At 38.0% G+C, this 144,179-nt stretch overlaps 1 protein-coding gene across 9 annotated transcripts; it reads right to left on the minus strand.

Moving 5' to 3' along the window:
- Window positions 1–17,910: 17,910 nt before the first annotated feature.
- On the minus strand, window positions 17,911–111,840 carry GPBP1 (GC-rich promoter binding protein 1). Of its 9 annotated transcripts, none has more exons than XM_023625646.2 (13): window positions 111,281–111,820; window positions 108,820–109,772; window positions 63,282–63,401; window positions 52,745–52,868; window positions 52,390–52,613; window positions 49,129–49,195; window positions 48,006–48,065; window positions 35,551–35,735; window positions 34,800–34,940; window positions 33,088–33,255; window positions 32,423–32,610; window positions 25,362–25,464; window positions 17,911–18,897 (listed from the first exon to the last, which is right to left on the minus strand). In XM_023625646.2, the coding sequence occupies exons 3-13, from the start codon at window positions 63,342–63,344 to the stop codon at window positions 18,739–18,741; spliced, it is 1,482 nt and encodes a 493-aa protein (XP_023481414.1). In that variant the 5' UTR covers window positions 63,345–63,401; window positions 108,820–109,772; window positions 111,281–111,820; the 3' UTR covers window positions 17,911–18,738. The 9 variants fall into 9 exon arrangements, with proteins under 9 accessions (XP_023481414.1, XP_070102918.1, XP_005604307.1 ...); XM_070246817.1 differs by having other exon boundaries at window positions 108,806–109,772; window positions 111,281–111,818; XM_005604250.4 differs by having other exon boundaries at window positions 110,992–111,372.
- Window positions 111,841–144,179: the final 32,339 nt, after the last annotated feature.

The following is a 144,179-nucleotide window of genomic DNA, read 5'->3' on the forward strand; positions in this document are numbered from 1 at the left end:
GTTACTTATGCTATTCATCGCCAGTTCTGTATACGGTTACTGCTGGCAGGTTACTCTTACTGCTACAAGTTAGTAAATGGCAGAGTTAGGACTCAAACCAAAGTTTTTCCAGATCTAGTGTTAATAACTCTGGTCTTTCCCATAATGGTCTTCAAATAGTTAGTAATAGATCTCAGGCCTTCAACACTTTAACTTAAAAGAAAAAAAAAGTGACCTTTTCAGCCACTTGCCAGCATTTGACACCATTTTCCATCTCCCAGCCTGGCTCTGATATACTTTTCTAGTCTCATTGCTTTTTGTGTACCTGCACCTTGTCTTCTTTTGCTGGGCCACAATTCTGCACCTGCTCCTCTCTCAGCTCAATCCTGTCTATACAGGTCCTTGTTAATTTCTTGCTGATTTTAAATGAAATACCAACTTAAACAAAGAAAATATGTAATTTACAATATGTCATTACAACAAGAACAGTGACAACAAGCTGGTTAATATGTCATTATTTCAAAGATTATTTAAGATTAGCCACTGAAAAGAAAAATTGAAATGTCTCAAACCTAACATTCATTCATATGTGAAACAGACTTGATAAAGGTTTTCTCTGTTTAAAAATTCTAAAAATGTACCACAGAAATACAACAGATTATAAGAGAATACTACAAAAAACTATATGCCAACAAAATGGACAACCTAGAGGAAATGGATAAATTCTTAGACTCTTACAACATCCCAAAGCTGAGTCAAGAAGAAACAGACAATCTGAATAGACCAATCACAAGGTAAGAGATTGAAACAGTAATCAAAAGCATCCCAAAGAATAAAGCCCCAGGACCAGACGGCTTTCCTAGGGAATTCTACAAAACTTTCAGAGAGGATTTAATACCTATCCTTCTCAAGCTATTCCAAAAAATTAGGGAGGATGGAACACTTCCTAACACATTCTACGAGGCCAACATCACTCTGATCCCAAAGCCTGACAAGGACAGCACAAAAAAAGGCGAACTACAGGCCAATATTGCTGATGAATGTAGATGAAAAAATTCTCAACAAAATTTTGGCAACCCAAATTCAGCAATACATCAAAAGGATCATACATCATGATCAAGTGGGATTCATACCAGGGACACAGGGATGGTTCAACACCTGCAAATCAATCAACCTCATACACCAGATCAACAAATTGATAAATAAAAAACACATGATCGGGGCTGGCCCCGTGGCCGAGTGGTTAAGTTCGCGCGCTCCGCTGCAGGTGGCCCAGTGTTTCGTCGGTTCGAATCCTGGGCGCGGACATGGCACTGCTCGTCAGACCACGCTGAGGCGGCGTCCCACATGCCACAACTGGAGGAACCCACAACGAAGAATACACAACTATGTACCGGGGGGCTTTGGGGCTTTGGGGAGAAAAAGGAAAAAATAAAATCTTTAAAAAAAAAAAAAAAAACACATGATCATCTCAATAGATGCAGAGAAAGCATTTGACAAGATCCAACAGCCATTTATGATAAAAACTCTGAACAAAATGGGGATAGAAGGAAATTACCTCAACATAATAAAGGCCATATATGACAAACCCACAGCCAACATCATATTCAATGGGGAAAAACTGAATGCCACCCCTGAGAACAGGAACAAGACAAGGATGCCCACTATCACCACTCTTATTCAACATAGCACTGGAGGTTTTGGCCAGAGCAATTAGGCAAGAGAAAGGAATAAAAGGAATCCAAATAGGGAGTGAAGAAGTGAAACTCTCACTGTTTGGAGATGACATGATCTTATATATAGAAAATCCAAAAAAATCCATTGGAAAACTAATAGAAATAATTAACAACTACAGTAAAGTTGCAGGGTACAGAGTCAACTTCCAAAAATCAGTTCCTTTTCTATACTCCAATAACGAACTTACAGAAAGACAACTCAAGAATATAATTCCATTTGCAATCACAACTAAAAAAATAAAGTACCTAGGAATAAATTTAACTAAGGAGGTGAAGGTCTTATAACAATGAAAACTACAAGACATTACTGAAAGAAATTAACAATGACATAAAGAGATGGAAAGAGATTCCTTGCTCATGGATTGGAAGAATAAACATAGTTAAAATGTCTATACTACCCAAAGCAATCTACAGATTCAATGCAATCCCTATCAGAATCCCAATGACATTCTTCACGGAAATAGAGCAAAGAATACTAAAATTCATATGGGGCAATCAAAGACCCCGAATTGCTAAGGCAAGCCTGAGAAAAAAGAACAAAGCTAGAGGTATCACAATCCCTGACTTCAAAATGTACTACAAAGCCATAGTGACCAAAATGGCATGGTTCTGGTACAAAAACAGGCACACAGATCAATGGAACAGAACTGAAAGCCCAGAAATAAAACCAACATCTACGGGCAGCTAATCTTTGATAAAGTTGCCAAGAACATACAATGGAGAAATGATAGTCTCTTCAATAAACGGTGTTGGGAAAACTGGACAGCACATGCAAAAGAATGAAAGTGGACCATTATCTCACACCATACACAAAAATACACTCAAAATGGATCAAAGATTTGAAGATATGTCCTGAAACCACAAAACTCCCGGAAGATAATATTGGTAGTACTCTCTTTGACATCAAACTAAAAAGGATCTTTTCGAATACCATGTCCTCTCAGACAAGGGAAACAAAAGAAAAAATAAACAAGTGGGAATTCATCAGACTAAAGAGCTTCTGCAATGCAAAAGAAACTAGGATCAAAACAAAGAGACAACCCACCAACTGGGAGAAAATATTTGCAAATCATATATCTGACAAGGGGTTAATCTCTGTAATATATAAGGAACTCACACAAACGAACAATAAGAAAGCAAACAACCTGATCAAAAAATGAGCAGAGAAGATGAATACACATTTTTCCAAAGAAGATATACAGATGACCAATAAACACATGAAAAGGTGTTCAACATCACTAATCGTCAGGGAAATGCAAATCAAAATTAAACTAAGATACCACCTTACGTCTGTTAAAATGGCTATAATCACTAAGACTAAGAATAACAAATGTTGGAGAGGGTGTGGAGAGAAGGGAACTCTCACACACTGCTGGTGGGAATGCAAACTGGTGCAGCCACTATGGCAAACAGTATGGAGATTCCTCAAAAAACTAACAATAGAAATACCTTATGACCCAGCTATCTCACTACTGGGTATCTACCCAAACAATATGAAATCAACACCAAAGTAACATATGCACCCCTATGCTCATTGCAGCATTATTCACAATAGCCAAGACGTAGAAGCAACCTAAGTGCCCATCGACTGATGATTGGATAAAGAAGATGTGGTGTACATATACAACGGAATACTACTCAGCCAGAAAAAAAGATAAATTCATCCCATTTGCAATAACATGGAAGGACCTAGAGGGAATTTTGCTAAGTGAAATAAGCCAGTCTGAAAAAGACAAATATCAGATGATTTCACTTATATGTGGAATATGAACAAGTACTGGGAGAAACAAAACAGTTCAGTGGTTACCAGGGGAAGGTGGGGACACAGGGAGTGAAGGGGAGCACTTATGTGGTGACAGTCAAGAAATCATGGACAAGTGAAATCTCACATTGATGTAAACTATTATGAACTCAATAAAAAAATAAATAAATTTAAAAAATCCTAAAAATGTACATATTATGAAACTGAAAGAAACTTTTCTAAACTATCAAGATAAATTTCAGTTATTGACATTAGAAGGAAGAGTGGATTACGTATTTCACTTTAAAAAATAATATGTTGTCGTATGAAAAAGAGATCAGAGAAAATGCAGCCAAAACCTGTAGTGGAAGAAAGCGTTATAGAGTATGTCAAGTAACTAATTTTAAAATGTTATTTTTCTGGATTTGGTGAGTTTGTAGCATTTGTCATCTTAAAATTTGGAATTTGCTGTGATTTGTTCTCATGCTAAATATATAGTCTCTTTCTTCTGTAATTTTGAATGTTTCTTAAAGAGAGCTCCCCAAACTGCATAAATTTTAGGCTCCCCAAAACCTAAATCAGCCCTACTAAGCTGGGATGTCGTATTAGTTTTGCATAACTGCTGTAAGAAATCACTACAAACTTAGAGGTTTAGACAACGCACATTTATCACCCTACAGTTGTGTAGGTCGGAAGTCCAACAAAGGTCTCACCAGGCTGAAATGAGGAGCAGGGCTGCATTCTTCCTGGATGCTGGAGGGGAGAATCTGTTTCCTCGCCTTTTCCAGCTTCTAAAGGCTGCCCACATTCCTTGGCTCGTGACCTGCCCTCCATCTTCATAGCCAGTCATGGTGGTCAAGTCCTTCCCACATCCCGTCGTTCTGACCTTCAGCCTGACATTTCCCCGACCCTCTCTCCTGCCTCCCTCTTCCGCTTTTAAGGACACTTGTGTCATTGGACTAACCCAGATAAACCAGGATAATCTCTCTATTTTAAAGTCACTTGATTAACAATTTTCATTCTATCTGCAGTCTTAATTCCCTTTCGCTATGGAAGAGAACATATTCACAGGTTCCTGGCATTAGGACGTGGACATCTTTGGGAGCTATTCTGCTGTCTACCACAGAGGGTGTAAGCCTGAACCACTCTGCATCAGGCTTCTCCAGACCCACAGCCACACCCACACCCACTCCCAAAGGAGGAAGCCAACGAAGGGAAAACAAAGGTAAACCTAAGGACATAAAGCAAGATGTTATGGGAGAGAGAGTAGAGAAAGCACTCACAAGTCCTGGTGATGCTAAGTCCCTGACTCCACCCCCTCTTCTTCTTTGCTATTGATCAATCAAGTTCCTTTCTACTTGAGCGAGCTTGAGTTCAGTTTCTGTCGCTTGCCACTAGCAGAACCCTTATTCATAAACAGTCGTTTATTGAGAGTCCACTACATGGCAGGCTCTGTGTGAAACACTTCTCATGCAGTTGGGTTTCTTTAATCCTCATAACCACCCTGAAAAATATTACTTTTTTCAATTTAAAAGTGAAGAACCTAAGCCGTTATAGGGTGAAGTACCTTGCCCCAGGTCAACCACTAAGGCTCAAACTTAAGTCTGTCCCATAGATTTAAGCACTTTATAAATAGAATTGGGAGCTCCCCTTCTGTGGGTCTTTTCCTTCTGGAATTCCCCCCTAACTTTCTGTCCTGTGGTTCTTCAGCCAGAAAGACTGCAGGTTTTCTATTGGGCTTTTAGCTGTTCCTAACTAGCCTGACTCAGGCTAGAAGCCATGCAAACTGGAAACTCAGTGCCATTCATTTCTTCCAGGGTCAACCCCCCTCCAGATTTTGCTGTCTGGTCTCTCTCCAGTGCCCCTCTTCTGACCTCCAAATCTGTATGACTAACTGACTTCTAGATGTTGCCATTTGTCTCAAATTCAACATCCATGGCTAAACTCTTTTTCCCCCCAAATATTCTTCCTTCTGAATTTCTTTTCTTAATGGATGACACACGCCTCTTAGCCAAGCAAGGGCAGGTAGCCTTGACCTCTTCACTCCCTTACCATCCAAACCCTATGGACTCTCTCTCCTTAACATCTCAATTTCATTCCCATTACAACAGCCTTAGTTCATTTCTTTTTCATTTTTTGCCAGTATTATTGCAACATTCTTAACTGTTTTCCTATTCTTAGTTTACCCCCTTCTAGACTGTGCTTTACACTGTGGCCAAAGTGATCTTTCTAACATACGTATATCTACTCATATGACTTCCCTGCCTAGAATCCTTCAGGAGTTCCTCATTGCCTCCAGGAAGACAACACATGTCTCGTTTGATCATCAAGACCTCTGCCTGCCACTCTAGGCTTTAATGATCCCTCCACACACGCTCCTCCAATACCTTCCACACTAGTCCGTCTATTGAAGCACCCTTTCTTCTATCATCAGCTAACAGCTAATTATTCCTGAAAACAAGGACCAGCATTTTACCTCTTTGCAGAGAATGTCCTGACATGCGTTTTTGCGAGTCATAGCACTCATGATGCTGCCTTGTCCTGGTCGACATTCCTGTCTCCTCACTAGGTGAAGAGCTTCACGAAGGATGCAACTCCCTTTTCGGTATCTGTGCCTAGAGCAGAGCACAACGGCTGATATGTGGAAGATTCTCCATAAATATTTGTTGAACAAATGAACGATACAAAATGTTTAAATAATGGAAGAGCAGCCATGTTGTAAAGGTACTTTGTGGATGCCTCTACCCTAGACTTTTCCCCAGATAAAGAATTTCAGTTCTTCCAACCTTTCCTTTTAATCACTTTGGTGAAACTCCACACTGAAAAAGACCTTTCCAGCCCTTCGCCCCGCACTGAAACTGAGCTGGGCGTCCCTGAAACAAGGACCTCACTCCTGGTCCTTTCCACTCACTGGCCAGCAGGATGACTGAGCGAGCTGAAAGTCTTTGTAACAATCTGGGTGGTAAAAGGAACTCAGTACACCTAAGGCATGTCATCAGATTTGCCAAATTCCTTAAACATGACTGGGAAGAGCGCCCATATTTTCCATTTATCTAAGAGTTCCCTGTAAACATGTCACCCTCGCTCTTTTGGTTAGAAGTATGTGAACCTACAAATTCACAAGGTAAAAACTCATCTATTCTGGAAGAGGCATAATAAGAAAAAAGTTAAACAAGATTAAAATAAAGGAAAATACAAAACTATGATGGACATTCCTAATATGAAATAAATGTCTGTACTCAAAAGAAATGCAGATCCATGAGAAGATGAAGTAGTGAACACTTGAGTCAAAGGCCAGATGTAGCTTAAGAACCCTACCAAGTACACAAGTCACCTCATCAGAAAACTAGCTGCAACAACGTGAACTACGCAACTTTTCCTGGCAACAGGAAAGTAGGAAACAGTGAAGTGTGGTAAATTGGTCAGCTCAATGAATCTAGTGAGAAATTATCTGGTAATGAATGTTATTTCAACTTGTTTTAACATGAAATAGGAAGTGGGAGTGGAATATATCAAAATAATTTGACATTTGCAAGATAACTTGGAGTGGTAGAAAAGCCTTATTAATATATAGAAGTAGCAACCTAAACCCAAATTGAACTCAAGATTAAAAAATAATAAATTTTTTCTAAGTTGTTTTGCAATATTATGCCACCTGAGGGCAGCAAAGATCTAAAAATATTTTCACTATATTTTCTGAAGTAAAAAATTCTTCAGATATTCTCAAACATTTATTGAGCCTTGTTAATATGTTTCATAGACAAGGAACTGTCATAAGGATGCAAAGATGAACAAAATATGATCACTGGCCTTGGTGAGTGAGCTCAAGGTGTGGGAGGAGTGGCCTTAGTGTTGCAGAGGAGAAAGTAATGTTTTGAATTAATTCCTGGCATTAGGTATAAGCATATCTAAACTATCTTTTTTTTTAAAAAGATTTTATTTTTCCTTTTTCTCCCCAAAGTCCCCTGGCACATAGTTGTGTATTTTTAGTTGTGGGTCCTTCTAGTTGTGGCATGTGGGATGCCACCTCAGCACAGCCTGACGAGTGGTACCATGTCCTCGCCCAGGATTCAAACCGGCGAAACACTGGGCCGCTGAAGCTAAGGGCGCGAACTTAACCACGCGGCCATGTAATCTATCTTTGACAGTGGTTCTCTAAGTAAGGCCCAGATTCATGAGAGTCTCTGAGACTCTTTCGGGGTTGGTTGAGGTCAAAACTATTTTCACGGTAATACTAACATGTTTCTACTTTTGTCACTTTCATTTTCTCAAGCATGTCCAGTGGAGTCTAGAGAGGCAATACGATGTGTCATTATGTTATTGCTCTGCTAAGGGAATGTGTTTGTGTATTGTGTTTTTTTAGAAATTTCTCTGGTAGTTGGCTCAGGGTCAAAATTTGTGCATTTTCAGAGATTAACTCAGTTTGTTCTCTGTACTCCTCCTGGGCTTTTACTAGCTATCTTCAGTTATACCTGCTGTGATCTTGGCAATCTCATTAGCCAGTAAATCATGATTTTAAAGCTCACAAGTTTTTCTTGTACCTTTGTGGAAATTCTACGAAGTATACTTCAATATCTTCTTTCATAATATTTTTAAATTCTTGAAAACTTTTCTAGATTTTTTATTTTTAACTATTATTTCATAACTTTTTTATACCAAAATTAACCATATATTTTTCTTATGTTTAAGCCTAGTTTTTGCCTTAAAATAGGGAGATCAAAAGGCGTTTTCTTGATCCACAGCTGTGCCATCTACATCTAAAGATGTTAAAAGAGATGAAACCAACCCAAGTATTTTCTAACTCACAGAAGAGAGGAATCTACTCTAAAGAAACTGGACAAAACTATAAACAAAAGTGTGATGAAAACTATCTTCCCTTGGCTTTATAGATGTTAATATGTTACCTTAAGGTGCCTATGCAGCAGAATATTTTCAAATAGTTTTAGAGTGCTATTTAAGGTGCAGCATCATTTTGAGACCAGAGTTTTTAAAGAAAGAGGAATTGAATACTGTACTGGGTTGAATAGTGTGCCCCCAAAATTCATGTCCACCCAGAATTTCAGAATGTCACTTTATAGAAATAGGATCTTTGCAGAGGTAATTAGCTAACATCAGGTCATACTAGATGAAGGTGGGATCTGATCCAATAATTGGTGTCCTTATAAGAAGAGAAAACAGAGACAGATACACAGAGGGAAAACAGCCGTGTGAAGATGGAGGCAGAGATTAGAGTTACCTTCCCACAATCCAAGGAATGCCCAGGAGTGCTGGCAACCACCCGAAGCTAAGAAGAGGCAAGGAAGGATCCTCACCTAGAGCCTTTAGAGCGGGCATGGTCCTGCCAACACCTTGACTTCAGAATTCCAGCCTCCAGAACTGTGAGACAACGAACTTCTGTTGTTTAAAGCCACCTAGTTCGTGATACTTTGTTACAGCAGCCCTAGGAAACTAACATAAATATTCTAAACTAGATGAGATGAGCTCTTTAAAAGCCAAAAAGTGTTTCAGCTTTTCCAAAGTGGAAATGAAAAAGCCACTGAAGCATGTTCCAGGTTTCTGTATTGCACTGGAGAAACCCACACATTAGCTGAGAGGCTAATTTGAAGCCCTGATACAACTGACACTGCTAAATGCCTGAAAATGTGGTTAAAAAATCACAGGATTGCCATTTTCCAATGATACAGTAATTCAACAAATTAAAAATTTAGCTGCAAACATGAAGACGGAGTTAATAGTTCATCCTCAAAATTGTATTTGCATTACAAACGGATGAATCTACAGATATGGCTGCACTTCATGCTTTGCTTATATTCATCTGGTAGCGGCACCAAGATCAAAGAATATCTTCTTTTATGTGAATGCTTGCCAACAAACACGAGTGGTGCTGAAATACTCAAAACGTTGAATAACTTTCTTGAATCACATAGTTTACACTGGAACAATTGGGTTGAACCTTTGTAGTGATGGTGCAAAAGAAATAGGTAAAACTGCTGGTAGTTAAGCATGAATCCAGGTGGTGGCACCAAGTGGTATTAGTAATCATTATATTTTTTTCACTCCCAATTACTAAGAGTAAAGGAAAAAAATACCAGCTTCACTTAAGAATGTTATGTGTAAAACAGTAAAAGTTACTAATTTTATTCAACTACACTCCAGCAATTGGTGCAAGAATCAGTGAAGAATGTTTAAAACTTCTTGGTAAATATAAAAATGTTTATTCAGGCAACTCACATTTATTTAGAAAGACACCTTGCTAGACCTCTCTCCATTGAGTTACACAGAAAAAACAAAAAAGCTTTTGTTGCTGAGCGTTGACTATGTGCCAAGCTCTCATAAGGGCTTTACATGTATTTTTTTAGTCTTCTCAACAATCTTATGAGATAGTGCCAAATAGTATCCCACTTTACACCTAAGGAAATTGAGGTAACTTACCCAACGTCATATGAAAACTACCTAATTAATCCCTCTTTTCCTAATAGTCTGTCAGATACTTGAATACATCTTTCCTACCTGCTCTCTACTTGTCTTATCTTTTGGGGACCCTTGCAGACACATCTATCTTTTGCTCAGAGTGGCCTGGCCAGACAGTCAGCCTGGAATCCTGGAGTCGAAGCAATTGCTTGATGGCCCTTCTGAGACTCCAGAATGCCTGTGTCAATCAGGTTCAGTAAGACAACTACCTGTGAAGAGCCACTCAGCCTGCACTGAGAGATAGGCTAGGAGAATCTAACCTCTCTTCATCATTATCTCCAAGTCAAAAAAAAAGCTTTAAAATTTGTCAAAGTTAACTGCAATTTCAGCAGCGCTCCTAACACATCAATAGCCAGAACTTAAGGCAAACCACAAGTATTACTTCTCACTAAAGTGGTTTTTAACAGACACACTGGAATTAGACCATCCACATGACTACTGTTCCCTTCAGAGTAGTCACATTGGTAGGCTCTGCATGTAATGACACCCAGGATAGTACTGGGAACATAGAAGATGCTAAATGTGTGAATGATTTTGGTGATGCTGCCATCGCTTAGATCATTTTTGGAATTCTTTTGGTTATATCTTCCTAAGTCAAGACATATTTATTTTAAATATCTTTAATAATAGCACTTCTTGGCCTGATAGGACACTGCTTAGGAAGTTGTGGAATTCTTTCATCCATTCAATAGTGAAACAAACCACAGAAAAGTGCAGAAAACACACGAAGAGTTTGAACATGCTTTAAATGTATATTCAATATATTTTTAGAAATGCGAAAAGTACCCATTCAAAGATTTTTTTTTTCAAACAAACAAATTTTTAGGTACTGAGAATGTGCCTAGCTAACTGCACAAAGAATTCAAGACTTCCCTTCCCCGGACTTAGCTATGTATAGATACTGATACAGATATATAGGTAAGAACAGTCATGCACCTCATGATGTTTCGGTCAGTGATGGACTGACTGCTCATACGATGGTAAGATTAGTACCACATAGCCTAGGTGTGTAGTAGGCTATACCATCTAGGTTTGTGTGAGTACACTGTATCATGTTCGCACAAAGACAAAATCGCCTAACACAAAGCATTTCTCTGAACATATCCCCACTATTAAACAGTGCATGACTGTAGGATCATGTTTCCTGAGGCAGGGACACATCATCATATCTTTTGGTCTCCTCATTCGCTAAGATTACGTTTTGTTTATAGTAATTGCCCAATAATTATTCAATTATTTGATTTTTAGTGTGAGTTACTTTAGACAGGGCAGAGGGAAAAGGCTTACTAAGAGGGAAAAATTACCTATTAGAACCTCATTTTTGTGAAGTCATTATGTAATAAGGTGTTATTGGTGTTCTGTCTTGGGGAATTTCTCTAACGCAGGCCAGATTCTTGTTCATCCTGACCCCCAACACACCAGGAATACTTTGCCTCTTTCATTGCTAGCATGTATACACTCCCCTACCTAGATGACTCGTCACCTGAAGTCACACCTGAATGAGGCACTCACAAGTTTTCCCTCCTACCTGTCCCTGCAGTTTTAAGCAATCATACATATGGACCTTTAAAACAAATCTTTTTATAAATAAATAAAAGATTTTAAAAGCTAAGCAGAAGGAACATGGAGTCTGGCTCTCCAGTTTTAGTATCTTTGATGGCTCCCCACTGATCGCAGGACAGAATTGAAGCTTGGTCAACATGGTAAACAGCGTCCTTCATGATCTGGCTCCTGCTGCCTCACCAGCCTCATCTCCTCCTCCTATATTTATACTGAACCTCACAAGGTTTCCTGAACCCAGAGGCTGTAGCATACCGTTGCACAGGCCAGTTCCTTTGCCTAAAATTCCCTTCTGCTCTGTGTGCCTTAGTAAATTGTTATTGGTTCATTAAGACTGAGCCATGATATCCTCTGGAAAGTCTTCCCTGAACCCTCTTACCCCACCCTATGCTAACCCCACTGCACATACTTGAAAACTCATTTGCAATGTGTTTATCCTACAAGGCTCTGATCAATTTCAGTACAAGGGTTACATTTTTTTTTGAGGAAGATTAGCCCTGAGCTAACATCTGCTGCCAATCTTTCCCTTTTTCTGAGGAAGACTGGCCCTGAGCTAACATCCATGCCCATCTTCCTCTACTTTATATGTGGGATGCCTACCACAGCATGGCTTGCCAAGCAGTGCCATGTCCACACCCAGGATCCGAACTGGCAAACCCCGGGCCGCCGGAGCAGAACATGCAAACTTAACTCCTGCACCACCAGGCCGGCCCCAAGGGTTATCTTTCTTCTTCATACTTTCAGCACATGGCCTGGCCTAGCAGGCCCTTTTATGACTTCACTATTTGTTTTAACTTGGGAAGTTGCAGATACAAGAAACATTTACTACTAAATTCATTGATCATATTTAAGTGTAAACTAGTGGAGGCTTTATACATCCACACTTACCCTTCATCCTGGATCAGATCCCTTCTTACCTAGGTTGGACGAGAAAGCAGGCCATTTGAACTTTAGAGTCAGTTGGACTCCGTTTAGCCCTGCCTCTAGCAAGGTACTGTAGAGGTCTCAGTCCTTGCTACAGCAACTTGTTCCTTATTCTTTTCCATGGACTTAGCACCCCCGTGGTACCTCAGGAGTGGCTTAACTGCATCACTTTGCAGCTTCACTAGCTGAGGAAGGTGTTTCCTACCTCTAGTTCGTGGGTTCAGATTCAACCCACCGATTTTACTTCTTTCCCCCATCACAGATGTGGGATCTTTCACTCACTCCCACCCCAGGTAGAGTTCAGTACTGCCCGTCTGTGCCTAGCTGTTTGCCTGAAGCATGCACTGAGATTTAACTTCATCACCTGTTCCTTTCTGCTGAGCTATTATCTAGGCCTTGTCTCACTAACATCTACTAGACTTCAAATACTGGCACCAAAATTCTGATGGGAACCTGATACCTTCTAATAGTAACTTCCAATACCAAACCTTGGACCCTCACTTGTTTCCAAGCTCTTATCCCATTCTATGTTATTGCCAGTAAAGAGATGCTTCGGGTTCCAATGTATGTTCACATCAAAGATGACATACTCTTCACCAAGAACTTCCCCATCACTTCACAGAAAAGCTCTAATTCCCATCAAAGGCAGGCAAAGACTCTTCCTTTAAAATAAATGGTCCATATTATTGTTGGCAAACCAATTGAGAATGAAAAGGACAAAGTTTTTACCTTTATAAACACAAAGAAGGGAATGCTGACAGAGTAACAAAAGTCAGGAAAGAAATTATTCCACTTTTAGAGGAGAAAAGGGAACAGTCTGTCCTTTTAAAACTGTCCCTATGTTTTACTAAGGTTTTCCTATTCTCTCAGTAACACAGTCTCTATTTGTACTGCACTGATAAATTTGCCTTTCTTTTAATGTGATTCAGGATGTAAAACATTTTATCCTGTGTGGATACAATACTACAATCACATTTACAAAAACGGGCAAAATATTTTCTTAAAAGTTAAGCATTTTGCAAGACTGAATAATCATGCAGGTAATGATGTAAAGAGATCAAATACCACAACCCAATTTTCACTTTACTTAAGTAGTTTCCAAAGGCTTGGTCCTTAAGATTTAGAAAAAGGATCAGCAAACTACTGGGCCCAGCTGGTCAGTTTTACTGGAACACAGACACATCGTTCGTTTATATTGACTATGGCTGGTTTCATGCTATAAAAGCAGAATTGAGTAGTTGTAACAGAGACTATACGGCCTAAAATATTTACTATCTCCCCTTTATAGAAAGTTTGCTAACATCCAATTTAGAAAAAAATCCCCCCGAAGGAAGTAGCAGGTATCTTAATAGGTGGCATGAAGACTATGCCTCTATTTGGGCATAGAGATAGTCCCTTTACTCCTTACTTCTCAGGACCCAGGTTTTATCTGCTCTGCCAAATGACTCACTCTACAACTCATTTCACCAAGATAATTTTTAAAACGCTAAACATTGTCAAGACAGTAATTCCAAATTTGAGGGGAAAGTACTCACTCCAAATAAAATTATACTTCTCACTTCATCAAATCAACTTATAAAGCAATTGCACCTGGTTATTACAGTATTCAGACTAATTGAAGGGAAATATCATTGGGTAAACCAATTGCTATTTTGCTCTTTTCTCCAGTCATTAAAGAAAACCACATTAAAATGGCATTAAAGCTATGACAACAAAGTATACTCTACCCTAAAGGCACACTCTAACATCTAAGCAAAAAATGCTATTACAGAATCATAAACCTCTTACACAAAGCTGGCAGCTAATATCTAATTTTCTTAAGCCAGCAATGTCACCTAGACCTAGTGAGCTTGCTCTATAACAGAGCGCCCATTTAAAAAGGGTAATTAGCTAAAAGAAAAGTTCTCTCCCTCTCAACACAATTCTCCAGCCCATTATCTCTGTTCATATTTAGCATCCCAGAAAAAGGAAAAAATTTTCAGAGAAATGGAGTGGAGGTAGCAAGTCAAACTCCAGCTTAGAATTATCTCCACAAATATCATGAAATGATGTGACCATTGGAGGCAACCGTATTTTTTCTTTTTTTTTTTTTTTGCTGGGAAAGATTCACCCTGAGCTAACAGCTGTTGAGGCAATTCTATTTTTAAAGATTGGAAAGCACTAAAGTCCATATTTGCAATTAGTTCACAAAAATATGATTTACCATTAAAGTTCAATGATTACATTTCAGGAAACTAGTAAACCTCACTTTAAAGATTATATAAATCAGATCAAGCTCAGTTCATAAATGAGCATAAGGCCAAATAAATGAAACAGAGATGAAACAGCAGTTTTAATTCTCTGCAAGAACTCAACCAGATGTTTCACACCATATATAACCATTTAGAATAATATCTACCTCTTTAATATGTAATTTAAAGAATATGTACTACACTCTACTGGAGTTCCTGTTGAATAACATGGTGTTAACAGTGGTGAAATAACAGCTAATTTATGGAACACCTACTACTTGCCCAGGATTTACACCAGATGCTCTTCATGATTCTTTTTATCCTCACAATTAACTCTATGGAATAGATATTAATGTCTGGGGAGGTTAAGTATCTGGATTAAGGTCACAGCTCAGAAGGGGAAAAGCCAGGTTTCAAATACAGGTGTGACTATTTCCACCATACTGCATGTCAATATATTAGAATCACCATTTTGAAGCTCTCCAGTGACGCCAATGTGGAGACAAGTTTGGGAACCACTACAGCTCTTACATATACCAAGAGTTGGGACACTGCTGCATTGACCACGCCACAGCAGTGACCTTCCAACAGACCTAACGATTTGACACATTATAAGCTTCAATCATTGTGCCAGATTAGGTTTCTACAAAACAAATACTACATAAGGGTAGGTGCAGTGAATTTAGAGGAAAAATTAAATGCCAGCAGGTCACTAATTGCACAAGTTATGTCTCATAAGCAAACAAGAAAAATTCACAATTACAAAACCTTTTAAAGTAGGTAATTACTGAATTATGCATTCCCAACCCCTTAACTATAAACTTCTCAGGTCCATGTGTCCGAAAGTGCCTATAATTGTCTATTAAAACCACCACAGCTCTCTTTGGAGCTCCATCACTTTTGTTAAGTTCTAGCATTCACCCTAAGGCAAGGAAATAGTAACATTAAGTAGCAAAACACAATCCCTGATGCTTCTCTGCAGCACTTCGAGGCTTTTAGGGATTTTGCCATTGCTTGAAATGTCCTGCTCACCCCTCCCCAACAGCCAAATAACCATAACCACCTCCAGAAACAAAACCGTGCAAAAGAAAGTCAAAATATCCAGCTCTCAATTAGTGGCATCCTTTTAAAAGTTCTACTAGTATATTCTTAAATTTATCGTGTAAGCCAAAATAAAAATCTCGCTTTACAGAAAAATTTCACAAGTGCGTGCCTTTCTAATCCAAGTATCTAGATTCTAATAAAAGCACTTTTTAATAAAACATCTTTTATAAAAAGTTTGTAAGAGATTATGGAGCATCCAAATAGACTCTCATGTCAGGTTAAATTATGGGGGTTTTTTTGGTGAAAAACAAGTCATTTATGACATATTCCTAAATAAGTTTAAAATGTTTATATAACCACATTCTAACAACAGTACACATAAACACTAGCGAAAGCAACTAAACATATTTGTTTTGATACCAGGCCCTTTAACATACTGAATTTTAATTGTTAATATAAATCTGTTATCAAATCAATGACTTTTTTAGGTTAACACTTCTGTATCTATTTCAACTTTAATGGAAATATATTTATGGAAATAAAAATTATCCTAATCCTTATCTTAATAAAAAACAAATGATACAAGGTTTGAAATGCTATTTTAAACCCATTACCATAAGAATTTTGCTCATTAATTGCATTTTATACCAAAAAGAAAAAAAATGCTGGGGGGAGAGGCGTAGTAGTAAGGGGGAAGGAGTACACAGGAGGCAACACCAAAAGACTTTTGGAGATGACAGCTATGTTCACTACCTTGACTGCAATGATGGTTTCACAAGTCAAAGCTTATCAAATTATATACTTTAAATATGTAGTTTGTCAATTATACTTCAATGAAGTGGTTTGTAAAAAGAATCTGCTGCAGAGAAACTGACTTTGAAGCAGCCAAAAGTACTTTTTTTTCCAGACTTCCATGGACTATTTCTCAGTTCAGCAACTGCACACTGGATGTACAATTTAACTAGTTTCTGTAGTTGTGGGCTCCCTTTCAAACAATATAAACCAAACTCTTTACCAGCTACCCATTATTTAGACAGCAAGTTAAAATTATGCTAAGCTTTAACAGTTCTATCAAATATTTGCATGGCTCCACCCCCTCAATAACCAAACTTGTTAATACTATCATTTAATACATAGAGTAACGATAACACTGTACCTCACCAAGTTTATAAAAGGTAAACTACTAAACACATTCCATACCACAATGCATGGATGCACAATAAACATTACTTAACTGCTGATAAATGGGAATTCAGGCCAAAGAATTACGGTGCCAGAAAAATAAAAAATTACAGAATTTTTTCTGAAAGCTATTTAGAACACACAATAAGGTAGACTTTAAATGTAAACTACATTTCTCAGGTCCCTTCTAGCTTGGATTAGCAAATACAATTTGCATCTGATAGATTTCATTAATCTATTAACCAAATAGTGCAATCTAAGAGTCCAAAAACATTCAATATGTGATACAGACAGAGCTTTGTCAAAACATACTTTAGGTTCTTTCTGGCTAATGCTACATTTAACATTAAGCGATTGGACTGACTTGTGACATACAATAAAAGTCTACTTAAAAAAATTAAGATACACTTAATAACTTGTTACCACTCTAACTCATCCCCATAAATTTTGTGGGGATGAAACTGTGTTATTTTTGTTTTAATTTCTCCAATGCCACCAGTCTCAACATGAACAAAAAAAATCTAGCTTCTGGTGAAAGCTGGGAATCTGGCAAGATATTGAGGTGGAAACAACAAAAATACTGCAGCCTTCTTAACAATTTTTAAAAAAAGGAAACTCTGAGGATTAGCTCAATCTGACATAAAATGTAAAACATTTTTGCTCTGGAGATCATACTATTTACAATTACAACGTATTTAAACATGGGAGTGGGATGGTGGAAGTAAAAGCAAACGCAGGTCAACAAAACCAGAAAAATCAAAATACAAATGTATAGAGCCAAATTACTCTTCCAATCAGCAGTAAAACAGAAATAATTCTAAAATTAATGTGCAAATAAAAAATAAAGTGGTTGTTTTAACATTCATTCATTTAATAAACTTGTTAAGCAGTTGATAATAAAAAGGTTATTTTCCATAGCTTTCTTTTTCTAAACTCAGAAAGTAATCAGCATCTTTAATAAAGTATAACTTGGTTTTAATCAGTGAATAAAGCACATTGTGTTTAGAGACCAATACCTTGAACACTACAGAGAACGACAATATTCTGAAAATCCAGTTTATTTTCCATGTTGTGGACAGATCCAGTCAGTGTGATCAGTTTTTCTGCATGTGTAATAATTTATCAAAATAAGTTTTCCCACAAGACTCTTTTTCCATCAACTCTGAAAATCCTGGTCTGACAACATACCCAAATAAAGCTCTTGAAAATCATCTCTTAAAATTTGGAAGAAAGTGTGGAAAGTCTTTCCTGTAACATTTACTGAACTACAAATGGCTAAAGAGCAATTTATGTTTTAAAAGGTGACTAGTATACAGTTGCGTTCAGGAAATTAATGTTTTAGTGCACTTTGCTCCAGTTTTAGCCAACATGCTACATTGTCCTTTTGGGGGGGAGGGGGAGTGGGGGCAAGAGCAGGGCTGGGGGGGCGCACAAAGTGGACTTGAGGATTTCCATTGTACGAAAAAGATATGACTCTGCAAGCAAACAGTGTAAGCTGCCTTTTTTCTTAAGACCTGGACATTTTAAGACAGAAGCTTTGCAAAACATTACACAATTTTTTATTATTAAATGAGAAAATCTCATTTGTTACATCGTCACATTGCTAGTCAGAGAAATGCTGCAGTGATGAAGAAAGTCAATGTTGGATCAACCAAAGTCCTCATTTCTACAACATTCATTTACAAAGAAATAATGTTCAACACAGCCCAACACAACATTCTTGGTTTTCTTCATATTGAAGTCCCCCAAAAAAATCATCTTCTAATGGGGTATTTTACTACATAAATTATAGTTCTTCATTTTTACAATTCACCCCAAACTGTATGAGAGATGTATCACACTAAAATTTCTAAAGCTGTTAGGAAATCCTTCACACATCGTCGTCATCCGATGTGTCACTGCTACTTGTCTCTGTGTCATCATTCTCAATAGTGGGTTTGAAAGTGCTGTTTTTCCAGGGTCCAAACTTGAAGTCACAGATCAGGCCATTTTTCAAAATACCATTTTTCCTCAGACCATTCTTCTGTAACTAAAATGTCAAAAATAAATAAATTAAATAAACAAACTATTCTCCAAAAGTTACTTACAAATTAAAAGGCTATCATAATTAAATGTAGCCACAAATACAATAAAGTTAATAAAATTGTATCCTACCCTGAAAATTCTAGATTATCGTATCCTTTCTGAAAAATTAGGTAGATATAACTAACTGACCCAACTTATCTAACAAAGTGCTTCCTAGGAACAAATCACTACCTTTGGGAGAACCACATTTACCAACCACCAAACCACTATGAAAAAAAAATATATAGTATGTAGTATTAGAATAGTGGAAAGAGCACAGATATTGGATCCAGACAGGGTAGGTGTAAATCCTAACTCCATCGTCACTTATTAAGGTATCTTTACAAATTTTCACTTCCTTAAGTGAAAATTGTAAAAATACCCTGATGCTGCCCAGAATATAATCAGCAACCATTAAGCTACAGCTGTTATTTTTATTACTCTGCTCTAACTGGGCTATTAACACACCCCAGAATCTGCTATACTCATATTTTGTGAGTAGTAAGAATAAGTAGAATATAAACTATTCCAGTAAGTAAGTAGTATTCAAGTAAGGTACACTAAGTAACAAAATCAAATAGAGCTCTTTGCTTAACCACCGAGATTAAGATAATGGAAAATGAACAGTCTTCTAGTTTCGAAAACGAGAAATCAGAACTAAAGGGTTAGTATGGTAACAAACAAGAATTGGGTCCAAAGATCACATGGGGGGGGGGGGGGGAGTTGGATGGACCAAATTAGGAACAATTTTAAGATACAAAATTAAGTTAAATTAATAATGATAACATACATAAACTCTATTAACTCTGGCCTTTTGAACTTCTTTTATGAAAAATGTTTGAGACTCTGGTAATTTTCATCAAAATCTCTAAATATAATCTTATATAAGACCAAATCAGCTATATAATAATTTAATATTTGGAACTATCGGTTTCATATTCTAGAGGCTTTTTTTAATTATGAGGATTAGGATTAAGATAAAATCCAAATCCAAAGAGCTACTTACATCATAGCTACTTTTGTTTGTTATAGACCTTGACAAACCAGAAATAACAAGTCTAGGGTCTTAGGTTTCAATTTTCCTTTTTCCATCCCTATTTAAATTCCCTATTTTCCACAGCAGATTTTCTTTTCTACCTAAATTCTAAAATTTAAGCTACCTCCCTTCACTTTGAACAAATGAGCTCTTACCTCTTTACTGAGAAAAACCATGTATCCGCCTCTGGTGTTCTCAGCCACTGTGATGCTTACAAATACCCCCAACCCTCTTTTTTTGTTTTTTTAAAGATTGGCACCTGAGTTAACAACTGTTGCTAATCTTTATTTTTTATTTTTTCCTGCTCTTTCTCCTGAAATCCCCCCAGAATATAGTCGTATATATTTTTTTAGTTGTTGGTCTTTCTAATTGTGGCATGTGGGACACCGCCTCAACATGGCCTGATAAGCAGTGCCATGTCCGCACCCAGGATCCGAAGCAGTGAAACCCCAGGCCACTGAAGCAGAGTCCACAAACTTAACCACTCGGTCACGGGGCCAGCCCCTTCCTGCCCCTCTTTTTAAAGGTACACTTTTCCTATCCCCCAAAGTTCTGTCCTTGCTTCACATGACTTATCATCCAATGCCACCTAATCTTTCCATAGCTTGAAATCTGCTGTGGAGAATTTTGATAAAAACCAAATCTAAATCTTTATCTCTGATTTCTCTAAATGCTTGCACCATCTCCAAGAACATCTAACTTACTATGTTTAAAAAAAAATCCTCCTAAAAACCAGCTCCTCCGTCTGTATTCCTCTTTATAACAATAATATAATTATCAGTCCCACAGGTTGAACTTTCAAAATCCCGCTGATTCTATTTCAGAACTGTTAGTCTTCTCAAGACTCATTTTTCACTGTCATTTCTCTACTTTGGGCCCTCATTTAACCAGCCCCTAATTATTAAAATACATTCCAAACTAGTCACCCTTTCTCTCGTCTTCCAAAGTACACTTTACACCATACCAGTACTTCCTCATGGACAAATAATGATCGTTTCACACCCCTTAAAAAAAAACCTCCAAAGGTTTCCTATCACAGAGCATAACTTATACTCCTGATAGGACATACAAAGATCTTCATAATATCACCACAATATATTTTTCCAACTTTCTATCATAGTTAAAGGCACAGGCTATGAAGTCAGCCAGACTTGGGCTTAACTTCCAGCTCCACTACTGATAAACTGTATGACCTACAAAAAATTACGTAATCTCTAAGAGCCTTAGGTTCATCATCTATACAGCAGGAGTAATACTATTACCTACTTCATACAAATGCTACAAAAATGCACTTAGCACAATACCTAAAGGGTATTAAGGGCTCACATAATGTTAGTTCAAATGAGGGAGGCCATGTAATTTATTCAAACTACCACACTTTTGAGAATGAAAGCAAGCACTTGCTATTAATAATTACTACAGCTGGATAACATGCATAAACTAGCATTCTCCAGGGCAAAGGACCGAGTCTACCTACTACTGTTATCATAATCTTTCATTAAAAACTATGTACCCCATGCTCCAGCCACTGTAAACCCCAGCATATCCTATACCCTTACGTTTTGCTTCTGTTCTCTCCTTTCACCAGGAATGTCATTTCCTCATCTTACCTGTCAAAGGCCAATTTAAATTTAATTCCTCAATTATGCTTTTCCAGATCACCGCAACTGGAATTAATCTCTAGATTAATCACAAGAATCTAAGTTCTATGTGGGAAACATTTTTGTGTTTTTCCCAGCTTTATAGAACAGGGGCTGGCATGTAGGAGACACCCAAAAAACATCTGATAAATTTGCCATGACACTTTCTCTCTCCTGTCTCACCTTAAACATTTTAAAAACTGCTATCACATTCTGCTTTATATGGGAATCTAACTACCTTCATTGAACTGTTAGCCCCATGAAGGAGTTCATCTCTGCAAACTCTGTAATATCCTGGGCATAATGAACACTCAATAAATGTCTGCTGAATTGAAGAGAGGAGTTTGGACTCAGATTCTCCTCTGTCATATAAATCCTTTTATAAACATCATCGGGCTCTAATGATTTTTCAAGCATCTAAATGTCAAATGACATGTCATCATTAACATATATCCATGTCTTTATCATTAGTTCAGAAAAATATGGACATTGTATTTACATGCCATTGCTCTCCAACCCATAATATGCACAAAATTCTTATATCAGTTTTTTTATTATCAGTAGGGTTTTATCTACCTGCCCCAGTCACCACAAGGTTTTAAACCCAATTATCTTAGACAATATTATGCTTTCCTTAGAACTACTACCTTATGGTAATGGTACCTGATGGATTTCTCTTGATGCCTTTCTTCTGATTCAAATCAAATCCTTCAAATAGATACACAAACTGGTAAATCCATACACTGGACTACTACTCACCAAACAAGGGTGAGTTTCAAAAGCATGAAAGCAGTCAGATCTACGACTATACAGTGTGTGATTTAATTATGAAAACATTCTAGAAAGGCAAAACTATAGGGACAGAGAACAAATCAGTGTCTGTCACGGGCTGGAGCTGGGAGTGAAAGGACTGAATGCAAAGGGAGACAATGAGCAGCTTGTGGGGATGATGATTATACAACTGTACATATTTTTCAAAATTCATCCAACTGTGTGCTTTAAGTGAATTTTTTGCATGTAAATTATACAATAAACATGATAAAAATCCTTCAAAACTATTATCTGTCATCAGCTTCAGAACCATTTGTGAAAAATAACATGGCTTGCTAGAAACTTCTGAATAATTTAAACACTTCTATTTATAACAGCATTAAAAAGAATGAAATACTAAGGAATAAGTGTAAGGAATAAACTTAACCCAGGAGGCAAAAGACTTCTAAACTGAAAACTAAAAAACGATGGTGAAACAAAACACCATTAAGTGCAAAGACATCCCATAATCATGGATTAGGCGACTCAATACTGTTAAGATGCAAATACTACCCAAAGCAATCTATAGATTCAATGCAATCTCTATCATCAAAATCCCAAAGGTATTTTTTGCAGAAATAGAAAAACCCATCCTAAAATTCATATGGAATCTCAAGGATTCCAGACAGCCAAAACAATCTTTAAAAAGAAGAACAAAGTTGGAGGTTTCATATTTCCTGATTTCTAAATTTCCTACAGAAATGCAGTAATAAAAACAGTGTGGTACTGGCATAAAAACAGACAAAAAGGGGGGCTGGACCTGCGGCCTAGTGGTTAAGTTTGGCACGCTGCACTTTGGTGGCCCAGGTTCATGGGCTCGGATCCCAGGCATGGACCTATACCACTCATCAGCCATGCTGTGGCAGCAACCCATATATAAAATAGAGGAAGAGTGGCACAGATGTTAGCTCATGGCTAATCTTCCTCAGCAAAAACAAAAAACAAAAAAGTAGACATAAAGACCAATAGAGCAGAAAGCCTAAAAATAAACCCTTGGAAATATAATCCAAAGATTTTTGACAAGGGTGCCAATACCACTCAATGGAGAAAAGATAGTCTTTCAACAAACAGTATTGGGAGAAAGGGATATCCACATGCAAAAGAATGAAGTTGGACCCTTGCCTTACACCATGTACAAAAATTAACTCAAAATGGATCAAAGACCTAAATGTAAGAACTAAAACTAGAAAACACTTAGGAAAAAACAGGGGGAAAGCTTCATGACATTAGATTTGGCAATGATTTCTTGGTTATGATGACAACAGCAGAGGCAAAAAAATAGATAAATTGGACTATACCAAAATTTAAAACCTCTATGCATCAAAGGACACAATCAACAGAGTGAAAAGGAAAACTACAGAATAGGAGAAAATATTTGCACATCACACATGTGATAAGAGGTTCATATCCAGAATATATAAAGTAGTACCAGAACTCAAATAATCCAATTGAAAAATAGGCAAAGGACTTGAATAGACATTTCTCCAAAGAAGATATACAAATGGCCAATAAGCACATGAAAAGATGCTCGACATCACTATTAAGAGGAAAATGCAAATCAAAACCACTATGAGATCCCAGCTCACACTCATTGCAATGGATATTATAAAAAAAAATTTTGAACTCTCAAGCACCATTGGTGAGAATGTAAAATAGTGTAGCTAGTACAGAAAAACAGTACGGCTGTTCCTCAAAAAGTTAAAAATAGGTGACCATATGATCCAGTAAGTCCACTTCCAGGTATACATCCAAAAGAATTGAAAATAAGGACTCAAGATATTTGTACACCCATGTTCAGAGAAGCATTATTCACAACAGCTAAAAGTGGAAGCAACCCAAGTGTCTTATCAACGGATGAACAGGTAAACAAAATGTGGTATATACATTAAATAGAATATTGCTCAGCCTTGAAAAGGAAAGAAATTCTGATACATGCTACATAGATGAGTCCTGAGGACATTACGCTAAGTTAAATAAGCCAGTCAAAAGGACAAATACAGGGACAAATACAGCATGATATAACCTCTATGAGGTACCTAGAGTCAAATTCAGAGAGACAGAAAGCAGACCGGCGATTTCAAAGGATGCGGGGGAGTGGAGAATGAAGAGTTATGGTTTAATGGGCACACAGTTTCAATTTTACAAAATGAAAAGAGCTCTGGAGGTGGACAGTGCTAATGGCTGCACAACAATCTGAACGTACTTAGCGTCACGGAACCGCACACTTAAAAACGGTTAAGATGGTAAATTTTCTTATTTTGTGACAGATTTTTAAACTGCTGTGGAAAAAAATCAATATATTAAATCCACCCTTAAAGAATTTAAAATTAGGATGATCAAGTCCATTTTATTATGAAGTCAACCTAATTTCCTCAAAGATTTCATTCAAAACATTTAAGAGGTGTTTTTAAGATTACAATATCAATTATAACATCTCCAAGTAGAAAATCACTTCTGCATGACCAGAACTATTTAAAAAAATTATAATGGATTTGGAAAAATATCTCAACTTCCTGACATTCTATCAAACATTTCCTAATACTCTTTCAAAAAGGAAACTAGGGAGGCATAAAACAAGATGTTTTGGAATATGACGTATTCTTGTGCAAGGAAAAGGATAAAAAGATGAAGGTATTTGGGGATCTAATGACGCTTTCTATTTCTTATAACCAAGCTATTTAAAAAAAAAAAAAAAAAGCCTGGAAAATGACAAATCACAGACATATTGTTCACACTAATTCCTAAGCACTAAACACCCATACATTTAAAGAAGTCATCACTGCAGACCTGTTTAAAACAAAGGCAATTCTGACCTATAGTGTGATATCTAATAAATTTCTATAAACTGTGTAAACCCCTCCCTGACAATGCTTAGTTATACCATGCTGTTCTGATTGAGGAAGGGCAATATAAAGTAAACTTGTATGATTCAGGTCTTCTTACCTGTTCACTAATAACTTGGAATTCTCTCATTTCATCCTCAGTTAAGGGAGCACATGTTTCATCATTTTCGCTGTCTTCTTGCCAGCCCATTTCCTTTAACAATCTGAAAAGAAGGGAGTAAATTAAAAAATTTAATTTAGAGCTTCATCCAAGTGGGATAATTCCATTTTTACTGTGTGCAAGAAAACATAATCCATTACACAAAGTCCTCCAAAATACATAAAAAAGGATTTCTGAGTTTATGCTTTGAATATCTTTCTGAAAATGAAAAAACAGGTAAGATTAAGCTTAATAAACTGTCTTAGATAATAAGATCAGAATGAACTACTTAGTTGCTTTACCTCTGGTGTCAGAGGTTCTCTAGGCTAGAAACTGAAGAAAATTTGCTAAATTGTTGTACTAAAAGTACAAGCAATACTCCTCCCCATTTTCTTTAATGCCACCACAATCTATCATAGTCTTAGCTACTTATTAGGTCTTTACTTTGCAAAGAAAAGGTTGGGCTATCTTACCCTATCTTGCATTTTATAATTTATTTATCTATTGATAACACTTCTTACTGGCATGCCTGTCATCATCCTCAACACACAATTCAATTTGAAAGACACATATGTTCTACAACAAAAAGACGACTTTTCAAAAAGTTCTCAACCAGGAACTAAGCAAGTAAAATGACTAATACGGTTATTCTCTTTTTCCTTCCAATTTTTAAAGAACAAACCTCCATCTTAGAAAAATAGAGCTTAAAAAGATTAACAGGGATCCGATCCAACCACTTTTCTCTAGGTGGGCAAACGTGAACACTGTAGCTATAGTTGTTGCATTTGACTCAATAACTTCAGTTTCTGCTTCTTATATGGCCACATATCTTGTACTAGTCTGACTGTACTTTAAAAAAAAAAAAATTACATCCCTTAAGTAACTATTATTCCTATTTACACTTTTTTTTTTAAAGATTTTATTTTTTTCCTTTTTCTCCCCAAAGCCCCCCAGTACATAGTTGTATATTCTTGGTTGTGGGTCCTTCTAGTTGTGGCATGTGGGACGCTGCCTCAGCGTGGTTTGATGAGCAGTGCCATGTCCGCACTCAGGATTCGAACCAACAACACACTGGGCTGCTTGCAGCGGAGCGCACGAACTTAACCACTCGGCCACAGGGCCAGCCCCTATTCCTATTTACACTTAATCATTTACACCTATTTTCAATTTGAGCCTGTCACAAATTGCTCCTCTGTAGACTTTTATACCTTTTTCAAACAATCTCATAGAATATCAGTGCTCAGAGACTGTGAATAAAATTTAACACTCTAATCATATTTTACAGATGAAGAATCAAAGGTAAATAACTTGACTACTTGATGGCAAAGAAGGAAACAGAATTCTGGTTTTCCACCTCCCAAGTTAGTATATGTTACACCAAATTCTGCTGTCTCTAGACTAAAATGTCACAGTCATTGCTAATTACTCTCTTTCTCATTCCCTTCAATCATTTAATTTTTCTTTTCCAATGCACTGTCTTCACTCTTTAACCTAGACAGCCTCCCTGTGGAATGGCACTTCTATTTCCAATGCCACATAGTCCAGAGTCTATAGATCTAGATTGGTGAAACAATCTAACTGCTTTTGCTAGATCCTTAATTACACCTGTTTCACTTTTAAAAACTGAATCTTAACTAAACAATAATGCAGATGGAACAAATTATTTCAAATGTTATAAAACACAAATATTCCTAACTGTCCATTCTCCTCTTTTCCTTCTCTCCAGAGGTTATAAAAGTTAATTGTTTCTGGAATACTTTCAAAACAAATACTCTGGGGCCAGCCCCATGGCCGAGTGGTTAAGTTTGTGTGCTCCACTTCGGCGGCCTAGGGTTTCCCAGTTTGGATCCTGTGGGTAGACCTACACACTGCTCATCAAGCCATGCTGTGGCAGCATCCCACATGGAAGAACTAGAATGACTTATAAGTAGGATACACAACAACGTATTAGGGTTTGGGGGAGGAAAAAAACGAAGGAAGACTGGCAACAGATGTTAGCTCAGGGCCAACCTTCCTCAAAAAAAAAAAAAGAAGAAAACCCCAAAAACCACCCAACAAAAGACCCCCACAAATACTCTGCGTATTTCTCTTTTCCCTACAATTAGCAATATATTGTAACAGTGATCTGCGCTTAGCTTTTTCATTAGCATTTCCTCCCATTCTCTTTCAAATGATTACCAAATCATCCTGATACCACTTCTACAATTACCACTCTCTGCTAAGTATTTTCAATGGTTTCCCACTTCCTAAAGAGCAAACTGCTTAACTTTAACACCATAAGCACAAATTCAAATTCCTTACATTAGAAAAACCATAGGATTAGAACTAGAAGACCTGGGTCATAATTCCTACTCCATCACAAACCACATATATGACACAGGTCAATTTCTTCACCTCCCCATTTCTTCATCTGAAGCGTTGAGTAAGTATGAAGAGATCTCTAAGGCCCTGTCTTTTCAGCGTCATCTCTAATTTCATTAAGGACTCTACACTCCTATCAAGATATTCCATTCACCACCCCTAAACAAACTAGGTATGTATTCAACTTTAAACATCCCTTCACACTCCAACTTCTTCCAAAATGACTACCCGGTACCCTTGCATATCAGTGTCTCACCCTTTAAGATTTAATTTATGTCCCAATTAAAACTTTCTGACTGGTACTCAAGCCATAATGCTCTCTTACCCCTAAACACTCTTGAATTTCTCTGGCATTCATTTCTACTAATTCATTTGGTGCCTAAATATTAAGGTAACAACTATCCTTCTGACGTTGAAACTACCCTCAGTACCTTATAATGATATATTAAAATTTGACAATAAAACTAAGAATAATATATGTGCCTGATCATTTCAGATTTTTAGTTTGCATATTTGAACAAAAGAACCGTCATCCTTGAGAACTGTATTACTGATACCAGATTTGTTAAATTCAACCAATATGAGTACTTAATATGTACATAACTTCAGAATCACATAGTTTATAGAAAATCTGAAGCCATGTGAAAGTATCACTCCATTTTCAGAGAGAAATAAAACCTGAAATCTAAAAGAAGCCATTACTTCGTGACCTCAAAAAACTCCATTAACGTATGTCTTTGGAGCACTTACAAACATGCATTGTACTAAAGAGTCAAGAAAATTCAAGATAAGAAATTTAAATTAAAATGGTTCCAAATTAGCAGCACCTTTATTTCCTCCTTTTACTGACTCAGGATCTTTTCACAGCATATGCAATATTTACACAAAATAATCTACAGCATCTTGGGTTAAAATAAGTTACAAAACAAAACAAAGATGTATATTATGAAATATTCGTTCAAGTAGTCATCATTGGTATCACTTTATGCAGCATGCCTTCCCCCACAGAGTTCATGCTAATTTAGGATGTTTTCTTCCAGTTCTATTTGGCTTAGTTCCTGAATCCCATTCTATTTTCTCCTGTTAGTAGTCACCAGAGAACCAAACTCTGTCAAAGTACGGAACTAAAGTCTCTCTTCCACGAGTCTTCATAAATCAAAGAAACCACCAAAATGCTTCTTACACTAACTATATGCATGCAGATTAAAAAATAACAATCAAATAGTTAAAATATTCATTAGGGGTATTAGGGGTTATAAGAGTATTTTCTAATAAGTGTGGTTCAACTTTCTTTTACTACAAAATACTGAACAGAAATAGGAAAACAAAAACGTATTAAGTGTCAACTTTCTCACTATAACCTTAACAGATTCTATAGGTAAATAATAATCTTTTATTGCTTATGCTGTATCTTCCTATAAGAGAACTCATCTTCTATTATCATTAGAATATCTGGATTGTTTGTATACTTCTTTTCTGTGCACAGGCTTTCTTCCTTTCTACCAACTGACTACAAATACTTAAACGACTATTGGTAAGATTGGAAATTAGCAGAACATTTTTGGGTGATAACAGTGTAGCATGTGATTATTTTAAATATGTGTGCCATTTGACCAGTCAACTTCATTCCTAGTAGTCTACTCTATGCACACTTACACCAATGTTCAAGGATATGAATACAAGGATGCTCACACCAGCATTATTTTAAGAGATGGAGGAAGGGAGGGAGAGAGAGTGAGAGAGAGGGAGAAAGAAATGGGGTAGGGGAACAGCTAAATCTTCATCAATAGGGAAATCGTTTCACAAATTATATCCAGACTAGAGAAGAGTGGCTTCAAACTGGGGGATACAAGATGATCTAATAGAATGATGGGAAAAAACACTGGAATTTCTATTTATGCTTATCTTTTAAAAAATGAATTAACATTTACTTTTATTTTTTACATGGTATCACTTTGCAGTCATTACTCGGCCTATAGATCTGAGGGTCACAAGTCATAAAATATATTACGAGGTACAGGGGAAATCCACAACGTGAGTGAGAATAAAAACTGTGGTTACTCATCCATTCATATTAAATGCACAAAAAAAGGTAGTTTGTTTGCCCAAACAAGTGAATTTATAGATATTACCTAGTTAAGTTAGGTTCATATTAATCCAGCTAAATTAACTCTCATCAAATGGACATTCACATTTATCATCAGCCCAATAAACTATTTTAGGCAAAAGATAGTCCAAGTTAGTGTAAGAGGATTACAAAATCAAAACAAATGCCTAGATTCTCAAATACAATAATTACAGCTAGATCTAAGAGAGCAAGCAGGATATGATTTGGTAAGGGGGAACAAAAATGATCATAGATATAAAGAATAATGTATGAATTGGGCCAGAAAGACAAGGACTTAAAGGGATCTTTAATAAAGGTTATAAATCTCATGGGTAGGAGAAACGTAGACTAGAATATTAGAAATTTGAGGTAAAAGAAATACTCCCTCAAAATAAGTACAGTTTTACAGAGCAGATAAAAAAATACTGGAGGAACTGCTACATCATTCACTCATTTAACAAATTTAAGCACAAGTGAGTGATGTGTCATGCACCGTTCCAGGCACTAGAATACAGCAGTAAACAAAATGGACAAAACTTCTGTCCTCATGGAGCTTTGATTCTTAATGAAAACAAAAGTTGAAATTATAAAAAGTTATTCCACAGTGGGTATAACCCAGTTCCCCAGTGTCCTGGAATTAAAGGAACTTCCAGGAGAACTGGCATTAAATCAAACAAAAAGTCAAGTCAATCAATTGGGCTATTAATGAGCACCAGCCCGAACTGAGCCTGGTCCTAGAGGGTGTAAAAAATTTTAGTGGAAAAAAATTCAGTTTATACAAAGCACTTATAGAGTAATATGCGACAATACAAGTGCATAAAATAATTTTAATTGCATTAATAGTTATAATATTTCAGTTATTAGAAAGGAATTGAGACTAACAGATTTAAAAATTCTATCTAATGTTGAAAGACTGCAAAAATATGCAAATATGCATAGAAAAATGAAAACTGTAGACTGACTAGTAATCTAAACTAATCCTAGTATGTATGACAGAGGAGGGAAAAGTTTTGGTGCCACAATTTCTCCCTTCATGGTTGGACTTAAATCAGCTGCCGTGTATTTCTGTATAACTTAAGTTTCAGTAAAAGTGTGCTTAATTCAAACACACACACACAAAAGGAACTGAGAAGTCCACAAATCTTTCATGTACTGATGCTAAACCATGTGGTTTATTTCAAAACCACAGGAAGTCTTTTCTGCAAAAACGTCTGTTCTTAACCATAAAATCAAAGAAAAATAAATACAAAAGTCCAATCTAGACTTGAATACTTTTCAATTCTCAGACAATATATTAAGACTATATGATGGAAGCAGAAAGTGCTCTTGAAAGTTTACAACAAAATAAACTACATATTGGGACAAATGGATATCCACCTGGAAAAGGATGAATTTGGACCTCTACCTCACAACACACAAAAAATGTTGACAAGCAATAAAAGGAAAAAGTTGATAAAATAACTTCATCAAAATTAAGTTTCTGCGTTTCAAAAGGCACCACTGAGAAACTGAAAAGAACTCACCGAATGGGGAAAAAAAAAATCTGCAAATATAACGGACTTAAATCTAAATAGCTCTTATAAAAGAACTCTTAAAACTAAATAATGCAATTTAAAAACGAGCAAAGATTTCAACAGATATTTCTCCAAAGATATACAAATAACAAATAAGTACACGAAAAGACACTAATACTTAGTCATTAGGGAAATGCATATTAAAAACCACAAAAAAATACCACTTCATATCCATTACAATGACTATAATAAAAGACAGATGGTAGCAAGTGTTGACAAGAATATGAAGAAATTAGAACCTGCATAAATTGCTGATGAGAACGTAAAATGGTAGTCATTTTAGAAAACAGTTTGGCAGTTTGTCAAAATGTTAAGTATATGTCGCAGCAATTCCACTCCTAGGTATCTACCCATAAGAAATCAAAACATATCCATACAAAAACTTGTATGTGAATGTTCGTAGCAGCATTATCCAGAATACTCAAAAAGTACAAAGAATGTAGTATCCATCAATTGATGAACAAAACGTGGTAAAACCATTCAGTGTACTATTTGGCAATAAAAAGGAATGACGGAGCAAGAAATGCTTACAACATGGATGAACCTTGAAAACAGTATGCTAAGTGAAAGAAGCCAGACATAAAAGACCAAATATTGTATGATTCCACTTATGTAAAATATCCAGAAAAGGCAACTCTATAGATATACAAAGTAGATTGGTGGCTGCCTAGTACAGAGCGTAAAAATGAGGAGTAACTGCAAGTGAGCATGGGGTTTCTTTCTGGGTTGATGGAAATGTTCTAAAATTAGATTGTGAGGACAGTTGCACAACTTTGAATATACAAAAAAATCATTGAATTGCACATGTAAAAAACACGTGAAATTCATGATATATAAATTATATTTCAATAAAACTGAATATTATTTCAATCAAATTGAAATTATATTTCAATAAGAAATAAATCATAACATCTCTATAATAACATCAAAATCCTGGACGTAGAAAACACAGAGAAAAAACTGTAAAAATAAATACTAACCTGTGTTCTGCCTCAAGTGAACTTGAAAGAACATCAGTTTGTGGGAAGGTTGAAGACCGAATGATCTGTTGGGAAATTACCGAGGCATTGCCATTCTCTTGTGGAATTTCATTTTCATCAAAGTTTCGATTTATATCCCTTTCTTGGTGAGTACTATTGCTGTTATGCAAATTAAATGAGTCATCATCCTGATATTTAGGGAGTTAAAAAAAAAGAATAAGTTAGAGAAAACAGTTGTTAAAAACTTTAATAGATCCTGGTTAGATTTCCACATAAATGTAATACTTAATAATCATTAAATTTAAGTGACATTCTCTCAAGATATGAAGGATACCCATAGCTTTCTGACTCTCCGTATTCACATCTATTCAACAAAGGCAAAACCAAAAGAATGAAAGTAGGCAAGATGGGGAAAACAAAAGAAAACATACATAATATGAACACGAGTTTCTTTAAATTTTTGCAGAGCAACTACAGAATGAGAAAAATCTAAAGAAAAATTCCTTTAGAAAGGAAGTCATTATTTACGCAAATAGTTAGCTAGCCTTGCTTTCAGGGAGATGAAAATTTGATTAAAGTTTATTCAAAGGTCCTAAATGATATCTGCCCAATAGTTCAATAACATGTTAATGTCAAACCAAGAGTTACACTCCACATTCAATTACCTTCTCTGAGCCAGCATGGCTTTCATCTTCATGTTCCTCTTCTACTCTGTCCCTTTTCAATGCCTTCAAAAATTCACTCTTCTTATCAGTGCGCATACGTGTCAGTTTGGTTAGACGGGGCTGCTGATTAAGTTTATCAACAGGTGAAGAGGAATTTGAGCGATTACACTAAGAAAAAGTTCAAAAATATTAATAAATATGTAGACAGAGAACTAATGTCAATATAAAGTTCGAAACTGCCACAACTTCCTATTTCATCTTTATTCACGATACAAACGATTTTAAAGTCTATTTTCCTCTATTCCTGTATGTTTTATCTATCTTACTGAATGAGTAAACAGAAGAATTTTCTTACCCTAGAAACAATTATGGTCTGACAATACTAAGAACTGTGATTCTACATTAGAAGCTTAAATACTATTTTATAAAATGAATCCTGAAATTGTTTAAACATTTCCATAATACAAAGAAGAACAGAGTTTTACACTGTGTTCCACAGAGTTCTAAGGTTCCAATAACAGTTCCAATGAGACCTATTTTATAATTATTTACACACAGGTGTACACAGTGTTTATCAGGTAGGATTTCACTATGGGAAACTTTTGTGGGAGGGCAGGAGGCAGGGGGGAAAGGCATACGTACTAGAGTCCTTTTGTTTGGGGTGTTTTGTTTCGACATTGGAATACAACAGAAACTAGGATGTTAGAACTCTGTGTCAAAGATTTTTAAGCCATGGAAATAAACCATAATGCTTAACTGTTGGTAATAAGGTCCACAGACTACAATGAAACTAAGCCACAATTAATCAGCTGAGAATGCTGGTCCTTCCTCCATAGCTCTAAAATCCTATGATTGAGAACTAGTGTATGGAGGGGCTACAATGTTTCAATACAGTACCCAGAGCAATTTCAATTATAACAATATACAGTCATATGCTGCATTATGACATTTCACTCAATGACAGACTGTATATACAACAGTGGTCCCATAAGATTAGCCCCACAGAGCCTGGGTGTGTAGTAGGCTATACCATATAGGTAAGTACGCTCTATGACATTCACACGACAACCAAATCATCTAACAACACATTTCTCTGAAAGCATCCCATCTTTAAGTGATGCATGACTGTGGTCACAAGCATCTTTTGACTCTGAACTGATCAGGGAACTCCCTGGTCTGGAAGTTTCAGAAAGCTGGTCAAATGTGAAAAATACTTTAGCTGTCAGATACTTGGAGTCAGTAAAATAACAGTATCTACACCTTTCTCTCTTCTTCCTCTTCTCTACCCCCAAGTGTTAACACTAATAACATGTCCATCATCCCCCAAAGAAGACTACATAATACAAATCCTCATTTTTAGCCAAGGTACAATTTTATGGCATAACATAATTCTATCACAAATGAGAAAATGGCAATTTTCATACTTCTTAAAGATTATTCTTTCTGGTTGACAGGTATGCAGGTGTTTGTATTATTTTCTCTACATTTTAGGGTATTTGGAAATTTTCATTAAAAATCTTAAAATCATTCCTATTTGAAGTGTAAAAATGGTTAACAAACACATGGAAGTATCTGATTCGAGTTTTCTGAAAGAACTGTAATATCTCATTTTAATGAATTAATTTAATGAATCTATGCCTTTTGTTCACTGTTAACTAATAATCATGATTAGAATGTGCTGCATTCCTCGTGAATAATTTTAAATGTCATACCTCTTTCACAGAAGTTGTTGATGGACTAAAATTCTTGGCAGTTGACTTAAAAGCATTAAAGTTGCCAACACCATATGTAGACTCATGAGGGAAAGAAGTCCCAACTTTATTTTCTTTAGTTTGGCTTTTCCATTGTGTAGGCTATAGAAAAACACACAAATACTAATGCATATCAAAAATAGATTATACAAAGAGTGAAAAACAAAGTGAACACTATAAAATAAAGATGACTACATGCGGCTCATAAAAACAATTATTTTTATATTATACTTTCATCATTCCTACATGGTTCTCTTCTGTCTTTTTGCACAAATAAAATCAAAGGTTGGTATTCAGATAAAAACATCTGACTATGCTGCTATATTTTCAAAGTTTTATAAATCTAAAGTTAGGTTTCTTTTGCTTAATATCAAGAAAACACAAGTAGGAGTTTCAAAAACCTAAAACTGAACACAAAGGAAACAGCATTATGTTATCATTAAGCAAATACATCATAGATGCACCTAGGAAAACAAAAATTTTATAGATTTCACTTACTACCACTAAAACAAGAAAATACATACAAGGACAAACAGACACACCACTAAAAAGACAATTAAAATTAATGACAATGGACAAACTCCTTCCACTTAGAAGTCAACACGCCACCAAAAACCCCAAACTTTGGTATAAAATTTTTAACATTCTTTTCTCAAAGTGACTCAATTGATATCAATTTAAAACTTTGCATTTTTAACAATTTATAACTTACTTTTGTAGGTGGAGCAGCAGGTTTAGGGACTAAGCCTTTATAAACACTTGGACCAGTCCCGTTCTTAACTGGCTGTGACTGAAGATTTCCTACCACTGGGAATCCAGATAGCTGTAAGTCTTTTGTATTACCTTTCTTAATGACCAGCATCCTCGGAGCTCTAGATTTAGGATTCGGAGGATATTCTGCACAAATAAAGCACAAGCAAGAGTTACACACAGCTTAAATTTTGGCATAAAATTAAACCACTAAAAGAATAGTATATTCCAAAACTTGATTATATTTAAAAAATAGGCATTCCCTGGGTAAAATAATCGAGCTAAGTATGAACTATACTTCCTGCTTGAGAAATGAAACTAAAACATAATCAAACAGATCATAGCAAAGAACTGAGCAATGTAAAGTAATACAGATGAATTCAACTAAACAGTGGCCTAGAATATTAACTATGACCAAATCAAAATTAATCACACTTTAAAATATTTTTCATTAATGTTTTTAAAAACTGAAAATTTCGTCCTAATAGCTCTTATGACGTGGAATATAAAGTACATTATATTTCCTTCTCCTCCGTTTTGAAAGGAGAATTTCCCTAATTTCTTTTCCTTCTTTTTATTTCACTTATAAAGTTATTACCAATAAGCAAGGAACTACAGTACCTCTTTTTCTAAATTTCTACTTAAGTTATGACTAATGAAAAAGAATTCTATTTTCACAATATCAATATCAATTCAAATATTTACTGACCATCTAACTGCATTGAAGGCATTATGCAAATTACAGGGCAACCAACTCAATCCTGGCTTCTGAAGACAATACGAGAAAATAAAGTTGCTAATAGAAAGCTTTTCTCAAGACTACTGCAGTGGCTAAAGTATGAAGACAAACTCCTGGAGTTTAATCAGTGTATCTGTAATCAAACAGGTGTTACACATGAACATGTTCACAATTATTGCAATGAAGTATGTCCTCCCCTTCCCTAAGAAAATTTCTGAAAGCATCAGTTTCATAGTTGGAGAGTTTGGAATAAAATAATCAATTCAAAAAGAAAAATCTCAGAAAGTCTAAATTAAAATTAGCTTTATGTATTAAATAAGACATGGTACTGTGAGTCATGTAGATGTCTGTGAAGGTGCCCCTGCCTCAAACAAACCAAACTTCCTACTGGATCATCTCAAAAAATAAACTAAACAAGGACTCCTAGACATGGAGGGACTCTCAAAGTTCATCTGAGGCTTCAAACACTTAAAAATATAGAGTTGGTATGATGCTTCATTATAATGCTGAAGGATAAAAGAACAAGGACCTAAAACAAAATGAGACATGGTTCATCCTTCCAGAATTTAAACACACGTTAATCTACTATGGCAAACATTCTAACTTCTTGGCTGCCTAAAGAGGTCCAAAATATGAAGGCTGCAGAAGACATCTTCAGGCACACATGGACACAGAAATTTTATCACCAATATATACCTTTTCTGAAGAACTTACAAAATGAAGTCAACAAATTAAAATTAAGACTAAAGATCTCAAACAAGAGGTCAATGAAGGACACCAGAGATAAATTAAACAACTTAAATTTTGCAATTATTAGCTTTGGTAAACTGATAATGACAGCATGAATAAAATAGTAAAAAAAGAGATTCTTAAAATTAGCAATTCTTGAAATTAAAATATAAGAGAAAATCTGAATGGCTTGGTACTTTAAGTTAAATGAAACTCAGGGATCTGAGGAATGACTGAGCTGGGAAATGCAAAAGGCAGTAAGATATACAAGGTCTCATTTTAGAGGAATCCAAGTGTTGAAGCAGGGGGCAACTCTATCAGTACACAATTAAACATGTTCAAACATGACTGATGAAGACTTCCAATTCAATATGGCCAACTAAACAAATTAATTTATCTTCTTTCCCTTCTAGATGCTTATATTAAAATTACTATAATGAAGAAAAACAAATACAACAACAAAGAACAGGAAAAGGTTCATCAGCAAGGAGTAATCTCAACCCACATTAAGAAGTAAAGGAAAACACATCAATTTAGAAGATGCACAAAGGAACTCAGCTGAAGGGGTGGCTAATCTGCCCTGTAGACTCTTGGATTACAGACTGGGACTTGGAAATGCTAGATATGGCAGAAGGCAAAAATGAAACTTTTCAGACAAAAATCAATCACCAAGGATAAATCCTTGCTAAGGTAAATCATGAACAAGGTATTTTAGGCAGAAAGAAAATGATCCTACATGGAAGGCTAAAGGTACAAGAAGGAAGAATATTTTTTGTACATAAGCAATCACTGATCAAAACCAGAAGGCAGAGGAGTGGGATCAGCATCATGGTGGAATGAGCTCTTCCTTTAGACTCTCCCCCTAAAATAGAACAAAAAGGACATTCATAAACCAACAGAGGACATTCACACAACACAAAACACGTCTGAGAGACCCACGCAGCCATACGTCTGAAGGTGGAGGTGCTGGACCCCGTGGAGGAAGAGGAGCAGGTAGGAGATCTCCTCTCCCTCCCCCAACAGCAGTGCCCCAGGGCAGAGGACCAGGTGCAGCTCTGAGAAAAGAGGGGGGAGGGAAGGCTCCCTTTGGGAGCACCTTCGCTCTCCCAAGTTCCCTCACAGCCTGTGGGAAAGCCCCACACAGAGGTGGCTAAGCCATTAAAGGGTAGAGGAGTTTTCATTAAGCCAGCACACCAGGAGAGTAGATAGTGAGGGCAGAGTGAAAATGCCCCCGGGATTGCACAGGGAAAAGAAAGCACCCCTCCTCCTGCTCAGCACTTCAGCTCAGCTGGTCAGCCAGAGTGCCCAAGCATACCTTAGAAAAGCAGCAGTTCTAAGCGAGCAAGCTGGTGATCACGGCAGGTTCACAACACACAGCTCTTGACCTCCACCCAGTGACGGCAGGTGGAATCTGTGACCACATACTATCACTATGCGGAGGCATAAATCCATGCCATCATAGAGTATGAAGAAATATATAAATAGTCCAAACCAGAGGGAAAATGATAAGCACTGAGAAATCAATTCTGAAGGCACAGAAATTTATAATCTAAATGACAGAGAATTCAAAATAGCTATCATTAAAAAACTCAATGAGTCATAAGAAAATACAGATACACAGTTCAATGAAATTAGGAACAAAATAAATGAACAGGGGGATCTCTTCACAAAAGAGATTGAGACTATAAAGAAAAACCAAACAGAAATGTTAGAGATGAAAAGCGCAATGTCTGAGATAAAGACAAATCTGGTCTCCCAGAATAACAGAGCTGATATTATGGAGGAGAGAATTAGCAGTCTTGAGGACAGAAATATAGAAATGCTTCAGATGGAATGAGAGAACTAAGACTCAAAACGAAATGAAGAAATTCCCAGAGAAACATCCTACTCAATTAGGAAATGCAACATAAGGATTACAGGTATTCCAGAGGGATAAGAGGATGGAGAATGGAGCAGAAAGCTTGTTAAAAGAAATAATAACTGAAAACTTTCCAAACCTGGGGAAGGAGCTGGAAATATAAGTAAAAGAAGCCAACGGCACTCCTAATACTATCATTGTAAAAAGACATTCTCCAAGACATATAGTAGTAAAGCTGGCAAAAGTCAATGACAAAGAAAAAATTACTACGGGCAGCAAGGCAGAAGAAACAACTTAATAAAGAAACCCTATCAGGGTTTCAGTCGATTTCTCAGCAGAAACCTTACAGGATAGAAGAGAATGGAATGATATATTCAGAATTATGAAAGACAAAACATTTCAACAAAGAAGACTCTATCCAGTGAAAATATCCTTCAAATATGAGGAAAAATAAAAACTTTGCCAGATAAACAAAAGCTCAGAGAGTTCATCACCACAAGGCCCCCCGCCCAAAAGAAATGCTCAAGAAGGCCCTCGTACCTGAAAAAAAAAGAAAGCGGTTACAAAGCCTTCAGACAGGAGATAAATAGGTAGACAAAATCAGAAAATTGTAGTTATACATCAGAACAGGTTAGCAAACAATTATAACATTTAGATAAAGGGAAGGAAAAGATCAAAAATAAATATACTCGTCACTTTAACCACAAACTCACAACAGAAGATGGAATAAGTTGAGACAACAACAACTTAGACGGGGAAGATGTAAGGGATGGAATAGGCTCAGTCTAAGGAAATAAAAGCCTCTCAGAAAATGGGCTATCCAGGAGACGTTTTATACAAATCTCATGGTAACCACTAAACAAATAATCAGAACAGAGACAGATACTTTAAGCTAATGGCAAACAAAAAAAAGCAGGTGTTGCCATACTTTTATCAGACAAAGTAGAATTTTCAAGATAAAACATGTAATGAGAGACAAAGAGGGGCAGTATATAATGATCAAAGGGACTCTCCACCAAGAAGACATCACACCTATAAATATATATGCAACCAACAAAGGAGCACTAAAGTACAGAAAACAACTATTAACAAACCTAAAACGAGATATTAACAACAACACAGTAATAGTAGGAGACCTTAACACCCCATTCACATCAACAGATCACCAAGACAGAAAGTCAACAAGGAAATACTGGATTTAATCAAAAAAATAGACCACATGGACTTAATAGATATATACAGAACACACCACCCAAAAATAGCAAAATACACATTCTTCTCAAGTGCACATGGAACACTCTCAAGGACAGACCACATGTTGGGGAACAAGGTAAGTCTCAATAAATTTAAGAACATGGAAATCATATCAAGCATCTTTTCCAACCATAATGCTATGAAACTAGAAATCAACTACAAGAAAAAAGCTGGGAAAGTGACAAATATGTGAAAACTAAACATACTACTAAACTACCAATGGATCACCAAAGAAATAAAAAGAGAAATCAAAAAATATCTGGAGACAAATGAAAATGAAAACACACCATTACCAATTCATATGGGATGCAGCAAAAGCGGTCTTAAGAGGGAAATTCATAGCAATACAGGCCCATCTTAACAAACAAGAAAACTACCAAATAAGCTATCTAAAACTACACCTAAAAGAATTAGAAAAAGAAGAACAAACAAAGCCCAAACTCAGCAGAAGGAGGGAAACAATAAAAATTAGAGCAGAGGGGCCGGCCCGGTGGTGCAGCAGTTTAAGTTCGCACGTTCCTCTTCAGTGGCCTGGGGTTTGCCAGTTTGGATCCCGGGTGCAGACATGGCACTGCTTGGCATGCCATGCTCTGGTAGGCATCCCACATATAAAGCAGAGGAAGATGGGCACAGATGTTAGCTCATGGCTAGGCTTCCTCAGCAAAATGAGGAGGACTGCCAGTAATTAGCTCATGGCTAATCTTCCACCAAAAAAAAAATCAGAGCAGAAATAAATCAAATTGAAACAAAAAGAAAAAACACTAGAAAGGATCAATGAAAGAAACAATTGGTTCCTTCATAAACAAAACTGACAACCCTTAGCCAGACTCACTAAGAAAAAGAGAAGGCTCAAATAAAATTAGAAATGAAAGAGCAGAAATTACAACAGATACCAAAGAAATCCAAAGGATTCTAAGAATACTATGAAAAACTATATGACAATAAATTGGAGACAAGCTACAAGAAATGGGTAAATTCTTAGACTCAAACAACCTTCCAAAACTGAATCAAGAAGAAATAGAGAATCTGAATAGACCAATCACCAGTAAGGAGACTGAAACAGTAACCAAAAACCTCCCCAAATATAAAAGTCCAGGACCAGACGGCCTCAATGGAGAATTCTACCAAATATTCAAAGAAGATTTAATACCTATCCTTCTCAAACTATGCCAAAAAACTGAAGACAGAACACTTCCCAGCTCATTCTACAAGGCCAACATCATCCTGATCCCAAAGCCAGAGAAGGACAACACAAAGAAGGAAAATTACAGGGCAATACTCCTGATGAACATACATGCAAAAATCCTCAACAAATTTTGGCAAACCGAATAGAACAATACATTAAAAAGATCATACACCATGATCAAGTGGGATTTATACCAGGGATGCAGGGAAGGTTTAACATCCACAAATCCACTGAAAAACTATTAGAAATAATCGACAACTACAGCAAAGTTGCAGGGTACAAAATCAACTTACAAAAATCAGTTGCATTTCTATATTCTAATAACAAACAGAGAACTAAAGAATACAATCCCATGTACAACTGCAACAAAAAGAATAAAATATCTAGGAATAAATTTAACCAAGGAGGTGAAAGACCTATACAATGAAGATAATGTCTTATTGAAAGAAATTGATGATGACATAAAGAAATGGAAAAGTATTCCAAGCACATGGATTGGAACACTAAATATAATTAGAAGGTCCATACTACCTAAAGCAATCCACACATTCAAAGCAATTTCAATCAGAATCCCAATGACATTCTTCACGGAAATAGAAGAATCCTAAATTTCATATGGGGCAATCCAAGACCCCAAATAGCTAACGCAATTCTGAGAAAAAAGAGCAAAGCTGGAGGCATCACAATCCCTGGCTTCAAAATATACTACAAAGCTATAGTAATCAAAACAGCATGGTACTGGTATAAAAACAGACACCCAGATCAATTCAACAGAATTGAAAGCCCAGAAATAAAATCACCCATCTACAGACAGTTAATCTCCAACAAGGAAGCTAAGAACATACAATGGAGAAAGTCTCTTCAATAAATGGTGCTAGGAAAACTGGACCGCCACATGAAAAAGAATGAAAGTAGAACACTGTCTTTTGCCGTACATAAAACTTAACACAAAACAGATCAAAGATTTGAAGGTAAGACCTGAAACTATAAACTCCCAGAAGAAAATATAGGAAGTACACTCTTTGACATCAGTCTTACAAGGATCTTTTCAAATACCATGTCTACTCAGACAAGGGAAACAAAAGAAAAAACAAACAAGTGAGATTTCATCAGACTAAAGAGCTTCTGCAAGGCAAAGGAAACCAGGAACAAAACGAAAAGACAACCCACCAACTGGGAGAAAATATTTGCAAACCATTTATTGGACAAAGGGTTTATCACCAAAATATAGCAAGCACTCATACAACTCAACAACAAAAAAATAAACAACCCAATCAAAAAATGGGCAGAGGATATGAACACATAATTCTCCAAAGAAGATATACAGATGGAGCATAGGCACATGAAGAGATGTTCAACATGGCTAATCATCAGGCAAATGCAAATCAAAACTACACTTAGATATCATCTTACACCCATTAGAATGGCTATAATCACCAAGACAAAAAATAGCAAATGTTGGAGAGGATGTGGAGAAAAGGGAACCCTCATACACTGCTGGTGGGAACACAAACTGGTGCGACCACTATGGAAAACAGTATGGAGATTTCTCAAAAAACTAAAAATAGAAATATCGTACGACCCAGCTATCCCACTATTATTATCCAAAGAACTTGAAATCAACAAGTCAAAGAGATTTATGCACCCCCATGTTCACTGCAGCATTATTCACTATAGCCAAGAAGTGGAAGCAACCCAAGTGACCATCGACTGATGATTGGATAAAGATGATGTGGTATGTATGTGTGCGTGTGCGTATACATACAATATATGTGTATATTTGCTGAGGGAATACTACTTAGCCGTAAAAAAGACAAAACTGTCCCATTCACAACAACATGGATAGACCTTGAGGGTATTATGTTAAGCAAAATAAACCAGACAAAGACAAACACTGTATGATTTCACTCATATGTGGAATATGAACTAACATATGGACAAAGAGAACAGTTTAGCAATTAACAGAGGAGAATGGGTTGGGGAGTGGGCACAAGGGGTGAAGGGGTACATTTATATGGTGACGGACAAATAATAACGTACAACTGAAATTTCACGTTATAAGCTATTATGACCTCAATAAAACTTAAACAAACAAAAAACCTAGAAGGCAGAAGAGAAGGAGAGTAGATAAGCAGGCAGGTACATTTATCTTTAAGCCTCAATATAGTCTCTGACTACAAAGTTCACCTTTTCTAAAACTGGATTCCTGGACACCTAGTAATATTCTGGCTGTTACCTCAGAGGCTTTCAGTGCAAAGAATAATAGAATACCCTATAAAGAAGAAAGGTAAAGCATGAGAAATCAATCATAGAAGAGTAGGTAGCAAAGTAAAAGATGATAAAAGTGCCTAAAGGAACATGATAGAGATTAGGAGAGAAGAGAAGCAGACATAGTGTCAATATATTTATTAAGTATTCATATTCAAATATTATAGTGCAGAGATTAAGAACATGTGCTTTTGTACCAGATTTACAAAATCTGAATACTTGCTCCAACCTTACTATAAAATGGAAAATAGCTCCTGTTTCAGAGTTACTGTGAAATGCTTTCTTTAAAATAAATACTAGAAAAAAGGTTCAGAAGAGTCATACACTATCTTCACTATGATTTGCTTCTAATCATATTTCAAATTAAAGGTGTCTTTTTTTGAGAATTTTAGGTTGACCCACAAGAGTAAGGAAGACGAGACAAATTGTAAAAGAAATAAACATAAAAACTAACCTATGTCATGTATAACTATGCTGAATTTACTACATAAACCTGCCCATTTAAGAACAAGTGTTCTTAATGGTAGTTAACTACATATAAGCAAAGAAAAGGGTGATAGCCAAAACTAAATTTATGTCACTTACATCCATTCTATATTACTTATAAACTAGTTCATCTATTCATAAAGTATCTCTACAAATTCTCCTGACACAAACATTCCAAGCTAATTGTTGAAGCTGTTGGATTCCAACAGTATCCAATGTCTCCTTCTACACTTTCTCCACTGACTTTCTTAATTGGTAAACTATATGAAAAAAGACTCAAATTGCTTATTCTTTTAAAGAGAAAATTTATGTACTGATGAAACATATAAACACATATAAAAGAATTAGAAAGTAAGTGACCTCAGTGACGTCCTTCAACTTACATGTGCTTTATTACCTCAAGCTCATATAAGCAGGAATTCTTCAAATTTAAGTTCAAAACATCTGAAGGTAAGTATGAGTTCTGGATTTTTTATATCATTATTTCCCTCTTTCCTCACAAACAAGTGGAATCTGACAATAAGTGATTTTAAATATCCCTTTATTATCTTGTTATTCATGCTCTCTCAGTATCTATGAATAAAATAATTAGTTTTAGTCCTTAAATACAAAGTCAGTGGTGGAGGAGTAGCTCAATTCTTTGGAAGATCAGAATTAAAATATTGCTATATATAATACAAAGGAAATTGGCCACATGCGTAATTCAGAGCTGACATCTCAATTCCTCCTTTTCTTTCACTACACTCTCCATATAGTTGCCTTCTATATATATATATATACTTTATTTATTTTTAAATGTGGGGTTTTTCGGTTTTGTTGCAGGGAAAGATTTGCCCTTAGCTAACACCTGTTGCCAATCTTCCTTTTTTTTTTTTTGTTTTCCTCCTCCCCAAAGCCTGAGAGCATAGGTGTATATCCTAGTTGTAAGTCCTTCTAGTTCTTCTATGTGAGCTGCCACCACAGCATGGCAAGTGACAGAGAGGTGGTATGGTTCCACAATCGGGAAGCAAACCTGGGCCAACAAAGTGGTGAGAGCATCGAACTTTAACCACTAGGGCAGCAGGGCTGGCCCCACGTATTTTCTGATTCAATCAATTCTTAATTTATTTTTTGAACTATCACTTAGAAATTCCTTTTTTTTTGCCTTTTAATAACTCTACTACCATCTCCCTCAATTATTGGATTTTAACGACATAATTAGCTAACATTTATTAAACACCTGTAACATGCGCAAGGATTTTATATGGTAGGTAATTTAATATTTAACAATGCTTTTCTCATTAGAATTGCTGTCATCATCCTCATCTCACAGATGAGAAAATCCACTCAGAGAGATGAAGTAATCTGTCCAAAGTCTAAATAACCAATAAGCAAAAGACCTAATGTCAGGGTCCAGATCTACCTGAGTCCAAAGCCAATGCACTTAAACACTATATTATACTACTAAAGAAAATGAAAATTAAAGAACTGTTAGGCCAGATACTTCAAAATGTTTACCATCCTCAACTAAAAATACTAATAATAAGCTACACTGAATGGTCAGAATAAGAAGCCTAAGTGTGCACTACTAAGTGATGTCGGGGTCCACCCTTTCCTTCACCATCACATTGATGCCATTACTAACTTAGTTTCCTCATTATCTTGACACAAAAAAAGCAGCAACTTTAATGTGTGAACAAAAGCATATAACCAAGTGATGGGTAAACAGTATCTGAATTAAGTTTTCACACTAATGAGGAGGAAACTTAAGTCACATAAGACACAATAATACTCAAAGACACTGTACCACAGCAATTAAAACAAATTCCTACCTTGAACACTAATTTTAATACAGAAATTATTTTTCTATAGATTGATGCTGTTTGAATTTTGTTGGTTTTGAATTTTATTTAATGTACAAATCTGTTTTGTTTTATAGTAGTATCAGAATTTTAATCAAATGAGTTTTACTAATTTAAAATTTGTCAATAGCAGAAGTATGGTATTTTTCCTTTAACAAAGTCCCCTATATTACTCATATGAAGACTAAGCTTAAAGAAATATACTTCTAAAATAAAAATAACTTATATGATGAACAAGTAATATTTCTAACTCTGATCAAATAAAGTCTATATGTGTCAAGCTGTCTAATCAAACCCTATTAATTTTCCCTTCTCAACCTTAAACTTGTGTTGCATTACCTTTTTCTTCATTATAATTTTAACTGTTTTCATATAAGACACTGAAAGAAAGTGGAGCCATTTCAATACATAAATAATGTATCAACAGAATGCTTTTACAAAGAAATTCAATAAAGATTATTCCTTTCTCTTAATCTCATTTACAAAGTTCCTTGGGGGGGGGGGGAGCAAGCACCTCACTGGTTTGCATCATAATCTAACTCATTTAATCCAATCATTTCACTCAATCTGTATGCTTATGGCTAATATCATTGGAATTCTCTAGAAAACAACCCATCTTTAAGAACTGGTCATCAATTTGCTTTATTCAGAAAGCTAAACAAACAAAATTCTTAAAAATGAACTCTGATGCTCTTTTAGTAGCATATCAAATATGAGCAAAACTCAGGAAAGTTCATCAAGCTATCAAGGAATAGACACAAATATAAATACTGAGTTGAAACAAAGACAATGCTTAAGTTAATTACTAGTGACTGAAATTTTTCATTATTTAGTATCTTAGGCACTAAGTGTTAGGCTCTGTCAATAATATGTTGCTGACATACTGCAGTGACACAAAAATAGCCTAGAGGAATTCTGAAAAGACACAAATCAACTGTCACTAATGTCTCAAACTGCAAACAAACATATAAACACAAAGCATTTTTCTCTTTCTCATGGCCCCCCCAAATAAATCAATCACACAACTAAATTATTTTAAAATTCTCACAGGTACACTGAAGTACCTTGAATTTTTGCTTAAGTTTTAAATTATTAAGGACATGGAGATAGATTAATTCAATAAGTAATCTCTTAGGCACCAAACAAGAGCGATCCTGGTTAAGACCAAAACACTATAGAAGTCAAAGATAGAAGCTGCATGAAGGTGTTTCCAATAAAACTAATTAAATTCTAAGTAGAATTAAACTTAAGTAACTATATTTTAAATGGCCTAATTACGTTCCCTCAAGATATTTTTTAAATTGGGATACTACAATTAGACTCCTGCAACTTTTAAACTACAAAAGGATAGTTTCAGGGACAAACTGGTTTGTTTCCTTAATACATATTACATTTCCATTATTAAATTTTGACTTACCTGGAAGGAAGAAGGACTAGAAAAGTTCTATTGAAGTCTTTCCTAAAATTCTCTCATGTCTTCCTCAGGAACATAGCTAATTTAAATGTTGCAATGGGGAAAACAATATTTGGGAACCCAGGGGGAAAAGTGAGAAAGGAATAGTGAAGTGTAATACAATGAAAGCTTCATTGTATTCCTATGGGAAGTACTAGGAATTTAACAATTAACCAAGCCACAATTAACCATTTTCTTTTTTCTAATGCAGACACACTTCTTAGTTTACCTAAGACACAGTAAAGAGCACATCTTCCTTTTAAACATCTTTTCAACTAGTGCTCAAAATCCTTAGATCAACCCTGAAACAGTAGAACCAAAATCTTTATATTAATACATTTTATTCTCAATATTTTCAGATGTATTTGCCTTTAAATCATTTCTAAAATTATTAAATTAACCAAGGATCAGTACCAATAGTATCTATAGGTAGTTTTATATGACAAACGCTCACTAACATTCTTGATTTTTTAGTTACTTTCATTGTAACCAAATCCAAATTACTCCTACTTTCTTAGAGATTCTATTTAACACCTTCCAGGTGGTTCTATATTCTTACGCAATCAGCTGTTCCCAGAAAAACTGAATAATAAGGAAACATACCTAAGAGAGGAGCTTGGGAGATTTTTTTGGTTGGGTATGTGTGTGTCTGGGCGTGTAGGCCTGGGGAGAGTGGTAGAAATACTAATTTGCAATACAGAAAAAACAATGCCATTCACATGGTTCTAACAAAAGTGTCTGACCACCCCCACCCCCACCCTCAAAAAGCCCTTAAATAAATTGGGAGATCAAAAGAAAACAAAATAATTCCCTAGAGTATCACCCCATAAATACAATAAAGAACAGCATAGGAAGTGGCAAAGTTTAAAATAATGCCTTTATTGTTAGGACTAGTATGCTGTCATAAGCCACAATCCTTTTGTTTTGGTAAGTTGTTGATTTTCAATAGAAAAATACAAATGAACATGTGTACAAGTTCCAAAGTGGATACATCACCTTTGAATTTCGTATCAAATAATTAAATTTATTTTTCAGATATCAAATGTTCATATTTAAAATTTTTTCATTATTTTAAACTTCACTTGAATCTCGAACAAGCTGTCTAATTTGTACTATATGAGTGCAGTTTAATCTTCTGTAAGATGCTATAAAATTAAACTCTCAGCAGTTTTAAAGAAAAGGGCGTTATTACCAGAAGAACTGTCATTAAGCTTTGACAATCAAAAAGGCAAATAATTTCAAACATAGACTAGTTCCATAGGCAAATTTATAGATTTTTAATACTCTCTATGTATAACCATTTTCGTAGATAAAAAGATTAATTTTATGTCACACTACGATTAGAAGTATTTATCTTTCCAGTTGACTAAGTTTTCAACTTTGAAAAACTAAAAATTAATTTAAACTAAGTTTTTTGTTTCTTTAGATCAGGCTTCTCTCCAAACAACATCAGTTCATCACATTAACTTATGACCATTTAAAAAAAAACTCTTATTTGAGTATACTTAATGGTACTAACATATGCAAATCAACTATTTCAAATCAAACTCTTCTATCCTCAATATCTTGTTTTTAAAGATGTTACCTTTTCTCGTAGCTTAGCAAATCAAAAACAGATATTTAAAGGAGAAAGTTTAACTCTAGCCTATTATTTTACAAAACACAAATAAGTAAAACCTACAAATAATATTTTATACCCCTCAAAGATAGATCAAAAATTACTTACCCCATACACCTGCAGCTAAAGATTTATTCTGATTTGGTTCTCTCTCATATTCAGGATTTAAAGACGGCTGAAAGAAAACGGAAATTTAAAGAATAAAACAATGTTTAAACTGCTCACATTTTAAAAATAAATTCTTTTAAAAGTAACCTCAAACCAAACTAAAAAACCTGACACATTATCAACTCTTTTAACGATTAAAAACTAACTATTCATAAAACTTACTTTCATCTTATTCTGCTAACCATTAAATGGTTACTATCTATACTCACTCCTAGTCAGGGGAAAACAAGGAAAGTGTCTTCAAATATTCTCCTCATCCCCAACTACCTGAGGAAAAGGTGTGAACTAAAACAAACAAACAAACAAACAACCAAAAAAACCTAGAGCAAACTCAAGAGAATGCAGTCTTTGCATGAATCTGAGGAATCATCCTTTCTTAGCATAAGGTCAAGAAGCAAGGAAGGGGCCAGCCTGGTGGTACAGCGTTTAGGTTCGTACGTTCCACTTCTCGGCGGCCTGGGGTTCGCCAGTGCGGATCCTGGGTGCAGACATGACAATGCTTGGCAAAAGCCAGGCTGTGGTGGGCATCCCATGTATAAAGTAGAGGAAGATGGACATGGATGTTCGCTCAGGGCCAGTCTTCCTCAGCAAAAAGAGGGGGATTGGCAGTAGTTAGCTCAGGACTAATCTTCTTCAAAAAAAATAAAGAAATTAAAAAAGTAAAAATAAAAAAGCAGCAGGGAAGAGGAAAATCAGATCATTTCCCAACTATTCTGTTAAATTTTCATTGCTAGGTGCTTTAGTTAACACACTCATTCTCAAAGCAAAGGGCAAACTTTTATTTCAACAATTGATGCTCAGGATATTAAGAACAAAACTGAGTTGAGCATTAAATGTCTACTCTAAAGCTAATCTTAGTATACGCATTCACTCTCTAGAATCCTAAACTTCCAGCAGTTGTATCAGATATTTTCCACGTTACCTAGCAACATAGCCCGCCTTAAAGAAGGCCCTTAACACATTTGAATAAAATGAATTCTAATATAAATATTTAATTACCCACAATAGTTAATTAACACTCTACTGACATTACAGCAAAGTCCCAAAAGAGTATGCACACATACCAGTATGATTCCTTGATACAAACTACACAGGATTGAGAAGACTTTAGTGGAGGTTATACGTGCTTCTTAAAAAATATAGTATTAGAAATTACACTATAGGTCTATATTCCAGGTATAGGATTATAATAGCTAAGGCCCACCACCTTACAAGTGGAGGTGGGGTATAATAATAACAAGAGCAACAACTAGGTTTTACTGAGTGCTTACTATGGACCAAGCACTGTTTACTTGTACTACTCATTCAACCCTCAGACACTATGAGAGCATACTACTATCATTCCTGGTTTGTTTATATTACAAAAATTCCCTTTTGTGGTAATTAGCAAGTGGAAAAAATGGACCATAAAAATGAGAAGGCATAGTGAGCCCAAGGTTACTTGATTACAGGACCCAAGAAGGTCTTTCCCTCACAACTCCCCTGCCCTAAATCCAATCTATCAAATTCTCTCACATCCACCCTCCATCCATTCTACCATCAAACCATATCCAAAATCACTTATCTTCACTTACCACAGCTACCCAGTTAAAGCCACTGTTTTCTCCTGAACTAGGGACACTGCTGCCTAACTGGTCTCCCTGCTCACTGTAACCCATTTAAGATACAAGAACTGGGGCTGGCCCCGTGGACGAGTGGTTAAGTTCGCGCGCTCCGCTGCAGGCGGCCCAGTGCTTCGTTGGTTCGAATCCTGGGCGCGGACATGGCACTGCTCATCAAACCACGCTGAGGCAGGGTCCCACATACCACAACTAGAAGGACCCACAACGAAGAATATTCAACTATGTACTGGGGGGCTTTGGGGAGAAAAAGGAAAAAAATAAAATCTTTAAAAAAAAAAAAAAAAGAGAGATACAAGAACTGGCACAGTCTAAAAAACTAAAATCAGATAACATGACTTCCCTCCAGAGAGGGTTCCTGCTGCATGTGGAATTAAACTAAAATTCTCTACCCTTATGTACAAAAGCCCTACTCAACTGAAACCCTTTCTTACCCCTCTAACCTGGTCTAATACTACTTTTTACCCACACTGCCCTAATTTTTATCCCTTAAACACTACAAGCTTGCTCCCACCTTAAGGCCTTTGCACTAACTCTTCCCTTCTTCCTCCCAGTCTTAACAAAGCTCACTCCTTATTAAGGAGGTCCCAGATTAAATGTCACTTCACTAGAAAAACCTCTCCTTTCCCAAACCAAAGAAGTCACCAAGTCACCTCCTGTCTAAATTCTCTGCAGAATACTATTTTTCCTTTTATGTTCTGAATGTCCCCTATAGAATAGAAACTCAATGAGAGTAGGGACCTTCTCTATCTTGTTCACCTACGTATTCTGAGGGCCAATAACAGCTAGACTCACAGAGCCACTCAACTATATGTTAAATGAAGAACGAACAACATATACAAAAAAATTACCAGGAATGAATCACAACTAGATAAATAAGATTATATACTAGATCAATTTTATGTAGCTTGAGAAGTATAGTGTTTAGATAAGCCACATGGTGAAGATTTAGTGATAAGAAAAAATTAAGAAAATTCTGTTTCTAATTAGTTCATACTTGTTTTCAATAGTGGAGTTAACATTCCTAATTGTATGTGACCCAGGCTAACAATTAGTCTGCCTTCCCTAACCACAATGAAACTTCTGAATAGACAAAGTAGCTAAAAGACAAGGAGCGCTATCCTGGGGTTAGTTTAAATGTCACACATGAATAATCAAGTATTACTTAAAACAGACCATCAAGTAAAATACACCGGTAAAACATCCTTTCCAAAAGCTTAACAGCTTTTTAGCGATATTATGATGCACTTTCAAATAAGCAATTAAGTTCAGCCATCATTTCTAAGGGAAACTGTTCAAATTTCTATAAGGAATAAAAGGACATAAATTTATCAAAAGTTTTAAAAGACCACAAGATGAGACACAGGAATAAGCAGGTGGAGGAGAGAAAAAGGGAGAGAATTAGGGGAGGGGAAAATTATGAACAAAAACCTCACAAAATGTAAGGATTAAAAATAATTGGACCTGTCAAGTGTGATCTCTATAGAAAACAAGGTATACTGATAAAACCTCATGAGAGCACCTTGATGCTAAAATGGTACTTACAGAAACCTCGTTTGTATTAAAATTACAAGAAACTTACAAAATCCTCAGCTTCAAACTGTTTGCGTTCTCTCTTGTCTTCCTTCCTCCCCATTTCATTGTCAGGTATGTTGTTTTCATGTAGTCCTTGGCTTTTTCCAGAATGGAAAATACTGCTACGAGAACGGGAATTTCCACCATGGTATCCCCCTCGATGATTTACGTTTTCAGTACCATTTCTTCCGTGCGTACGCCATCCATTTTTTTCTTTCCTTCCGAAGTTACCTTTATTTGATAATGGTAAAGTTTTATAAATTCAAAGAAGATGGTTAAGCTTAAGACTGAATCACAAAGCATTCTTAAAAGAACATGAAGAAAATTATCCTTAAACTCTATCATTCCTTAGCAAATTTTACCTCCATTAGGACGTCCAATACCAGAATCAAAGCCATCTGAAGAGTTGTGTCGTCGACGATTCACATCATAACGATTTTCCGTCCATGAAAAGTTTTCAGAATGCTTCTCAAAATTCAATGACGACTGAAACAAATTATAAGAATATAGGTAAACATACATACAAAACCTGAATATAACTTTTTAAACTAATAATAGTCTGGCTTAGTTAAGAAGAACATTTTGTAGCTATTTTCAATGTTTGGTAACTGGTAACATAAGATGGTTTCTATTGTTGGTCCATCTTCTTCCACTTAATGGAAACAAGAGCACCTGAAAGAGCTCAACAACTACATCCACTTAGGCAAAAACCTTAAGGTAAAATGCGACCATAAGGAAAGCAAGACAAAATATAGTGCACTTCTTTTACAACAAAACGTTAACAATTTTTGTCATACACTACTTGATTTAAATAGCTGGAGGTTTTCTTCAACATCAGAAATTATAGCAAAGGAAGCTACAGTTCTATTTTAAGTTCTCTAGATTTATTTCCAAACTTTTTCCCCCAAAAGCAAATGTTTAAAAAATTCATCAAAGAATGTATAAAAACTATTTGAAAAAAATGAGAAATGTATTAAAAAACATACAAGTCACAACTATTTATAAAAGTTACTGGTTTTCCCCAATATTAATCCATCGATCTGATAAAATCACAAACAAAACTCGCAACTTTTAACATTCTGACAACTTCTCTTGGGTTGCACTTCTATTACAATTCCCTCTAGGACAAAGAGCAGATTTGCAATTGCCATTGCAATTGCAATGAAAACCCACTGCACATACCCCTAGCATCCCACTAGGCCCTTCCACATTGCCCCTGTGAAACTTGCTGGTGTCAGTTCACCTACTGCCCCCTGCCTCAGCTTCATGCTGCTTGCTGTGCTGTCAAAGATAAAGTCCTTGATCATCTCGTGTCTTCTGCCAGCATTCATGAAACGGTAACAGGCTAGCGTGCTAAGCTTGCAAGTAGGGTAAAATCCCAAACCCTTTACAGACCCTAGCAGTTTTGGTAATGAGGATGTAATACTGACAGAGCTAAAATTTTCTGGAAAAAGAAAGACATGGGTAGATTAGGGCACATGAGAAGACTCTCCAAAATTTGGCAGTAACTCCTCTCATCCAAGTGATGGGTGGAAGTAACAGCCCCTCACTGTTTAGTGGCCAGCTGGCAAGAGGCAGGATTGAAACAAGGTGTACAAATGGTGCTTTGGTTGTTTTTAACTCTCCTCTGAGTAGGAAAAGGAAGAGATGTTTTATCATGACGATGAGGTCTGAGATGAAAAGCAATATGGCTGTGACTGCAGAGTCAAGGGGTCTCCAAAGCTGAAATAACTAGTGTCAGCAATGAGGACATAGAGTTTGGAAGAAGAGAAAACATGAGAAGTACACTTGTTAAGGCTGAGCTACTGCTGCCTCCTGGAAACAAAGTAAATGAAGAGCCTAGCTTCCTGGAATGGAAGTGTTCTGTGCCCTTTGTACTCCCTGATCCCTTTCTTCCCCACTACACTGATCTTAGCTGCTTTCACAAGAAAGTCAAGTATGCCGAACTTAAGGACAAACTTAAGACAAACTTTTATAGCTCTGCTGAACACAGGCACTCAAGTCACCATCCTACCCACTCCCACAGGGAGGAGATAGTACTAACCAGAGGGTGGCTAAAGTACTGGTATTGAGGAGTGTGGTGCACGGCGGCAGGAAAAGCACCAGCCTAGTACTTGCTGGACCCAGGAGGCACACGGGGAGGAAGCAACACCAACCCTGGGTTGAGGAGCTAGAAGAGAAACAAAAAGCCTCCAAGACACCCATGCTATCCCCAAAGGTAGTCTTCTCCTCCACCGTGTACTTTCCCACATTCCCAGCTGAAGGAATCATTTAATCTCCCGAAAGCTTAGATTATAGCCCTGACACGCATGTACTAAACTCCTTAGCCTGTGTCCTCATAGTGAGAAAAGGAGCCCTAAGTGCCCCAATTTAACTAATGGAGTTTAAAGAAAATTCAGCAGTAGGAAAAGGAAATTAAAGTCATCTTGCAGGTGGAGCCTTTAGGCCAATTCAATATACTATTCTTGTATTTTACAGTTGGTACTGTTATATTCCTGTAATGGAAATGCTCAAGGTTCTGCCTGATTCCCAACCTCTTCTAAGCAGTCTAGCAAAAAGAGTACAGGCTCCTAGAAGGAAAGAAAAGAAAATCAGAGATGTAGTTGAAGACTTGACAGCTACTAGAGTATTCAGAGAGGCTATTTCCCAGTACAGCAGCGCCATCTGCCTGACACATACACCAAGTACACTCCTTTTTTAAAGGGAATGTGGCTCTGGCCCTACCGCTGAGCTCTTATTCAAAGAGAACAATCAAACTAAAAACAAACCAGTAAGGGCCGACCAGGGCTCTTGATCAAGTGGAAATGGTGTGTTCAAAGGTGCAGCCAGCCTGGTCCTAGGGACATTTCAGTTCTGCATGAAGAAGTAGCAACTACCCTTTAGGGTAAACCTTATTCTCTTTCCTGCCACCTGTAACAAGCTACTGGTTCATTAAGGCTCTCAAATCACAGAAGTTCCCCTAAATACCTGGAATTGGTTCACTGATAGTTCAACGAAGTTAAAAGATGATGGTGTCCACTGGGTGGCAGCAGCCATCCAGCGCCAAGAACTGAAAAACCAAACGGGTATGTGCCAGTCAGCACAATGGGCTAAAATTAAAGCTGTGACCCTTGCCTTAAATAATATTAAGGACTACACATTTTCTATTTTTCTGACCTTGGGCTGTTGTCAATGGCCTAATCATCTAGTCTGTCACCGAAAAAACTACAGACTAGCAGATTAAAGACACCTCTTTGGGGGTAACAAACTGTGGAAAACTGCAGCTGCTGCTGAGACAAATCGAGTCACTCATATAGATACTCACAGTAAGGATGCTGTCTGATGAGAGTGAATGGCATTGAGAATGGCCAATATTAGAATGTTGATCAAGCCTCTAACATGCTACTCAGATCCATCATCACACCAGACATGGAATATATCCACTATCATAGACTGGTCACAAAACAAAGGAGTTTATCTTTTGATGCAGAAGCCACCACTGCATGCCAACTTGTGACTCCTGCAAAGTTGGTCCATTTGTCTCACTGAGGAGCAGACCACATTACACAAGGGGAACTACATCAAACCTTTGATCACTTCTTGGATCTATCAATGGTGTCTCATCACTGTTGAAACTTTCAGTTTATGGTGTTACTGTTGCAGTCTGGTCGGCTAACTCTGGTCACATTATTTTGACTCTTAAATTAATCCACATCTTGTTTTTGGTGTTCCAGACCACTAAGAGTCCAATAACACAACGTCTTTTGTCAAAAAGGTCACCCCGCAGTGGGCCGATACTCAAAGTATTCAATGGACATTCTATACTCCCTACTATCCACAGGCATCCAGTACTGTCAAGCATTCAAACAGTCTCCTCAAAATTCAACTCAGAACAATCTACAACTCCATGTCCCTCATCTCTTCACACACCATAGAAAGAGAGTTTGGTTAATGAACGCAGGATAGCCAAAAGATGATCATCTCCTCTTAGCCACTTTCCGGTTAGTAATCAGGATGAAAGAAGTGAAGTTATTAGAGAGACCTCTTTTAAAAATTCAGGATTCTGCCCTGATTATCCCTGGAGATGATGTTTCTTTCCTTCCCCTATGAGCAACTACAAGCCAGGCCACTCCTCAGGGTGATGGCCTAGACAAAAAGGAACCTAGGGAATTCAAACAATCTTGTTTGGCCAACTGGAATCTCTCATTGGACTGACATGGCCCTAGATCTGTAGTCAATGACCATTTGCTTGAGAATACTTTTCACCGAGTCCCCACTACAGTGCCCCTACAACATGAGGGTTATTACAGGTCTCTGCAAATTATGTAAAAATATCCTTGTCCCACTCATATCCAACTCCTCCAGATAAAAAGATCTGGGTGCAAGTAGGGATTTTTCTTTAAGTGATGTCAGAGCTACTGGAATGGGGGACACTGATTTTATGGCTGTAGAGGGAAAGCAAAAACATCAGTACCCGAAGAGAGAACATCTTTGACCCACAGAAGGTGCAGGGAGGAAGGAGAACAATTAATGCTCTCTGTATTCCACAGAACAAGCACCAGAGCCTGAATCAAACAGCGGCTGGGGATAATACCCTGACCAACTCCTAGATTTGTCATCCCCATCAATATGCTTTGAAATCAGAAAAAAATGCATGTGGCCATGGACAGTCCTAAACTACTCTGCTGTGCCTGATATCAACAGCATCTCCTAAAAGTAAATGTGTAAAAAACACTCAAACAGGCACAACCTTGTTTTAGTCTGACTGACAAAAACTCATTTGATTCTCCTAACACCTGGGTGGTCTTAGGTTATACCATGTGTGGCAACAGAGGTTGCAACTAATGGTGACACTGTTCACGTTTCTTAACCAAACTAATATAATAGCAATCCACATCAACTTTAATAACAAACCCCAAACTGTAGTGATCTGTGCCCTTTCAGGTGATGTTTGCATGTAGGGGAAAATAAGCCACAGAATGTCTTCTATTGAGGATGAGGTCTGCTTTTTGGCCCATCTATTCCCCCCTATAATTATAGGTAATGACACCAAGTATCAGGTCAGTTTAAACTCCCTTAAGTAGCTTTTTGTGGATAACAAAGTGCCTTAGACCACATATTGGCAGGCTAAAAAGAATCATCTACTGGATCCCCCCAGGACTTATTCACAGTTGGCTGAATCCTGGCCTCATCCTGCTGCTTGGGATGTTGACAGTAGCCTTAATTAAATGTTGTATAAGGCAAATTAAATGGATTTGGTTCTAGCCTCTGTTAGTCAAATGAATCAGAGTGGCTGACAGAGTGGTACAATCGTGAAAATTCAAGTTCAGCCGAGAACATGTAGGGCTGACAGGCAGATTGTTGGGACAAGTAATCTACCAAGGGCCCTGAGCATCCCAGCATATTCTTAGTTGTACGCCAAGAATGCAGGGCCTTGACTGCTCTATATATGGCCCATTTCTCAGAGTTATGTTTGCAGAGACCAACATTGAGGGATAGGTAATATCCTTCTCCAAGACAAAGAGTAGGCTTATGATAAATGTGATACATTACCCACCCAGTCCAAGGACAGCATCCACCTGGGCCCCTCCATGTCAGCTCTCAAAGGTTTTAGTACCAACATCATGCTTATGCTGCTTGCTGTGCCATGAGTAATAAAGTTCTTTGTCTCTGACCCAGGAATCTACTGGCATCCATGAAAGAGTAACAGGCTAGCCTGTTAGCCTGCAAGTAGGGTAAAATCCCAGACCCTTCACAGAGTCTGACATATAGTCAGCACAGTAAAATACGAGTAAGAAACACAAGTGACAGGATTGAAGAGGTAGAAAGAAAACTGATAGTATTTGTGAACAAATGACTGTCCATATTAAAAAATCTAAAAGACACTACAGAATAAGAATTAATCAAAGTTGCTAAATACAATACTAACATAAGATACAATATATCTGCAACAAAGACTTAATAAGAAATCTTTTAAAATAGCATTTAAAACAGCAACAAGTACTACAAGGTACTTGATACATTTAGTGAAATACATGCAAGACTAGAAAAAAATTAACTTTAAAGACATTAAAAATGACATATATATGTACGTACATATAGACATACATATACATACACACACATACACATATGTATGGACGCATGTATGTATTTCCTAAGCCAATAGAAAAGAAAAGTAACCCAAAAGAAATAATAAACAAAGGATGTGAACAGGCAATTCACAGAAATGTAACCCAATGTCCAAGAAACAGTGAAAATGCACTTTGTAACAAAGACTGGCAAAAAATGTTAACTACCATAATCTGACAATGTCTTGCCAAGAGTACAAAGTACAGAGACTAGTTATACACAGCATACAGGAGTGTAAATCAGTACACCACATGGAAAAGGAGTTTGGCAATATCTAATCAATGCCCAGCAATTTTTCTTCTAACTATAGGTTAGAGCCTTGCTATTCAAAGTGTGGTCCATCCACAGACAAGCAGAATCAACACCACTTTGAAGACTGTTAGAACTAGGGCCCTATCCAAGACCTACTGAAATCAGTATTTGCATTTTAACAAAATCCCCAGCTTATTTTACCTATTCAAGTTTGAGGAGCAGTGGCCTAAAAAGTTCCTATCCACTCCTATCCCTGTTTTGGGTGGTTAGTAAGTGTTCATTTAATTATTCCCTATACTTCTTTGTATGTTGAAATATTTCATTAAAACTTTTCATATGGTTTTTAAAAAAAACTTACCGGAGGAAAATATTTGCAACAGATATGGCAAACAAATGCTTCAACATGAAAAGAGCTATTACAGATTACATGAACAAGAAGTTCTTAGAAATAGTTCCTAACACAAAAACATGCTCAACCATAATTAAACGATGCAAATCAAAAGACTGAAGTAGTATTTTTCATCCAAATTCATGAAGACTTAAAAACGTAAAAATATCCAGTTGCCAAAATTGAAAAAACTGGCCTCTTCATAAAATTCTGATGGGATTATAAATTGGTACAGCCTTTGTGGAGGGAAAGCAATTAGGCTATATCAAAATGTAGAAAGCTTTTAATCCACTGATTCTACTGCTAAGAATTTACCCTACGAATATATTCAAGAGATGCCCAGATAGTCCTGCAGCCTAGTCCATTAACAGGTAACTAATTAAATAATCCATGTAGATCTACTCAATAAAAGATTATATAGGCACTGAAAAGAGTCAGATTCCCATGTACCAACTACAGAAAGATACTGGAGATGCCATCCTTGAAGGGGAAAAAAAGGCAATTTCATGTGTTTATCCAAACCAGGATAAAAATATATTCCGGTGTATGCATAAAAGCATCCTGATATTTCACTTCTGAAAATTAGTCTACTACCTAATAATCAAGAAAAGAAAGTTATTAAACTGATAAATTTTAAAGTCTGGCACACCAAGGTTCCTATCCTAGCTTTAGCACTTTGGGGCGGTGACTTCTCTCTCTCAAGCTCAGCTCCCTCATCTGAAAATGGGGGAAAAAAATCAGAGTATTTACTTCTTACAACTTTTATTAGCCACCATACAAAGCATTTTACACAATGATTAGTATGTAGTAATGACTCAAGAAACTAAGATACTACAATGAGCAAGGAAGAAAACATCTCTCTCCCTTTTACACCTTTTAAATCTTTTTCTGGATTCCTTTAAAAAACAGTTTATCAATTTTCTCTCTCTGATGCCCAGAATATCTGAATCAGTAGTTAACACAAAACTCTACATAGTAAACAAGAAGTTTCAATGAACTTGTCTACCAGTCTGCCTGAATTTTCTAATCCTCTCTGAGCCTAAAGTTTAAATAGCACATATTTTCAGTGCAAACTGACACTGCTTACATCACTGAAGAAAAGTTTTGGTACAGTATTATCATTTTTTAAATGTTGCCATAAAAGAATCAATAAAACAATACTGTTTTAGAAAGAGAAATAAGTAAAGAATATCAAATAGGAATATGATAATGTATTGACTATAGTTCAATCTCATCAAAACATGCTATTTTTGTTTGTTTAAAAAGAATAAAAATTCCCCTACTTTCTGCCTCTTAGACTCATCTTACTCTTTTAAAACCACATCCCAGGGACATTCCTTCTTCAAAGGATTACTACTATAAAAGGACACCTCAGCCTGATTACAGGGACCATTTTATCATCCTTCCTAGGGTATGACGATAAGAAGGAAAAGGATCTTAAACAAAGGGGTATCTAAAAAGGTATCTAAATTTTTCACTATCTACAACCATTTCAGTTGAGTATTCCTTCAAAAATAAAAATGCTACTTTTCAAACTGCAGTCAGAACCTATTAAAGGATGATGAAATCAGTAGCAATTTGCATTTTTTTAAAAGAATAAAAATGAACAGAAGACAAGAGAAAACATTAGTGCGCCACAGGTATATGACTTTTTTTTTTTTTTTAAGAATGGCACCTGAGCTAATATCTGTTACCAATCTTTCCTGCTGCTGCTTCTTCTCCCCAAAGCCCCCCAGTACACAGTTGCACGTTCTGGTTGTAGATCCTTCTGATTGTGCTATGTGGGAATGCCACCTCAGTGTAGTTTGATGAGGGGTGCCACGTCCCTGCCCAGGATCCGAACCAATGAAACCCTGGGCCACAGAAGTGGAGCACACGAACTCAACCACTCAGTCACCGGGCCAGCCCCTGACTTTTGTTTTAATTATATCTATGTGGATACAAAAACATTAAAATTTACTTCTTACTGGGTCCCAATCAACAGTTCAAAAGACAATGTCCTATGTTACAGACATAAAATCAACCACATGCAGTTTAAAATTTCACCACATGATGGGGCTAAAATTCTACACACCTCAGAAAACTACTTATGTGAAGTTCTGAAAATATTTTTACCCTTAATTCAAGTCTTCACATCACCTCTTCAAAAACCAAATAAACAAAAAACTCTGATTAAGTTGAAATAGAGACCCCAATAGTAATTAATTTACTCAGTTCCTGAGTGAGTACTCAGTAATTAATTTTGAACTCAGTAGTTCCATTTACTCAGGATAAAATTAAAAGGGCTCTGGCAGAAAGAAGGAGGTTAATTATAAAGAAGAATCCACAAATAGTGATTTTTGAGAGATGAAAGGATAAGACAGAAGGTATAAGAAAAGAAGTCATTACTAAAAGGTGTGTGTGTGTGTGTTTCTCAAAACCACTTTGGGTAAGGTTTAAGGAAACAGTTTCAAATACTACTAGTTAAGAGTTTAAAATGATACCATTTTCTGGACATAATTTAGAATAAATTAGAATAAGTGAGAATTTAGAATAGGCAATCCCAATTCTCAAAATCACCATCATCATTCAGGAGGGCTTATATCCAGATCAAGAGTCAGGTTCTAGAAAGCAGTAAGGATTTCACCCCACCTAACAACAGTCGATCTTAATCAACTCAGATTAACATCTAGATGAAGACAAAAAGTTATTCTCAAGTTTTCTAATGTTTTATAACTAACTTTCCAGGTGCTGGTAACTTTTACGGATCTGCTTAAAAATGAAAATAAGTCTTACACTTATTTCAGAGAAAATGAGCAAAAGAGAAAAAGGAAATAAAGGGGAAAGCAGAAAACACACAATATATTCTGAAGTAAGCCTAGGAAAAAAACGAACCCACTAAAAAAAACAAGGAAGCAAATTCCAGAGACCTACATTTAAGAGGAACAGGGGGAAACAGAGAGTCTATAAGAAGTGATCTCAGTAGCTTAATCCGTAGAAGTCATTCCCTAACAACTTCGAATCCATTTTAGAGTCTATGAAATGAAATGTTTAACCATTTTACAGAATCTCAAAATGAGTCGTACGGGAAGAGTACAGAATAGGAAACGCATCCTGGATTCTAGTCTAGGCTCACACTAATTACGTGAAAACAGGCAAGCCAATTAACCTTCCAGAGAATCCATCTATATAAAATAAGGTCAGTTTATATGATCATTAAGATCCATCTTTAAACATTAAAATTCTATTAGATAATATAATTATCTACCATAATTATCTAATAGAATTTTGTCACTCCAATGCACCTTTTTCAATATATTGGGAGCCAAATTTATTATGATCTGACAAGTCCTTATTGGGGAACAACTTTCAGAATTTAAAATTGTTCCCAGAAGAGCTGTTTTTAATAACTGTTTTATAAGTACTGCCTGTACCCAAAATGAATGCCTTAGCATGGTAGAGCTTGATTAATAGGCAAGCAGATGATCAAGGCCCTCTCTTGATTCCTTTGCACTATGGGGAAAAAAACAAAGTGGAAGACAGCTATTAAGCCAGGTGGATTGATTCTATACAATTCCAAGATCCCTCTTAGCACATCTTTTAAGTCGATGACAATTTCAATGCCTAGTAAATCTTACACAAACTATTTTGTCTTGGTTTTTAAGTAAAATAAACATTTCTTAGATTAGTAAGTCGTGATATGTAACAATGTTGCAACATTCTCATCACTACTGAAAGTTTAGTAACATGCCATTCAGTCTTATTTATTTGGAAAAGAAATCCTCCAGTTATATGGAAAGACTTCAGAAACTACCGATTTTTTTTAACAATTATATACAGTAAAGTAAGTTATCAGAAGAATAGTATAGAAAAAGGTAAGATGCAAAAATAATGTTCAACGTATCTAACTAGTTTGAATTAAAATGTGTGGAACTTCGATTAATACAGAAGACAACTCTGAGGTAAATGGTTTAGTATGCTGACAGTATATTGAAAACAGACTTTTTAAACAATAAAAACCAACAGATTAAATATGAAATAACTTGGTAATACAAAAGCTTTCTTTGCAAAAGTATTAAGGCTTCACACTTCAACTACATTTGTGCAGAACATGAACAAAAAGAAAGGCAGGCAGACAAAAAGGAGAGAGAGAATGCAAGAAAGGGTACCTTTGTTGATGATGGTGGAGTAGGAAAATTAAGCCAGGCTGGAGCAAAGTCATGCTGCGCCATTTAGGTCCAGTCTCTCCAACTCAGTGAAACAAGGCTTCAACACCTCATGGCAAGTCCCTGTCGTATAAAAATGGAAGGAATTAGACCTGTAGCTCCTGGCCAAAATTATCCTAAGCCATATCTCCTTTAAATTACAATGATCTTACTCTAAGATTCCACTTACAATGAAATTCTAGAAAAGGTAAAAATATGAAGATAGAAGGGCCAGCTCAGTGGCATAGTGGTTAAGTTCATGCACTCCACTTTGGTGGCCCAGGGTTCATGGGTTCAGATCCCGGGTGAGAACCTATAGGTCATTCATCAAACCATGCTGTGGCAGTGGAGTCCCACATACAACATAGAGGAAGAATGGCAAAAGATGTTTACCTCAGGGACAATCTTTCAAGCAAAAAGAGGAAGATTAGGGGCCAGCCCTGTGGCCGAGTGGTTAAGTTTGCACACTCTACTTTGGTGGCCCAGGGTTTCGCCGGTTTGGATCCTGGGTGTGGGCATGGCACCACTCATCAAGCCATGCTGAGGTGGTGTCCCACATAGCAGAAGTAAAAGGACCCACAACTAGAATATACAACTATGTACTGGGGGGCTTTGGGGAGAAGGGAAAAAAAAAAAAGACTGGCAACAGATGTCAGCTCGGGGCCAATATTCCTAACAAAAAAACCATAGAAAGCTAGACCAGTGGAGTAGGGGTGGAGGGTCTGGAGAGCAGCAGAATAAATGTGAAGGGGGAAATTTTCAAGGTAATAAGGTATCATCTTGGCTGTGGTGATGGTTATATAAAATGTACACATTTGTTAAAACTCATCAAATTGTATGCTTAAAACTGGCTAATTTTATTGTAAATAAACTATATCTCAATAAAGCTTATTTTAAAAAACTACAATGGTCTTACCACAAACAGACCAGACATCAAGTGTCTTCTGATATGACACGAAGGGATGTACACAGCACCATCTATGATGTATTCTTGCCCCCACCCCATACGGAATCTGAAATCTAACTACTAATTTACAGGAAATTCAACATAAAGGAAAAAGTTAAAGGACATCGGAGGGACGTAATCCACCAAATACAGATCACAGCATATTCTAAAGGTCAAACAATCTGGTTTCTTCAACAAATAAATGGCTTTCAATAGGAAGGACAATCATATATAATGTGTAGACTTTATACAGATCTTACTCAAAGCAACCAACCTTTAAAAAACAAAAATATAAAACAATCAAAAATTTGAACATGAATTGATATTAAATCACATTAAGAAATTATTAATCATTTTAGATGTGATAATGGTTCGTGTGATGATGGTATATAAACGAAAGACATAGTGAAGTCTTTATGATTAAACAGATACATATGGAATTTGCTTTAAAATAAACCAGGGAATGCTGAATAAGTATACAGTTGAAAGAAAGCTGTCCACGTGTTTATAAATGTTGGTACAAGGAGGTGTATAAATACTCTTCTCTCTACTTACACGTATGTTTGAAAATTTCCATAATTGAAAGGGTTTCTACTTTGTTTTTAATTACAATCATCACAATGAGCATCTCAAACATTTTAGAAACTGCTGCTCTTCTGCATTCTAAATTTAACTTTTTTGGGAGCCTCTCTCAATTGCATCAAAAAAGTTTCAAGTTGCCAGCTGAATCTAAACATAGCAAATTCACAGTTTCTTCAAATAAGGCAAGAAGCCAACTGGGGAATGGTACTCATTTGAATATAGAGCTTAGACTATTAGTCAATGAAAAAAATCAAATTTTCTGAACATCAAAATGTCTAAGTTTAAATGACAAATGTTTTATATTCACAACTGCATAATAATCTCCAAAGTGAAATCTTAAAGAACAAAATTATCAACACCATTGTTAATCTCCCTTTTTCAAATTCTTCTTTCAAACGTAAGTGCTATGGTAGAATTTTTTAAAGCCACACAAATTTCTTAAAATATTTACCAAAAGAAAAAGTCTCAAGATATTACAGAATTATTCTACTTCTACTATCGCAAACTGCACTGGTCTATTAAAAGAAAGGTTAAGAGTGGACAGATACAAGGGCCAGCCCCCATGGCCGAGTGGTTAAGTTAACGCGCTCCGCTTCGGCAGCCCAGGGTTTCGCCGGTTCGAATCCTGGGTGCGGACATGGCAATGCTCATCAGGCCATACTGAGGTGGCATCCCACATGCTACAACTGGAAGGACCCACAACTAAAAATGCACAACTATGTAATAGGGGGCTTTGGGGAGAAAAAGGAAAAATGAAATCTTTTTTTAAAAAAAAAAAGAGTGGATACAAGAAATAGATGTAACTGGTTAATTCACTATCGCAATAAAAATGTTTAAATGTTAAATGCTCATATGAGACAGGGTAGAAAACCTGAAAAGCCTGAGACAAATTCCAACAAAACACTTATACAAATGCAAGATTTTAAGAGCATACTTAATCAAAATGAACTACATAAAAATTCAGGCATTCTGAGCTCTAATTCTACTACCATCTTAGATTACATTTTGAAGTCTTCTGACATAAAAACGAAAACTGAAGTGTTTTAGGATGTATAAAGGATTTTAATTACGTATTTTGATATGAAGCTAAATAGAGAACTGTTCTGTGATGTTTGTGATCTGATGTTACTTTCCCAACAACTTTTTGTTGTAAACTCTTAAAATTATAGTTCCAATACCTCAGTAGGAAAGAAAAATTACTTTTACAGCTTATTTTATATACCAAATAAAATTTCACAAGAAACTACAAAGGACCTAAATAAAATAACCAATAACTTAAAGCTTACCATTTTAAACCGAGGCCCATCCAAAACAATGGTTAAGTGAGAAGTTATATACTAAAAACTACCCCTGGGAGGTAAACCACTAAAATTACCTACTCATTTCTACAATGTCTTTATGCATTTTAGTTTAAATCTACTTCTTAAAGAATAAAGTATGACTAGCTAATGGCAGAAGTTTTCATGTTCTGAAAAAAAGATAAAGAGCAAATAGTAGTTAATATTATGGCATTTACCCAAGTGTATGAAGGGATCAGGATATGCCACTTTGACATGGATAATTCTGAGCTGAAAGCATCTGAGTTCCTGAAATCCCTTTTTTTACCTAAAAGCAGAGCCTCCCCAAAGAACTTATAAATCCCCTCCCCTGGAGCAACTCTAATCTTCTCTAACTGGGAGACCAAAAAAAAACCTGGCACCACCCCTGGACGTTGCCACAAACTATCAATTCTCACATCAATTCTCCTGAGGGCCCATTTATCTATCTTTCCAAAGAGTTATTCTCTTTTCCATCAAGTGTTCTTTCCCCTCCTCTTTCCCCTATAAAGTTAGGTACAGAGATCTCAAATTCTAACCATCTACTTCAGTTACTCATCTCTGGATACTCCCACACATGAGTACATGCTAATAAACTTGTTTTCTCTTGTTAATCGGTCTTTCGTCAGTTTGATTTATAAGGCCGTAGTCAGAGCCCTGGGAGTGCAGAAGGGAAAAAAATTTTACTCCCCTACATGTGTAAAGGCAAATTAAATTTTCAAAAGCTCCACCCTATTCACTTTCTTTTACCTGTGCTTTGTGCCATCTGAATTCATTCCATCTTACTTTCCCTGTATAAAAATGTTATGAGTTGAATTGCGTCCCCACCCCCACCTGAAATTTCATATGGTGAAATCATAACCCCGTACCTCAGAATGTAATCATATTTGGAGATAAGGTTTTAAAGAAATAATTAACTTAAATGAGGCTATGAAGGTGGGTCCTATTCCAATCATCTATGTGCTCATAAGAGGAGGAAACTTGGACACACTGCGAGACACCAGGGTTGCACAAGCAGAGAAAAGACCATAGGAGGAGGTAGCAAGACAGTGGCCATATGCAAGCCAAGGAGAGAGGTCTCAGGAAAACAATCCTGCCAGCATCTTCATCTTGAACTTCTAGCTTCCAGAACTATGAGAAAATTAATTTCTGTTTAAGCCACCCAGTTTGTGGTATCTTGTTATGGCAGCCCTAGCAAACTAATACAAACAGAAACATCAGAAACACATTAATTAAAAATATTTAGATATTTCTTTTATACATATATCAACTGGTCATACAGGAGATTACTACCAAGGGGAGGGGGCAAATCAGCAACTCTATTAACACCCCAAGGATTCCAGCTTGTCAGGAATCTTCTACCAGATTACCTTATAAGGTCTGAAGGTTCCACGTGGACATAGAGTTAAGATCTTCAGATGCTGCTGGTATGAAAATCCTAATTTCTCATCTCTCACTCAATTTACAACTTGTTCATAAATCCATGCCTGAAATCTGAACCACTGACAATAAAAATTCCCCAGGGGAAAAGTGGTTCTGAAAAAAACCTAATCTAAATTCTGTACTTTTTTTTTTTTTTTTCAGGAAGATTAGCCCTGAGATAACTACTGCCAATCCTCCTCTTTTTGCTGAGGAAGACTGGCCCTGAGCTAACATCCATGACCATCTTCCTCTACTTTCTACGTGGGATGCCTATCACAGCATGGCTTTTGCCAAGTGGTGCCATGTCCGCACCCGGGATCCGAACCAGCAAACCTCGAGCCTCAGAGAAGCCGAACATGTGAACTTAACCGCTGCCCCACCGGGCCAGCCCCATAAATTCTGTACATTTTTAAGTGTATGTGCCTGACTTTAAAAAAAAAAAAAAAGATCACTGATTAATAAAAAGTCCAAAATATAGTTCTTCTGAGTGAAAAATAATACACTATGGCAAAACATACACATAAATGGGATTCTCCTTATTTCTTGTAATGTTTCACTTCTGAACCCACCAAATTTGTGCCAAATATTTTCAAAGAAAAACTTAGTCAAAGTGATTTCATCAGAATACACATCGAACTTACTGTCTTTATAAAAGTTTATATTTCAACTAAATAAGCTTTAAAGTCATGATGCCCATCAAAAATACCCAAAATCAACCAACAGCTAAGAGATTCTAACTAGAGGCAGACACAGATTTTTCTAAAAGATCACAGGCTTGGAGTTCAACAGTCCTGGATTCAAGTCAGCTCAACATGTTACTAGACTGGATGATCCTGGCAAGTCCAAGTCAGATTCTCAGTTTCTTCTCTTCATTAAAATTGAAATAACTACTACTTACCTTGCAAGATTCAACCTGAAAAGTGCTAAAATTATAAAAAGACAACTATCCTTTACTAGCAGACTATCCACATACAACCCTTGAATAAGGTTAAATTTTTCAAACATTTAGCCAAACTGCTAACATTCCTTTATCAAGAAGGCAAGAAATAGAAGATGACTATTCAAATTGATCCTTAGTTCTCTTTATAGTAAATCTGTGAAATACTCTTTTGGCATAAGCTACGTTTAATATATGAATAGAATTCATTTAAAAAGTGAATCTTCCTCTTCCCAGTTCAGGCATAAAGCCATTATATGGCGCAGAGCACAGGAGCCAAGGAATTTACACTAGGTGTTACAGCCAGAGTAAGGATGAGAGAGGATCAACACAAAGGACAGGACCAGGGGCTGGCCCCGTGGCCAAGTGGTTAAGTTCGCGCATTCCCCTGCAGGCGGCCCAGTGTTTCATTGGTTCGAATCCTGAGCGCGGACAGAGCACTGCTCATCAAACCACACTGAGGCAGCATCCCACATGCCACAACTAGAAGGACCCACAACGAAGAATATACAACTACGTACCGGGGTGCTTTGGAGAGAAAAAGGAAAAAAAATAAAACCTTTAAAAAAAAAAAAAAAAATGGACAGGACCAGCACAGGATGTCAGGGTCAAAGCAGGGCGAAGAAGTCATCCACGCAGAGAGACAGCCAGGGGATGCAGCTCTGAGCCGAAAAACATGGGAAGGCATCCATGTGGGAGGAAGGAAGTAGCCAGAACAAGCAGCGTAGACTAGAGACTAAGAAGGAAGTGGAGGGTGTCCCACTCTCCCTATGTGGTATCCCACTCTCTCCATGGATGAGGGGGCAGCAGCTACAATAGAAAATTGGTTATATAAAGGGGAAATGATCAAATAAGTAAATATATTTAGAATAATGAAAACTAAGCTTCATAATGTCAAAGAAAGCAGTAATTAATATTGGAAAGGGTGAAAACTAGAGTGAATGCTATGGTGCTGTATTGTGTCAGTATGAGTAATGATTACTTCAAAGTCACATATTAATAATATTGAGACTAATATTCACGTATACCACAAAGGTAAATATTTCTGTTTATGTATATATATATTCCTCCTGCCCCCCAGCTCTAATGCACTGAGTAGGCGTGAGCAAAGTGACACTCCAATAGCAACGAGCATACTTAACATCTGGGTCTTGGTTTCCAAAAGCCATTTTCCACTAAAAGAAACCAGGCTTTTGAAGAAATAGCTGATTCCAGGGCTAGGAAAAGAAGATGATAAAATAAGCCTGGAATATTTCGTTACAGCAAAAAACAAGGAAGTGTCCAAATAACGACTGGGAAACATCAAATGGACACAGAAATCAGCTTGAATGGGTTCCCAGTGGCCAAATCAGAGACAATTTGAGCACTAAAAATGAGAAAAGACGGGGCTGGCCCCGTGGCTGAGTGGTTAAGTTCACGCGCTCCGGCGCAGGCGGCCCAGTGTTTTGTTGGTTCGAATTCCGGGCGTGGACATGGCACTGCTCATCAAACCACGCTGAGGCAGCATCCCACATGCCACAACTAGAAGGACCCGCAACGAAGAATATACAACTATGTACCAGGGGTCTTTGGGGAGAAAAAGGAAAAAAATAAATAAAATCTTTAAAAAAAACAATGAGAAAAGACACGTGAAGGACATCAACACAAAAGGTGAAATATGGAACTCCAAGAGCCTACCCTTCCACAGAAACACCAAAAAATCAAGGAAAATCTGTCAGAATCAACTTTGTCAGCACTCTGAAAAAGTTGAATGTTTACAGCAACCAAGCAAAGACTGCATCAATAAAATGGAAACTTTGCAATGGTAGAAAAGCTTTGTGACATTTTGACTTGCCCTTGACCCACATCTCTCCTGCACACAGTGGAGGTCTTGAAGACCTTAAATCTGGTCCCTGGTTCAGGAGTGAGTAGAGTAGACTTTATTCTCACAGAATTATGTTTGTTTGTGTAAACCTGTCTGGGGGCTACCCAAGGAATGACAAGAGGCACTTGCCTTTGTTTTGCCTAATGCAGAAAGATAAGTTGCTATGCGAAGGCCATTCCTCCAAAACATTGTAAGGCAAATGAACAACTCCATGCCTGGAATAAAGGTGTGCAACTGAGTAAACAATAGCACACTCAAAGCCTGGGAGGAAAGGCTGAGAAAGAATTTCTTTGGTAAATTATGGCATTGTAAAAAACTCCCTTCTAGCAGGGAACTTACAAAACCACACAAATGCCCAGGGCAAGACACATATTCAGAAAACGACCTGAGAAGACTCTAAGCTTTCACCTCTGGCTGATCTTTAGGTTTAGCAAAAGCAGAAAGTGAAGGCTAAGATAGTCATAAACGACATGGCTAAACATTGAAGAAATGCCTCAACACAGAGCCAACAGGCAAAGACTGGCAGAGTTCTTATCTTTTTCTTTCGCTTTATTTTTATTTCTTTTTGGCTCCAGACACGCATCTGTAACAAAACACTAGCGGAAGACAGTAAAGATGGCTCTTGTTAGAAGAGCTGTGAGAGCTGCAGTATCCATGGACAGCTGAAATAAAACTCATATTGTATTGCACTGAAATTACTTTCTGTAACCAACGAAACCTTTAGTAAAAAGGCTGCAACCTGTCTCAGCTGTGCTGTGAGCTATAATAGTTGTTTGATTGGCCCATGTGTGAAGGATTTGCAATCTTTAGACAAGATAATACACTGATCCTGATGGTAAAATTCATCGTTGGTTTTTTTATATTAATTTTAAAATTTCATTAAAATATTATGTCAAAAAAAACAAGAACAACAAAACACTAAGTGACCACAAGCTAAGGGACAGAGACTATCAAGACTAAGAATATAGACTGCAAAAATAGTTTAGAAAAGTCACTAAATGAACACACAATTACAACCCACAGCAAGCAACCCTGAAGGATAAGGAAAAAATATTTCATTTCCAGTCGCCAAATTACAATATTCAAAATGTCCAATTTTCCACAAAAAATTACAAAGCATGCAAAGAAACAAGGAAGTATGGCCCATTCACAGTAAAAATAAATAAATAAATAAATTAGTAGAAACTGTCCCTGATGAAGCACAGGCATTAATTGTCTTAAATACAAAGAGCTGAAGGAAACCAGAGAACAATGTCCCAACAAATATAATATCGATAGAGATAAGAATTACAGAAAGGAATCAAACAGAAATTCTGGAGCCAAAAAAGCACAATAACTGATACAAAAATTTCACTAGACAATTTCAGTAGCAGATTTGAGCCAGCAGAAGGAAGAATGAGAGAAGGTGAAGATAGGTCACTTAAAATTATCAATCTGAGGATGAGACAGGAAAAAACAATAAAACTGAACAGAGCCGAAAAGACCTAAGGGACAACATCAAGCATACCAACACACATAATGGAAGTTCCAGGAGAGGAGAGAAGAGGCAGAAAGAGTATCTGAAGAAATAACACTGAACACTCACCAAATTAGATAAAGACACAAATAAACATACCCAAGAAGCTAACCAAACACCCAGAAAAATAAACACAGATTCGCACCAAGATATATCAATCAAACTGTCAAAAGCCTAATGCAAGAGAATCATCAAAGGAGTGAAAGAGCAATTTGTGACATGAAGTCCTCAATCGATATTATACACCACATTAACAAAATGAAGGAATACTACCAGGTGATCACCTCAACTGGTACAGAAAAGGCATTTGACATAGTCTAACACCCTTTCACGATAAAACAACACTCAACAAACTTGGAATAGAAGGGAATTTACTCAACCTGATAAAGAGCACCTATGAAAAAAACCACAGCTAACGTCATTTTCACTGGTGAAAGACTGAAAGTTTTCTAAGATCAGGAATAAAACAAGGATACTTGCTTTCACCACTGCTATTCAACACTGTATTAAAAGTTCTAGCTCAGAGCAATTAGACAAGAAAAGAAAAAGACATCCAAATTGGAAAGGAAAAAGTAGTACAACTATACATAGATGACATGATCTTATAGATAGAAAACTCTAAAGAATTCATGAAAAAAATTACTAAAGCTAATAAATTCAGGGGCTGGCCCAGTGGCGTAGTGGTTAAGTTCCCACACTCTGCTTTGGCGGCCCAGGGTTTCACCAGTTAGGATCCCAGGCGTGGACCTAGCATCGCTAATCAAGCAATGTTGAGGCAGCATCCCACATAGCAGAACTAGAAGGACATACAACCAGAATATATAGAACTATGTATGGGGGGCTTTGGGGAGAAGAAGAAAAAATAGATTGTCAACAGATGTTAGGTCAGGGCCAGTCTTTAAAAAAAGCAGTCTTTAAAAAAAAAACAGACTCCCTAAAAAAAAACAAACAAAAGCTAATAAATTCAGCAATGTTGCAGGATACAAGATCAACACAGAAAATTCAGTTGTATTTCTATACATTAGCAATGACAATCCAAAAAGGAAATGACAAAAAAAAATTCTATTCACGACAGCATACAAGGGAATAAAATATCTGGGAATAAATTTAACCAAGGAAGTATAAGATATGTTCACTAGGGGCCGGCCCAGTGGCATGGTGGTTAAGTTTGCACATTCCACTTCAGCAGCCCAGGGTTCACAGCTTCGGATCCCGGGCACAGACCTAGCACTGCTCATCAAACCATGATGTGGCAGCATCCCACATAAAATAGAGGAAGACTGGCACAGATGTTAACTCAGCGACAATGTTCCTCAAGCAAAAAGAAGATTGGCAACAGATGTTAGCTCAGGGCCACTCTTCCTCTCTCTCTCTCTCTCTCTCTCTCTCTCAGGGCCACTCTTCCTCTCTCTCTCTCTCTCTCTCTCTCTCGCACACACACACACACACACACATACACGATATGTTCACCAAAAACTACAAAACATGGCTGAAAGAAAATTCACAAGACCTAAATAAATATAAAGACATCCTATGTTCAAGGAGTGGAAAACTTAATATTGTTACAATAGCAATACTACCCAAAATGATCTACAGATTCAAAATGATCCCTATTAATATTCCAACAACCTTCTTTACAAAAACAGAAAAGCCATTCTCAAATTTATTTGAAACTGCAAGGGGCCCCAAATACCAAAACTATGTTGAAAAAGGGAAACACAGTTACAGGACTCACATTTCCCTATTTCAAAACTTATTACAAAGCTACAGTGATTAGAATAGTGTCCTGCTAGTCTAAGGGTAGATACATAAACTAATGGAATAGAACTGAGAGTCCTGAAATAAAATCATACATGTATGGCCAATTGATTTTTGACAAAAGTGCTAAGATCATTCAATGAGGGAAAGCACAGTCTTTTCAACAAGTGGTGCTAGGGCAACTGAATATCCAATGGACCTCTACTCACAACAAATACAAAAATAAATCCAAAATGCATCAAAGACCTAACTATAAAAGCCAAAAGTATAAAACTATCAGAAGAAAACACAGAGGTAAAAGCTTTATGATCTTGGAGTTGGCAACAGATTTTTAGATATGACACCAAAAGCATAAGTACAAACAGAAAAAAGAAATTGGACTTCATTAAAATTTAAAACTTCTGTGCAAAGGATATTATCTAGAAAGTGAAAAGACAACTGACAGAATGGGAGAAAATATTTACAAATCAAATTTTCTAACAGTCTAGCATCCAAAATATATAAAGAATTCTTACAACTCAACAACAAAAAGACAAACAACCCAATTTAAAAATGGGTTAAGGGGGTCTGGCCCTGTGGCACAGTGGCTAAGTTCGGTGAGCTCCATTTCAGTGGCCCAGGTTCACAAGTTTGGATCCCAGGAGTGGACCTACACCACTCATCAGCCATGCTGTGGCGGTGATCCAAATATAAAGTGGAAGAAGACTGGCACAGATGTTAGTTCAGAACTAATTTTTCTCAAGCAAAAAAGAGGAAGATTGGCAATAGATGTTAGCTCAGGGCTAATCTTCCTCAGCAAAAGAAAAAGCGGGGGGGACAAAGGACTTGAATAGACATTTCTCCCCCACCCTCTCAAAAAACGCAAGAAAAGAAAAAGCAGTAAATAAACATATTCATGTTGGCAAATATGTGGAGAAATTGGTACCCCGGTATATTGTTGGTGGGAAGGTAAACTGGTGCCAACACTGTGGAAAACAGTTTGAAGATTCCTCAAAAAGTTAAACATACACTACATGATCCAGCAATACCACTAATATACATACATATATACCCAAAAGAATTGAAAATGGTTACTGAAAATTCTTGTATACTGATGTTCATAGCAGGTCTATTCACAGTAACCAAGAGGTGGAAACATCCCAACTGTCCATCAATAGATGAATAAATAAACAAAACGTGGTATATACATTCAGTGGAAGAAGGAATGAAGTACTGACACATCCTATGAGGATTAATCTCAAAAACATGCTAAGTGAGAGAAGCTAGACACAAAACATCACATACTGTACAATTCCAGTTATAAGAAATATCTAACAGGTAAATCCATAGAGACGAGAAGCAGATTGGTGAATACCAGGGAATACTGGAAGGGAGGAATGGGGAGTGACTGCTAAATGGATACAGATTTTTCTTTGGGAGTGATGAAAATGTTCTGGAACTTAATACAGGTGGTGGTTTCACACCACTTGTGAATGTACTAAATGCCAACGAATTGTACACTTTAAAATGGTTAACTTCATGTACTGTGACTTTCACCTCAATAAAAATAACTGAGTGCTGTATTATAACCCCTTGAATAAAACACCATGAATCTAGATAGATACAAATAAATGCATACATGAAAAAATTTAAAGAGGAAGAGGTTATTTATACAATTTCTAAGTACCTCCAAAAAAAAAATACTTATTACAAGTTTTGCAGTGAAATAACCTGGCAAATAGCCTGGGAAATCCTTAACCAACAGAGCAAAGTGACCATCATCAGTAATAAAACATTGAAATTGTGTGCCAAACGACAGAACGCAAGATGCATAACCCAAAGAAGCAGAGCCTTTCTAAACATGAGAAAAAATCAACTTGAGAGATGTCAAACTAAAATAACTGGCCCATAATCTTCAAACACCAAGTTACAAAAGACAAGGAAAATCATTTTCTAAAAATGATCAGGCTATGACACATGTTCACGCTGAATTTTCATGAGTTATGTTTTTAACTTTTGAAATTATACTTTGACATTTTATTCCATTGAATTTTGTTTGCTTTACTGTTGTAATACCATTAATAAAATCTGATAAATATTTAGTAGGTTTCTTACTAAGTGCTAAGTGATTTCCAGACTTCCCTTGTAAAAAGTAAAAAAGGTCCCTCCCCTGTAGATTCCGGTTCAACAGGTCTTAAGCAGGGTCTAGAATTCTCTTTTTAAACAAGCACTTAGAGTGAAATCAGCAAAGGATAGTAAAGAGTATAATAAATATTCATCAAGAAAAAAAATCCTTGCCTAAGGAACATGGCTTCTAAAGGTAGCAAAATATTCTATTGCTTGACTATGTTTTACTGTTTTGGTCATGAAAGAAAAGTGTCCAATACTGTTACCAAACTCTACTTAAAATTAGAGATTAGACAATCTCAAATATAAAATAGCATTAATAAATTTCATAAGAAATCGAAAGTACCAGAAATTTCAACCCTTTAAAGAGTTTCATTTTAATGTTTGCTCTAACCTAGAATTTGGTTAGACCCCCATCCTCCTATTTATCTCTTACGAAGTTGCTCAGAACTTTTCCATGCTTTACCTACATGGAAAAAAAAGTCATCAAAAAATAGGAATGTTATGAGAATTGTTATTTGTTAAACTGCTACATATGAAAATTGCTACCTTCATCTCTCCTAAAAGAATTTTATTTAAGGAGATAAAAGCATTACTGGAAATAGGATACTTTCAATTCTCAAGTTTCTAGACTACTAAAGGTGCAATACACAAAATACAAATGAAGAGCTTCAAAAATTATAATGAACTGACAATTTTCATAAAAAATTCACCACTACAAAAAAATAAGCCTTACTCTGTAAGTAAACAAAGTTTTACTCAATAAGCATCTCTTTCCTCACAAAACTGAAGCAGGTGAGACATTCCTGATATTTTTTCTAAGTCAGCCTATGGGATCCTTTCTAAGGGCTAATAAAGGTAAATTTTAATTTAGAATTATATTGCAAACAATATGGACTAATTGAGATAAAATTTAATTCAAAACAACTCATTTACTGAACAGTTAATATGGACAAAACGAAGTGCTAAACAATGAAGATACAAGGCTCAAGAGGGCACTCCTGCCTCTAACAGCTAACAAACTACCAGAGTTAAATAATTGTAAAACAAGTTTGCTGCCTCAAATCCTTTATCAGCAACATTGAGGTATAAGCAAATTATTTTTTTATATGAAGTATTTACCATGAAAAAAGTGCCAACATTTAAGCAAAATAAGCCAGTCAGAGAAAGACGAACTCTATATGACTCCACTCATAGGTGGAAGTTAGTATATTGATAAAGAGATCTGATCGGTGGTTACCAGGGAAAAGGGGGGGTAGGGAAAGGGCACAGAGGGGGAAGTGGTGTACCCACAACATGACTAACAAAAATGTACAACTGAAATCTCACAAGGTTGTAATCTATCATAACATTAATAAAAAAAAAAAAAAGTGCCAACATTATGAGGATTCAAATGAAGTAAACAGATACACTTTAAAAAGAAAAAAAAAGATATACTGGGATCACCTTAAACACCTTCTCTGAAAAAAGGGCAGAATTACAAGAGATAAGTAATTGACCCCTAAGCTACACGGCCAGTAATGACAAACCATGGACAATATGAACGCGGATTCTTCTGCCTCAAAAGCCACGCTCTTTCATTCACTGCCATTCTCTCACACTTTCCCACAGAAATTATCAAAGTTAACAAACCCATACTCCAGCCACCTCTAAAAGAATATATTTTGAGAAAGTAATCAAAATAACTCAAGTCCCATTTTACAAACTTATGAAATTTCTACATGTACTACAATATGTCCACGTATGTTTTAACAAAAAGAATCTTTAAGTTATTTACCATCAAGTAAAATAACCTTGCAGCAAGAGGTGCTTGGTTTACCCTACGGGTTTCTTAAACCATGAGTATGAGAAAGCACTGCTACACTATGTAAGATCCCAGAGATGGCTTAATTCAACTGGCATATCAACATATACAAAAATGAACATAAACATATACAACTATAGTAAGACCAAAAAGAACTACCTTGGATCCAAGTGACAATGTCTCACACATAGTGTAAAATCTAACTTTTTCTAAGCCACGGTATTATACACTAGAATCAATAATTACTAAGAAGTTGCTAACGTACATCCCTTAAGATATAAAGGTAGCCTTTGTCATCAAATATTTTCAAACTTATTTATCCCGACACAAAACTATAATGCTTTATGTTTTAATTAAGCAGAAAATTAAAGTACCCTCTCAAGCCTCCCCCCACATCCTGACCAGTCACATGATTCTAAAACGTAAAGAAAAAAATAACCTGAAACAGTCACTTTGTCTTAAGAATTTAAAGTATGGGATATTTTCTTAACAGGTCTCTTCAAATCACTGGGGGCTTCCTTTCTAATTGGTACTAAACCATTCTGTTACAAAAGTAGCTGAACTAATGAATCTAGTCACTATACTCTCAACATATCAAGCCAGTAACAAACAAGTCAACCAAACACCACTTACTATGCCGGGTATATCTAAATCCAAGTAGAGAAAGTACTTTGGGGACAGAAAGTAGAAGGTCTTGAACAGCCCACAGGAATGAGAAACCAGAACTTAATTAAGCTGGCAAGAGAAGCACTCAGAAGTTTTATGGTTGCAATTAATGTCTGGAAATGTGCTTTTAGAAAATAAATCTGGTAGCTTGTTCTAAAACGAAAGGTGGAGGGATTCAGTAAATCAACTGGAGAGGGAAACATTAAAATCTACAACTTTTTATAAGAGACCACTACAAAAAGCTATACCACCAACAAACTGCATAATCTAGAAGAAATGGATAAATTCCTAGACTCAAGCAACCTTTAAATACTGCATCAAGAAGAAAATAGAGAACGTGAATAGACCAATCACCAGTAAGGAGATCCAAACAGTAATCAAAAACCCCCCCAAAATTAAAAGCTCAGGACCAGATGGCTTCCCTGGTGAATACTACCAAACAGTCAAAGAAGACTTAATACCCTTCTCAAACTCTTCCAAAAAATCGAAGAGGAGAGGAAGCTGCCTAACTCATTCTACAAAGCCAACATTACCCTGATACCAAAACTAGACAAGGACAACACACAGGCAAAATAATTACAGGCCAATATTGCTGATGAACATTGATGCAAAAATCCTCAACAAAATATTAGCAAATCGAATACAACAATATATTTAAAAGGTCATATACCATGATCAAGTGGGATTTATTCGAGGGATGCAGGGATGGTTCAACATTCACATATCAATCAACATGACAGACCACATTAACAAAATGAAGAATAAAAATCACATGATCGTGTCAACAGATGCAGAGAAAGCATCTGACAAGATACAACATCCATTTATGATTAAAACTCTGAATACAATGAGTATAGAAAGAAGGTACCTCAACATAATAACGGCCATCTATGACAAACCCACAGCTAATATCATACTCAATGGAGAAAAACCAAAAGCTGTTGCTCTAAGAACAGAAATCAGACAAGGATGCCCAGGAATCAGACAAGGATGCCTACTTTCACAACTTGTATTTAACATAGTATTGGAAGTCTTAGCAAGAGCAATCAGGCAAGAAAAAGAAATAACGGGGATCCAAACTGGAAAGGAAGAAGTGAATCTGTCATTACTTGCAAATAACATGATTTTATATATAGAAAACTCTAAGAATCCTCCAAAAAACTTTTAGAAATAGTAAACGAATATGGTCAAGTTGATCAACATACAAAAATCAGTTGTATTTCTACATATTAACAATTAAGTAACAGAAAGACAAATTAAGAATATAATCCCATTTACAAATGCAACAAAAAGAATAAAATATCTAGGAATGAATTTAACCAAAGTCAAAGATCAGTACACTGAAAACTATAAAACATTGTTGAAAGAAACTGAAGAAGACACAAAGAAATGGACAGATATTCCATGCTCTTGGACTGGAAGAATTAACACAGTTAAAATGTCCATACTTCCTAAAGCAATCTACAGACTCAGTGCAATCCCTATCAAAGTTCCAATGACATTTTTCACAGAACTAGAACAAAGAATCCTAAAATTTATATGGAACAACAAAAACCTCCAAGAGCCAAAGGAATTCTGAGAAAAAAGAACAAAGCTGGAGATGTCACACTCCCTAAATTCAAAATATAATACAAAGCTATAGTAATCAAATCAGCATGGTACTGGCACAAAAACACACACACAGATCAATGGAATAGAACTGAGAGCCCAGAAATAAACCCACACATCTGTGGACAGCTAATTTCAACAAGGGAGCCAAGAACACACAATGGAGAAAGGAAAGTCTCTTCAGAAATGGTGCTGGGAAAACTGGACAGCCACATGCAGAAGAAGGAAAGTAGACCATTATCTTACACCACACACAAAAAATAACTCAAAACAGATTAAAGATTCGAATATAAGACCTGAAACCATAAAACTCCTAGAAGAAAACAGAGGCAGTATTGCTCTTCAACATCAGTCTTGGCAGCCTATTTTCAAGTACCATGTCTGACCAGGCAAGGGAAACAATAGAAAAAATAAACAAACGGAACTACACCAAACTAAGAAGCTTCCACACAGCAAAGAAAACCATCAACAAAATGAGAAAACCACCTAACAACTGGGAGCAAATATTTGCAAACCATGTGTCTGATAAGGAGTTAATATCCAAAATATATGCAGAACTCAAACATCTCAACAACAGAAAACCAACCCAATTTAAAAATGGGCAAAAAGGGGGCCGGCCCCGTGGCCAAGTGGTTAAATTCGCGTGCTCTGCTTTGGTGGCCCAGGGTTTCGCCAGTTTAGATCCTGGGCGAGGACATGGCACCACTCGTGAGGCCACGTTGAGGCGGCGTCCCACATGCTATACAACTATATACTGGGGGGATTCGGGGAGAAAAAACCAGGAAAAAAAATGGGCAAAAGATGTGAACACATTTTTCCAAAGAAGATACATAGATGGCTGAGAAGCACATGAAAAGATGTTCAACATCACTAATTATTAAAGCAATGCAAATCAAAACCACAGTGAGGTTATCACCTCACACCAGTCAGAATGGCTATAATTAACAAGACAAGAAGTAAGTGTTAGAGAGGATGCGGAGAAAAAGAACTCTCATACACTGCCGGTGGGAGCACAAACTGGCGCAGCCAATATGGAAAACAATATGGAGACTTCTCAAAAAATTAAGAATAGAACTACCATACGATCCAGCTATTCCACTGCTGGGTATTTATTCAAACAACATGAAAACATGAATGCATCAAGACACATTCACCTCTATGTTCACTGCCACATTACTCACAACAGTAAAGACTTGGAAGCAACCTAGGTGCCCACCAAGGGACAAATGGATAGAGAAGATGTAGTATATATACACAACGGACTACTACTCAGCCATAAGAAATTAAGAAATCCAGCCATTTGTGACAAGATGGATGGACCTTAAGGGTATTATGCTAAGCGAAATAAGTCAGAAGTAGAAAGTCAAATACCATACAATCTCACTCATTAGTAGAAGATAAAAACAACAACAAGCAATCACACAGAGACAAAGACTGGGGTAGTGGTTACCAGAAGGGAAGCAGGGAGGGAGGAGAGTGAAAGGGCTGATTAAAATTTTTTTTAAAACAAAGTACGATGAACATTTTATCAATTTTTTTCTCCTACAGTTCATGCATTTTGTGTTTATAAAAGAAATTGTGACTGAACCACAGTCATACAAATGTTGTCCTTCCTGTTTTCTCGAGGAATATTACAGTATTGTTTTATGTTAAAATTTAAGATTCATTTTGAAATGAGGTTTATATATGGCAAAAAAAAAAACGAACTTTGGTTCACACCACCAACCAATTCATGACAGTTGTTTTCAGAAGCTTTGTGTTAAATTTTTTTTAAAAGGACTATGCATAGGGCTGGCCTGGCGGCAAAGCAGTTAAGTTCACACATTCTGCTTCGGCAGCCCAGGGTTCACTGATTGGGATCCCTGGTGTGGACATGGCACTGCTTGGTAAGCCATGCTGTGGTAGGCGTCCCACATATAAAGCAGGGGAAGATGGGCACGGATGTTAGCTCAGGACCAGTCTTCCTCAGCAAAAAGAGGACTGGCAGCAGATGTTATCTCAGGGCTAATCTTCCTGGGGAAAAAAAGGACTATTCATGAGTTTTCCAATGAGTTCAATTTAAAAGAGCTTCTCAATGTTTTAAAAACTGGAATATAAAAGCCAAACTCAAAGCTCTATTCTAAAGACTGGAAGTAAAGAAAGCAAGAAAAAGAGGGTCGTAGCAATGGATATGGAGCTAAAAATAGGCAGAGAAGGGCGGAGATTGCAGAAACAGAATCTACAGGTGGATGATAGCAGAGGACCGGATGTGGAGAGCTAAAGAGAGACAGAAAACCAAAGATCAATAAAATTTTAAAGTTAGGAAATGAAGGGGACATAAGGAGAGATTTTGGGATGCTAGTAAATGGTGTTAACACAGTGTATTCACTTCGTGAGAAAGTATCAAGCTGTATACTTAGAATTTGTGCACTTTTGTGCATGTGTTACTACTGATAAAATTTTCAAATGAAAACTGTTTTTGAACAGAAAACCAGGAACAAAACCCTCAAGAACTTAGTTTGGTAATTTTGAGTTAATCATCAATGGCCAAAGACTGAATCATTTAGGCCTAGGTAACCAAACCTCCCTAAAATCCCTAAAACAAGGAGTTCAAAGAGCTTCCAGGTTGGTGAATGTATCTACGTGCTGAGGCAGTGGCACACCCCAAACTCCACAGGGACAGAAGCTCCTGTACTCAAGACCCTTTCAGACCTCACCCCAGGGATTTCTGTCCTTTCTAATATCTTTTACAACAAACTCGTAATAGTAAGTAGTGTTTCCCTGAGTTCTGTGAGCCGTTATAGCAAATTACTGAACCAGAAGGTGTGGGTGGGGTGGTCGCAGGAATCTCCAATTTGCAGCCAAATCAAACAGAAGTGTGGGTAACCTGGGAAACTACTACTTAAGATTAGTTTCTGAAATGAAGAGGGGTAGTCCTACAAGACTGAACTCTTAACCTATGGGACCTACACTAACTTCAGGTAATTAGCGTCAGAAAATTCTAAGTGAATTAAATTAGAGAACACCAAGTTAGATATCCACAAAGAATTGGAGAAGTGCTTGGTGGTGAGCATGAACAAATACACAAGCATCCACGGAGTAGCTAATAATCACTCAAAAGAAAGGGTTGGATCCTCTAAGAAGCTAACATGGGCACTGGCACCATAAAGATATTTGGCTTTTCAGGGTCCTTCAACCTAAAAGTCATTCCATAAGCACTGCTTACATACACAAAACACCCAAACAGCTTTTCATCACATCATTCTCAAATATGAACCAATAATCATCAAACATTTTAACAAAAGTAGCAATACGAAAGAAAACATGAAAATCTATGAACACGACTCTTGGGAATGACGTCAGCATCATGGTGGTGTGAGCTCTCCCAGTCATCTCTCCCCTCGACCATACAACGAAAAAAACATTGATACTTCAACAGAGGACATCCAAACATAACACGAAAGACGTCTGAGAGACCCACACAGCCATATGATGGACAGTGGAGAGCGTGGAGCCCTGCCTCAGAGGATGTGGAACAGGGTAAGAGAAAACTTCGCTCCCTCCCCAAAAACACTAAAATCCAGGACCAGGTGTGATCTCAGAGAAGGAAGGAAAGGGGGAGGGCACGTTCGTTCACAGGAACATCCAAGATCCCCGAGGGCCTTCACAGCCTGGAGAGAAGCCCTCTACCAGGGTGAAAGCTATCACGGGGGTGACCTCATCAAGCCATCATCCCAGGAGAGCAGAGAGTGGAGAGCAGAGCGAGAAAACCTAGAGAGCACGCAGGAGAAAGTGCCCCTCCCCCAACCCGTCCAGGGCCAGGTCCAGTGCCTGGGATCTCGGCAGAAGGCAGAGGGATCAGACTACACGGTTCTTGACCCCAACCCAGAGGCAGCAGGCGGTAATGACCAAATAATACCACGATGTGCAGAAACAGAGCCACGCCCTCCAGCAGTATCAAAAGTTATATTAAATCTCCAGACAAGAGAAAAAATGACAAGTACTCAGAAATCAGTCCTGAGAACACAGAAATGTGTAATCTAAATGACAGACAATTCAAAATAGCTGTCATTAAAAAACTCAACAAGTTAAAAGACAATGTAGAGAAACAATTCAATGAGTTCAGGAGCTACTTCATAAAAGATATTGAAACTATAAAGAAGAACCAATCAGAAATATTGGAGATCAAAGACACAATGGATGAGATTAAAAAAAAAATTGATTCCCTGAATGCTCGAGCAGACATCATAGAGAAGCAAATCAGCACAATCGAGGATAGACATGTTGAAATGCTCCAGACAGCAGAGGAGAGAGAACTAAGACTAAAAAGAAATGAAGAAAGAGGCCAGCCTGGTGGCACAGTGGTTAAGTCTGCACGTTCTGCTTTGGCAGCCCAGAGTTCAGCAGTTCAGATCCCGGGTGTGGACCTACACACCACTTGTCAAGCATGCTGTGGCAGATGCCCCACATATAAAGTAGAGGAAGATGGGCACAGATGTTAGCTCAGGGCCAGTCTTCCTCAGAAAAAAGAGGAGGACTGGCTGTGGATGTTAGCTCAGGGCTAATCTTCCTCAAAAAAAAAAAGAAAAGTTGAGAAAGGGACAAAGATGTGAAGACTAAACAACATGCTATTGAACAACAGATGGACCACTGAAGAAATTAAAGGAGAAATCAAAAAATATCTGGAGACAAATGAAAATGAAAACATACCATACAAATTCATATGGGATGCAGCAAAAGCCATATTAAGAGGGAAATTCATCACAATACACACTCACCTTAATAAACAGGAAAAATACCAAATAAGCAATCTCAAACTACACCTAACTGAATTAGAAAAGGAAGAACAAAGCCTAAAGTCAGCAGAAGGAGAGAAATAATAAAAGTCATAGCACAAATGCTATTGAAACAACAAAGATAGTAGAAAGGATTAATGAAACAAAGAGGTGATTCTTTGAGAAGATAAAAAAAAACTGACAAACTCCTGGCCAGACTTACAAAGAAAAGAAGAGAGAAAACTCAGATAAGTAAAATTAGAAATGAAAGTGAAGAAATAACTGATAGCACAGAAATACAAAGGATTGTAAGAGAATACTACAAAAAGCTACATGCCAACAAAATGGACAATCTAGAAGCAATGGATAAATTCTTAGACTCTTATAACCTCTCAAAGATGAACCAAGAAGAAATAGATAATCTGAATAGACCAATCACAGGAGACTGAAACAGTAATCAAAAGCATCCCAAAAAATTAAAAGCACAGGACCAGGTGGCTTCCCTGGAGAATTCTACCAAACTTTTTTTTTTTTTTTTGAGGAAGATTAGCCCTGAGCTAACTACTGCCAATCCTCCTTTTTCTGAAGAAGACTGGCCCTGCGCTAACATCCATCCCATCTTCCTCTACTTTTTTATATGTGGGACGCCTGCCACAGCATGGCTTGCCAAGCAGTGCCATGTCCACCCCCAGGGATCCGAACCCGTGAACCCTGGGCCGCCGAGAAGTGAAACGTGCAAACTTAACTGCTGCGCCACCAGGCCGACCCCATCTACCAAACTTTCAGAGAGGATTTAATACCTGTCCTTCTCAAGCTATTCCAAAAAATCAGGGAAGATGGAACACTTCCTAACACATTCTATGAGGACAACTTCACACTGATTCCAAAGCCTGACAATGACAACACAAAAAAGGAAAACTACAGGCCAATAATGGTGATGAACACAGATGCAAAAATCCTCAACAAAATAGTGGCAACCCGAACACAGCAACACATCAAAAAGATCATACACTATGATCAAGTGGGATTTATACCAGGGACACAGGGATGGTTCAACAACCACAAAATCAATCAATGTGATACACCACATCAACAAAATGAGGAATAAAAGCCACATGATCATCTCGATAGATGCAGAGAAAGCATTTGACAAGATCCAACAGCCATTTATGATAAAAACTCTGAACAAAACGGGGATAGAAGGAAATTACCACAACATAATAAAGGCTATATATGACAAACCCACAGCCAACATCATACTCAATGGCGAAAAACTGAACGCCACCCCCGAGAACAGGAACAAGACTAGTATGGCCACTATCACCTCTTATTCAACAACACAGTTCTGGAGGTTTTGGCCAGAGCAATTAGGCAAGAGAAAGGAATAAAAGGAATCCAAATAGGGAGGGAAGAAGTGAAACTCTGTTTGGAGACGACATGATCTTATATATAGAAAACCTGAAACAATCCATCAGAAAACTATTAGATATAACTAACGACTACAGTAAAGTTTCAGGATACAAGATCAACTTGCAAAGATCAGTTGCATTTCTATACTCTAACAACGAATTTACAGAAAGAGAACTCAAGAATACAATTCCATTTACAATCGCAACAAAAAGAACAAAATATCTGGGAATAAATTTAACCAAAGAGGTGAAAGACCTACACAATGAAAACTATAAGACGTTATTGAAAGAAATAGATGATGACATAAAGAGATGGAAAGGTTTTCCAGGCACATGGATTGGAAGAATAAACATAGTTAAAAATGTCCATACTACCCAAGGCAATCTACAGATGCAATGCAATCCCTATCAGAATCCCAATGACATTCTTCATGGAAATAAAATGAAGAATCCTAAAATTCATATGGGGCAACCAAAGACCCCGAATTGCTAAAGCAATACTGAGAAAAAAGAACAAAGCTGGAGGTCTCACAATCCTTGACTTCAAAATGTACTATAAAGTCATAGCAATCAGAACAGCATGGTACTGGCACAAAAACAGGCACACAAATCAACGGATCAGAATTGAAAGCCCAGAAATAAAACCACACATCTACAAACAGCTAATCCTCGACAAAGGTGCCAAGAACAGACAATGGAGAAAAGACAATCTCTTCAATAAAGTGTGTTGGGAAATCTGGACAACCACTTACAAAAGAAGGAAAGTAGACCATCATCTCACGCCATACACAAATAAACTCAAAATGGATCAAAGAGCTGAAGACAAACGCTGTAACCATAAAACTCCTGGAAGATAATATACGTAGTATACTCTTTGACATGGAACTTAAAAGGATCTTTTCAAATACCATGTGTTCTCAGACAAGGAAAACAAAAGAAAAAATAAACAACAGAGACTTCATCAGACTAAAGAGCTTCTTCAAGGCAAAAGAAACTAGGCTCAAAAGGACAACCCACCAAGTGGGAGAAAATATTTTCAAACCATCTGTCTGACAAGGGGTTAATCTCCATAATATATAAGGAACTCACACAACTGAACAAAAAAAACAGTCTGATGAAAAAACGGGCAGAGGATATGAACATTTTTCCAAAGAAGATATACCTATGGCCAATAAACACATGAAAAGATGTTCAACATCACTAATCATCATGGAAATGCAAACGAAAACTACACTAAGGGCTGGCCCGGTGGCACACCAGTTAAATTCGCACATTTTGCTTCAGCAGCCTGGGATTCACTGGTTGGCAAGCCACACTGTGGGAGGCGTTCCACATACTAAGTAGAGGAAAATGGGCACAGACATTAGCTCAGGGCCATTCTTGCTCAGCAAAGAGAGGAGGACTGGCAGCAGCCGTTAGCTCAGGGTTAACCTTCCTCAAGAAAAAAAAAAAAAAACACTATACTAAGATACCACCTATCACCCATTAAAATGGCTATAATCATTAAGACTAAAAATAACAAAGGGTGGAGAGGATTTGGAGAAAAGGGAACCCTTATACCCTGCTGGTGGAAATGCAAACTGGTGCAGCCACTATAGAAAACAGTATGGAGATTCCTCAAAAAACTAAAAATAGAAATACCATATAAGCCAGCTATCCCACTGTTGGGTATCTACCCAAACAACCTGAAATCAACAATCCAAAGTAACATATGTACTGCTATGTTCACTGCAGCACTATTCACAATAGCCAAGACATGGAAACAATCCAAGTGCCCATCAACTGATGAATGGATAAAGAAACTGTGGTACGTATGTACAAGGGAATACTACTCAGCCATTAAAAAAACAAAACAGTCCCATTTGCAATAACATGGATGGACCTGGAGGTATTATGCTAAGTGAAATAAGTCAGATTGAGAAAGACAGACACCAACTGATTTCACTCCTATGTGGAATATAAACAAACACATGGACTAAGAAAACAGTTCAGCAGTTACCAGGGGAAGGGGGTTACTGGGTGGGCACAGGGGGTGAAGGGGAGCACTCATGTGGTGGCCAACAAGAAATAACGTACAACTGGAATTTCACAATGGTGTAAACTATTATGAACTGAATTTTTAAAAAGGTGGGGAAAAAAACAAAAAACACTATGAACACAAAAGAAACAATTCAAGAAATATCCAGCCAAATGAATGAAATTTTCAGAACTCCAAGGATAAACAGCAACTTCTAGAGGAAAAAAGAGCATTCTCCCACAAATGAAGGAAAAAATCAGATTGTATCAAACTTCTTAAGCATCTCATCCTATAAGAACATAAAATAGCCATCAAAGTTCTGGGGAAAATTACCTTGGATCTTAAATGCTAGACCCAAAGTATCAACTAAACGTGAGGCAGACAAACACCTTCTCAGGCAGGCAGTTCCTAACAACTAGGAGGAAATAAAAAGTCCAGTAACTAACTTTTTTAGTCAGCTAAATACATGGACAGTTCACAAAAGAAATCAAATGACTATTAAACATAGGAAAAGGTGTTCAGCTACAGTCATAACAAGAGAAATACAAATAAAGATACTAGAACTACTCACCTACCAGACTGGCAAAAAAATCTTCTTTAGGGTGAGTCCAGAAAAGCTTGTAGGCTAGGGTTAATTTTGCCCCACTAATTAGAGAAAATACTTTTGAAGACTGCCTATATTCCATCTATTAGGAGGTCCTTCCACACTGGCTGATGGGAACATAACACTTTTTCTGGCCCTATGTAAATCTTGGGAATTGTTTCACCTACTCCTTTCTACTGGTTCTATCTCCACACTCAGTAGATTCCACATGCACATGTGCAAGTCAGTCCTAAGCCAAAGCCTTGAGTGGACACTTCTAAGTTCTTTGTCTCATTGCAGAAATTTCCTATCGTTTTGCCCCACAAGTCTACCTATTATGATCTTCTCAAATTTTCAGCTGTTTCCTCAACTTTTAGTAAGACCATCAGGCTATGTGTGAATTCACACTACCTGTGTTGTGATCTATTAATTTTCTTCATGGGATGGGCTGGGGCATCTATAAGATTCACCACCTCCTGTCATCCAATGTCTAAAAGTCTGTTTCATATATTTTGCCTGACTTTTTAGATTTTTAAGGTGAGTAGGTAAATCTGGCTATCTGGTTTGCTGTTATTCCATCATGGCCAGAAGTAAAAGCTTGCAAGCCAATTCAATTTTAACATTACAGGAATTTTACTGAATTGAATGTTTCAATTGTATGTGTTTTCTCTCTCAGAATTTTATTGAAAAGATCCAGCTAATTCCTAGTAATTTAACTGTTCCCTAAAACAAAAGCCAAACGATGAAATCTAGCAAACAAAATGAAATTCATAATTTTCATCATCCAATCAAAAATTATCAGTGATGCCCAAAAAAGGGCAGAAAAATACCACCAATAATAAGAAGGAGAATCAGTTTATAGAAAGATACCCATGGCGCCAGCCCCATGGCTGAGTGGTTAAGATTGCGTGCTCCGATTCCTTGGCCCAGAGTTTCACCAGTTCAGATGCTGCATGCGGATATGGCACTGCTCATCAAGCCATGCTGAGGCAGCGTCCCATATGGCACAACCAGAGGCACTCACAACTAGAATATACAACCATGTACTGGGGGGCTTTGGAGAGAAGAAGGAGGAGGAAAAAAAGAGATATCCAGAAACGAGAGATATGATGAAATTGTATCTGCAAACAAAGACATTAAAGCAGCTATTAGAGATATGTTTAAAGTAAGGGAAAACACAAACACAAGGAAAAAAATAAAGATACAAAAGATCCAAATGAAACTTCTGGAGATAAAAAATGTACTAACTGAAATGAAAAATACACTGGATAGGATTAACAGATAAGACAACGCAGAAGAAAATGATCAGTGAGTGAACTGATAGGGTAGCATTCAAATTAAAAGGCATTAAAGGAGACAAAGCAGACACTTTAAAACTGAAATGTACAATTAACAATTGAGATGATTATTTCTAATATTTATGCACCCAATAACAGTGATACACTTTCATAAAGCAGAAAACACAAGTGATACAAGAAACAAATAGAAAACACTAATAGGAGACATGAACACACCTTCCTCAGTCCAATACAAACCTGCAAATCTATGAGATAAAAAATTAGTAAGAATATGGAAAAATTAAACCATATTCATTTAAGTATTAACAGACTTCATATACCAAATGCTAAACTCTCAAATACAGAAAGCCTATCTTCTTCTCAAGCATCCACCTTAGGACACACAAAAAACTTTAATAAATTCCAAACAAATATACAAATAGCATAATTTGACCACAATTCAATTAATCGAAAAATAAAATCAAAAAACAAAAAGATTTCTTCACATGTAATTTTAAAACAAACTATGCTAAAAAAACAAAGTCACAAAACCAATTAACAAAGAACTTAGAAATAAATCCCAAAACTGTTGTCTGGGGTAAAAAAACCAAAACAAGCCACTAGGACAAATATACAAAAGTCCAAAATTACAAGGCATATTTAAAATCATAAGAAATACTTTAAACAACCCTATGTAAATAAAGCTGAAAACACAGATATGGATAATTTGGGGAGATACAATTTACTAAAAATGTACCCAGTAGAGAATGAATCTAAACAGAAAAATTACCATACAAGAAAAAGTTCTATTACAAAAAAAGCACAGTCCAAAGTGTCCTTGATAACGGAGATTCTAGGCACTAGAAAAAGGAAACACACATGTAAAACAAAAGGAAATAATAAAAACCCTGTAGTACTGAACATAAATTGGAAGTATCAGTACGAAGTTATTCAGTACTGTAGGGTAAATACACATTAAGGACTGGTTTAGAACTTAAATGCTACTTTGACTGTCAAGCATTCAAAACTTAATTCAATGCAATAAAGCAACTATCATCCTTTTAAAAAATTTTCCATCCACAGATGAATGGATAAAGCAGCTGTGGTAAATAAGTACAAAGGAACAGTATTCAGCCATAAAAAACGAGGAAATCCTGCCATTTTGCAAGACCTTGGATGGACCTTGAGGATATTAAGTCAGAGAAAGGCATATACTGTATGATCTCACTTGTATGTGGAATCTAAAAAGAAAAAAACCTAAATTCATAAATTTCAGATTTGTGGTTACCAGAGGCAGGGGCGCAGGGAGAGAATGGGATTGGAGAAAGGTGGTCAAAAGGTACAAACTTCCAGTTACAAGATAAATTAGTACTAAGGATGTAACATACAGCACGATTATAGTTAACACTGCTGTATCATAAATATGAAAGTTGTTAAGAGAGTAAATACTAAAAGTTCTCAAAGAAAAAAGTTTTTTTGCTTTCTCTTTTTATTGTATCTATTTGAGAGGAGGCTAACTAAATTCATTGCAGTAATCATTTCACAATATACGTTAAGTCAAACCATTATACTGTACACCTTAAACTTACACAGTGATGTATATCAATTAATCTCAACAAAACCAAGAAAAAAAGATTAAAGGCATACAGAAAAATCAAAAGAAACAAAAAAATCCTTAATTTCACAAGTTACTTACCAAAAGATTTAGCGTACATATATACACCCTTCTATTAAGCGAAATTGAGGTTCCCATAAAGAAATATTTGATACACTCATTTTCTGAAGGACATAATTCATCAGCAAACATTTATGGAGTAGCTACTACAAACAGTACTTCAAACAATATTCTCCACAAGGAGACAGACAGTATGGAATGAAAGAATGGAAGGAGGAGAAAGAAGGAGGAAGATTATTAGCACATTCTTCCTGGTACCAGAAGTGGCAATCACAGGTTAAACAAACAAAAAAAAAAAACAAAAACAAAGGTGCAATAATGATAATGATTAAACTTCAAATTACAAAAATGTAAAACCCATCAGAGTAAATTATTATGAATCTGATATCAAATTAATTCCATAATTGGCTACTTTGCGCTGGAACTCTGTATCACTAGATTTATTAGCAAAGGAGTAGAAATCTTGACCTTGAGGACTGAGAGAGGTAGAGATGGAAAATTACTGACAAAAGTAAACATCATACAGAAGGGAAAGACAATACTTACTAAGCACCTACACAAACATCATAACACTTTACCTATCTCAATTACTCCTCTTAACAAGAAAAGGTATCTTAACCCTCATTTTACTAAATAAAAGCAAGACTCTCTTACAGTGGTTGTGCCTAATGAGTTTTTAAATACAAATACGTTTTCCTTCAGTCTTTTAATCTAAATTACGGCAAATAATTCATTTTTTTAAATATAATTTTCATAACAATTTACAACAAAATAATGGGCTTGATAATTTGCTTGTCAAAGGCAAATCAACTTGCAGAATTAGAAAATCCTAAATTAGGGGCTGGCCCCGTGGCCGAGTGGTTAAGTTCGCGCGCTCCGCTGCAGGCGGCCCAGTGTTTCGTCGGTTCGAATCCTGGGCGCGGACATGGCACTGCTCGTCAGACCACGCTGAGGCAGCGTCCCACGTGCCACAACTAGGGGAACCCACAACGAAGAATACACAACTATGTACCGGGGGGCTTTGGGGAGAAAAAAGGAAAAAATAAAATCTTTAAAAAAAAAAAAAAAAAAGAAAAGAAAATCCTAAATTAAACATTAAGAATCCAGTTTCTGGGACCGGCCCGGTGGTGCAGTGGTGAAGTTCACATGTTCCGCTTTGGTGGCCTGGGGTCTGCCAGTTCAGATCCCTGGTGCAGACATGGCACCACTTGGCAAGCCATGCTGTGGTAGGCGCGCCACATATAAAGTAGAGGAAGATGGTCATGCATGTTAGCTCAGGGCCAGTCTTCCTCAGCAAAAAGAGGAGGATTGGTGGCAGATGTTAGCTCAGGGCTAATCTTCCTCAAAAAACAAAAGAATACAATTTCCTGCAGTCTATACAGAGCCTGAAATAATTTACACAATGTTATAAGCTGCCAATATGACCTCGAAAAAGTTTCCTTAATTCCAGAGATTAAAAGGCTTTTTAACACCCTTTTATTTAATAATAACTCAATTTTAAAAGCTACAGTGATTAAGACACCATATAGCATTAATACATGAATAGAAAGAAACATCAGTGGAAGAGAACAGAAAGTCCATATAATACCCAAACACATACATAAATTTAGGGGGCAGCCCAGGGTTTCCCAGGTCCAGATTCCTGGGCACAGACCTAGCACCACTCATCAAGCCATGCTGAGGTGGCGTCCCACATATCAGAACTAGAAGATCTACAAGTAGAATATATACAACTATACAACTGGGGGGCTTTGAGGAGAAGAATTTTTAAAAAAAAAGAAATTTAGTATGTCAAAAAAGTTGGGACAACTATCTCAAAGCTTACTCAAAATAATCGTCAAATGGATGAGAGATTCAAAGGAGAAAAAAGCAAAGTCACTGAAGAAAAAGGTGGGGAAAATTTTTATGATCTTAGGAGGGGGAAGGAAGGCCTTTCTAAGTATGACACGCAAAAACAGAAGTTATAAAAAGATATTAACATATTCAAGTATATGCACAAATGCAAAAAGCGTTCTATGCGACAAAATTCACAACTAAGGACAAAGGAAACAACAAACTGGGAGGAGTGTAATACTCATCACATACAGCACACATAAAGGGCTGACTTTCCTTCATACATAAAATGCTCCTACAAATCAACAGAAAAAAGAGCTCAAAAGACACATGGGGAGAGGATATAAACAGAGTTCACAGAAAAGGAACTTATAAATGAAAAATTTTCATTCTCAAAGAAAAAGGCAAACGCCTAAGAAAAAGTCTGATACCCCATTAGCGCTGGAAATGTAAGTTGGTATACCTCTATGGAGAGCAATGAGGCATAGAACTCAAAATTAAACTCAGCAATTCCACTTATAGGAATGTACTCCACAATTACAATGATATTCATGCATATTGTTCAAAATACATAAAGAGAAAAAGAAACAACTTAATGTACACATCAATAGAGGGCTGGTTAAATAGACTATTACGCAGCAATAAGAAAAATAGGTAGCTTTACATGTGTTATATAGAATAACCTTCCAAGAAAATTCCTTAAGTAAAAAACGCTGTAGAGCAGGGTGGACCTCATGCTACTACTTGTATTAGAAAGGAAAAGAATATAATGTGCTTATATATACATAATGTCTCTACAAAAATACAGAAGAAACTAACACTGGTTTCTTCAGATAAGAACTATTGCTGGGCAATAGGAGTGAGGGGGTAACTTCTCTAAAAGTCCCTGTACTTTTTGTAATTTGCACTGGGTACATGTATTAAAGATAATCTTAAATCTTCTTCAGTCTGGCAACTCTACCATTTCCTGAATCCTCAGACTCTTAGCATAATCGATCTTTTTATAAAGCCAAATTAGCCTGAAAAGCAGTATTCCAAGAGCAGCAAACAAGTTGCAACAGGGGGCTGGCCCCATGGCCGAGTGGTTAAGTTCACACACTCCAGTTCAGCAGCCCGGGGTTCACCAGTTCAGATCCTGAGCGCAGATCTGGCACCACTCATTAAGCCATGCTGAGGTTGTATCCCACATAGAAGCAGTAGAAGAACATACAACTAGGATGCACAACTATGTACTGGGGGGACTTTGGGGAGGGGAAAAAAAAAAAGAGGAAGACTGACAACAGATGTTAGCTCAGGGCCAATCTTCCTCACCAAAAAAAGTAATATAATTTTTTTTTAAAAGTTTCAACAAATGAATTTATAAAATGAGCCTAACTCTATGAACAAACAGTTCACAAAGAAAGATGAAATTGTGGAAGAAAGATGAAAGATGTGGAAATTCAAGTACCTTAATTTAAGGACATAAATGGCTAAGCAGACAGCTAAAAATATACAATCAATATATATGAATATATATAAAAATATATATACTGAATGTATACTATTTGATAGGCAATTTGCTTACGGCACGACAGGTATTATCTCATTTAGTCTTCACTATATCCCTAGGAGGTTGATAGTATCTTTTCTTCAAAACAAGAAAAACAGGTTTTTATATAGATGTGAAGTACATTTTAAGGCTCCCAAGGGCACAGTACTAGTCAGTGGTAGCTGAGATTCTTAACCACTATACACATACATACATACTGTAAAAAACTGAGCATACATTAGGTAAAGATTTTACCTTATACAAAACATTACCCTGAAAAACAGGTATGTAAATAATTCTCTAAGTTCTGAGATTAGTACCTGTCAGGTACTGTCTTGAGCTATAGCTATATCAAACCATACAAAATACAGACCTCAAGCTCCTAGACAGGTAAAAAAGGAGCAGTTTGAGCTAGCACTGCAGTCACAACTTGCCTTCCACTAACCTAGCCAACTTGGTCCCCAAATACTCTAGTCCTCTCATCAAATTCACTCCTTGTAAGGTGCTAATTTAAAAGACCAAGGCAAAAACATTTTCACTCACTTTCCCCCCATTTCCACAACGTCCCTATAAAAGGAACTCATTTTAATGGAAGAGAGGCCAAAGAGTAATTCATGTGAAAAATCTGAAACTACCAGTTGGGTTAAAGGAAAAAACTAAGGCAACTAAGGCTTCCATAAGAAAAGTCCCTATGATACTTTGATTATCAGGGGAATTCATTTTTCAAGTAATTTTCAACCTAGCTAGTGTTCCACTAAACAATGATTTCATCACTCACCTGATGATACTCACTGTAATAGCCTCAAGCTTAGGATTCTTCTAGAGCTTTAGTAAATAAGCTTCCTTGCAAGGGGTCTGTAACATGCTCTTCTTAGAAAGAACCAAAGCAAGTTCACGCTGAGAAAATTTGTAATACCAAAAATAATTAAAGTTGTGTGGGCGGAAATCTTCATTTGTATCTTCAAAGAGGAAACAAAAGAATTGTTTCCTCCTCAAATACAGACACACACTGCATAACGTTTCAGCCAACAACAGACCGCATATACAACAGGGGTCCCATAAGATCAGTACCATATAGCTTAGGTGTATAGTAGGCAATACCATCCAGGTTTGTGTAAGCATACTCTTACGGTGTTTGCACAACGAAATTGCCTAACAACCCATTTCTCAGAAGCTGTCTCCATCATTAAGCAATGCATGAATGTAAAGACATTAGTTAATATAAGTGAACTCTCATGGTCTTCCTGATTTCTGAAAACGAGTAGCCCAAAATTCTGTTTATTCATGTATTTCAGAGTCACTCTTTGAAACCTAAAGTGTGTTTTATATTCTCAAACCTGAGAGGACAATTTCACTCGGTTTCAATCTCTGTTCAAAATTGGGGAAAATTTTTAAAGGCAAGTGTCTAATAAAGAAGTCTTTACCAGGCAGTCCCTTCAGAAAGCTAATAGCAAAACCAAAGCCAGTCTTGAATCTGGCAAACTAAATAGAAGCTCATGTAACAAACTATTTAAGTCTAGGCAGATAAAACAGCTTTTAAACGATCAGACAACAAATCAACTCAGCTAAAAATAACCCCCTAACAAATTTCACCTAGTCCCCAAGCAGTTAAATAGCAGTTGTATCATAAAAATACCAACTGCATATACTCAGTTCTGGGGGGGAAATCAAAAACAGGAGAGCCGGCCCCATGCCATAGTGGTTAAGTTCCATGCTCCACTTCAGCAGGCCAGGTTCACAGGTTCAGATCCTGGGTGCAAACCTACACCACTCATCAGCCATGCTATGGCAGCAACCTACATATAAAGTGAAGGAAGACTGGCACAGATGTTAGCTCAGCACTAATCTTTCTAAGCAAAAAATAAATAAAAATTAAGCTAAATTATCTAACATGTTGTTAATTCTTTTACTTTGCAAGTAACTACTGAGAATACAACAAACAATGAGACAAGGTCTCTGCCCTCAGAAGAGTTTATGTGATAAAAATGGGTGAGACTAAACAAGATAACTAGAGACTGTGCTTTAAATGAAATAAATAGGATCATATAGCATAATAAGAGAAATCAAAAGGTATGGGAAGGGGGTTGCCCATTTTACACACAATGGTTGAGAGACAGTCACTCAGAATGTACTCTGTGAGCTAAAATTGAGCTAACAAGGGAAAAACAGAGGAAGGAGGAACAAACACAAACACCCTAAGACAGGAAGGAAAAAACCTAGTATGTTCCAGGAAGAGAAAGAAAGCCAAAGGGCAATGGTCTAGGAAGACACTGAGCAAGGTTGCAAAGAAAAGGAGACAAGCAACGCAGATACTTGTAGGCTACAGACGCTGCGTGTTATTCTTAGGTCCAATGGGAAGACACACTCTTCTGTGAATTATGAACTACAGGGGTATAAGAATGCACAGGAACAAAGTTACAAGGCTACAGCAGTAGTTCAGGTGAGAGAAGAGGGTGCCTTTGACAAGTCCAGAGGCAGTGAAATAGAAATGGACATAGTGGGGAGATGTGAAGTAGAGCAAATAGATTTGCTAATTATTAGTTGGAAAGAAAAGAAGGAATCAGAGGTGATTCCCACTTTTTTAGTTGGAATACGTGCATAATGTAGGCATTCACTGAACTAGGAAAGAAGAGAAAAGTATAAACCTGGGTAAGACTCAAAGGAAAGAAGTTTTGGACATGTTAAATTTGTAAACCAAGTGGGAAAGTCAAGAAGGTAGTTAAATTACAAGAGTAGAATACATGGAAGAGAACTGAACTGGAAATTTTAATTTGAGATCGTTTGTATAAAGATGCCATTTAAAACTATATGGTACCATATTGCAGATTACACAAATATCACCACAGAACAGTGTAATGCATTATGTGTCAACTATTTTAAACATGTCATAAAATGCAATCTAAATATACCTGGTTTCTGCTCAGTTCCATCCCTTCAATTTTGATTTACCTGTGGTCCCCAATCCACAATCTCTCCCTCCTGGTTGATCAAATGGTCCTCACCCACTACTATCTATGTGACCCAGCCATAACAATACTAACAATGTTTGTATCATTTTACAATTTCAAAGCATTTAGCATTCATTATTTCACTTGATTCTAGTGATAACCTTGTGAGGTAGGAAAAGAAGCAGTTTTATTAAGCAGGAAATAAGAGTCTTATAAAGGCTGGCCTGGCCAACATAAAATAGCTATTACTTACTAGATAGGATGAAGCCACGATTCAAATTTAAGGACTCTATTTACTCTATATTCACAGAACTGCAGAGCAAACTATAGAAGTTCAGGAATCTTACGTTTTTGCCTTGTTTGCTACTACATGCCTAGCACCAACGAAAGTGCAGGCACATGGTAAGCACTCAAACATCTGCTGAGGCAATGAACAACTTCTCTAGCACAGAGTAGGACTCAAGAGACAAGAATCCCAAATCCACTGTTAAGTCAATGTTTTACAGCAAATAAGTTGACATGGTTGTATCCTGCTTTCTCATTTCCAATACAGAAATGTTGTCATTTATTTTCCAAGTATTCTCAAGTATAAATTAGATAATATCTAACATTTCAAGCCACTCAAAAGATTGCTCTATGAATTCAAGATGGCATTATTTTGTCCATAAAACCATTTGTCCATTACTATGCCCATAAAAACATTTCCCCATTTTAATTCAAATTTCTGATAAAAGATTTTAGAAAACAAAAGAAGACGTCAATCAGCTTTTAAAATAAAACAAAGAAAAAGTCAAATGCTATCATTTGTTATTTATGAACTGTTGTTTTGTGGAATTGACATAATACGTAGACATCAATGAAGAGTCCACAGAGACAGTTCCACACATATATGGTCAAGTGATTTTCAACAAAAGTATTTCAAAGTGATTCAATGGGAAACAAAGTCATTCAAAAAATGGAACTTAGGGGCTGGCTTGGTGCTGCAGCAGTTAAGCACACACGTTCCACTTCGGCGGCCCGGGGTTCGCTGCTTTGAATCCCAGGTGGGACATGGTACCGCTTGGCAAGCTATGCTGTGGTAGGCATCCCACATATAAAGTAGAGGAGGATAGGCACGGATTTTAGCTCAGGGCCAGTCTTCCTCAGTAAAAAGAGGAGGACTGGCAGCACATGTTAGCTCAGGGCTAATCTTCCTCAAAAAAAAAAAAAAAAAAAAAAAAGGAACTTGGGACAAGTGGACATCTACACCACCGCCCCCCAAAATGAACCTCAAACCTCTCCTCACACTACATGCAAAAATATCATTAAAAATAGATCACAGACCTAAAAATATGAGGTAAACTACAAAATTTCTAGAAGCAAGCAGGAAAAAGTCTCATGACCTTGGTTTAGGCCAAGACTTCTTAAGACTTCTTGTGTAAACTGTGTAATTTGTGTAAAATAAAAGCACAAAGCAAGAAAGAAAAAATTAACCAATTTTACTTCAAAATTTAAAAATGTCTGTTCTTCAACTCAAAACAAGTTACTGTTGATAAAATGAAAACACTCTTTTATTTACTCTTAGACATTTAGCCCCGTTATTTCCCCTGCCCTCTATCACCCCAGGGCCAAGTACCTGGCAGCGAAAGACCACTCCTATTAGCCCAGAACCTATCAATAATATTCCAGCTATCCAATCCTAAACTCGTCTACCCTGCCTTGTCCATTCCTCCCGTCCTCCTCCTCCAAAGCACAATAAAGGCAAAGTGTTCTCCTCAAAAAAAAAAAAAAAAAAAGTGAAAATGAAAACAAACCATAGATTGGGAAAAATTATTTGCAAAACACATATCTGATACACTTCTATCCAAAATATATAAAGAATTCTTACAACTCAGTAAGACAATCTCATTTTTTTTAAATGGGCAAAAGATTTGAACATACTTCACTAAAGCACATAAAAAGATGTTGAGCATCATCAGGGAAACACAAATTAAAACTACAGTGCAAATTCAAACTATACATCACTATAATGGTTAAAATTAAAAGACCAACAACATCAACTACTGGCAAGAAATAACTAGAACTATATAACATACATTGCTGGTGGGACACAAAATGGTTCAGCACTTTGGAAAACAGTTCAGCAGGTTTTTAGCAAATTTAAATACACACAATGCATACGACCCTGCAATGCCATTGCTAGGTAACTTTCCCAAGAGAAATAAAAACATAGTCCACACCAAGTCCTGTACTGAAATGTTCACAGACGCTTTATTCATAGTAGGCAAATAGTGGAAATAACCCAAATGTCTAGTAACCAGAGAAGGGATAAACAATTGTGGTATATGCAGACAACAGAAGACTTATCAATAAAAAAAAGATGAATTATAATCCATGCAACAACATGCATGAAAGCAGCCAGAAACAAAGTCTACACACTGTTTGATTCCCTTTATATGATGTTCTGGAAAACAATACACAATACTAAAAACAAGAAACAGATTCGTAGTTACCAGGGACTAGGGGTGAGGAGAGGGGACTGTCTGTAAAGGACCAGGTAACTTTCTGGGTTGATGACAATGTTCTATATTTTCACTGTGGTGGGATTACACAACTGATCTGTCAAAATCTTAAAACTGTAGACAAAGAGTAAACTTATTCTACATAAATTATACCTGAATAAACCTAATTTAAAAATGAGTTCATACCCCATTTAAAAAATTAGCTGGCAGACATTCGTTTATAAAGATCAACTCTTAAAAATGTTAATTTTTTACTGTAAAAACATCGGATTAATACTGTTTCCCCTATATTACCCTAACCTTAGACTTATTTTCTCTAGTCTGAGGATTTAAATTAATGCTACAATTTTTCCTCTACAACAAGGACCAAGTCCACTAATCCAACTGGACGATTTTTCCCACTCAATTTACGTGAAGGGAAACTAATAATTACTTTTTTGATTACTTCTAGAAATACCATGTCACTATACCATAGAATAGCTTTAATGTTGTCTAATTGTCCATTCAACTACACTAGCAGGAAATATTAGGAAAATAAAGGAAACATACTCTAATCACTGTATTAACCACCTGGAGGGACTTTTCTTCCTTAAAGGACAGAAGTTCTTAAGGACACTAGATCTTTATTTAAGAGGGGCAAATGCAAATGACCTGTAGAGGGTGTTTTGGAAATGGGAGTGGGAGGTGTTTGTTTTCCAGAATGGTCACACCTGTGCTATTACTACATATTGAAATACATTATTACAAATGTCTTTCCTTTTATTTAACTTTTTTATTACAGCTGTATTTTATTGTGATCTTACATGCATAGGATGTTTTTTTCTTAGGATAGTAAAGGGGACTTTAAAAGGTATTTGTTATAAAAGGTGTACAGAACTGACTGAATTCTGTACCCACTGCTCTAGAGTTGAGCTGTCCAATATGGCAACTAATAGACACATATTGTTACTTAAACTTAAACTAAAATCAGGGGGAGAGATGAAGGCAAAAGTGGTGATTATGCATATATGTGTGGTGATGGATGGTAATTAGTCTTCAGGTGGTGAACATGACATAATCTACACAGAAATCAAAATATATAACTAGGTACACTTGAAATTTATAGAACATTATAAACCAATGTTACCACAGTAAAAAAGTAACTTTTTTTTTTAAGATTTTTTTTCCTTTTTCTCCCCAAAGCCCCCCAGTACATAGTTGTATATTCTTCGTTGTGGATCCCTCTAGTTGTGGCATGTGGGACGCTGCCTCAGTGTGGTTTGACGAGCAGTGCCATGTCCGTGCCCAGGATTCGAACCAACGAAACACTGGGCCGCCTGCAGCGGAGTGCGCGAACTTACCCACTCGGCCACGGGGCCAGCCCCAGTAATTTTTTTTTTTTTTGAGGAAGCTTAGCCCTGAGCTAACAGCTGCTGCTAATCCTTTTTTGTTTGTTTGTTTGTTTTTCCCTGAGGACTAGCCCTGAGCTAACACCCGTGCCCATCTTCCTCTACTTTATATGTGGGATGCCTACCAGAGCATGGCTTGCCAAGCAGTGCCATGTCCGCACCCGGGATCTGAACTTGTGAACACCAGGCTGCCGAGGCGGAACATGCAAACTTAACTGCTGCACCACCGGGCCGGCCCCAAAATAATTTTTTTTAAAGAATAAAATTACCCTTCAGGGGGAAATAAAACCACTATGAGATACCACTACAGACTCATCAGAAAGGCAAAAATGAAAATAAAAATACCAAGTAATGGAAAGGATATGGAGAAACCAGAACTCTCAGAGACCACTGTTGGGTGTATAAATTGGTTCCGATAACTTTGGAAAACTATTTGGCAGTACCTAAAACTTAACTATGCATACCCTATGACCCTCTAATTCCACTCCCCCAGGTAGTTGCTCAACAGAAACGTAAGGATATGTTCACCACCATAATTACTAGAATTTTCATAAACCATACTATTCTTAAGAGCCCCAACCATAAATTTCCCTAAACGTCCATTAACCAAAAATTGATAAATAAATGTTGGGATATCTGCATTATGGAATATTATATGGCAAGGAAAATGAATGTTCTATTCTACAACTATGCAACAATATGGGTGAATCTCATAAATATAATGTTGAGCAGAAGAAGCTGGGCAAAAATAATACCTATTATATGATTCCATTTACATGAAGTACAAATACAGGTACAACTACTCTATGCTGTTAGAAGTCAGGATAGTGGTGACCCTAGAGAGTGGCCAGTGACCGGACAGGAGGCACGAGGGGATCCCTATAATACTGGTGTCTTCTGTGTCTTGATCTGGGTGCTGGTTATATAGATGTGTTCAGTTTGTCAAAAATCTACTGACTGGGGGCCAGCCCGGTGGCGCGGCAGTTAAGTTCGCACGTTCTGCTTCTCCGCAGCCCGGGGCTCACCAGTTCGGATCCTGGGTGTGGACATGGCACTGCTTGGCAAGCCATGCTGTGGTGGGCGTCCCATATATAAAGTAGAGGAAGATGGGCATGGATGTTAGCTCAGGGCCAGTCTTCCTCAGCAAAAAGAGGAGGACTGGCAGCAGTTAGCTCAGGGCTAATCTTCCTCAAAAAAAAAAAAAAATCTACTGACTGCATATTTATGATATATGCACTTTTGAGTAGGTATATAATTCAGTAAATATCTTTTTAAATAAAATTCTGTGACCTTAAAAAAATTAAATTAAATTAAACAAAATTCAGTTCCTCACCTGGACTAGCTGCATTTTAAATGTTCAGTAAGGACATATGGCTAGTGACTACCATATCGAACAGGGTAGACATAGAACACTTCCATCACTTCACAAAGTTCTACTGGACAGCACTGCTCTAGAATAAGACCAACTGCTTAGAACACTAAGGAAGTTAACTATAAAAGACTACAGATAAAGAGAATTCAAATTCTCGCTCCATCACTTACTCAGGACTTGGATAAAATATTGAATCCCAGACTAAGTTTCCTACAACATTAAATGGAAACAGCACTTATTTCACAGGGCAAACATTATATAAACATTAGTTACGAAGTAATTCAAAAAGAAAATATTCCTTACTAAGAACAAACCCATGTGAAGAGCATATTATAAACAAATCACAATTGCATCATATTAAGAAAATAAAATTTAGTTGCTAAGGATAAAATAAATATCTTCCAAGTTCCTGAAACAGAATATTTTACTTTCCTTATATTGTCACCTTAAAAATGTTACCTATGAGCCAGAATGATTGGGAATCTAAGCTCTGGATAAAAAACCTACAGGTTCAGAAAAACCACTTATTGGTTGTGTGACATTGGCAAGCAACTTAAAATCTCCGTGCCTTCATTTCACATCTGTAAAATGAGGACAACAATAGGACCTTCCCACACTCAATGTCTATGACGATTAAATCAGTTAATACACTTAAAAGGCTTAGAACATTGCCTGGAAGATGGTAGGCATTGATAAATATAAATTATTAAAATCTATTCATTATGATAAGTGTTGAGATCCAGAAGATATAAAGAACTCCTATGACTCAACAACAAAAACAATCTGATTAAAAAATGAGCAAAGAACTTAGACATTTCTCCAAAGAAGATATACAAACAGCCAATAAACAAAGAACATGACATTACTAATCACATCACCAATCATTAGGGAAATGGAAATCAAAACCACAATGAGATACCACTTCATACCCATTACAACAGCTATTACCAAAAACACAAAAAGTAACAAATGTTGGGAAGGATGTGGACAAATTGGAACCCTTCTACACTGCTGGTAGGAAAGAAAAATGGTGCAGCCACTATGGAAAACAGTATGGAGGTTCCTCAAAGAATTAAAAGTGGAATTACCATATGATCCAGCAATCCCACTTCTGGGTACACACCCAAAAGAATTATAAATAGGGATTCAAACATATTTGTACACCCATGTTCACAGCAGCATTATTCACAATAGCCAAAAGGTGGAAGCAACCTAAGTGTCCATCGACAGATAAATGGATAAACAAATGTGGTATGTACATACAATGGAATATTATTCTGCTGTAAAAGAAATTAATTCTGATTCTGACACATGCTACAACTCCGATGAACCTCAAAGACATTATGCTAAGTAAAATAAGCCAGTCACAAAAGGACAAATACTGCACAATTCCACTCATATTAAGTACCTAGAGTAGTCATATTCATAGAAACACAAAGTAGAACGGTGATTGCCAGGGGCTGGGGGAGAAGAGAAAATGAGGAGTTAATGCTTAACAGGTACATGGAGTTTCAGTTTGGGAAAATGAAAAAAGTTCCAGAGATGGATGGTGGAGTTGGTTGCACAACAAGGTGAATGTACTCAATGTCACTCAACTGTACACTCAAAAATGACTAAAATAGTAAATGTTATGTTTATTTTACCACAATAAAAAAAAGTTTCCTCATTACACTGATTGGGAGATTATTGTGAAGGGGGGAAAAAAAACTTATCTCCCTATATCATACAGTGGATAGAAAAGTAAAAAGACTTAAATCCCCTAAATTTGTATAAATTTAGAAAATGCTTTCTTCTCCAAAATTATAACACCCCAACCTCCTATTTGTGGGGCGAAGACTTTGGCTAATTATGTTGACAAGTACTGTTGTGAAGGATTACCTCCTATTGTAGTTTTTAAACATGTCCACAAATTCTTTTCACAAAAAGGGAAGCCTAATTCCTCTCCCCTTGATTGTGGGCTAGACTTCTAAGAAAAGAAAGAGGCAGAACTGACTTCTGAGAATAGGTCATAAAAGGCACTTCACTTCTACCTCTCTCTTCTCAGATCACTTGCTCTGGGAGATTCAGCTGCCATGTTGTAAAGAAATTCAAGCAGCAGCTCAATGGAGAGGTCCACATATGGCAAGAACTGAATCCTCCAGACAGGACCCAGCATCAACCTGCCAGCCCAATGAGGACACCATCTTGGAGGGAGAGCCTCCAACCCCAGTCAAGCCTTCAAATGACTGCAGCCCTGGTCAACATCTTGACTAAGATTTTATTAAAGACCTTGAAGGAGCCAGAACCACTCAGCTAAACTGCTCCCAAATTTCTAACCTACAGAAACCATGTGAGAGAGTAAATATTTACTATTTTGTTTAAAAAAACTCACTCATTAAGTTATAGTTATGTCCACTGAAAAGGAAACTAATGTCTTTTTACTAGTATGCATATGTAATAAAGATGACTATTCCTAAAAATTTTTAAGAATTTTTTAAAATGCATTTGCAAGTTATGACTTTTAAAGGAAACACAACCTATTTAACTAGGATTTTAGAACTCTTGTTCTTGCTAAAAATAAAAAAAAAATGAATGGGAAAAACTTTTAAATATGGTTTTAAAAAATATAATCTGAAAACTGAATTAAAGGGCAGAAAATGAAAGACCAAAAATATTGCACTCACCAAGACGTGAACATGAAGATGACTCAAAAACAAGAAACTGAGTGGGATATCTTGTATAAAAAGATGCAGAAACTAGCAATTACTTGAAGGGATATAGACCAAAAAGCCTGTAACTATTCTGCTGGGTGGGGCAACTGACAAAAAGGGAAAAAGCAAGCAGGTAAAAGTGAAAAAGAGACCCAATCACAAAAGGTTTGTCAGTAACTCTAACATTTTGTTTCTCAGGAGGGTCCTGTTCAAAGTGTAGGCCTGCTCCCCATAAAAATACATAAGCATCCCCAAAATTATCAATTTTGGAAAATTCTCAAACCACTCTCTCCCATACCCACCCACGCAGCCAAAAACAATTCATGTTAGGAACTCCTGACACATAAACCATTTGGGGGGGGGGGGACATCTTTCTCCAACCTGCTCTCCTTAAATATACCAAACACAAGACCCTAAGGGCTGCTTAAACAACAAAACCAAGAGCTGTACTTTAGGTAGATCTCTCTGGCCACAGGAGAGATTATGGGGAGAAGAAAAGGGAACCAAAGGTGAAGAGAGGAGTTAGCAAATTACTTCCCTTAGTCAAGGACCAAGCTAGGATAATAAATCAAACTGGAAATGGGAAGGCAGGACATGAATGAGATGCAAGTGATGCCATTAACAGAAACAAAAGAGAGAATAAATAATTTTGGAGACTATGATAAATCCTGGTTTGACATGTAAAATCTATTGAGCAGAATCTTAAAATATAGGAATTAGAATAAAACTTTACATCTATACAACACTTCACAATTAACAAAAAGCCTTCATATACATTATCTGCATCAGTTTTATGAAGAAACTAAGGCCAAAAGAGGTTGGATGAATATACAAGGGTCACGTAGGCCCTTTCCTAGATATTCCAAATCCTAAAGCAAAAATCTCCTTTCTAACTCACAACCATTATTTTTTTCCTACATCACTACCCTTACCTGGATCTAAATTCTTATCTAAACACTTTTAGGAAAAATTACACTTGGGGATGGCCCGGTGGCACAGCGGTTAAGTTTGCACGTTCCACTTCAGCGGCCCAGGGTTCACCACTTCAGATCCTGGGTGCTGACCTACACACCACTTGTCAAGCCATGCTGTCAAGTGGAGGAAGTTGGGTACGGATGTTAGCTCCAGGCAAGTCTTCCTTACCAAAAAAGAGGAGGATTGGCGGCAGATGCTAGCTCAGGGCTAATCTTCCTCAAAAAAACAAAAAATAAAAAAATAAAAATTACACAGAAAAGGTAACTAGGTCAAAAATAATTAGATAATCTGGTCTTGGTTTAGGTTCTGTCCTCGCTTGTTACTTTTACTTTCAGAGGTTCCCATCCTTATTCCCTTCTGTAAATCTTTAAATATTGTAAATATTTATCAAAACGTTCAAGTAAGTAAATTTGTCCTTGAACAACTGCTGGAAGCAAAGTTCACAAATGTTAGAGTATTCAAGGATTAAAGTTAATTGTTAAGATCCCTGATCTCTGGGGTAATCTTTATCCTGATACTACTGCTTGGGTAACAACATCAATAGGAGAAATTTAAAATAAAATAATCACAGACTATATATGTTATGTGATTCTATGAATAAAGGTCATTCATTTCCAGTTCAACTTCTTAATCACATTTAACAGGCATATTCTTAGAAAATGCTCAAAAAATAACTTGAAAAGCCATTAAATTGAGGAATGGATAAAATACAGGCTCTCAAAAGGAAAGAGGGGTACAATGTTCTCACTACATTTTTACATAAATCAAGAGATAAATTCAATTGCAAGTACTACACACAGCTCTAACAGAGAAAACACAACCAAGTCTATTTTAACAGAGAAGAATTATTGAACTCTAATCTCAATTTAGGTCAGAAAATAAACACTACATACGCATATCTAAATACCTACATTCTTTTGGACTCTACTACCTCTTCTGTTCTAAGTGAGATAAGAGGATTCAACAGTACAGCAAAAAAAGTTTTGTTTCCAAGTAAATGAGCAACTGACACATTATTAGGCCATCTTGGCAAAGTGTTCAAAAATTACAACCTTTTATCTCAGAAAGATAATTAAATGAAATAAACTCTAATTTTAGCTACACTGATCTGCTAATATTAACTGCTTAAAAAATTTTAGTAAATTTATTAAAAATAAACACTCCTAATGAATGCCTATGATTCACTGAAAGACGAAATGTAATAACTAATGGTGATTAAAAACACCATCAATCTGAAAAATAAAAATATTATTAAAATATAATTCTCTCATTTGTCAAAAGAATTTCTGTCACAACAGTTAATATTTACAACTTTTTTAAAAAAGCTGTATAAACTTAAGCCAGCATAACCTTCCTAGGAGAAAAAAAGTATACTCATTTTTTTAAGTTAAAGATTCTTAATCCATCTTGCTCAGTTCCTCTTAGTTTCTGTTCCTAGTAATGACGTGACTCTTGGAACTGAGATCTTAAGGAATAATTCAAAATGCAAAGCCACTTCAACAAATTGTTTGAAAAGTTTAATTTCTATCATGGATTAAAATGTTAGGAACAGTTATGCCTTAAAACAAACTACTTCATGAAATATCAGATTAAAAATCAAGGCCTACAATTTGTTTTAAAGAACTACCTAACTAGAAATGGGAACACTAAACTGCATTTAGAACACAGTCTAAACTCACATTTAGAAAGTAAACCAGCTATCGAGACGTGAAACATTTGTTGGGTTTTCTCCTACATTTCTACCAATCTATGAATCCAATATGCCTAAGGTGAACACTGACCACACAGATTTTGTTTTTTACTTTAGGAGCACAAAAACTTAAAATGTGGACTCTTAGATCTGAAATATTCTTAAATCTTAACATTTTCTGCATTTCAATTTACATAATAGTTATTTTCAGACTGTCCAGGAAACCGAAGCCAAGGAATATTATTGCAAGAAACTGAAAAGCTATACCACAGGATAAACTTGACTCTCATTACAGTTTGCAAATGAACATTTGATTTGCTCACCATATAGTACTTACAAATTCCAACAGGACTGCACAGGAAGGCGTTGGGTTTTTCTCCGTAACCTTTATGTTTTCCAGTTTGTTTTTTTATTTTGTATCCTCTGAAATAATATCCAAGTTCTTTGAAGATACTTAACCTACGACTATTTGACATAGAGTTACTTCAAGTCAGCTACCCATACTTCTGTTTTAAAGTTTTCATATGGCTATCTCCAGAATTAGCCAAGTTCCTTGGATTTGAGATTATAAAGTCTTCTTTATTATTCCATGTACTTTCACTGTTGCACTTATCCACTCCAGATGAAATATCCAATTTATGAGGCAAAAAGCAAAAACAAAAAGAAAATTTCACATCTGAAGAGCATTCCTAAACATCAGCATATAGAGACATAGCTATCTCAATACTACCATGCTGCTGGGAAACTGCAACATCTTAAATTTCCACGTAAATAAAAGATTAAAGGAAAAAAACTCTGTATTCTTTCAGTGTCTTCATTTAGAAAAGCTGTCCCATTGTGACATGAAAAGGGATGAGGTCAAAAATTCCTAAAACTTTCAATAAAGGTAAAAATAAACTGCCATGAAACTTCAGCAATATTTAAACAGTAATTTGAAACTGCTGAAACTACTCAGTACACAAATCAAACATATCTTACAGTTTTGGCTGAAGAACACCAACAACGGGGAGGGGGTTGGGGGGAAGGCAAAAAATACCAGCTGAAATACTTTGAGTTATATAATCCGTTTGAACCAAAATACTGAAGAAATGCCTGGGTCTCTTTGTAAGTAGCTTGTAGAACTGTTCACTACTATCAATTCACTTCAGAGATGATTCTTGCCAATTTTAATAAACTTCTGGGGCAAAATTATCCAAAAACATTGTAATTCCAAAATGGCCACTTGAAATATCCGGGGCCTTTTTACACAAAACCTAGAAGATGATCTTCATATCTGAGTAATTCAATCACCTGTAAAAGTTATAAAAAAAAAAAAAAACTTAAATTACACAGTGAGTTTTAATTTTGAGCTAAAAATTAATCCCCATCTTAAAGAGTCAACCTCTGGAGAAAAATTCACTTCTATACAATCCTACGAGGGTCTGGAAAAAGGCTATGCCCAAACAAGCACCCCAAAAAGTCTACTGTTTCAAAAGGACTTCAGAGTAGATAGAGAAAAAAAGGTGGGAGATGATGCTGTGGAGGGCAAACACTGATTTCAACTGGGAAGGGGGTGCAGATACAACACAGGTGGGTTATATAAGCAAACCTTCCCATACCTTTCGAATAAATATTAAAACTATGAAACTGGCACACAATCTTTTAAGAGATGGCTATTTTCTACTTAATGTACCAAAGGAGAAAGAATGGACAGCTGTGGTGCCAACAAGCATTAATAAATGACGCTCTCTCCAAATTAGAACGTGTAAAAGCAGCACCACATTCTCCCCACGAAGGGTGGAAAGGTAGGTGGAAGAGAAGTGGGGCCAGAACATTCCTTAAACTCGCCGGAGGGTGAGACTTGCCCGGCTCCGGAGGGCAGCAGTGGGATAAAGGTGTCGGTTCCCATTTGCCTGAATTAAGAAAACAGGTTTCTCCCGACACTGAGGGGGTGGAAGGTGCCGGCCCTTCTCGTGAAGCACGTCCAGAGGGGCTCTCTCCGCAAACAGAACAGGTCCCCTCAGACCCCACAGGACTCACGGGGACCAGGGAGCACTCGACTCCGCGCACAGCCAGCGCCGCGGACCGGCGAGAGGCGGGGAGAGCGGGCGCGCAGCTCACGAAACCAGCGAAGGCCACAACTCGGCCTCGCCTCCCTCAGCCTCCGAGAGGCCGCGGTGCAAAAGGAGGCGGGTGTGTGCGAGGAGCCGGGGGAAGGAAGAGAGAGCCGGAGAGCGGCGGCCCCGCTCCCAGCCGCCGCCAAACACCTCCCCCCGGCCGCCCAGGCGAAACCACGCACCCCCTCCCCACAACCGCCGCCTCCGCTCGGCCGGGCCGAGGCAACACCACAGCGGCCTGCCCGCGCCGTCCTTCCCTCTGTCTCCCTGCTCTCCGACCCCCCACCCCGGTCCGCGGGCAGGCTCACACCTCGCGCCGCCAACGCCGCTCCCGACCCCTCAAACCCCAACGCCGACACGGGCGCCCCCCGCCTCCCTCGGACTCCGGCGCGGAGCACAGAGGCCGCTGTTACCTTCTGCCACACCAGAGGTGCCCCTGGCCTGGGGGTGCCACTGCGCTCGATCCCGGGAGGAGGTTTTCGGTACTTTGAATAATCCCCTTTTGCCGCTTTTCCCTCCCCCACAACCAGTCTCAGTCCCAAAATGGCGCCGACCCGATCCGCAATGTTCTGAGCCAAGTCTCGCGAGATCGTGGAAGGTGGCGAGGCGGGGAAAGAACTAGAGGGGTTGAGGAAAGGGAGGGGATAGGCGGGGCGAGGAGGAGGAGGGAGAAAGGGTGTGGAAGAAGCGGTGCGAACGAACCTACTGGGCGGGGCAGCAGGAGCCTCTCCACCAGAGAACCTTCTGGCCCAAGCAACCGCTTACGCCCCAGCCAAAGAAGCTCCGCCCCCTACGCCGGGCGGCTGGGGGTAGGAGAGAGGGCGTGGCTACGCCTTGGGGCGGGGCTTCGAGGAGGCCCCGGAGGCGGGGGCGGGCAGGGGGCGGTGGCTCCGCGCGGTGACGTCAGGAGCAGCTGGAGTCGGGGATTACCCCCTGCTGCTGACGTGGGGACGGTGAACAATCGGGAACGTTCGGTGGAAGGGGGAATTCCCCGCTGCTCCCCGAGGAGCCCCTTCTCCCCGCCGGCCCCCACCACCCCTCGGGGCCGTCCCGGAACCTGGGATGGTGGGGCCGCCGGGAGGGCGAGAGGGGAATGTTGCTCCTGGAGGCGGCCGCGCGGGTGAGTGGCGCGCGCCGCGGCGTCTTCCCCGGCTCGAAGCTGGGATGAGCTGCGGCGCGCGCCGCTCGCCGGGTACCGCGCTCGGCCCGGGCGGCTGGGAGATCACAGGCTCGGCTGTACACAGCCCTGCGCGGGCGGAGCTACGGACGTGCTGGCGCCGGGCTAATTGGACGCCCTGAAGCCAGGGATCCAGCTTCGTATGCAAATAGGAGAGTGTGTCGGCCCCAAATAATATATACGGGAGGCGGGTGGCTGAGTGGGCAACGTTCGCTGGTTGGGAACTAACCCCCAGGTTCTCAAAGGGTAAGAATGGCTGCTGGATGTAATCGTGCTGATTATCATTTTTTCTTTCTACTAAATCCACAGTAGGTGAGAATTATTTCAACAGTGTCTCGGTCCCACACAGCCCATGCAATTTATAGTAATGAAGTTTGTGGTAGTCACAGTTCTCTAATTGCGATACCTTTTCGCCTTATAACCGAAGGCTCAGTTTGAAACCTGTAAAGTGAACCTTCCAAGAGGAAGAAAAGTCACCTTACGTGTTTAGGCGGAATGTAGGGGGATGGTGTCTTAAGGAGGGGAAAATCCAGAAAATAAAAAGTACTTGGCTCTTTGCCCTCCTCCAAGCCACAAAGGCTTCATACACAGAAACTTTATGGTTCTTTTATATGCATTGTGGGGTTTGTAGTTTAATGAGCTGCTTCTAAAAGCTCCCTGAAAGAATGTTTGAATGTAAACGCACCAAAAATTACGCCTCCCAATCTTTTTATTTTAGTCTTCATGGGGGTTATGGACACTTTTGGCAATTAATAATGCCTCACTGAGTGCAAAGAAAAGGAATTAACACTTGCTGGACGCCTTGTTTGTGCCAGGCACTTTAATCTTTATATCAACCTCTGAAGTGAGTGCTGTTTTCTTCATTTCGCAGATGAGGAAACTGGTTCAGGTTAAGTAACGTGCTTCAGGTTACACAACATGCAAGTTGGCTGCCGCGACTTGCCTGTACCAGACTTAAATTGCTTCCATAGAAGTAACTTCTGTGTTGAGACAGTACCTGCTTTTGCTTCTATTTCTAAGCGTGATGTCAGTTCAAGAAACAAAGGAAAATGTTGATAACTTGAAAATATTGATAATTTAAATTGTGCCTTTCATGTGGCAAAAGACATTGTAAAGTTGAAAAACAAATAGTGAAATAAACAATTGTAGTGTCTGTCAAACGAGTTAATTTTTCATTATATATACTTGGTTACTATCCTTAATATCTAATAATATTTGATTTACATAATAAGTATATCAAGAGGTCTTCCAAATCCTTAAGGAAAAGATAACCATGCCAGCTCTTAAAAAGCCAAAGGGCATGAAAAGCTAGTCATGTATGTGTCAGTAATGATATGAAAAGATGTTCTACCTCACTAGAAATTAGAAAAAAATGAAAATGAAACTAACAGTGAGATACCACTTTTCACCTAACAGATGGGCAAACATTTAGAAAGAATAAAACCTCACCAAAGGGGTAAGGAATAGGCATTTGCATTAAGCATGTCAACAATCAAAATTTGGGGTCCGCTTGTGGCCCAGTGGTTAAGCTCCCACCCTCCATGTCCATGGCCCAGGGTTTCACAGGCTTGGATCCTGGGCGCCGACCTGGCACCTCTCATCAAGCCATGCTGAGGCAGCATCCAACTTTAGCAAAACCAGAAGGACCTCTATCTAGAATATGCAGCTATGTACCAGGGGTCCTTGGGGAGAAGAAGAAAAAAAAGGAGAGAGATTGTCAACAGACTAGCTCAGGGTCAATCTTAAAAAAAAAAAATGAAGATCTGTACAGCCTTTCTGAAAGATAATTTTGCTTTTATTAAAAAAAAAGTCTTGCAGGCACAGGGGGTGAAGGGAAACGTACATGGTGATGGACAAGAAATAATATACAACTGAAGTTTCACAATGATGTAAGCTACTATGAACTCCATAAGATAAAGTCTTTAAGATACCCTTTGCCCAGCTATTCTATATCTTAGAATTTATTTTAGTAAAATGATAGGAAAGGTATCCAACAATTTATAAAGATATTCATTGATAAATTGCTTATAACTACAAAAAAATGGAAACAACCTAGATGCCTATAAATAAAGATGTTGAGTAAATTATCGTACATCCATAGATGGAATATGAAGCCGTTAAAAATGGCTTCTTTGAGGCCAGCCCCATGGCCAAGTGGTTAAGTTCACCCACTCTGCTCTGGCAGCCCAGGGTTTCCTCAGTTCAGACCCTAGGTGCAGACATGGCACCGCTTATCAGGCCATGCTGAGGTGGCATCCCACATAGCACAACTAGAGGCACTCACAGCTGGAATATACAACTATGTACTGGGGGACTTTGGGGAGAAGAAGAAGACAAAAAAAGAAGATTGGCAATTGTTGTTAGCTCAGGTGCCAATCTTTAAAAAAAAAAAAGGCTTCTTTGTAAAAATAATAGATGGGGCCGGCCCGGTGGCGCAGCAGTTAAGTTTGCACCTTCCCCTTCAGTGGCCCAGGGTTCACCAGTTCGGATCCCGGTGCGGATATGGCACCACTTGGCAAGCCATGCTATAGCAGGCATACCACATATAAAGTAGAGGAAGATGGGCACGGATGTTAGCTCAGGGCCAGTCTTACTCAGCAAAAAAAAACACAAGAGGATTGGCAGCAGATGTTAGCTCAGGGCTAATCTTCCTCAAAAAAAATAAATAAAAATAAAAATAATGGTCATATGAAAAGATGTTCACAACATACCATCAAGAAAAATAAAAGGTAAGTTACAAAGCTGTCTATATAATGTCCCATTTTTTGTCAAATAAAAAAGCGTACATCAAAGGACAAAGTCTGACTGAATAGTTACAAAAATGTTAACAATGCTTATTTCTAGGCAGCAGAATAATAGAAGATCTTTATTTTATTCTTTATACCTGTTAAGGGCCTAGGTTACTTTTCTAATCATTAAAAAAAAAAAGCTAACTAAAAATTAAATACAAGGGGGCCGGCCCCATGGCTGAGTGGTTAAGTTCATGCACTCCACTATGGCAGCCCAAGGTTTTGCCGGTTTTGATCCTGGGCACAGACCTAGCACCGCTCAGCAGGCCATGCTGAGGCAACATCCCACATAGCAGAGCCGGGAAGACCTGCAACTAGAATGTACAGCTATTTACTGGGGGCTTTGGAAAGAAGAAGAAAAAAATAAATAAAAAGGTTTATTTAAAAAAAATTAAATACAAGAACCTGTCTCCAACCAGTCACGTTTTTCATTATTTTATTAATTTAGTAAAATCTAAACAAAGGATTTATCACATAATAGATTATTTTAATTTATTAATGAACATAACATTGTAGTAATGTAAGAGAACATTTCTTTTTGGAGGAAGATTGGCCCTGAGCTAACATCTGCTGCCAATCCTCCTCTTTTTTGCTGAGGAAGACTGTCCCTAAGCTAACATCTGTGCCCATCTTCCTCTATTTTATGTGGGATGCCTGCCAAAGAACGGCTTGCCAAGCAGTGTGTAGGTCAGCACCTGCAATGCACACTGGTAAACCCCAGGCCACCAAAGCGGAATGTGTGACCTTAACCGCTGCAGCCACAGGGCCGAACCCTAAGAGAACATTTTCTTAGCCAAGCTCTATGCAAGAAATTTGAATTAAAGTTGGACAATTCTCTCAATGACTTGATAGGTATTAAACACAAAGAAATTAAGTAACTTGCTCGAAAATAATGTTAGCCCAAGTATACAATGATGTATAAACAAAGGTATTCATTTCCAAGTTATTTGTAATAGTGAAAACTAAATAACCTAAATTTCTACCAACTGAGTACTGCTTAAAAAATTAAGGTACATCCATATAACAGAATACTATACAGCTGTTAAAAAAGAATAAGGTATAGCCAAGACATGGAAGGAACCCAAGTGCCCATCAACTGATGATTAGATAAAGATGTGGTATATATACACAATGGAATACTACTCAGCCATAAAAAAGACAAAATTGGGGGCTGGCCTTGTGGCACAGCTGGTTAAGTGTACACATTCTGATTCAGCGGCCCGTGGTTCACCCATTCATATCCCAGGCGCAGAAATGGCACCACTTGGTAAGCCATGCTGTGGTAGGCGTCCTACATAGAAAGTAGAGGAAGATGGGCATGGATGTTAGCTCAGGGCCAGTCTTCCTCAGCAAAAAGAGGAGGATTGGCAGATGTTAGCTCAAGGCTAGTCTTCCTCAAAAAAAAAAGACAAAGGGGCCAGCCTGGTGCCTGGTGGCGCAGCAGTTAAGTTGTCTTGTTCCGCTTCTCAGCGGCCCAGGGTGCACCAGTTCGGATTCCAGGTGCGGACACATATAAAGTAGGGGAAAATGGGCATGGATGTTAGCTCAGGGCCAGTCTTCCTCAGCAAAAGAGGAGGATTGGCAGTAGTTAGCTGAGGGCTAATGTTCCTCAAAAAAAAAAAAAAGAAGACAAAATCCTCCCATTCCCAACAACATGGATGGACCTTGAGGATATTGTGTTAAGCAAAATAAGCCAGACAGAGAAAGACAAACACCATTTCACTCATATGTGGACGATAAACAAACACACTGACAAAGAGAACAGTTTAGTGGTTACCAGGGGAAGAGGGCTGGAGAGTGGGCACAGGGGGTGAAGGGAGCACTTACATGGAGATGGACAGGAAATAATGTACAGCTGAAGGTTCACAATGTTGTAAACTATTATGAAATTATTTTAAAAGAAACAAAAAGAATAAAGTAGACCAATATATGCTGACATGGAAAGATGTTCAATATGTTTCGTTAATTGTGGCAAACAACATATAGAGTTTCATCATCTGTTACTTTTTTTAAGTATGTATATTTATACAGAAACAGAAAATGCATAAAGAATAACTCTAATATTCATCAAATCAGGAAATTAGGATTTTTTTATTCCTTGCTATACTATTTTATAATAATTAATGTTTAAAACATAATTGCCAAGTATCTACAACAATTGAGGAGCAGAATAAAATATTTGTGTAGGAAACCTTGAATCTTTCAAAACTACATGAGTGTCCTTTTTTGTGTTCCCGTTGTACCACCCTGTGTTTACCTCTATGATTAATTATCTACTCATTTCTGCCTCTGCCTTGTTCCTGGAAAGGTGTCCAAGGCCTTCGTTATCATTCCTCCTACACTTACTAGACTAGATTGTAATTGCCAATTTTTTTACCTGTTTCTACCACTGGGCTCAAATTTCCTTGAAAACATCGACCATGTCTTATTCATATTTATTCAGAGCAACTAGTGCAGTTTCAGCCACGATTATTTGTCAAATTCGTGACTTCTCTATCTTTAGTCTTTGTTTTAGCCACACATTACCTGCACTTCTCAGAATTTCCCTTGTTCTTGGACAATCTGTGCAAATGTTATTCCCTTTAACTAGATTACCTCTCTTCTCCTCACTCTCTACCTCACAAATTCTTATTTCTTATCTCTAGAGACCCTGTTCAAATAACATTCAGGTAAACAACAAATCAGGTAAAGCTCCAAACTTCCTTCTCTGGATTCTCATGTGGATTTATACTTCCTTTTATCACTATCTGTTCTCCTTTGTGTCCCCCTTTCTAGACGATGATGCCCTGGTCAGAGACCCTGTTCTATTCATCCTCTGCCCCTAAAACAATGCTCAGCCCATAGAAGGTGGTCAACAAATATGAGTGGATAGGGGCCAGCCAGCTGGCGCAGTGGTTAAGTGCACACGTTCCACTTCTAAGGCCCGGGGTTCGCTGGTTCGGATCCCGGGTGCAGACATGGCACCACTTGGCAAGCCATGCTGTGATAGGCATCCCACATAGAAAGCAGAGGAAGATGGGCACAGATGTTAGCTCAGGGCCAGTCTTCCTCAGCAAAAAGAGGAGGATTAGCAGCAGTTAGCTCAGGGCTAATCTTCCTCAAAAAAAAAAAAAAAAGAATTGTGTAATAATCCATTGGAAGAATTTACCTTATCTTATTTAACCAGTGCCTGATGGAAAGATACTTAGGTTGTATCTAATTTTTCCTCCTATAAACCATATGGTAAGGAATGTTTCTGAGTTTTGTGTGTTTGGAAAGGAAGGAGAGGAAAGTGGTAAAAAAATTATGGTAATGTCGATGAAAATAATCCATAACCAATCTATAAATGAAAATTTGGGTGAGTTTATTCTGAGCTTAAATCTTAGGATTATAACCCGGGAGAGTCTTTCCACAAAGGAACAGAGCACTCCAAAGAAGTGGGGGTACACAGGGTGGTTATATACCCTCAAAGAGGGTGTTTCACATATGATTGAAATATCCTTCCCACAATAGTCACAAGATTGCCCTGTCGGCACAGCGCTTGATGGACACAGCAGGTAGTGGGTCTGCTATCTTGGTGGGCGTAACAGGAGGCAAGTCTATTGTCTGGAGCTGGGCGGTCACAGGTGAGCACAGCAATAATCAGTTTCTAGCCTAAGGAAACATACTTAATCCTTAAGGAGAGGCCAAGTTGGGAGGGGGAGGGAAGTTGCACCTTTATCTCAAGGGCCTTTTGCTCTTGCCATAGGGAATCTCTAAAGCAGATATACAATGCACGCTCAACGGCCTTGGTCAGGCCCTTTTGGAAAGACAAGGTCAGACCGAATTAGGTTTACACCAAATGGCTTCCTCATATATTCCAATATATCCTATTACTTGCCATTATTATTTGTCAGTAATACGCCAGTGGATAAATCATTGAGTCAAGGATGGTAGTTTAAAAGGAAGATTTGGCAAAGTAACATGATTTATCGAGCATCCAATGTGAACCATGCTGCCATTTTTCTTACCAGTGCTACTATTGTTCCTTTCATAGACTCAGAGTAATCTGGATTCCACAAAGAAGCAGGAGGAGCATGGGTTTTGGCGTTAGACAGACCTGGGCTTGAATCCTAGCTCAGTGCAGTTCAGATTCATTTTATATTAGGACCTATTGCTGTGCTATCTGTTGAGGATATAGAAATGATTAAGACACAGTCCATACTCCAGATTCTTAGAGCCTAAGGGAGGAAGCTAACATAATATCTATTTTGTTCACTGCTATATCCTCCAGTGTCTAGAACAGGGCAAAGTAGTAGTAACCACTCAATATTAATATTTATCAAATGAATGAATTTTGAGACTTTGTGTCAAGTGCTATGTTAGAGTCATGCACAGAGTGCTATGAGGTGGCTTTCCAAGAAGCCTTTAAAACACAATCTGGCGAGTCGAACAGGAAAAACAGTTGAACAGGAGGGGGCCAGCCTGGTGGCACAGTGGTTAAGTTTGCAGGTTCTGCTTCGGCAGACCAAGGTTCGCCGGTTCGGATCCTGGGTATGGACATACATACCGCTTGGATTGGATTGGTGGCAGATGTTAGCTCAAGGCTAATCTTCCTCCAAAAAAAAAGCCCCCCCAAAAAAAGAATTCCAGGAGGAAAGGGCCTTCCAGTTAGAAGCTGTTGCCCAAACAGAGGTGCAAGGATGAAAATATGCCAGAGCAAGTCATTTCCAAAGATGTGAAAGGAAGCCACTGCCACCACACATGCTGCTGGGAACCATAAGAAATGGCTAGAAAACAAGGTGGAGACCAAGCCCAAGGGCTTTCCCCCTGTGCTGGGGAGATTAGGTGTTTGTCCTGAAGGCTTTGGAGCGTCTTTTATTTTAAGCAAGAGAGAGACATGACTGGATTCATGCTTTAAAGAAGAGTCTTCTTGTGATCCTCTGGAGAAGAGATTAGAAACATGAAACTCCAGGAGGAGAAAAGCTAAAAGGCTACCGCAGTAATCCAGGTGAATGATGGTGGCTGAGACTGCCGAGGCCATCTTTTGGTTTCTCCTACATACTGTGATTCTCCTCCGTGATTCTTCTAACACACCACAATTGTGTGAACAGTCATCACACAAACTATTCCTTCTAGCTGGAACCCATGTGCTCTCACATTTTCTGCCAACAGTTATTACAAGCTTTCAAGTCTCAGCCTAAATGTCACCTCCTTAGACCGCCTTCTCTGACCCCCTAGCTCCCTCTGTACTCTCCCTTATAGCACTGATCATAATTACAAATTAAAGTTATTTACATGGTTATCTGTTTGATGTATGTCTGCCTCACCCACTGGACTCTATTTCTTGAGAAATTGAATGAGTCAATAAGTGAATGGGCAGAGAAAGATATGAACAGATTCAAGAGTGGATACAGAGAATGTTGTGTTTAAATGTTTGTGAAGGTAAGGCAAGAAAAACCTGGTTTCTAATTTGGTCAGTTGAGTTGATGCTGGTGGCATTCCCTGAGTTAGAAAACAGAAGCAGAGAAACAAGTTAGGTGGAAGACAGAAATCATGAGTTCAGTTTGGGACATGTGGTGGGTACGAATCTCAAAGCATAAACTCAAGTAGATGAGAAATAAAACTCAGCTCTGAGTTTCCATAATAAGCCCTATATCCCAGTGTTAACCTCAGTCAGCTCCAGCACTGACTCCAATGATAACTAAAATTACTGATTGTCTCAGTCAGAACTATACTTTTTCACTCTTGGAGTTACTTTGCATGCATTTTATTTGTGTCTTTTCCTTCTTGTTTTTTTTTTTTTTTTTTTTTTTTTTTTGAGGAAGTTTAGCCCTGAGCTACTGCCAATCCTCCTCTTTTTGCTGAGGAAGACTGGCCCTGAGCTAACATCCATGTCCATCTTCCTCTACTTTATTTATTTATTTTTTAAAGATTTCATTTTTTTTTCCTTTTTCTTCCCAAAGCCCCCTGGTACAAAGCTGTATATTCTTAGTTGTGGGTCCTTCTAGTTGTGGCATGTTGGACGCCACCTCAGCATGGCTCGATGAGCGGTGCCATGTCCGCACCCAGGATTTGAACTGACCAAACACTGGGCCGCCTGCAGTGGAGCGTGCGAACTTAACCACTTGGCCACAGGGCCAGCCCCCTCCTCTACTTTATATCTGGGACGCCTGCCACAGCGTGGCTTGCCAAGTGGTGTGTAGGGATACGAAGTGGCAAACCATGGGCCCCGAAGCAGAACATGCCAAATCAGGGAACTTAACAGTATGCCACCAGGCTGGCCCCAGAATGGCAGTTTCTTGAGGGAACCCATTCGGTATAGTATGAGTGGGACTGACCCTACCGCATTATCCATTTCCCCTCCCCAGCCCTCGGTTCCAGGTGTGGACTTGTGTCATAGACCTGCATAATTGGAATACTAACTCCATGGCCACAGTGTTGATTTGGGGCAGCTGACTCAAGCTAGACGAATCAGAACCTTCTCTGAGACTTTTCTACTGATGCTATTGGGAAGGCATTCTCCTTCTGTTGAGGTTACTAAAACTGACAGAGTGTAAATCTGGAATTTCCAGTAGAAAAACTCTGGACTTTCCACTCTGCCTACCATGTAGCTCTCAGAAACAAACATAATCAGAGCCCTAACATTCTTTCAGTCCTTGGGTCTAGTCCTTCCTGAAGGAATGATCATCTCTGGACTTCACAGTAATGCAAGCAAATAAATTCCCTTTATTGCTTTACTAGTTTATATTAGGTTTCTGTCACTTTCAGTCTGAGGAGTACCTATGAATTCAGGTCTTTGTTCTATAAGGTGACTGATACTGTGCAATGTTTTCTTTCATCCATGATATCCAAAGTCAATTGTGAAAGACCTTCAGTTTCTGGTAAAGGAACTGGCTGTCTGATACAACCAATGGGGTAAGTGATAACAATTCTGGTGTTTTTCTCTCTGTGTCAACACTATACCTAGCCCAAAGAAGAATCAAACTCACTTATTCTGTCTATAAATAAGTTTCCCTTTAAAACAGGATCCCTTTTGTGGAAAATAAATTGAAAAGGAAGCAATTTATCCTATCCAATTTTCCTCTTTCATCCAGGGCAGAAGCTCTTTTCACTTCAGCAGAATGAAAAGGGATCTGAGACAGACTCTGCGAAGTCTCTTTACAGTTAGCATTCTCTTCTACTGAAAAGGATGAATTCAGCCAAACTTCTGGAAGTGTAAAACGAATAGGTGAAGGAAGGCAATCACTTTGCAGGAAAAATGTTGGTGACTCAGAGTGAGAGAAAAGTAGAATTGGAATGAGAAAATAAAATTGGATAAGAGAAAGAAAACCAAAGCAGGAAAATAACCTGACTTAGAATTTTGTTTGTTCTTTGCTTTAACTTACATGCAGAAAATTTATTTACCAATGACATAATCATTCATCCATTAAAAAAATAGTTATATAAAGCCTACTCTAACCTAGGCACTGAGCTAAATGCTGAGGTTGTAACAAGGAGTAAGCTACTTATGAATCCATCTACATTTATAAAACTGAAAATTTGATTGTGAGAAGGGAAGAGAAATGAATATCAAGCATCCACTATGGGGCCGGTCCCGTGGCCGAGTGGTTAAGTTCGCGCTCTCTACTTTGGCAGCCTGGGGTTTCGCCGGTTTGGATCCTGGGCACAGACCTAGCACTGCTCATCAAGCCATGTTGAGGTGGTGTCCCACACAGCAGGACTAGAACCACCCACAACTAGAATATACAGTTATGTACTGGGGGGCTTTGGGGAGAAGAGGAAGAAAAAAAGATTGGCAACAGATGTTAGCTCAAGTGCCAAGCTTAAAAAAAAAATCCATTCTATTATCGTGGTCAGGTTCTCCCCATTACCCAAATGCCCTGGGCAATGGACAAAGGGAGGAGAGTGCTTAGGCCATCCTTGAGCCAATGAAGACAGAAGCTTGGAAGACATAGGACACCTGACTCAGTCCTGAAAGTCTCAAGTCTCTAGTTTTCTGACCACAGACCTAAGCAAGAGGACTGTGTTGGGAACGGCCTGCGCTTGAACTGTGGCAAGGTAGAGAATGCTGAGTTACCCATGAGCCAGATGTGGCTTCAGTGAAGGGAACTAGACTTCACCCAGAAGACCACCTGGAAGGCTGTGGTGACTCCAACAGAGAGGTGGGTCACTGGAAACTACCAAAGATAAGCAAAGCCAGACTAGTTGCAGTGGTAAGGACAGACTATAATCACTAATATACTATTGCAATAGGGAAAAGAGTCTAGTGTGAACTGAACTCGACTTCAATTTGTACAGAGGTGACTGGGTATTTTGAAGGGCGAATGAGGAGGGAGGAAAGCAGGTCTTAGTAGAGTGAGGGAAGTGAAAAATTATAAAAAGCTGGAGGGGGTGTTGGTCTGTGTGACACCCATCTATGTTTGTTGACTGGTCCTTATCAGAGTTAGACTTCCACCCTCCCACAGAGACTGGGAGATGGCTCTATCTTCAGGTGTTGGGTGGAACAAACAGTCAATTCTTTTGGCAGCATTGAGTTTTCTTAAGCAAGTACTTTAAGGGGGGCGAAGGTCATCCTAGGGATGCAGCCTTGAGCTGTTAGAAACTATGTCAGTATTTGTTTGAATCTTTATTGACCAAGGCTGAGGCCTTGTAAGAGAGCTCAGAGGTGCCTGGCTAGAGTTTGGTCAAAGAGAGAATCTTTGTTAAAACCAGGGGCCAAGGGAGGATCACACGTGGCCGTCTAGAGGAGCCAGTAGGAGCCTAAACTACAGTTTTTAAGGTTAGACATTATCCACGTGGGAGGATTTACTGAGTATCTAGAAAAGCACTCTGTGAGAGAGAGTCAGCGCTTGGAATCCGTCCATCCAGAGGGCACCAATACCAGATTACGACTGTGTAAGACCTGTCTGCTCCTTATCTCTGTCTCCTCCCCCAACCCCCTCTCAATAAAACATGAGGAGGCAATGTAACCTTGAAACTGGGGGCAGGGGAGTAGAAACAGGGAAGACCACACCCCTCTCTCCAACAAAGCTTTAAAACCTGAAAGATTACAGCCTGAGGGGGTGGAGAACTTGAACTGGAGAGAGCTGGGATTATAGATTATTGGACTGGACTGGTCTTTTTATTAACTGAAAGCGACAGTAAAAATACTATGGAGTATGCCCAAGATTTTGTCCTGAGACAGACAGGAACATTCAGGAGGGAGGGTTTAAATGCACAAGACTGGGAAGGAATAAGGTTGTTTTCTGTTTGCACCCTGCGAAGTCTAGCTTATTTATTCAAGTATTCACCCTCCTCTCTTACATCGGCTTCCAAATAACCCCCGAGAATGATCCCATTTGCACGTACTAAAGCACAGGGTGCTTACGCACATGTTTATGCTTTTGTGTAGATGGGCAGTCTCCTGGTTTTCATCATGTTCTGAAAGGGGTCTATTGATCCCAAAGTGAACAGCTCTTACTGTAGGTGGGTGGGTCTACATGTCTACACCCTCCTCCCTTTTTTAATAATAAATATTTTGTGTTGCTCTTTACTATGATAAACTGGAAGTAATTTATAATAAATCACACAGTTCAATGCGTAAATGCTTACTCACAGTTTCATTAGAATGCATAATGAGATAGTCGTATGTCTGGACTGTTAAAAAACTAGACAACGGGCCCAAAATGGAGTTGTTTCTGCTAAGCCCCATTTCACCAAACCAAGACTTAACTTTATTATAGTTTTGGCTCTTCCAGAAAGGGAATCTTAAACCAGTCAGTCAGGAATCGCCTGGTCAGCACTGGTTAGGTAACCTGCTTGGGAGACCCCTGCCCTCCCCTTAGGAAGGTAACCTTGCAATAGCCAACCCGCTTTTTTGCCTAGTATTACTTCCTTGTTCCTGCTCCCTCTGGCTACAAAGTCTTTCATTTTGTACAGCTCTTTGGAGCTCCTTTCTATCTGCTAGATTGGATGCTGTCAATTTAAAATTTTTGATATGCCTCAGTTTATCTTTTAACAGTTCCCATATAAGGAATCACTGATGGCAAAAGCTACAAATGCAGACTAAGACAAGTGTGCTATATTGATTTAAATAATATTAGGTGACATATTACTAGTATATTATTTTCTAGAGTTCTGAATGTTTCTTGGTAAAGTTTTCCACAAAAGGAAATACAAGTTTCCTTCAGTTTATTCAGTAGTTGCATTCCTAGAAAATTCAATGTACATTAAAGCCAAGCAAGAAATACTTAGTGTTTATTTTTTATTTATTTATTTTTTTAAGGAAGATTAGCCCTGAGCTAACATCCATGCCCATCTTCCTCTACTTTATATGTGGGACGCCTACCACAGCATGGCTTACCAAGCAGTGCCATGTCTGCATCCGGGATCCGAACCGGCGAACCTCCGGGCCTCCGAGAAGCCGAACATGAGCACTTAACCGCTGCGCCATCGGCCGGCCCCAGTGTTTATTTTTTAAAAGCAATTAGGTTGATTAAATTTAGGCTCACTGTACTAAATGCTGTCTTTGTAACAATCAAAAGTACCCTCACAGGGGCCAGCCGTGTGGCGCAGTGGTTAAGTGCACATGTTCCACATCGGCGGCCTGGGGTTGGCCGGTTCGGATCTCGGGTGTGGACATGGCACCCGGCAGAAATGGTGAAGGTCATCCACTCCTACTTCTCCCTCAGGTCTTCTCGTTCCTGCCTACATCTCCCTCCAATGTTTCTTCCTTTAACGGGGATTACTGGGTTAAAGAGAAATCTCCTCACAGTATTTTTTTTAAGAAGGAGATCACAGATCTGATTATCTAATAAACTCAAATCTTGATGGAATTTTGGATGCTCTAAAACTCCCCAAGTCACTCATGTTCTCAGCCATTCCTTTGTAGTGATTTTCTTTTCAGAGGATTCTCTCTATGTTTGGGAGACTCTCCTGTACAAAATCCCAGAACCATGCTGATTGGCCCTATTACAAATGTACAAGTCTCCAATTTCAGTTTTCATGGATCTGTGTACTTTTCTCAGGTTAGCTCCTCCCATTTGCCTCAGACTAATCCTCAATCCTTACCCCTTTCTTTAAGCCTTCTTTTTTTCCCTTGAGGAAGATTAGCCCTGAGCTAACTACTGCCAATCCTCCTCTTTTTGCTGAGGAAGACTGGCCCTGAGCTGACATCCATGCCCATCGCCTTCTACTTTATACGTGGGATGCCTACCACAGCATGGCTTTTGCCAAGTGGTGCCATGTCCGCACCCAGGTTCCCAACCGGTGAACCCCGGGCCACAGAGAAGCGGGACATGCACACTTAACCGCTGTGCCACTGGGCCAGCCCCTTCTTTAAGCCTTCTAACCCACCCATCACTCCAGTTGAAAAGCTCAGTTCCAGGGCTGGCCCGGTGCCACAGCAGTTAAGTTCCTACCTTCTGCTTCAGCGGCCCGGGGTTCACCAGTTTGGATCCCAGGTGGGAATCTATGCACTGCTTGTCAAGCCATGCTGTAGCAGGTGTCCCACATATAAAATAAAGGAAGATGGGCACGGATGTTAGCTCAGGGCTAATCTTCCTCAAAAATAAAAAAGAAAAGAAAAGAAAAGGAAAACTTAGCTCCTACCTCAGTGAGTCAATTAAATTTATATAATCCTTCCATTTCCTTTCCTCTCTCACTTGCCAAAATCACAACTTTCTATAGCAGCATGCATCCTGGCACCTTGTTAAGGAGGGAAAATAACAGAGACCCAAGATGGAGTGCTGAATGAAAGTTTTTACTGCCAAGCAGGGGGATCTCAATCCAGCTGAGTCTGGTCTCTAAGGGATGAGGTTTGGGGAGCGAGAAAATGGTGTAGTATTTTAAAGCCAAAAAACCACAAACTGTCTCTATCCTGTATTAGGACAGTGTTGCTGTGAGCAAGGATCGGGTGGGGCTGGAGGGGATCCTCTGCATCTGTGGGGTTCCTGTCTCAGGAGCATAACTTCCAGTCTCTTCTGCTGCAAGCTAGGTGGCCAAACCACGATTTGAAACCCTCTTCCTTCCGGTGAAATTTCCATGCCATTGCCTCCATCTAGAAAGAACCAGTATAATTTTATTTTTTTTTAATTTTTTTAATTTATTATTTTTGTTTGAGGAAGATTAGCCCTGAGCTAATTACTGCCAATCCTCCTCTTCTCCCTGAGGAAGATTGGCCCTGAGTTAACATCCATGCCCATCTTCCTCTACTTTATACGTGGGACACCTACCACAGCATGGCTTTTTGCCAAGTGGCACCATGTCCGCACCCGGGATCCGAACCAGCAAACTGCAGGCCACCGAGAAGCAGAAGTGCGCACTCAACTGCTGTGCCACAGGCTGGCCCCAGGAGTATAATTTTAATCACCCAAGATATCCATTTGGGTCAGAGGAAATAAACAAACTGGCAGGGGCCGGCCCGGTGGCGAAGCGGTTAAGTGTGCACATTCCGCTGCGGCGGTCCGGGGTTCACCGGTTCAGATCCCGGGTGCAGACGTGGCACCGCTTAGCAAAAGCCATGCTGTGGTATGCATCCCACATATAAAGTAGAGGAAGATGGGCATGGATGTTAACTCAGGGCCAGTCTTCCTCGGGGAAAAGAGGAGGATTGGCAGTAATTAGCTCAGGGCTAACCTTCCTGAAAAAAAAATTTACTTTTCTGCCTCTGCCAAGTATGGCTTTATGACCCCTGACTTATTTTGAAGGATCTGATATCACTTCTTTTCAGGTACAATACTTTCCTCTGCTTTCAGATGCCGCCTCCTTAACCTTCACAGAACCCTAGAAGATTGATTGGTCCATTTCTCCTTCACTAAGAAATGGGTAGTGACATTTTTAAGAGAATTACCTCCAGGTTGTGAAATTATAGGTAAAGGTTTTACTATTTTTTATTTTCCAGATTTTGAACAATAAGCATGCATTACATTTAAAAATTTTTTTGTAATTTATTTTATTGGGGTCACATTGGTTTATAACATTACATAAATTTCAGGTGCACATCATTATATTTCGACTTCTGCATAGACTGCATCAAATTCACCACCAAAAGTCTAGTTGCCGTCCATCACATCACTATATACATGTGCCCCTTTACCCCTTTTGCCCTCCCTCTGCCCTCTTCCCTCTGGTAGCTACCAATCTGTTCTCCATATCTCTGTGTTTATCTTCCACATATAAGTGAAGTCACATGGTAATTGTCTTTCTCTGTCTGACATTGCCCCCTCCCCCCCAGCAAAATACTCTCAAGGTCCATCCATGTTGTTGCAAATAGCACAATTTCCTTTTTTATGGCTGAGTAGTTAGTATTCCATTGTATTTATATACCACATCTTCTTTATCCATTCATCTGTTGATGGGCATTTAGGTTGCTTCCAAGTCTTGGCTATTGTGAATGATGCTGCAATGAACTTAGGGGTTCATATATCTTTTCAAATTAGTATTTTCATGTTCTTTGGATAAATACCCAGAAGTGGAACAGCTAGATCATATGGTATTTCTATTTTTAATTTTTTGAGAAACCTCCTCACTGTTTTCCATAGTGGCTGCACCATTTTACATTCCCACCAGCAGTGTATGAGAGTTCCCTTTTCTCCACATTCTCTCCAATACTTGTTATTTCTTATCTTTTTTTTAATAGTAGTCATTCTGACGGGTGTGAAGTGATATCACGTTGTAGTTTAGATTTACATTTCCCTAATATTTAGTGATGTTGAACATCTTTTCATGTGCCTGTTGGCCATCTGTATATCTTTGAAAAGATGTTCAGATTCTCTGCCCATTTTTTGGTTGGGTTGTTTGTTCTTTTATTTTGGGGTTGTGTGAGTTCTTTATATATTTTGGATATTAACCCCTTATCAGATATATGACTTTTTGTTTTTAGGCCCTGAGCTAACTACTGCTAATCCTCCTCTTTTTGCTGAGGAACACTGGCCCTGAGCTAACATCCGTGCCCATCTCCCTCTACTTTATATGTGGGATGCCTACCACAGCATGGCTTGACAAGCTGTGCCATGTCTGCACCCGGGATCCAAACCGGCAAACCCCAGGCTGCTGAGATAGATGATTTGCAAGTATTTTCTACCAGTTGGTGGTTGTCTTTTCATTTTGTTGATGGTTTCCTTTGCCTTGCCTGAGGAGACATTAAGTTAAAAAAGATACTGCTGGGGCCGGCCCAGTGGCGCAGTGGTTAAGTGCGCACGTCCACTTCGGTAGCCTGGGGTTCACAGGTTTGGACCCTGGGTGCGGACATGGCGCAGCTTATCAAGCCATGCTGTGGCGGGCATGCCACGTATAAAGTAGAGGGAGATGGGCATGGATGTTAGTTCAGGGCCAGTCTTCTTCAGCAAAAAGAGGAGGATTGGCAGCAGATGTTAGCTCAGGGCTGATCTTCCTCAAAAAAAAAAAAAAAAGGGTACTGCTAAAACTGATGTCAAACAGCGTGCTGCCTATGTTTTCTTCTAGGAATTTTATGGATCAAGCCTTGCATTCAAGTCTTTAATCTGTTTTTTTTTTAAGATTTTATTTTTCCTTTTTCTCCCCAAAGCTCCCCAGTACACAGTTGTATATTCCCAGTTGTGGTTCCTTCTAGTTGTGGCACGTGGGATGCCACCTCAGCATGGTCTGATAAGCAGTGCCATGTCTGGGCCCAGGTTTAATCCATTTTGAGTTAATTTTTGTGTATAGTGTAAGATAATGGTCTACTTTCATTCTTCGACATGTGACTGTCCAGTTTTCCCAACACCATTTATTGAAGAGACTTTCCTTTCTCCATTGCATGTTCTTGGCTCCCTTGTCGAAAATTAGCTGTTCACAGATGTGTAGGTTTACACCTGGGCTCTCTATTCTCTTCCATCAATTTGTTTGTCTGTTTTTGTCCCAGAACCACGCTGTTTTGATTACTAGAGCTTTGTAGTATGTTTGAATTTAGGGAGTGTGACATCTCCAGCTTTGTTCTGTTTTTTCAGGATTGCTTTAGCTACATTTTTTTCTTTTTTAACTTTGAGAGACGTTAAAAGTACCGTGATGTGCCACATAACAATGTTTTGGTAAATGATGGACTTTGTACGCAACAGTGGCCATATGATTAGTACCATATAGCTAGGTGTGTAGTAGGCTATACCATCTAGGTTTATGTAAGTACACTCTATGATGTTTGCGCATTGATGAAATTGCCTAACAATGCATTTCTTACAATGTATTCCCATTGTTAAGTGATGCATGACTGTACAGAAAAATGCAGAGAAATATATAAGTAGTATCTGTGTTGCCATAATCCAAAGCTCATCTACAGTGTTTATAATTAACAAAGTAATACCAAAAATTAGTGTAGGTTACAGAATGGATGCATGAGATATGTGCCTAACTGACAGCCTCAGATCCACTTGGTGGGCTTTCAGCACGTGCTCCATCTCTATAACCTTTGTGTTGCTGATTTTTTTTTTCATTTTTTCTGAATAAATAAAGTAAACCATTATCTTGGAGAATGTAAGGAGGCAGACCAATAGTGGAATCTGAAGAGAGAGGTCAGTACTGAATGTGGAAAAAGTACAATAGTATTTTCTTAAGCCCAGCTACTCTAGAGAGAGTAAAATCACAGGTAAGGAATAATTTTAAAAGATAGCAAAGATACCTTTGCCCTGAAAATAATGGTATAGAGCTTACTATGTACCAAATACTGTTCTAAGTCATTTAACCTTGACAATCATGTGGTAGGGTTATCATTATTATCATTACTGCCCTATTTTATGGATGATGAAACTGAGGTGTAGAGAGTATAAGTGGCTTCCCTATAGTCACACAACTGGTAGGTGGTGGAACTAGAAATATTCACCAAGACAGTTTAACTCCAACGTCCATACACTTAACCTCAACCCTCTGCTGACCCCCTATGGGTAGAAATGCTTAGAACCCCAGTTCTAAACCAAGTTCACCTTTCTCCCGTTAGAACCAAAGGAGTATATCAGTTATCTATTGCCTCACTAAAAACCATGCCAAAACTCAGTGGTTTTAAGCAAAAAACAATCATTTATTTAGCTCACCAATCTGCAGTTTGAATAGGTTTCAGCGAGGAAGGTTCATCTCTGCTCCATGCAGTGTCAACTGGAGCAACTCAGTTGGAGGCTGGAACATCCACTTCCAAGATGGCTCACCCTCATGACTGGTTAGCTGGCGCTGACTGATGCTGAGAACTCAGCCAGGGATGACAACAGGGGACACAGTTCCTTTCCATGTATGCCTCTCCACAAGCTGCTTCAACTTCCTCGTGGCACAATGGTTGAGTTCCAAGAGCCAGGATCCCAAAGAGACAGGAAGTAGAGTTTACTAGTGTCTTAAGGCCTGGTGCTGGAAATTGTCATAGCATCACTTCTGCCATATTCTATTGGTCAGGCAAACACAGATCCCAGATTCAGGGGAAGGCACATGGACTCTACCTCAGTGGGAGAAGCACCAAAGCATTTGGGACCATATTTAAAAACCTCCACAGTGCCTATTAGAGTTCATCTTCAAGTTTGTATAACTGGGATCCCTCAGCTATTGGTGACCCTGTAGCTCCCAGTGAGATGAACTGACTTTGGGCTATATTGTAGCCTCTGTACTGAAGTTATTCCTCTCATTAACACCCTGGAAGATCTAATAAGTAATGCTCCACTCCAGGAAGGAGAAAGCTCCACCAGCCCCCGGGCTCCGCTAGTGTTGACAGCGGTATTAGACCTCAAACCTTAGACCATGCCTCCTACCACTCACAGCAGTCCTCTTGTGGGATTTTTCTGAAGTGCTCTGTTAGTTTCTCACAATGTCCCACTTGGAGCCATCCTCTTGTAAGCCTGGGTCAGAAGACACTGGAAGAAACAGCATACAATACAACTCTCAAAATCAAACCGCCCTGCTGACTGTTACCGGACTTCCCTCACCCCTGCGTGTGCTCTCTGACTCTCCAACTTCAGGATGAGTTCCTCCAGCAGCAGGGACACTGAATCTATGAGGTTAAGAGGGGTCCCTAAGTGCCTGCCCTGCCCCATCTCCCTATTTTTCTCATTGCTCCCCTTTTTCCCCAATACACATCTTGTTTGAGAGCTTTAGCTCCAAGCAACACAGGCTACATAATCTTCAGGGCCCAGTGCAAAATGAAAAGGTGGGACCCCTTGTTCAAAAGGCAGGAAAAAAGTGCCCTTTAAGGGCATCTTTAAGATGCTAAAATAAAATATTTATTTTCTTCTTCAGTCTCTCCTCTGACATGTCATGGTGTTTTGTCATTCTAAGTAAAGAAAAATTAAAGTAAGAAATTATTGTCATGAATTTCACCATTCATTTACATAGGATGCAATGTCAGTTTAAAATGCAAATATAAGAGCATTTAACTTACATGCAGAATCACCAACATTACACAACTCATATTTCATAGTTTGTATTTGAATATATATTTTGTTCTTATCAGAACAATGAAACAGTGAACAAAACTAACTCATCTGTTTTTATTTCACTTCTTTTTTTTATATACTGTAATTTAAACTCAGATTCTTAAAGGTTTTATTTTTTTTTCCTTTTTCCCCCCAAAGCCCCCCAGTACATAGTTGTATATTCTTTGTTGTGGGTCCTTCTAGTTGTGGCATGTGGGATGCCGCCTCAACGTGGTTTGATGAGCAGTGCCATGTCCGCGCCCAGGATTCGAACCAACGAAACACTGGGCCGCCTGCAGCGGAGTGCTCGAACTTAACCACTCGGCCGTGGGGCCAGCCCCGAAACTGAGATTCTTTAATTCATTTCCAAAGAGAAATTAGAGACTAACTGTAAATAAGAGGTCCAAATGACTACTTCTCTGGGTACAAGGTTTCTTTTGGGGTGATAGAAATGTCTTGGAACTAAATGGAGGTGAGGCCTGCACAACTATTCACTTCTTGATATGCTTCCTTTCCACCAACACATTCCACCCTCATGATGAGTAAGGAACTACAAAAAAGGAAAGAAAAAATGAGTTGCCTTACATTTCTCTTTCCTTGTACATCATCATTTTCACATAGCTAAAACAAAGGATTAACATAGGTAAGAAAGGATATGATAAGAAGGTTCCCTGGTGATTCACATTTCTTAGAACACCATTGCCTTTTTCTCTGTTTTAGAAACAATTTCTGGTTCAAGCAGATAACATGGCCTCTGGGGGCTGTCAGGGCCTCCCTCCCTATTCAGTCGTAGATTTGGTATGCTACCTTGTACTTGCTTTGACTCTTGTGGGACTCCCACACATTGTGAGTTCACGGAAGCTTGGTGCCGGTGGGCAGCACAAACCGTACGTGCAGACAGGACAGCAATAAACAGCAGACACACGTCTCATGCATATCTCCTCTTTTCCTACACAGGCTTCCTCGTCCTGTCAGACTTCACTTGCAAAACACAAGTTCAAAGATCAAGTCATTAAGAATTTTAAGCCTGCAACCACAGAGCATCAAACCTAGTGTGGAGCCCTTCTGAGCACAGAGCACTGAGTCCGTGAAGCCCACTCTGGCTCCAGGGCCCCAAATCAGCCCTCTCAGGATGTTTACTAGCAAAAGGCAGAGCCTGGGAAACTACTGAGATATTTGGGGACTTCATTTGGAATTAAAATAAGTTTTAAAAAAATTACTTTATTTCTAATGGGGATGGAGTATTTAATAGCATATGGGTTGAGAAGTTAGACATTCTCTAACTGGCAGCTCTCTTCCCTAATCTTGTCGCTGTTTGATTTTCTCATTTCCTTTCTTTCTTTCTTTCTTTCTTTCTTTTTTTTGCTGTGGAAGATTTGCCCTAAGCTAACATCCATGCCAGTCTTCCTCTATTTTGTGTGTGGGACATCTCCACAGCATGGCTGGTGAGTGGAGTATGTCCTCACCCAGGATCCAAACCTATGAACCCGGGCTGCTAAAGCAGAGCCCATAGAACTTTAACCACTCAGCACGGGGCCAGGCCCTCATTTCCTTTTCTTCATCCATTCTATCTCTTTAGTTTAAATCAAGATATAATTGACATTTAGTTAAATGCACAGATCTTACCTATATAGCTCAATGACTTTTTACCTATGTCTACACCCATGTGACCACTGCCAAGGCATGATATGCAATGTTTCCATCACCCCAGAAAGGTCTCTTGTGCCCATTCCCAGTCAGTTACCACCAATCCCCCACCGGAGGTTGCCACATTCTGACTTCTAGTATCCTAGAATAGTTGTGTTTTTTGGGTTTTTTTGAGGAAGATTAACCCTGAGCTAACATCCACCACCAATCCTCCTTTCTGAGGAAGCCTGGCCCTGAGCTAACATCCATGCCCATCTTCCTCCACTTTTTTTATATGTGGGATGCCTGCCACAGCATGACTTGACAAGTGGTGTTTAGGTCCACACCCAGGATCCAAACCCGGGAACCCCGGGCCACCAAAGCAGAACGTGTAAACTTAACTGCTGCGCCACAGGGCTGGCCCAACCTAGAATAGTTTTGCCTGTTTGCCTTTTTTTAGAACTTTATAATAATGGAATCAAACAGCGCATATTCCCTTGTATCTGATCTGCATGATGTTTCCTTGCTGTTGTGGGTATTCTTTTTTTCATTATTGCTGGTTTCCATCATATGAATCTATCAGAATTTGTTTATCCATCCCACTGTTAATCAACATTTGACTTGTTTCTAGTTTGGGGTTATTATAAATTAAGCTGCTATGAACATTCGTGTACAAGTCTTTCTGTGGACTTTTGTTTTCATTTCTCTTAAGAAAGAGTGAAAATGCTAGATCCTAGAGTGGCATATATTTTACTTTAGTAGAAACTGCCACAGAGTTTACCAAAGTATAGTAGTTACGTAATTTGACACTCCCACCAGCACTGTATGAGAATTCTCTTTTCTTTTGCTTCCCCTTTTTTCTTTTTGTTTTGCCCCCTTGCTTCCTCAGTCTCATGATCGTTTCCATATAATTGAGAAGAGAGCTCTTGATTTAGAAACAAACTATGTTCACGGCTAAGAAGAGAAGGAATTGAAAGTCTGAAAGTCCTAAGCAATTTAATTCTTACTAGCATCTCAAAAAAAAGGAAGGGTGTGTGTGTGTGTGTGCGTGTGTGTGTAGGTAGAGGGAATGCGTGTTCCTCAGGTCTTCTTAGTAAGTCATGGGGCCAACTGGGAACTGGGAACTTTAGGAACATTGGACATATTTCCCTACTTTCATCTTTCAATTTAATCTTTAAAAATTAGCCATCTCAGAATAATATACAAAATTATTTTATTAAAACTTTGAGATATTTATTAACGGTTATGATGTGCAACCTATATGTGACATTTTTAGAAGAGAAAATTTGACAGGTAGTCCCACATAATGTTACCTGTTTATTGAATTCACTTAATGCTTTATTATCTGAGAGGTCTCAGCATTTCCTTTTTTCTTTTCTTTCACAAAATCTTCCTGATCGGTAAAATACTTAAGAGATGAAAAAAATATACATATATATATACACTCATGCACATATATATATATATGTAAAATAACACTGCTCAGATCCTGTGGCAGCAGTAAAGAGTCTGAATGCACAGCTGCGATTACCGGACCTGCCCCAGCTCAAAGGGAAGCTGGAACTTATAGGATTGCTGGTCAACAGCAATGAATGGCTTAGGGACCTGATCCCAGAAGAGGGCAGCCAAGAGCTGCCTTAACTACTAAGGAGAGAATTGGCTGAGACCTTCAAGGGTGATTATGAAAGCGTTTCTTGTCCATTGTGGAAATTCCCGGAAAGATATAAAGACCAGTTTGGGGCCTTCTGAGCTCAAACTTGACTAGACTAAGAATAAAAGCTAGTGGAGGAAGCTAGGAGCTAGCTCAGGTACCCTAGAGTGAGATTGAGAAAAAGCAGAAAGTTGCTGGCATGTTTCAAAGTCAAGGACAAGATAAGATCCAGATCCACAAAAGGAACAGATTGACTGGCAAGCTTTTTCTATTTTTTAAAAAAATATTTTTCCTTTTAAAATGTTCATGATCCTTACGATATGCTGGAAATTACAACGAAGTTTTGTTCTAATGATGAGTTTGGGGCACTTTCAGGGCTAGAAGTCATAAGGAAGCTGTGAGAAACCATTGTACCAGGCCTTAAGCCTCCTTTGGAGTCTTTTTGGGAGTAAGGGCTAATGCTTAAAAGCTACCCAGATGTCAGCTGAGGTCTCCTAAGTTATGAGATCTAGACAGGATTGGCTTGAATGCTCATTATTTACTGTGGAAGGTCCAAAGCCCTCCCTAAGATTTCTGTGAATCTCTGGGAGGGAGGAGGACCTTTCCCTTGAAAACAAGACTCTTGTTAAAAGTCCTTTTCCCAGGAATTGTTCTCTTGGCTTCCCACCCATATAGGGACTCAGCAACACATTAGCTAGCTTGTTTCTCTTCTGCTTTCCTTGGTCCCTTATCTCCTTCTCACCCTCTCCTTCCTGGATGGCAGCCTCCAATGCAAATTCTTATTCTTTATGCAGAGCATAGCTGGTCTCACTGCTGTCTACTTCCAAGCCAAGGTCCAGACCCACTTTTGCATATCCAAACCCATCCAAATGTTCAGCAGAATGAAAAGGCTTTTATTGCCATCTTCCATTCTCCTTCTAAGGACATTGTGGTTATAAATTTTATTTTCTACCTCTTCTTTGCACAGGTAGAGCGTGCGAGGTAGAGTGAGGGAGATTTAGCAGGAAGCCACCAGGAGGAAGACAAACTGGGAGAGAATTGAAGAATCCTAGGGAAGAGATTAACATTTGGGCAACAAGTCTATAGTAACATGGCAGTTTCAGTCTGGAAATCCAAAACCTAGAGGAATTCGGTTTGTAGGGGGTGAGGCATACTAAGAATTCCAAAACAAATCAAAGGAAAGGAAGAATAGAGATAAATCCTCTCAAAATGGTAGGTAAGATAATCAACCAACTCCACGCAATTACCGGGGGGCCTGATAGTTACTCACCTATATTCCTGGAACCTGTGTTGTGGGCCTCAAGGAAAGGTATGGAAGAAATCCCTAAACTTGAAAATTCCATGTGAGAAGGATTTAAGCAAACATCCTAGCTACTTGATATGGATCTGAAGACCCTTTGACATTCATGGTATAATTAATAATTTTTCCATTCTTGGGGGAGACAAGTGTGATTAAATAAAACATTGCTGTCTATCACTCTTAAAGAATTCACATAATCACTATGCGCCCCTTCCCATAAGATAAATTGTACCTATCTTAACAAGGGAAAAGAAAACATAATGGTAGCATAATTTCACTGAAAATCTATTAAAAAATTTACCAAATACAACATAAATATAGAATTAGTCACATTTATCTAAAGTCGTAATAGTAACAATAGTATAGAGCTCTTGTAGAAAGACAGACTAGTGGAACAGAATGGAGAGCTCAGAAATACATGGAAACAATATTTGATAAAGTAGTATCATAAAACAATGTGGAAAGGATAGATTGTTACGCAGCATGAAAACACTGTCTCACTATACAGAGGAGCTTGATCCTGTGTTTTTATCATATGCAAAGGGGACTCAAAATGGATTTTACAACCTTCTAAGGTAGTAGAAGATGCAGGGAACTATTTTTTTTTTTTGCGGGGCGGGGGAGAAAGATTGGCCCTGAGCTAACACCTTTTGCCAATCTTCCTCTTTTGCTTGAGGAAGATTGTCGCTGAGCTAACGTCTGTGCCAGTCTGTGGGATGCCACCACATTGTGGCTTGACGAGCGGTGCTAGGTCTACGCCCAGGATCTGAACCTGCAAACCCCGGGCCTCCGAAGTGGAGTGCACAAACTTAACAACTACACCACTGGGGCCACCCCTGGTGGGGGAAGGTTTTTAAACAAGACCCAAAAATGCAAACGTGAGATGAAAAACGATTATTGTGACTGCATAAAATTTAAGGATTTCTGTTCAATGAAGTACAAACTTAGGAGACTGGTGACTGACTAGGAGAAGATGTCAGCAATGACTAAAATCCACAGGGCATTAAAGCAGAATATACAAAGAGTTTCTGCAAATCAGGAATAAAATTAGAAACTGAATAGAAAAATAGATAAAAGATATGAACAGGAAATTTGAAGCGAGGGAAGTCCAAAGGGCCAACAAATAATGAAGAGAAACTCAACCTCACTAGGAAGTAGATAAGTAAAAATTAAAGCAAAAATGATACGCTGTTTTACACCCATCAAATTGGCAACAACTAGAAAGGATGATAACAGCAGTTTGGCAAGGGTATGGGGAAGTGGTGTAAACTGGTACAGGTGTTCTGGAAGGCATTCTGGCAGAATTCAGTGAGGATAAGTTAGTGCCTCGGACCCAGTTATCCCAGGGTATACATATACCAGAGAAACTCTTGCATGGATCTGAAAGAGCATTATGCAAGGATATTCATCGCAGTGTTTATGGTAGTTGTGAGCCTGAGGTGTGCTAGTGGATAGGTCTGTAAAATGCAGTGATGTGGAATGCTACGCAGGTAGGAGCAATAAACTATGCATACATAAATTTAAAAAATTTATATATAAATACAGCAATATGGGTAGATCATAAAAACTTAATACTGAGGAGGAAAGATTAAGAAATAGAACAGAATACATAGCATATATCATTTATGTAAATTAAAACACATAGACATGCAATACAAAACTGCATATTTTACAAGAACGCATGCATAGTTTATAACCTGTATCAAACACATTAGAGGGGCCGTCCCTGTGGCCGAGAGGTTAAGTTCGTGCGCTCTGCTGCGGCAGCCCAGGGTTCGGATCCTGGGCGCGGACATGGCGCTGCTCATCAGGTCACGTTGAGGCGGCATCCCACATGCCACAACTAGAAGGACCCACAACTAAGATACACAACTATGTACGGGGGGTTTAGGGAGATAAAGCAGAAAAAAAAAAGATTGGCAACAATTGTTAGCTCAGGTGCTAATCTTTAAAAAAAAACACACACACACATTAGAGTGAAGAAAGGAAAATGGGATTCGGGAGTGAGGTTAAAGGAAATTAAAATAAACCAGTAATAGGCATTACATAGCTGCTCTTGATAGCAAGCAATGAGTTGAGAGTGTGATTAACTAAATTTTCTACAACTGAAGTCTAATGTGAAAGGTAAAAAATAAATGATAAAAACCTACGCTTATCCAGCATTGACCACCTTGAAAATATTATGATAAAAGTAATAGATAATTGCAATAAAAATATATTTAAGACATAACTGCATTCCTGGATATTTAAAGATTACATGAGTTAAGGGTTCTGGAAGGAGAAAAAAGAAAAACAAGACAAATACCACAAATACATTATTCTTTCCAAGTCAATTTATAATTTAACATCATTTCAGTCAAACACCCATGGGATTTTTCTTAGAACTAGATAAAACTGATGGAAAGTTCACTAAATATAAACAGGTTAAGGTATCAAAGACTAGCTTTAAATAGAAGAGCAAAGAGGAGACAATAGCTTTCAAGATGATGTCATATTATGATGCAACAATAATTTATATAATGACACGAAATAGACTCATGGAGCTGAATAGAAACCTCAGAAATAGAATGTTATTAGACAATAATTTAACATATAATAAAAAAGGCACTATGAAACAAAGGCAGAGGCAAGGATGATTTTATGAATGTTGAGACAACTAGTTGATAATCTGGAGAAAGTTAACTTTGAGCCATACCTTATACATGTACCAAAATAAGACTGAACAATAGTTTCTTTTTTTAATCAACTTTTCACACATTTTACATGTAGTATTTCATTTAATCTTTACAATAACTGTAAGGTAGGTATAATTATTGCAACCATTTTATAGATGAAAAACCAAGGCAAAAAAAATTTTAAAAACTTCACCACCATCAAACCATTAGTATGTGGCAGAGTCGGGCTTTGAACCCAAGAAATATAATTCCAGAAATATGTTTTTACCCAATGTATTATGAACAGTCTACCGTCTGCCAGGAACTGTGCCTAGAATATAAGTGCATTATCTCACATACTTCTTGTGTTGGATTGTCTCAAAGAGAGGAGACCAAATTCTTCCCATCCCTGTACCCACTTGCAACTCCTCCTATCAAGAGGTGGAGTCTATTTGCCCGCCCCTTGAATTTGCACTGGCTTTATGACCGGCTTTGACCAACAGAATGTAGCAAAAGCAATGCTGTATGAGTTCCAGAGCTCAGGTTTCAAAGGGCCCAGCAGCTTCTGCTTTCATTCACTTGGAGACCTGAGCTGATATGTGGGAAGTCTAGCTACCCTGCTGAAGAAACCAGATGGAGAGAGAGGCCAAACCAGCCCCAGGTGTGCTGGCCATCCCAGCTGTGAATGATTTTGAATCATCCAGGCCCAGTTGAATCTCCAAATGACTGCAGCTGCCTAGTAACCCCAGGCAAGATGAACAGAAGAACTGACCAGCTGGGCCTAACCCAGAATGCAGAATTGTGAGCAAATAAATTGTTTTGAGTTTTGGGGTAATTTGTCACACCCACTAAGTTTTCAGGGAATTTGTCACCCAGTCATAGATGATAAAAATTCTCCTCATAATTCTATGAGGTAGGGATCATTATTGTTCCAAGTCGCAGAGGAGGAACCAAGATTCAGACTGGTTAAGTAACATGCCCAAGGTTATGTGATCAGTCAATAATTGAGCTAGGATTTGAAACTAGGTGTGTCTGATGCCAGAGTGTGAGCCCTCAACCTTATGTCTTTCTGTCTCTGAAAAGGGAATTCACATCTCCTAGTCATTCTGTTTCCCACACAGAACTTGCTAGTCTGTAGAGAAGCATTTCATGCTGCTTTTTGGAGGGTTGGGTCCCCAAATGAATCTTCAGGAATATATAGAAATCTGTGGATTAATAATGGTCAACAGAATCTACAAGAGGAGGTATGCCCAGGTTGAGGGAGGAACATTTCAATCTCAGATATAAGTTATCCTACTTCTGCATTTTCTTTCTTTTTTTTAATGAAGTAACAATGGTTTATGTAACAATATATAAATTTCAGATGTACATCTTTATATATCTCGATTTCTTTGTAGATTACATCATGTTCACCACTCAAAGACTAATTACAATCCATCACCACACACATGTGCCTAATCACCCCTTTCGCCCTCCTCCCTCCCACTTCCCCTCTGGTAAACACCAATCCAATCTCTGTTGCTATGTGTTTGTCATTGTTTTTATCTTCTACTTATGAGTGAGATCATATGGTATTTGACTCTGTCCTTCTGACTAATTTCGCTTAGCATAATACCCTCAAGGTCCATCCATGTTGTCACAAATGGCAAAGCTCCATCTTTTTAAATACCTGAGTAGTTTCCATTGTGTATAAATACCAAATCTTCTTTATCCATTCGTCCCTTGATGGGCACCTAGGTTGCTTCCAAGGCTTGGCAATTGTGAATAATACTGCTATGAACATAGAGGTGCGTATATCTTTATGTATTTGTGTTTTTCTTTTTTTTTTTGAGAAAGATTAGCCCTGAGCTAACATCTGCTGCCAATCCTCCTCTTTTTTGCTGAGGAAGACTGCCCCTGAGCTAACATCTGTGCTCATCTTCCTCTACTTTATATATGGGATACCTGCCACAGCATGGCTTGACAAGTGGTGCATAGGTCCACACCCGGGATCTGAACTGGTGAACCCTGGGCCACCAAATTGGAATGTGCGCCACCGGCCGGCGCACTATGCATTTGTGTTTTCATGTTCTTTGGACAAATACCCAGCAGTGGAATAGCTGGATCATACGGAAGTTCTAGTCCTTCTTTTTTTTTCCCCCTTTTTTCTCCCCAAATCCCCCCAGTACATAGTTGTATATTTTAGTTGTAGGTCCTTCTAGTTATGGCATGTGGGATGCCACCTCAACATGGCCTAATGAGCAGTGCCATGTCCGCGCCCAGGATCCGAACCCTGGGCCGCTGAAGCAGAGTGCACGAACCTAACCACTCAGCCACGGGCCGGCCCTTAGTCTTCATTTTTGAGGAATCTCTATATTGTTTTCCATAGTTCCTGCACTAGTTTGCGCTCCCGCCAGCAGTGTATGAGGGTTCCCTTTTCTCCACATCCTTTCTAAGACTTGCTATTTCCTGTCTTGTTAATAGAGCCATTCTGACCTGCATGAGGTGATATCTCATTGAAGTTTTGATTTGCATTTCTCTAACAATTAGTGATGTTGAACATCTTTTCATGTGCCTATTGGCCATCTGTATATCTTCTTTGGAAAAATGTCTGTTTAGATCTTTTGCCCATTTTTTAATTGGGTTGTTAGTTTTTCTGTTGTTGTGATGTATGAGTTCTTTATATAGTTTGGATGTTAATTCCTTATCAGACGTATTTTGCAAATATCTTCTCCCAATTGTTAGGTTGTTTTTTCATTTTGTTGATTGTTTCCTTTGCTGTTCAGAAGCTTCTTAGTTTGATGTAGTCCCATTTGTTTATTTTTTCTATTGTTTCCCTTGCCCAATCAGACATAGTACTTGAAAATATGCCGCTCAATGTTGAAGAGAATACTGCCTATGTTTTCTTCTAGAAGTTTTATGGTTTCAGGTCTTAAATTTAAGTCTTTAATCTGTTTTGAGTTAAATTTTTATGTATGGTGTAAGATAATGATCTTTCATTCTTTTGCATGTGACTGTCCGGTTTTCCCAGCACCATTTATTGAAGAGAATTTCCTTTCTCCATATGTTCTTGGCTCCCTTGTTAAAATTAGATGTCCATAGAGGTGTGGGTTTATTTCTGGGCTCTCAATTCTGTTCCATTGACCTATGTGTCTGTTTTTGTGCCAGTACCATGCTGTTTGGATTACTATAGACTTGTAGTATATTTTGAATTCAGGGAGTGTGTTATCTCCAGCCTTGTTCTTTTTTCTCAGGATTCCTTTGGCTATCCGGGGGCTTTTGTTGTTCGATATAAGTTTTAGGATTCTTTGTTCTATTTCTGGGAAAATGTCATTGGAATTTTGATAGGGATTGCACTGAGTTTGTAGATTACTTTAGGAAGTATGGACATTTTAACTATGTTAATTCTTTTTTTTCCCCTTTTCTCCCGAAAGCCCCCCAGTACACAGTTGTGTATTTTTAGTTTGAGTCCTTCTAGTTGTGGCATGTGGGATGCCGCCTCAGCATGGCTTGATGAGTGGTGCCATGTCCACACCCAGGATCTGAACTGGTGAAACACTGGGCTGCTGGAGCAGAGTGGGCGAACTTAACTACTCGACCATGGGGCCAGCGCCTATGTTAATTCTTCCAATCCAAGAGCATGGAATATCTCTCCATTTCTTTATGTCTTCTTTAATTTCTCTCAGCCGTGTTTTATAGTTTTCAGTGTACAGATCTTTCACTTCTTTGGTTACACTTATTCCTAGATATTTTGTTCTTTTTGTTGCATTTATAAATGGGATTATATTCTTAACTTGTCTTTCTGCTACTGCATTGTTAGTGTATAGAAATGCAACTGATTTTTGTATGTTGACTCAACTTTACAGTATTCATTTATTATTTCTAAAAGTTTTTTGATAGATTTTTTTGTTTTGAGGAAGATTAGCCCTGAGCTAACTGCTGCCAATCCTCCTCTTTTTGCTGAGGAAGACTGGCCCTGAGCTAACATCTGTGCCCATCTTCCTCTACTTTATACATGGGATGCCTACCACAACATGGCTTTTTGCCAAGTCATGCTGTGTCTGCACTCGGGATCCGAACCGGTGAACCCCCGGCTGCCGAGAAGCGGAATGTGTGAACTTAACTGCTGAGCCACCAGGCCGGCCCCTGGTAGATTCTTCAGGGTTTTCTATATATAGAATCTTGTCATCTGTGAATATGACAGTTTCACTTCTTCCTTTCCAATTTGGATCCCTTTTATTTCTTTTTCTTGCCTGATTGCTCTGGCTAGGACTTCCAATACTATATCAAATAAGAGTGGTGACAGTGGACATCCTTGTCTGGTTCCTGTTCTCAGAGGGATGGCTTTCCGTTTTTCTCCATTGAGTATGATACTAGTTGTGGGTTTGTCATAGATGGCTTTTATCATGTTGAGAGACTTTCCTTCTATACCCATTTTATCCAGAGTTTTTATCATAAATGGATGCTGTATCTTGTCAAATGCTTTCTCTGCATCTATTGAGATGATCATGTGATTTTTATTCTTCATTTTGTTAATGTGGTGTATCACATTGATTGATTTGTGGATGTTGAACCATCCCCACATCCTCAGAATAAATCCCACTTGCTCATGATGTACGATCTTTTTAATGTATTGTTATATTCGATTTGCTAGTATTTTGCTGAGGATTTTTGCATTGATATTCATCAGTGATATTGGCCTGTAATCTTCTTTTGTTGTGTTGTCCTTGTCTGGTTTTGGTATCAGGGTAGTGTTGGCTTTGTAGAATGAGTTAGGAAGCTTCTCCTCCTCTTCAATTTTTTGGAAGAGTTTGAGAAGGGTAGGTATTAAGTCTTCTTCGGTTGTTTGGTAGAACTCACCAGGGAAGCCATTTATCTGGTCCTGAATTTTTATTTTTTGGGAGGTTTTTGACTATTGTTTCAATCTCCTTACTGGTGATTGGTCTATTCAAATTCTTTATTTCTTCTTGATTCAGTATTTAAAGGTTGTATGATTCTAAGAATTTATCCATTTCCTCTAGATTATCCAATTTCTTGTTGTATAACTTTTCATAATAGTCACTTATAATCTTTTGTATTTATGATG

The sequence above is a fragment of the Equus caballus genome, chromosome 21 (assembly GCF_041296265.1).
Source record: "Equus caballus isolate H_3958 breed thoroughbred chromosome 21, TB-T2T, whole genome shotgun sequence".
NCBI lineage: Eukaryota > Metazoa > Chordata > Mammalia > Perissodactyla > Equidae > Equus > Equus caballus.

Bases quoted from the DNA above. Each gene is read 5' to 3' on its own strand.
- GPBP1 (XM_023625646.2), bottom strand. From the start codon at position 63,344: ATGGCGCAGCATGACTTTGCTCCAGCCTGGCTTAATTTTCCTACTCCA. The intron at 52,614-52,744 runs GTAAAATTTGCT...TATCAAATAAAG, and splicing joins TATTGGACGTCCTAATGGAG to GTAACTTCGGAAGGAAAGAA. The intron at 33,256-34,799 runs GTATGACATTTA...ACTTTTTCTTAG, and splicing joins CAACAACTTCTGTGAAAGAG to TGTAATCGCTCAAATTCCTC.